The sequence below is a fragment of the Budorcas taxicolor genome, chromosome 7 (assembly GCF_023091745.1).
Source record: "Budorcas taxicolor isolate Tak-1 chromosome 7, Takin1.1, whole genome shotgun sequence".
NCBI lineage: Eukaryota > Metazoa > Chordata > Mammalia > Artiodactyla > Bovidae > Budorcas > Budorcas taxicolor.
This window is the reverse complement of record NC_068916.1, coordinates 62,619,469-62,763,647: the sequence shown is the minus strand read 5'-3', so window position 1 is coordinate 62,763,647 and position 144,179 is coordinate 62,619,469. Positions and strand designations below refer to the sequence as shown.

The 144,179-nt window shown below is 43.7% G+C and overlaps 1 protein-coding gene across 1 annotated transcript; it reads left to right on the top strand.

Moving 5' to 3' along the window:
- Positions 1–49,433: 49,433 nt before the first annotated feature.
- On the top strand, positions 49,434–135,891 carry GLRA1 (glycine receptor alpha 1). Its single transcript, XM_052643743.1, has 9 exons — positions 49,434–49,489; positions 87,979–88,106; positions 93,630–93,697; positions 114,966–115,189; positions 117,890–117,972; positions 119,279–119,416; positions 121,477–121,691; positions 129,276–129,422; positions 135,601–135,891. Exons 1-9 carry the CDS (start codon positions 49,434–49,436, stop codon positions 135,889–135,891), a joined length of 1,350 nt encoding a protein of 449 aa, XP_052499703.1.
- Positions 135,892–144,179: the final 8,288 nt, after the last annotated feature.

Here is a 144,179-nt window from a genome sequence, read left to right as displayed (position 1 = left end):
GATGACACTCTCTCTAAAGGCTCTGCTCTGTATTTTAACACTTGGAACCATCTCTCTGAACTCGCTAACCAGCTTGAAATACAATTTTCTCAACCTAAAAATGGGACCAATTATACAAGCTATTATTGCCTACTTAAATAAGATAGTGTATATAATTTGAGTAGAAGAAGCACGACAAATACATGGCAAGACTGTTATGTCCCTGATACTGAAGGTAGTGATGATGATAACAGGGTGCCAGGCACTGTTGTATACTGGGAATAAACATTTAATCCTCTGACAACTCAGTGAGGTAGATACTGTTATCATTAGCATTTTATAAATATGAAAACTAAGGCACAGAGGGTTAGGTAACTGCCCAGTGCTGCACCATGGACAAGTGGCAGAGAGGGAGCCAACCGACTGCAGCCTCCCTTCCTGCTGAGCCTCAGAATATTCTCTGCAGCCAAAGATGGAGAAGCTCTGTACAGTCAACAAAAACAAGACCAGGAGCTGACTGTGGCTCAGATCATGAACTCCTTATTACCAAATTCAGACTTAAATTGAAGAAAGTAGGGAAAACCACTAGACCATTCAGGTATGACCTAAATACAATCCCTTATGATTATACAGCGGAAATGAGAAATAGATTTAAGGGCCTAGATCTGACAGATAGAGTGCCTGATGAACTATGGAATGAGGTTCCTGACATTGTACAGGAGAAAGGGATCAAGACCATTCCCATGGAAAGAAATGCAAAAAAGCAAAATGGCTGTCTGGGGAGGCCTTACAAATAGCTGTGAAAAGAAGAGAGGTGAAAAGCAAAGGAGAAAAGGAAAGATATAAGCATCTGAATGCAGAGTTCCAAAAAATAGCAAGAAGAGATAAGAAAGCCTTCTTCAGCAATCAATGCAAAGAAATAGAGGAAAACAACAGAATGGGAAAGACTAGAGATCTCTTCAAGAAAATTAGAGATACCAAGGGAACATTTCATGCAAAGATGGGCTTGATAAAGGACAGAAATGGTATGGACCTAACAGAAGCAGAAGATATTAAGAAGAGGTGGCAAGAACACACAGAAGAACTGTACAAAAAAGATCTTCATGACCCAGGTAATCATGATGATGTGATCACTCATCTAGAGCCAGACATCCTGGAATGTGAAGTCAAGTGGGCCTTAGAAAGCATCACTAAGAACAAAGCTAGTAGAGGTGATGGAATTCCAGTTGAGCTGTTTCAAATCCTGAAACATGATGCTGTGAAAGTGCTGCACTCAATATGCCAGCAAGTCTGGAAAACTCAGCAGTGGCCACAGGACTGGAAAAGGTCAGTTTTCACTCCAATCCCAAAGAAAGGCAATGCCAAAGAATGCTCAAACTACAGCACAATTGCACTCATCTCACACACTAGTAAAGTGATGCTCAAAATTCTCCAAGCCAGGCTTCAGCAATACATGAACCATGAACTTCCAGATGTTCAAGCTGGTTTTAGAAAAGGCAGAGGAACCAGAGATCAAATTGCCAACATCCGCTGGATCATGGAAAAAGCAAGAGAGTTCCAGAAAAACGTCTATTTCTGGTTTATTGACTATGCCAAAGCCTTTGACTATGTGGATCACAATAAACTGAGGAAAATTCTGAAAGAGGTGGGAATACCAGATCACCTGATCTGCCTCTTGAGAAATCTGTATGCAGGTGAGGAAGCAACAGTTAGAACTGGACATGGAACAACAGACTGGTTCCAAATAGGAAAAGGAGTACCTCAAGGCTGTATATTGTCACCCTGCTTATTTAACTTCTATGCAGAGTACATCATGAGAAACACTGGGCTGGAGGAAGCACAAGCTGGAATCAAGATTGCTGGGAGAAATATCAATAACCTCAGATATGCAGATGACACCACCCTTATGGCAGAAAGTGAAGAGGAACTCAAAAGCCTCTTGATGAAAGTGAAAGAGGAGAGTGAAAAAGTTGGCTTAAAGCTCAACATTCAGAAAATGAGGATCATGGCATCTGGTCCCATCACTTCATGGGAAATAGATGGGGGAAGAGTGGAAACAGTGTCAGACTTTATTTTTTGGGGCTCCAAAATCACTGCAGATGGTGACTGCAGCCATGAAATTAAAAGACACTTACTCCTTGGAAGGAAAGTTATGACCAACCTAGATAGCATATTGAAAAGCAGAGACATTACTTTGCCGACTAAGGTCCATCTAGTCAAGGCTATGGTTTTTCCAGTGGTCATGTATGGATGTGAGAGTTGGACTGTAACGAAGGCTGAGAGCTGAAGAATTGATGCTTTTGAACTGTGGTGTTGGAGAAGACTCTTGAGAGTCCCTTGGACTGCAAGGAGATCCAACCAGTCCATTCTGATGATCAGCCCTGGGATTTCTTTGGAAGGAATGATGCTAAAGCTGAAACTCCAGTACTTTGGCCTCCTCATACAAAAGAGTTGACTCATTGGAAAAGACTCTGATGCTGGGAAGGATTGGGGGCAGGAGAAGGGGACGACAGAGGATGAGATGGCTGGATGGCATCACTGACTCGATGGACGTGAGTCTGAGTGAACTCCGGGAGTTGGTGATGGACAGGGAGGCCTGGCATCCTGCGATTCATGAGGTCACAAAGAGTCGGACACGAATGAGCGACTGAGCTGAACTGAACAGAGCAATCCCAGAAGCCCGCACAAGATGATCAAGTTGGCACTTGGATTAAAGTCTATATTCCCAACTCTAAATCAATGCCTGGCACAAAAGAGGGCCCATTACTCTTATTAAATACCAGCTGCCTCCGTCCAGCATCACAGTACGTTGTGAAAATCAAATCACAGGATGGGTGTAGGCAGGGGAGCTCAACCTTAGCATGGCTGGCATTTGGAGTCCCATCATTCTTAGCGGTGGGAGCTGTCCTGGGCACGTCCCAGTATTTAGCTGCATCCTTGTCTCTCCCCACTGGATGCTAGTAGCACCTTCATACCAGCCCCCATTGCCAGGCTATGACAACCAAGAGTCTCGGACCATTGCCAAATGTCCCTGTGGGGCAAAACTGTCCCCGGCTGAGACCCATAGTGTAAGGTATGATTAGTCAGAGTCCTCCTCCTGGACCCACAGTGTTGACTCACCCCACTTTCCTCTGAAAAGCTGCCAAGCCCCACCCTGTACTGTGAGGTGTCTCCACCCTGACTGGGGAGTGAGAGGTGACTCTCCAGGATTCACCCCTGCTGTTTTCAAACACATCCCCAAAAACTTCCTTTTGTAAGGGTATTGCTGTTGAGTCTAGTAGGAACGGGTTGTGGGGGGGAGCAACTAACAAGACAGCTGCTGCTGCTGCTAAGTCACTTCAGTCGTGTCCGACTCTGTGCGACCCCATAGACGGTAGCCACCCAGGCTCCCCCATCCCTGGGATTCTCCAGGCAAGAACACTGGAGTGGGTTGCCATTTCCTTCTCCACTGCATGAAAATGAAAAGTGAAAGTGAAGTCACTGAGTCGTGTCCAACTCTCAGTGACCCCATGGACTGCAGCCTGCCAGGCTCCTCCATCCATGGGATTTTCTAGGCAAGAGTACTGGAACAAGACAGGGATAGGGTAATAACACGAGTTGCAGAGTTTTCTTAACAGTAGTGACATATAATACGTGCCTCCCAGGGTTATTTGGAAGACTCAGCAAAGGCCTGGCATCCAGGAAGCACTCAGGTAAAGAGTAACCGTCAACAGTAATAACCTGAATTTAGTATTCCTCCATTCAACACTCTTTCCATACTTTCTAGTTACCAGTGATAACACAATGGCTTCACTTAGATCATCCAACCCCTAGTACTTACAAGAAATTATATTACCGTATGGTCAGTTTATAAACTTAAAAGACTGAACTTCAGTGGTGTTAAAATACTTGCTGAGAGCTGGCTATACAGCAGAGGGATAGGATTCAATCCTGCAGACACCACCACAAAGGAAACACATCTCAGTACAGTGAGAAGAGACTGATGCCCCAGAATCTCTGCCATTGACTGGTGACCCAGAGCCCATAACTCAACCTCCTTGAGGCCTGAGTTTCTCATGCAAGATGAAGGGACTGGAGAAGAGTAGGTCTGGCTCTAAAATTCCAGAACCCTCATCCATTATCTCCTCTGCAACCATTCTCCAAGACAAGTGGTGGTGATTCGTCATTAAACTAAGATTTTTTTTTTAAAAAAAAAATCTTGTTTCAGAAGAGAAAAAGAAGATTACCTCTCAAACTGAGTGTTTCCCATTATAAAACCCCATTTTCTCGCTAAATACCGGATTAATGTGGTTTAAATTGCATTGCTGAAATGAGCGGGGGAGGGGAGAAGTAATGAACTTCTGCTAGGCAAAAAAATGCTCATCAGCCAGGGAAGAAGATACAAATTAGTGAGGAAGAAACGCTAAAAAACAATCATGTCAGGCCAGCTTTCTTTAGAATTATGTTATTAACATAACACAGTGAAACAGCAATTGGTTGCAAGTGGAGAACAAAGGAGAACAATGAAGGAGGAAAAGCAGTAGCCTGTTTGTTCATAGAATACCATGAAATGGGAGCGGAAGGGAAACCCAGCAAGTACAACATCCCTGTAAGCAACCAAAATAATAGGAACAGCGATTTCTAAGGGTTTTCCATATATTAGGTCATTTAATCCTCACAGTCCAGGAATATAGGCTCTATCTCCATTTTATTGTTAAAGATGCTGCATCTGAAGAGGTTTGTTTCCTTGCCCACATAGTAAACAACAGTGTCAGGATCTGAACCCAGATCTGACATCAGATCTCCTTCTCACAACCTCCACATCATCCTGCATCATTCTAGCTGGCCTCTGCTAGAACGTCTATTGCCAGGGTACACACTGCCTCACAAGGTGGCCCAGTTTCATAGCAGATATCTCTCCACTACAAGGTGTCTTTTTAAGTTGAACTGAATATGCCTTCTTGAAACTTTGTGCAAAAGAGCACTGATTCCGTCTCCTTCCCCACTCCCAACCCCATGACTCTGGTGTCCCACAGATCCAAGCATCTCCCTCTTCCCCAAGGCAGCCCTTCAGAGATTAAACTGATCACCCTGACACTTGTCTTCTCCAGGATAAAAACAATCTCTCATCTCTGCCCTTGCCCCTCACTTGGAAAGTCCTCCAGACCCTTCCTATCTCTATTACCTTCTTCAGGACATACTCAGGTTTAACAGTGAGACTCCCAGAGAACTGAATCCAGATGTCTAAGTGTATCCAAAGACATCTCCTCCTTCACTGTAGGCTTGCTACTTCTGTTAATACACTCTAAGAGCCCAGTATCTATCTTGGTAGCCAGGTCACACAATGACTTCTGATGTGCTTGCTGTCAGAAAACTAAGACCTCTTTAAATATTTTTCCAAGTGGCTTCTCTAGCCAGTGTGTAATTCAGCTCTACTGTTAACAATTAGTTGGTTCATAGCTGAAAGCAACCAGGCAGAATCCATCAGAAAAAAAACACCAAGGAAACTTATGTGTTCTGTCCCATTCAAAACTCTTTCTTTGAATGTAGCTAATTGTTATCAGTTGGTCCAATAGGAATAGACATCCTGTTAACCAACAAAACAACCACCATCACTTATTGCCACATCAATCAGAGAATAAAAAGAAATAAAAGGAATCCAGATTGGAAAAGAAGAAGTAAAACTCTCACTGTTTGCAAATGACATAATCCTCTACATAGAAATCCCTAAAGACACCACCAGAAAATTACTAGAGCTTATCAATGAATATAGTAAAGTTGCAGGATATAAAATTAACATGCAGAAATCCCTTGTATTCCTATACACGAACAATGAGAAAACAGAAAGAGAAATTAAGGAAACAATTCCATTCACCATTGCAATGAAAAGAATAAAATACTTAGAAACAAATCTACCTAAAGAAACAAAAAACCTATACATAGAAAACTATAAAACACTGAAGAAAGAAATCAAAATGACACAAATAGATGGAGAAATATATCATGTTCATGGATTGGAAGAATCAGTATAGTGAAAATGAGTATGCTACCCAAAACAATCTATAGATTCAATACAATCCTCATCAAGCTACCAATGGTATTTTTTAACAGAACTAGATCAAATAATTTCATAATTTGTATGGAAATACAAAAAACCTCGAATAACCAAAGCGATCTTGAGAAAGAAGAATGGAACTGGAGGAATCAACCTGCCTGACTTCAGACTATATTACAAAGCTACAGTCATCAAGTCAGTATGGTACTGGCACAAAGACAGAAATATAGATCAATGGAACAAAATAGAAAGCCTAGAGATAAATTCACACACCTATGGACACCTTATCTTTGACAAAGGAGGCAAGAATATACAATGGAGAAAAACACCACTCTTTAATAAATGGTGCTGAGAAAACTGGTCAACCACTTGTAAAAGAATGAAGCTAGAACAATGGGGTCACACAGAGTCGGACATGACTGAAGTGACTTAGCAGCAGCAGCAGAATACTTTCTAACACCATACACAAAAATAAACTTAAAATGGATTAAACATCTAAATGTAAGACCAGAAACAATAAAACCCCTAGAGGAAAACATAGGAAAAATACTCTCTGACATAAACCACAGCATGATTCTCTATGACCCACCTCCCAGATCAATGGAAATAAAAGCAAAAATAAACAAACGGGACCTAATTAAACTTAAAAGCTTTTGCACAACTAAGGAAACTGTAAGCAAGGTGAAAAGACAGCTTTCAGAATGGGAGAAAATAATAGCAAACAAAGCAACTGACAAAGAATTAATCTGAAAAAAAATATACAAGAAGCTCATGCAGCTCAATACCAGAAAAATAAACGACCCAATCAAAAAGTGGGCCAAAGAACTAAATAGACATTTCTCCAAAGAAGATATACAGTTGGCTAACAAACACATGAAAAGATGCTCAACATCACTCATTATCAGAGAAATGCAAATCAAAACCACAATGAGGTACCATCTCACACTGGTCAGATCAGCTGCTATTAAAAAGTCAACAAACAATAAATGCTGGAGAGAGTGCAGAGAGAAGGGAACCCTCTTACAATGTTGGTGGGAATGCAAACTAGTACAGCCACTATAGAGAACAGTGTGGAGATTCCTTAAAAAACTGGAAATAGAACTGCCACACGACCCAGCAATCCCACTGCTGGGCATATACATCAAGGAAACCAGAATTGAAAGAGACATGTGTACCCCAATGTTCATCACAGCACTGCTTACAATAGCTAGGACATGGACACTACCTAGATGTCCATAAGTAGACAAATGGATAAGAAAGTGGTGGTACATATACACAATGGAATATTACTCAGCTATTAAAAAGAACGCATTTGAATCAGTTCTAATGAGGTGGATTAAACTGGAGCCTATTATACAGAGTGAAGTAAGTCAGAAAGAAAAACACCAATACAATATATTAACACATATATATGGAATTTAGAAAGATGGTAATGATGACCCTACATGTGAGAAAGCAAAAGAGACACAGATATAAAGAACTGACTTTTGGACTCTGTGAGAGAAGGCGAGAGTGGGATGATTTGAGAGAACAGCATTGAAACATGTATATTACCAAAAGTGAAACAGATCACCAGTCCAGGTTTGATGCATGAGACAGGGTGCTCAGGGCTGGTGCACTGGGATGACCCTGAGGGATGGGATGGGGGAGGGGCATGGAAGGGGGGTTCAGGATGGGGGACACATGTATACCTGCAGCTTATTCGTGTCAATTTGTGACAAAAACCACTACAATAGTGTAAAATAATTAGCCTCCAGTTAAAATAAATAAAATTTTTAAAGAAGAGGAAAAAAAAAAATCTTTTGCTAGAATGTATCTATCTGAAGGTCTGTTCTGCCAGTTTTCCCAGAGCACAGAGCACCTCATTCCTGAGCTCCTCCCTGAAATCCTTTCAGGGGGTGTTGAACATTAGCAAGTGCAATGGCCAGTGACTTGACCCTTTCAGAGCTGAATGGCGAGTACCATTCATTGATTATCAAAAACATTCAAGAATCCTAAGGAGGGAGAGACCAAGGGACTTATACAAGGTCCCAAACACTGGCCATCCTTCTAAATCTTTAGCAGCTAGTATCTCCTCTCCTGATCCCGGATCCAGGCACAGAAGATCCCTTGTCCTGCCTTATTAATCCACGCTCTTGTTTCTGGCTGAGGCTCCCAGAGCTCAGAGGACCTCTGCAAGTCAGAAGGTTGGAGTGGGCCAAGTCACATCCCCTGCAGAGAAAACCAATCAATCTCATGTCGACCCACCTGTTCTCCACAAGAGCAGCTGATCAGCCACAGCTGATAAGAAGGAGGTAATTTAAAGGTCAAATGAAGGCTGGATGTCTGTCTGCCTTCTTTCATGACAAATGTGTCTGAGACATGAGTACAGAGAGATGGTGATATTTTAAGACGAGTAGCTTATCGGGAACACTGAATTCACCCAGGCCGTGGCAGTCCCATTTTATCAAATGCAGTGTCCAGGGGTTTCAAAAGGCAGAGCAATGAAATGAAAGCAGTGGAGCCCCAGAGGGCAGGGGAAACCCAGGACACAAAACCCTGGCATCAGCTGCTGGTCTTTGGACCTTGTTGCTTGGGCTCTTTGAATCTCAATTTGCTCGTCTTTTTTTTTCTTGGTCATTTCCCTTTTTTTATTGAAGTCTAGTTGATTTACAATGTTGTGTTAGTTTCAGGTGTACAGCAAACTGTCATTTACATATATATGTATATATATTTATTCTCCTATATATATTCATATATATTGTTTTTCAGATTATTTTCCCTTATAGGTTATTATAAAGTTTTGAGTACAGTTCCCTGTGCTGTACAGTAGGTCCTTGTTGGCTCACTGTTTTATATAGAGTAGTTTGTGCATGTTAATCCCAAACTCCCAATTCATCCTTCCCCCCTTCCCCTCACCTTACTCATCTTTAAAATGAGGTCACTGTTTGAGCTATCATTATAATAATACTATGACAAGAACACATAACTGCCCCCCTGGATTTCTAATCCCATGCTGTAAAGTGCTGGAGTTGCAAGAACCCTTAGAAAGCAACTAGGAGAGAGGGTTACTGGTGGACCCCACTATCAAAAGGACTCTTGTGTGGAACTCCAAAACACAAAACTGATCAAATCCCTATTTCTGCTCTGGTTGTCACAGCATTGAGGGGCACAGAACAATCACCAGCACCTCTTTGAAACCTGAGTGCACCAAGGAACAGTCCAAAGACCATCCATTTAGGAGCCCATTTTACGAATAAGGAAACTGAAGCCCAGAGGAGTGAAGAAACTCAAAGTGAGTTTAGGGCAGAATCCAGACTAGAGTTCAGGACTCACAGGTTCTAGTTGAGGGCATCTACTACTACACAATAGAATGCTCAGTCTGTGCCTCTGTGTAACTATCCATGCCTGACATAAAATAGACAGTGCCCTAGAAAGTAGCATCTCTTACCTTGGTTTCTACCAAAGCCAGTCTTCACACCTGTTAATAGCAGCAGCTACCATTTACTGAGCATTTACTCTCTATCAGGCACGATGCTAAGCATTTTCCTGTGCATCATGATCTCATTTAATACTCCCAATGAGCCTGTAAGGCAACTATTATTTTATTCCCATTTTAGACATGAGGAAACTGGCAGTTGGTTGAGTAACTTACTCAAAGCCATACAGCCAGCAAGGAGGCGAGCCAGAGTCAAACCCTCAGGGCCTATACCTAGGGGCATATACGCAGTCACTGGGGTCCTCAGCAAGCTTGAGTTGAGGAAGACCTTTAAGCTGAAGTGTACTGACTAGACTGCTTCTGAACTAGAACCCCAATGTCTTGGCATTTATAGATAGCCTTGGCCTTCCCACCTCAGTGCAATTCTTTTTGAAGAAAGGGACCCTCAGTCACCTGGGTTTTTTTTTTTGTTGTTGTTGTTTTTCTGTTTCTTTCTTTTCAGTTTGAAAGGCCCCTGCTCTAAAATGGAGAATCAGCCCCTTGGCTTCTTTTCTCCCCAGGCTCCTCACCTTGTGTCTGAGATGGGTGAGCCAGTGAAAGGGCCCACCTTCACCCAGAAATGAAGTGGACAGCCTTTTGCGTGGCCACCAGGTGAGGCTCTCAGCAAACTCGTGTCCTCCGCTGACCTGACAGGTCTCCCACGATCCCTGAGGCCACCAGCAAGTTCAGTCAGGGCTTCTCAGAGCCAAAGGCCACAGTGGTTACCGCAGCTTCCCTCCCCTCCCCCGTTCCACCTGTGGTGCTATCATCTGAAGTTCGGACAAGGTAGATGAGACAGCTGCACCTTTGGTGTGCACACAACATCTCTGGAGTCTCCTTAGGTCATCATCAAGCCCAAACCCCAACCTCAGCTTTGAAAGAAACTACTTTCCACCAACCAATTTCTGAAACTTTCATTTGTCCCTGATCTTTTCTGCCTTGACCCCCGAAATGCCAGCTCTGTACAAGGCTGCTGAGACAAAAGCTATATATAAATGCCAGGGCCTTGGCGTTCCTATTTCAGAAGCAGTCGATACACTCCTGCTTAAAGGTCTCCCTCAACTCCTTAAGCTGGCTGGGGACCTGAGTGACTGGCTCTGACTAGAAAGGGCCAAAAAGGAAATGAGAGTTAGATACCCTCTTCCCTGAAACACAAGTTAGGAGGAATAACTGGGATGGCAGAGCCCACTGCCAGCACAGTCAGTACTTCCCCAACCCCAAAGGAACCCAGGTGTCAGCTGAATCATTCTACAACCACATAACAAAATACAGTTCCGAGAAGGATAGTACAGGGTGATACTAAATGGCAGGGGAAAATGTTCATGACTGTCAAACGGAAAATCCTCTTCTGAGAAAATAGAACATTTTATTTTTATGCTTTCAAAACATATATATTTGTTCGTGTACAGATAGAATATACACTTAAAATTAAAATAAAATGTTATTGTATGAACTGTTTTCTATCATGATCTTTTATTTTTTACTTGAAGTAGAATAAACGTCTTTCTGTACATATGTGTGCATAAACAGCATTAGAGTACTAGTGATTTTGTTTTTTCTTATGTCCATACTTCTGGCAAACAGTTATTGATTTTGCAGTCATATTTGACTTTTCCTTTGGGGAACATCTATCCTGCCCACCCTATTGTGGCAGAACAATCATAGTATTCCCATTCCTGCCTCCATCACTGCCACTCACCCCAGAGACTGGCACATGACTCAGGCTACCAAACAAAGTTGTCTATCCCTCTGCACAGAGTGGATGGTTCCAGGAGTGCCCTGGCCCAGTCTGAGCCTCTAAGACTTAATATCTGAATGTTGTCAGAGAGAGAGCCTTGCTCTTTTGCTGGAGTTTTGAGCTTAAAATATCATAATAAGCTGAGAATTGTTGGGAAATTTATTATGCTGCTTCCATTACATAGAGGAAATCATGCCTTAGAATGAAGGCAAGACAGTGTGGAAAACAGAGCCAAAAAAAAAAAATGGAGAAAAAGCCCAAATGATTGAGATTTTGGATCCAGTCACACCTGAAGCTGAAGTGATTCTGAAATTTTCATGTGATCCAACAGATCTCCCCTTTAAACTCATTGAATTGGATTTCTATAACAGACCTAACACATGTGTTTTCTAAACAACAACTTCATGCATGTGTGTATTACTTTTTGTGAACAATGGTAAACAACCTCACTCATTCTTGAAGCTATCAGTGTGTTCCTCAAAGCTCATTTCTCTCACTTTATAGCACCAATTTTCTACTCCATATTCCCACATATTTTTAATCAGTTCATTTTTCATATGTCAATTCAATTTAAAAATAGAGAACTAAATAAACATATCTCCAAAGCAGACATCCAAATGTCCAACAAGTACATGAAAAGTTTTTCAACATCACTAATCATCAGAGAAATACAAATTAAAACCACAATGAGATAGCACCTCAGATCTGTTACAATGGCTATCATCAAGAAGATAAAAGATAAGTTTGGGCAAGGATGTGGAAAAAAGTGAATTCTCATGAGTTGTTACAGGGAATATAAGTTGGTGCAGCACTATGGAAAGCAATATGGAGGTGCCTCAAAATATTAAAAATAAATCTACCATGTGATCTAGCAATTCCACTTCTGGATACATACCCAATGGAAATGACAACAGAATATTAAGAGATCTTAAGCTTTCCCACATCTACTGCAGCTTTATTACAACAGCCAAGACATGGAAACAAGCTGTGTGTCTGTCAAAGGATGCATGAGTAACGAAGATGTGGGGTGTGCACATGTCAATATGCGGCTTATTATGATATTTTTAGCTTGAAGTTTCAGAGGAAGGGCAAGGTTCTCTCTCTCTGACAACATTCAGATATTAAGTCTTAGAGGCTCAGACTGTGCCAGGGCTCTGCTGGAACCACACACATATTTATATGTATATACACACACCCACACACACTGGGATATTATTCAGTCAGAAGAAAGACAGACGTCTGTCATTTGCAACAACATGGATGAGCCTTGCAGACGTTATGTTCATTGAGGTAAGTCAGACAGAAAGACAAATACTGTATGATATCATATACATGTGAAATTTTTAAAAGCCAAACTCATAAAAACAGAGAGTGAAATGGTGAATACCATTGGCTGGAGGGTGGGGGAGTTGGGGAGTTGCTGTTTAAGGGTATAAACTTGCAAATAGTCATAAAAAAGTTCTAGAGATTTAATGCACAGTATAGTAAACATATCCAGCAATACTATATTATAATCAAACTTGCTAAAAGACTAGATCCTAATTATTCCAACCACTAAAAGCAAATGATCATTAAGTGATGAGATAAAGGTACAAACTATCACTGCAATGGCAATCATATTACAACATATAAATGTCCCAAGTCAAAGTCTTGTACACCTTACATTTTCACAATTTTATATGTCTAATGTGTTTCAATTTTTAAAAGCCTCCCAAATAAAAGGTGAACTTCCTTGGAAAAAGGAGCTATGTCTTCCTGACCCCATGATGCCTAGTACCCCAAACATTTTTCAGAGTAGGAACTCAGAAAACTCTGCCTTGCTACTCTCCATCAGCAGCTGTAGACATGCATTAAGTTTAGATTTCAACTTGGGGGATAAACTGCCTTACAGCCTTCTCATTCTCATTATGTTCATAAGAGCCCTGCATGGGATTTAAGTCCATGGTCGTATATTAACATAGAAGAATCAAACCCAGAATCACTGAATGTTAGAATGCAAAGAAACTTTAGCCATCAGAGGTTTTCAAACCACCTCTACAAAGGCCTAGGACTGCGTATGGATGTAAACAGGCAGGAGTTTCAAAATCTGATGAGAGAAGCAGGTAGTTAGGTTGAATGTGCTAACCCCACATCCCTGTTTCTACTAGAAAAACCCCCATTTAATCTATTTAAAAACTGAGAGTGGTTTTGATTTGCATTTCTCTGATAATGAGTGATGTTGAGCATCTTTTCATGTGTTTGTTAGCCATCTGTATGTCTTCTTTGGAGAAATGTCTATTTAGTTCTTTGGCCCATTTTTTGATTGGGTCGTTTATTTTTCTGGAATTGAGCTGCATAAGTTGCTTGTATATTTTTGAGATTAGTTGTTTGTCAGTTGCTTCATTTGCTATTATTTTCTCCCATTCAGAAGGCTGTCTTTTCACCTTGCTGATATTTTCCTTTGTTGTGCAGAAGCTTTTAATTTTAATTAGATCCCATTTGTTTATTTTTGCTTTTATTTCCAGAATTCTGGGAGGTGGATCATAGAGGATCCTGCTGTGATTTATGTCTGAGAGTGTTTTGCCTATGTTCTCCTCTAGGAGTTTTATAGTTTCTGGTCTTACATTTAGATCTTTGATCCATTTTGAGTTTATTTTTGTGTGCGGTGTTAGAAAGTGATCTAGTTTCATTCTTTTACAAGTGGTTGACCAGTTTTCCCAGCACCACTTGTTAAAGAGATTGTCTTTACTCCATTGTATATTCTTGCCTCCTTTGTCAAAGATAAGGTGTCCATATGTGTGTGGATTTATCTCTGGGCTTTCTATTTTGTTCCAAGTATACTCATTTTCACTATATTGATTCTTCCGATCCATGAACATGGTATATTTCTCCATCTATTAGTGTCCTCTTTGATTTCTTTCATCAGTGTCTTATAGTTTTCTATATATAGGTCTTTAGTTTCTTTGGGTAGATATATTCCTAAGTATTTTATTCTTTTCGTTGCAATGGTGAATGGAATTGTTTCCTTAATTTCTTTTTCTACTTTCTCATTATTGGTGTATAGGAATGCAAGGGATTTCTGTGTGTTGATTTTACAATGAGGTATCACTTCACACCAGTCAGAATGGCTGCGATCCAAAAATCTGCAAGCAATAAATGCTGGAGAGGGTGTGGAGAAAAGGGAACCCTCCTACACTGTTGGTGGGAATGCAAACTAGTACAGCCACTATGGAGAACAGTGTGGAGATTCCTTAAAAAATTGCAAATAGAACTCCCTTATGACCCAGCAATCCCACTGCTGGGCACACACACCGAGGAAACCAGAATTGAAAGAGACACATGTACCCCAATGTTCATCGCAGCACTGTTTATAATAGCCAGGACATGGAAACAACCTAGATGTCCATCAGCAGATGAATGGATAAGAAAGCTGTGGCACATATACACAATGGAGTATTACTCAGCCATTAAAAAGAATTCATTTGAATCAGTTCTGATGAGACGGATGAAACTGGAGCCGATTATACAGAGTGAAGTAAGCCAGAAAGAAAAACACCAATACAGTATACTAACACATATATATGGAATTTAGAAAGATGGCAATGACGACCCTGTATGCAAGACAGGAAAAAAGACGCAGCTGTCTATAACGGACTTTTGGACTCAGAGGGAGAGGGAGAGGGTGGGATGATTTGGGAGAATGGCATTCTATCATGTATACTATCATGTAAGAATTGAATCGCTAGTCTATGTCTGACGCAGGATACAGCATGCTTGGGGCTGGTGCATGGGGATGACCCACAGAGATGTTATGGGGAGGGAGGTGGGAGGGGGGTTCATGTTTGGGAACACATGTAAGAATTAAAGATTTTAAAATTAAAAAAAAAAATGAAAAAAAAAAAAAGAATATGAACTGGAGGAGGGAGGTGGGAGGGGGGTTCATGTTTGGGAACGCATGTAAGAATTAAAGATTTTAAAATTAAAAAAATAAAAAAATAAAAAAAATAAAAATAAAAATAAAAAATAAAAACTGAGAGTGCAAAAACACTCTTGTCCTTTAAAAACAATTAGATTGCAGATCCAATCGATGCTCTTATTCTACACAAGGGCAAGGGAGGAGAAGAGCTTGCCCAGGATCCCTCGGGGGTCACTGACAGAACTGGGTTAGAACTTGGTCTCCCAATATCCAGGTCAGTATGTGCTCCACACTACAGTGCTTCTCCAGATACCTTTGAGTCTCCCATCACCCAAGGCTTTTGAGAGCCCATGACAGGGACTCTCCAAGGTCCATGACCCTCATACACCAAAATCACCTATGTGTGTGTACACACATGTGCACCACACCCAGTCGCTCAGTCATGTCCAACTCTTTGAACCCCATGGACTTTTGCCCACCAGGCTCCTCCTTCTGTGGAATTTTCCAGGCAAGAATACTGGAGTGGGTTGTCATTTCCTACTTCAGGTGATTCTTCCAACCCAGGGATCAAACCCATGTCTCCTGCGTTCTTTGCAGGTGGATTCTTTACTACTGTGCCACCTAGGAAGTCCCCAAAATCATCTCAGAGTTTATTAAAAACCCTAAAGGCTGACTACTTAAATGTACGGTCAGGTGTGGGGTTCCAGGATGGGGTTTTTAACAAGCATGCACTAAGTTCAGGTAGCACAACTCTAGAGTCCATCCAGAAATGGAGGCTCCTGCCAATCTTCTCTGGAAATCCTATCCATCCCTACCAGTTCCCTGCCTGGCTAACCCCCACCTCCTGGGGAGTGGTAATTGAATGTCACGTGTTGAGAATAATCCTAGAAAATCCTCTGTCATCATGTTCAAGTCCCAACAGCTCAGAGTAATTAGATCTAGACAGGGGAGAGGCTGAAAGGAATAGTATATTAATGCAATTGGAAGTTTCTGAGGCTCATGCAATGAGGGAGACCAGGATCAGCAAAGGAAAGCACAGCCATAAATCCCAAGTGAAGGGCAGCATGAGGGAGCCACAGTAAACCTGGAATATTCCAAGCTCATTTCAGCCTCTGTCACCCTTGCTGTCTGTCCCCAGTCTGGTGTCCCATCAAACAAGGACATGCATACATGGTGGCAAACATGGTCCTTCACAATGTTAAGCAGTGATGGATTTAAGAGCTCCCCTCTCCTCAACTGGCTATGTTTCAGCAACCTGGTTTCTAATAAGAACTAAGAACACTTCTTCCTTCTCCAGATCTATTAACTCAGAAACCCCAGAGTGGAACCCTCAGTTCAGTTCAGTCACTCAGTCATGACTGACTCTTTGTGACCCCACAGACTGCAGCACGCCAGGCTTCCCTGTCCATCACCAACTCCCGGAGCTTACTCAAACTCATGTCCATTGTGTCAGTGATGCCATCCAACTATTTCATTCTCTGTCGTCCCCTTCTCCTCCTCCCTTCAATCTTTCCCAGCATCGGGGTCTTTTCCAGTGAATCAGTTCTTTTTATCAGGTGGCCAAAGTATTGGAGTTTCAGCTTCAACATCAGTTCTTCCAATGAATATTCAGGACTGATTTCCTTTAGGATGGACTGGTTGGATCTCCTTGCAGTCCAAGGGACTCTCAAGAGTCTTCTCTAACACCACAGTTCAAAAGCATCAGTTCTTTGGTGCTCAGCTTTCTTTATAGTCCAACTCTCACATCCACACATGACTACTAGAAAAACCATAGCTTGGACTAGATGGACCCTAAGATCTGTGTTTTTATAAAGATCCCCACTGATTTTTATGTAGCCAGCCCAACTCCAAACTACTGGGAACCCCCATACAGGTCCACATTTGAAAGCTGCTGGATACTATTAAAAAAAAAAATAGGGTAGAAAATGTATTAAAATACAGGGTCTGAAAGGATGAAAGAATTAGAAAGTTGCCATCTTTTAACTACTAATGAGAAGATGATCTAGACAAGATCATCAGTATATGAAACCTACTAGGTGAAAAGTTGTCATGGTGGGAACCAAGCTGACATCATGGAGCTTAGGACAACTTGACATTACATGCCTGGGATGTGGTAGAAAAGAAAGAACCCATTCACCATAACTGCCTATAAGGTCATCTAGTGTGAAATATTGAGTCTGAATATAATCACATTCTAGACCTAATACCACTTTATAGGAAATACTAGGGCTAAAAGAACAACTTAAATAACACTTGGAAGAAGCAATCAACTAAGTTTTTTATACGTGATCATCAACAAAAGAACCCAGTTTCTCAAACAGGCCAAGGTGGTATCAACAATCAACTATTCAAGGGCAGCTATGAAACAATCTGGGAAATTTAAATGTGACTGGCTACAGGTGATATTAAGGGGTTATTATAATTATTACTAACCATAACATTTTAAGTCATTATCAGTTAAGCTAGTTGGAAGAATTTATAGCTAAAATGACATGATTCTGGCATTTACTTCATTTATTTATTTATTTATTTATTTTTGGCATTTACTTTAAAATGCTCCAGCTTTTCAAAAAAGTAGAGTGATAGTCCGAACAAGATTAGCAAAATGTCAATAACTGCTAAAACTGGGTGTTAAGTTTGTCTATCATTCCTTACTACATGTACTTTTAAACATCTCCAATTTAAAATATATATATATTAATTCTAGGCACAGTTACTCATCTCTAGTAGGAAATGAGTCCTAGTAGGAAAAGGTAAGTGGATAGATAAGAATGAAAAAATAAACAAGCAAATAAAAATATAATTTACTAAAGCATGAGGGGCTGCTCACTATTGCCTCATATAAATAATGAAAACAACTCTTTAGACACTCATTCATTTTTGCTTCGAACCTTATTTCAGGCCTGATATTTAGATTCTGTAAGGTGAAAAGTAACTTGGAGTTGGGGCGGGGGCAGAGAAGGGGTGAAGTTAGCATCTAGTATAGCAACCAAATTCTGAAATTAAGGCAAAATATAAAGTACAGAATAATAATTAAGAAAAGTTAACTACGGGTTTCCTTCATGATCTAGTGGATAAGAACCTGTCTGCCAATGCAGGGGACACGGGTTTGATCCATGGTCCAGGAAGATCCCACAAGCCCCGGAGCAACTAAGCCTGTGCACCACAACTACTGAAGTCCACGAGCCCTAGAGTCCTTTATTGCTCTGCAACAAGAGAAGCTACTACAATGAGAAGCCCCATACACCACAACCAGAGAGCAGCCCCTGCACAACTAGAGAAAGCCCACACACAGCAACGAAGATCCAGCACGGTCAAAATAAATAAATCTTAAAAAAAAATAGTTAGCTAGATTGAGCTGTTACTCTAGGAACTTAGTATTATCTTATTAAATCTCAAAACACCTTTAAAGGTAGCTACCATCACCCCAATTTATAAAGAAATGGAGTCTCAATTAAGTCAGGTAATTCACCTGAAGTCATGCAGGATATGGGGTTGTGGTGGGGGGAAGCTGGGCCATCACAGGGCAAAAGGAGAAAACGTGCTTGGGAAGATGGAATCAATTCTTGCCTGTTCCTCACAAAAACAAGTTAAATGATGGAGAAGTCAATGTTCTTGCTCTGAACAACGGGGCAGCCTGAAGGCCCAAGGGGCAAATAGAGGGTTTTATTAGTACTACCAGTTTCTTTCTTCTCTGGAAGAGGAAGGAAGCCTGACACATTTAGGAAAGTGGCAACTTCTGCAGAGGCTCAACCCCTGAGACTATTTCCTCTGTGATTTGCCTGCCCCTCAAAATCATTTCCCACCAGAAGAGTCATGACTTTGGGGATTGAGACCTTGGAATCAAAGAGACATGGGGCTTGACCTTAGCCCCATCACTTAGCAGCTGGTGACCCAGGAGGGAGTATGGTTCTTTCTAGGTCCATGAGTGAAGTGGGATGACAATTGTCCCTCACTCACAGGGTGATAACAAGGTTTTCACATCATATGTTTGACTCCATGCAGGTGATGAATGAGTATCAGTTGGGATGATGAAATTTCACATTCCACTGACATTTTTCCTTCTTCCAGACCCCTTGAGCTCACTGGCCAGTGAACTAAAACCATAAGACACCAACACCTGGCATACAGCAGGCAGTCAATAAACATTCATGTCTCTCCCACAGACTTATAACATTATTGACTTGTGAACATGCTCCTCAACCAGCACACAAGTACAGAAGGTCAGACCGGTCTTTCAATTCTGTATCCCCCATTGCATGCAGCAGAGCTTTAGGGATTCAACAAATGCTTCCTGAAAAACCTAAATGAACAGCAAAGGGTTGGCTCTGTCTATAGGACAGAGTCACCAGGGCCCCGGGCACTTCTATAGCACAACCACCAGTCGAGTCCATTCCTACAAGAAATACTGCAAAACCTAACCAGTCCAGTGGGGGTGGTTCAAGCCCCAGGTGACCAGAAGCAATTTCTCCCGACTCTGCAACACCCACCTCCTCTCTCCGCTCTGCCAGGTCAGGGGGTGGACACGTCCCTTCCGGTGATTTGCGATGCCTCTGCTGGGATGGAGGGAACGCAGCAGCGGTGACAGTGCCTAGCGGGGACGCATGCAGCAGGCTGTCCTGCTGGAGAGATGCAGCCTGGCCACAGAGCCGAGCACAAGCTCCCCCAGGCAGGGTGTGCTGCCGCGCTGACCACAGCAATTCATCATGCTTAAAAACCTGCCCACAGGGGGGGCCCTGCACAGAGGCTGGGGAGTTGAAGCTGAAGGTTCTCAGGGAAATTCAGGGCTGGGATCATTTTTTGGTTTTTTGTTTTTCTCTTTTTCACCAAGCCTAAAAGGGTGGTGAGAAGCATCCAATCTGCAGGATCCTGGGAGGAGCGCTTATTGCGGACTAAACAATCAAAACAATGTATAAAAACTCGACCTCACCCACGAGACAAACTCCCTTTTTCCTGTAAAGAATTTCTTCCTGTCCTTCTGCTTTAGACACCATTTTCTGTGCCAAAAAGAGCTCAGTTTCGAGACCCAGGAGGTCTAGCCCAGCAACTGTGTGACCTTGAGCAAATCACTTCTGCCCTCTTGACCTCAGCTTCCTCGTCTCTCGGAAGAAAGGGACAAGCCAGACCAGGGTTCACAAAGTTAAATGATTAAGTGGAAGCAGTTTACATCTATATCTGTGTCTATATCTATACCTGCGTCTATATTGTTGTTTAGTTGCTTAGTCCTGTCCAAATCTTTGTGACCTCATGGACTATGGCCCACCAAGGCCCTCTGTCCATGGAATTCTCCGGGCAAGAATACTGGAGTGGGCTGTCATTTCCTTCTCCAGGGGATCTTCTTGACCCGGGGATCGAACCTGCATCCACTACTTTAACAGGCAGATTCTTTACTGCTGAGCCACCAGAGAAGCCTACACACACACACACACACACACACAAATATATTTATTTAATGAGTGGGCAGATGGCAATGGTACAAAGCTGTTTACACTGCCACTTGACTAAAACCCTGGAAAGGTATAACAAAACAACACAGCAAAACAAAACTATCACAAGCACATTAATTAAGGAGCTACTGAGGACTACTTCACTTCTGTGGCATTCTCCGTCACTTTCTTTCAGTGGTATCTACCTGCAAGAGCTTCCTTCTCCCAAAGAGTGAGTGGAGAGAGGTGAGAAGGAGGGGTGGGGACAGGAGGGAGAGGCGTGGGGGGGATGGAGAGGGAGGAAAAGGAATCTCCTCCTTTCAATCATTTCTCAATATCCCCACAAGTGAGAAAACTGAAACTCAAGGGGTTACATAATTTAGCCTTAAGGATCTCTGTGCAGAGCAGAGACAGGATTTAAACCCGGGCCTGACTAAATGAGAAGACCCTGCTCTCTTCTTTCTCCCCCTTACCCCCAAAATGGGGTCAGTGAGAGCCTGGTTCTGAATGAGCCAAGCAAAAAAGCACCCACCACACACACATGTGGGATTCAGGGGAGAGAAAAGAAAATACATTCAGCAACTAAGCATTTCAGAGGTAGATGTCTTTCTAATGTACCTTACTCTCTCCAGTACCGTTGGTTTCTAGCACTTGCCTGCATTCTTCCCTTTGCCTAGAAATTCCCCTCCTCTGACCAGGCTCTAAGGACCAGTTAAAGATTTCCTCCTCCAGGAAGTCTTGCTGATTCATCCCTCTCTGCCAGCCCTTGAAGTTTTCCCTCTACACAGTTGACAGCCCACATTACTGGTAATAAAAATATGAATATAAGGCACAGCAGTAGTAGTTTTTATTGAATTCTAACTCTATGTCAAGCTCTGTTCTCAGTGAGTAATAGACGTACAGTTTAATCCTTACAACAACCCTGTGAGGTGAGTACTTTCACCCTCTTCCTCCAGCAGTAAAGTTAGGTAATTTGTCACAGGTCACAAGTTCAGAAGCCACATGGACCACATGGACAGGATTCAGACCCAGGCAAGTCCAGCCGTGGGTCATCCCTTACCATCCCCTTGCACTGCCTCATGGTCCCAAGCTTTTTTACAAACAGCCTCCTCATTTTTTCATCTCATGTCAGGCTCATAGCAAACTTCAATTATAAAAAGAGAGGAATCTTAAAAGAAAGCAAAAAACCTGTTCAGTTAGGAAACTTGCCAAAGGAACATACTGGGTACATGACCATTCTGAGAATCCAGGTCCCATGGACCCCCACCCCCATGACTGGACTTGTAATTAAGTCTTGCAACCAACACTGAAATGCCTCCCAGAGGTGGCATGGCTGGGACCAAATATCCAGAGTTATGAGACACTATCAGGGACCAGGGTTGTGTGACCATGAAATCATGGACAATTTTCAAGATCCTGGAAAGAGGAGGCCACAGGTCCTGGGCAGCAAATGCTGAAATTCTGTGCCCTCTGGTAGAAGGCATGAGGCTGCTGTGCTTAACCCAAGCCTGCATACTCCATGTATCCAATGGAGGATGGAGATTCAGTATGTGAGTTTCTCTTTTTCAGGAACTCTATGATCTGTGAAAGTCAGTAGTGTCATCCCCTTCTTAGAGAAAATGAAACTAAGGCTCAGAGAGAGGAAGGTCTGGACCAAGACAGCAGAATCAATCAGCACAAAGAATGAAACCCAGGGTTTTTCTCCCTTTATTCTCTCTCGACCAGATATGACCCCAGCAGCACCCAGCAGGCCCAGAAAGGGGACCATCACTCACTGGAGAGGTGGCAGGGAAAACCCAGCTATCTGGCTTCTGCCTGGGCATGTCTTCAGCCTCTGTAGACAACCACACCACATGCAAGAAGGGTAGGGTGCTACCATCTGCACAGAGCCTTAATGAGAGGTCTGGGGTGTCTTGGTCGAGCTGTTAGCTGGTTCCAGCAAGTGAGCACCTTTAGCCTAATTTAATACAGGCCTTTAACCCCCGCACAGACTAAAGAAATCACCCTGAACTCTTCTCATCTGCTCTGTAACAAACAGCTTCCTTGGCCAGGGAAATATTTTTTTTAAATCCTGGCAGCAGGAAAAGAATGGAATAAATCCTGTAGGGTTTATGGGTTTGAAAGGAAAACAATCCTGTTTTGGTCTGTCTCCATATAAAACAAGATTTCTTAATGCTCAATCTCCTGGGGTCTCCTTGCTGTGGAAGCCAGGGATGGTAACCCGACTGCAAGGGTCTGGGTTGAGATGTCCATGGGCAATAAGGAAGTCACTGAGGAGAAAGACAATTCTTAAGTCAGTTAAAGCCCACTAACAATTAATGTCCTTTGTCAATGGAATGGGTGAGCTCCACAGGACAAGGAGTCAAAGGGGAGGCTGAATGAATCTGTTGGGGACCCTGTAGCAGATCCTTTGGGGTAGAATTAAGTAGAGGCCTTCAAGGCCCTTCCAAATCTTGGGTTCCATTCCCATGATTCTTGGAGGGCATCAGTTCAAATCGCATAGATTTCAGAATCAGGACAACGCAGTTCAGTACTCGCTCTGTTATTTAGAGGCTGTGTGAACTTGGGGCAAGTGTTCCTGACCTGTGAATCATGGCTGACCTTCCTCTACCTCTTTGGGTTATCAGTGGGGCTGACAATGGCAGGGAGTGGGGGGCTGTACCCTGTGAGTACACAGGTCCTCAGCAAATATTAATTCCCTCCTTCCCTCTAAGGGAGTGCAAGGAATTCCAAGATCCCCTGATCCTAAGACTCATAACATTTCTTAAAGTCTGATTACAAACAAAATAGGACAAGCAAAACACTGATATGGAAACCTTCTTTCCTCTCTCTCAAGAGCACAAACGCGATCTCCTCAACCTTTGAGATGATGCCCATGTTGATTTTTATTTCCAAACTTGCAATTTGGCACCCTTCTTTAAGCTTTTTTTCCCCCCTTTTCCTTCAAGTGACAGGCTGAGCTGTTACATTAGCCAAAAAAAAAAAAAAAAAACAGGCTGAAGTCTGCACCCTTCCTTCCAGAAGATAAATTATGTTGGTTTTTGCAGTGAGTGAATTGGGGCAGGAGAGAGATTTCACTAGAATAAAATGTTCTGGCTGAAGAGGTGACTTGAAGTGGATCTGCTTTCTTTGCAGAGGTTTGCAGGCCCCTTGATGCCCTAGGGTTGCCACTCACTTCCAGGCCATCCAGTGTGGGGCCGGGGCGGGGGGCGGGGGGTGGGGGTCGGTTCCAGAAGACGTGGAGCACAGATGGCCCTGGGTGGAAGGGTCCCAGCCATTGCTAAGCTTGCCTTTCTCCTCTCCCTTCTCTTGGGGACAAAGCTATAAATGGAGATAGGAAGGAATAAACCATCCTGTTTCTTCTCAGAAGAGAAACTGCTTTTAGCAGGATTGTCTGAGATATCACACCCGAGGAGAGAGGTTTCCCTTCACTGACTCAGCATTTTCCAATCAGTGCAACACCCGCTTCGTGTGGTACAGGAGATGATTTTGGGTAAGACGCGGACACAACATTAAATCACATTGAGTCACTTCATGAAAAAGTTATTTCCTTTCCAACTCTCCTTAAAACCTTCTCATTACAGAGAAGAAAAGTCTCCATTTGGTACCAGTGTGTCTTTCTAACACCCTATTGCCACTTCTTAATCATCCTTTTCAACAAAAAAAGCAGGCCCTGGCCGAGGTCCCTTAGGCAACAATATCTGCAAGAATGTAATTACTTTTTCTATTTTTGTTATATTTACTTTCACATCGCCTACTTCTTAAAGCAAGTGGTAATGGCTTCCCATTTATCGTAGTATATAAAGATCCTTTTAAAATAAAAAAACGTATGCTTTTCAAAGGGAACTGATATTTTTTTAAACATTAAGTAAATAATATAGCTGGTTCCCCGATATGGCAGCAATCATAAAGCTAGGATACAAAACACTAAAACTGAAGAAATACTGGATTGGTGGGAAAGAAATACATGATATGCAATTTTTTTCCTCCTTTCTTAAATTAAATAATATATCTTGTTGCCTTGTTTTTTCCAGCTGAAATGAAAACTGAGGCTCTTTAACTTCCTTTTTCCTTTGTTTTCCCAAGGCTTCCCTAGCAACAGAGGAATCTGCAGCTGAAAAGAAATATGACTGCATCATCTTCCTTTCCCTTAGATTCTAGGTGAATGCTTTGAGCAACATAAATGCTCACTATACTCATTTACTTATTCATCTATTTGATTAACATTTGCAGATGCCCACTCCTTTGAGTCCTTCGCCTGATACAGCAAAGGAGAAAGCCAGGTCCCTACCTTCCTCAGGCTTCTAGGCTTGTTGGGGAGGTTGACTCTAACAACACAGGCAATTGCGATGCAATGTTACAAGGACTGGAGTGGGCGAAGCGCATGATGCTTGGAGCACCAAGAGGGGCTCGGAGGGAGCTTGCTGGGCAAGGGTAGCTGCACAGTTGACCTTGAATTGCATGGGTCCATTAATATGCAGATTTTTTTAATAGTAAATACTACCTGTCTGTTTGTGTGCTCAGTCATGTCTGACTCTTTCAAGACCCCACAGACTGACCTCCAGGCTCCTCTGTTCATGGATTTCTCTAGGCAAGAATACTAGGGTGGGTTGCCATTTCCTTCTCCTGGGGATCTTCTAGACCCAGAGATCAAACCCATGTCTCCTGCACTGCAGGCAGATTCTTTACCACTGAGAAGCCCAGGGAGCAAAGTAGAGGAGGAATATTTCCATATCCTATTAATTCATTCAATAAAGAAATACTGATAGAGATTTTATTCTGTGACTTCCAGGCACACTGGAAGATAGTGGATTTAGACTTTGTTCTCCAAGGACTACAACACTACACAATCCAGGACTGCCAGTATGGAAAAGTATGGAACAGAGGAAACTGATAGATGATGAGCTGTATATAATTTACACAGATTTTCAAACTGTGCAGAGAGTCAGCTCCCCTAACCTTCATGTTCAAGGATTAAATGTATATTGTTACTGTTAAGCCTATCAGCTCTAGAGTAATCAGACACAGCTCCCAGTACCATCTCTCTCTTGCTAAGAGACAGTGGGCAAGTGACTTCAACCTCAGTCCCAGTCTATTAAGTAGGGATACTCATGTTATCTTTTCTTAATAATATGGAGAGTATTAAATGAGAAAATGACTATAAAATCCTTTAGCATGCACCCAGCACATAGTAAATGCTCAATAAAGGCCAAATAATTTCTTACAGGATCTTTCATCCAAATACTATCTCTTACACACACACACACACACACACACACACACACACACACACACACACAATTTCATGCAAATATCCCTGCCTGAGCAAATTCTATGTGAAAAGGCAAAGAGAAGTTAAGAATGTTCTCAATGAGCAGTGTGGAGATTCCTTAAAAAATTGCAAGTAGAACTGCCTTATGACCCAGCAATCCCACTGCTGGGCATACACACTGAGGAAACCAGAATTGAAAGAGACACGTGTACCCCAATGTTTATCACAGCACTCTTTATAATAGCCAGGACATGGAAGCAACCTAGATGCCCATCAGCAGATGAATGGATAAGAAAGCTGTGGTACATATACATAATGGAGTATTACTCAGCCATTAAAAAGAATACATTTGAATCCGTTTTAATGAGGTGGATGAAACTGGAGCCAATTATACAGAGTGAAGTAAGCCAGAAAGAAAAACATCAATACAGTATACTAACACATATATATGGAATTTAGAAAGATGGTAATGATAACCCTGTATGCGAGACAGCAAAAGAGACACAGGTGTATAGAACAGTCTTTTGGACTCTGGGAGAAGGAGAGGGTGGGATGATTTGGGAGAATGGCATTTAAACATGTATACTATCATGTAAGAAACGAATCACCAGTCTAGGTTCAATACAGGATACAGGATGCTTGGGGCTGGTGCACTGGGATGACCCAGAGAGATGATATGGGAAGAAAGGTGGGAGGGGGGTTCAGGATTGGAAACTCATGTACACCCGTGGCAGATTTATGTCAATGTATGGCAAAACCAATACAGTATTATAAAGTAAAATAAAAATAAATAAATAAAGAATGAAGAAGGAAAAAAAAAAGAATGTTCTCAATGACTTCCCTGGCAGTGGCGTGGATCTGACCCCTGGTTGGAGAACTAAGATCCTGCCTGCTACATGGCACAGTTGGGGAAAAAAAGAAAGTGTTCTTAGAGCACACAGCAGATCTAGGACAATACTAAGGAAAAATATTTTCTTACTTCAGATCTGATAATATTTCCTTAGGCACAATTTGGTCTGGAGGAAGAATCCTGAGTTTTTAGTAGAGTTGATTACCAAGGTCAAGATGAAGAAATTCAAAAGAAAGAGGAAAGAGAGTACTTCTCAGTTACCAGTGAGAGAGGGGCGGAAAAAAAAGCACCTGAAATCATGGTAAATAACCAGATAATAAATGTTAGAAGCAGAAAAATAAAATCGAATACTCCCTCCTTAGCTTAGCAAGACTTCCAGATTCCGTTAGAAAGCATGAGGAACTGGAATGGGTATTTATGAATGCACAGTGTCTGTGGTGAAAGCTAGAACTATTGAGGGAAATCAAAATATCTCATTTTTATAATGCTTCCATGCTTATGAAGCAGATTCACATGCTTCCAGTCCTCACAATGGTCCTAAGAGGTAGGTAGTATCATTAGCTCCATTCGTAATAAATGGAGACCTGAAGGGAGGAGAATGGGCTTGGTGTGCCCAAAGTCACCTGGGGGCTAAGTAAAAGTGCCAGGGGCCCACACCAGGCCTCCTGAGTCTAGGGGTTTGTGAGCTTTTTCTACAAAGGGCCAGACAGGAAACACTTCAGGCATGTGGGCTGTGCCATCTTTGTCACAAATGCTCAACTCTGCCCTTGCGGCATGAAAGCAGCCATCAGTTCAGTTCAGTTCAGTTGCTCAGTTGTGTCCCACTCTTTGCGACCCCATGCATCGCAGCACGCCAGGCCTCCCTGTCCATCACCAACTCCCGGAGTTCACTCAAACTCATGTCCATCGAGTCAGTGATGCCATCCAGCCTCTGTCGTCCCCTTCTCCTCCTGCCCTCAATCCCTCCCAGCATCAGGGTCTTTTCCAATGAGTCAACTATTCACATGAAACTCAAAGTATTAGAGTTTCAGCTTCAGCATCAGTCCTTCCAATGAACACCCAGGGCTGATCTCCTTTAGGATGGACTGGTTGGATCTAAGCAGCCATAGACCTACATAAATGAATGGAAGTAGCTGTATTTACAAAAGAACTTATATTTGAATTTCATATAATTTTCATGTGTCACAAAATATTATTCTTTCAATTGTTTCAACCTTGTTAAAAAATGTAAGAGTTGTTCCCAGCCGGCAGGCCACACAAAACCAGGCAATGGAGCAGATCTGACCTACAGAAGGCATCTTGCCAGCTCCTACCTAGGAGACCTCAGAGATGAATGAGACATAACCTCTGCCCTCCAGACCTGAGAGAAGAGGATGCATAATCAATTATCCTCCTACAGAATTCATTTCAGTTAAATTTTGGTCACTGTGTATAACTTCCACGACACTTGCCTCAGCTGCAGAAAATTTCTATTATTGAATCCTTTTTGTTCATCAACTCATTTTCCTTACTTCCATAAGCTTATTTTTTAATATTATAACATTTTTATAAACAGAAAACCCATGTTACTAGCCAAAATCAGAAGATGAATCAAAATAAAAACCATGTAATTAAATGAGTGCTATTAAATTCTAGCTACCTACAACCACTCTGGGCCTGAGGCCTGCTCTGTCCCCTGCCATTATTTCAAAATGAGAAACTGGTGAGTGGCAAAAAAGGATAAAGTCATAGCAGCGCCAACAGGAGACCTTCTTGGTATAATCAGAAATACTGAGGTGGAGACAATTGCCTTACCACATACTTCATTTCCACATCTTTGTCCATGTAAAACCATATTCCCAGACACCAGGCCCACGAAGCCCAAAGTCTGGAAACTGCTCTAACACAAGCCAAGTGCCCTAGGTTCATACAAGCAAGAGAGAACCACGCAGACGGAGTGCAGGAGAAACTATAGCGAGGACGTGGTCTTTTTCAGCAGGACTTTGAATGATGTCTAACATTTCATTAGCCATCAAATTCAGAAAGAATACTTTTGACCCACTGAAAAAAAAAGAGTAAAGAAAGACGGAACAAAAGAGATATGACTTCTAAGCTATGAAGGGCCTGGAATAGCATGCCGCAGGCTGTGGATACGAGCCTTCTGGTTATCTCAGTGTTCCCCAAATCAATGGATGCTCGAGGCTATATGTTTAGGTTCTTCTCTGAGAGGGAGATAAGGAGATTGGACCAGGGTTTCTAGAGAAGACCCATAGGATCAGAGAGAAAATGAGGACTGATGGCTCTTGACTTTTGTACCACTGAAGACCCATTTCTCATTTACCTTTGTGCATTCCTGGCTTCAAAATGTTTCAATGACTTAAGTCCTGAATGATTTAAGTCTCAGTGATTGTCCTTCTGTTTGCTTAACCAATGACATACATTCTTGCTGGTTGCCGTGACAGATCAGTATTGACCATACTGAGTTGCTCTAGTTCCAGCCAAAGTGAAGGGAAGTAACTGGGGTGGTCTCATTTGGGTGACTCTGTCTGGCTTCAAATTAAGTGCTCTCAATGCTCAACCCTGCTGCCCTGCACTGAGACCACACATACCAATGGAGGGCCAGTTCTCCAAGGCCACCAAATGTATTATACTGCACAGAACTGGCCCAGGACTGGAACAGCACTGATGGTAATTTTTAAAGAGGAAGAAAGAAGAGGGTATCATATGCTCAATTGCCTGCTCTCACTTCCATTTGGAAACCCACACATAAATATGGGAACTGTTCTCCTTTACAGACTGCAATGTAATCACAGAGAAGCAAATGCAGTTTGCGGGAGCTGTCTCCCACCTGCAGTGCTCCCAGAGTGTTCGATAACTCGATAACCTCACAATTGGTTGGTGGAATAACACTGTAAGGTGGTGTGGCTGCAACGCAGCTGCAGAAAACACCCCGCGGGGCCTCTCCTGGGAGCCCCATGGAAGCAGCAGGACTGGCCCTCAGCAGAATCATCAGAGAGACCTGGCCCATCCTTTGCCCCCTTAGTTATCATCACCATGCAGTGCATATGGGGCTTTGAGGCTTGAGACAGTTCACTTTATCTCACTGCATGTGCACATTCCCCAGCGTGAGAAGGGGGACAAGACAGCTGAGACCCTGTGTCTTACGTGAGACGACTCCAAACTTCCACTCCCTAAAATGACCTCTCCTGACCCAGCCCACCTACCTGACATTCACAGCTTCCTTTCCAGCATGGAAGATGGTCTCCAAAAAATAAAAAATGGTTCAAATTTATTGTGGCCTTCCCACGCTCTAGCAGATACTTTCTGTGTGCAAGCCCCCACATTTTCAAGTCTGTGTTAATTTCTAACTCAACTTGGCCCAGCTTGCCTTAGCCCTCATTAAGCTGCTCTTGAACATTTGTGCAGTTTGGCCTTCACTTTACTCTTACCCTTTATTCCTCACTGCTCTCCTCTATTCCCTCTGTGGAGACCCACAGGCCATCTCCCAAGGGAGTTCTGCCCCTACTCCTGGCCCCAGGTAAGCTTACTCTCTAGCACACCCCCTTCTCATTGGTCTACCATTCACCTATCTCCAAAGTCTGAATTCCACCTCCTCCAGGAGCTCAGACAAGAAAGAATCTGCCTGCATTGAGGGAGATTAAGGTTTGATCCCTGGATTGGGACGATTTCCCTGGAGAAGGAAATAGCAACCCACTCCAGTATTCTTGCCTGGAGAATTCCATGGACAGAGAAGCCTGACAGGCTACAGTCCACAGGGTTGCAAAGAGTCGGACACAACTATCAGTGGCTATCACTTTCACTTTCCAGAAGCCAACAAGTCCCTCTGGAGTGTGCTCACAGCTGTGGTGCTGCCCTCTTCATGGACCTCATCCTCCCTTCCCATGTTCCTGGAGTCCACTTCCCAACTGATGGATCCTTTGGGGGAGGGACTGTGCCATCTTAGCCACTACATTCCCAGGACAATCTCCAGCACCTCTCCCAGGAGAAATGTTGTGTGACTGAAGAATTCGCTCCTCAGATCAGAGGGTGAACACAGGTTTGGGAGGCACAGACCACCTTGACTCTAGTAGTGTGTCATCCTTAGATGTCATCTTTAGATTACACTTGACCATGAATGATGAACTCTCCAAACTTTAGCTGTAAGAGGCCCAGAATACACTCCTCAGGGGTTGCTGGAGGATTAATTGACATAAGGCACACCAAACTCTTAGCATATTCCTGGAGCAAGAAAAGCGTTTAATAGGTGATACCCATTGATATCAAGGGCTTCCCTGGTGGCTCAGTGGTAAAGAACCCACCTACCAATGCAGGAGACAGGAGTTTGATTCAGGAGCTGGCTCAGGAAGATCCCCTGGAGAAGGAAATGGCAACCTACCCCAGTATTCTCACCTGGGAAATCCCATGGAAAAAGGAGCCTGGCAGGCAACAGTCCATGGAATTACAGAGAGTCAGACACAACTGAGCAATTGAATACACATGAATGAACCCACAGACGTAGACCTAGAACCTCAACTTTATGCCAGGTCCTGAAACAGGCACTGGAGATTCTGCAGTTGTTCAAATAGTGTCTGCTTCATATCTGAATTATTTTATGTAAGTCTTATCTACCCAATTAATGGTGCTACCATTTATTTACCATTTACTATAGCAATAAAAAAACACATGCCTTGTGCTGAACAGTTTATATTAGTTATCTCCTATAATCTTCACAAGGTTACTCTATAAACTGGACACATTTACTAGACTGGGAAACAAGGCTAGAAAGATTTAACTAACTTGCCTAAGGTCACACAGCTAGTAAGGGACCACACATGATCACACATTATCTGACTCTAAGGACTGATCTTATAACCTCAACATCAAGCTCTTTCCTCATCTCTAAGAACTTGTTGTTGACTTTTTCCCATTCTCACAGTGACCTCTGTTACACAGGGGTTAACACTTTAGGTTGCCATCAACTTAAATGTGTATCTATAAAACCCTTAGGAGTAGGACAGATCAGATCAGATCAGTCGCTCAGTCGTGTCCGACTCTTTGCAACCCCATGAATCGCAGCACGCCAGGCCTCCCTGTCCATCACCAACTCCCGAATTCACTCAGACTCACATCCATCAAGTCAGTGATGCCATCCAACCATCTCATCCTCTGTCATCCCCTTCTTCTCCTGCCCCCAATCCCTCCCAGCATCAGAGTCTTTTCCAATGAGTCAACTCTTCGCATGAGGTGGCCAAAATGCTGGAGTTTCAGCTTTAGCATCATTCCTTCCAAAGAAATCCCAGGGCTGATCTCCTTCAGAATGGACTGGTTGGATCTCCTTGCAGTCCAAGGGACTCTCAAGAGTCTTCTCCAACATCACAGTTCAAAAGCATCAGGTACCAGTAAATAGGTTTCAGAGAGATAAAAGGAGTGGGGGAGTGAGGGGTAGGCAGGAGAACTTGTTTTCAGGTCAACTCTTCTTCACCAACCATCTGACATTCAATGTGTGGACCGAATGAGTGACTAGAAAGAGGAAGCCCAAGGAAGCACTGGACTGGAGACCCTGAGTGGTTAAAAGAAACCTAACAACTCAAGGGATGGGTAAAGTGGGCAAAACAAAAAATGGAGCAGAGGAGAACCAGAGCAGAGCCTCACATAAGTGAGAACAGCTGCTTTGAACCTTTCTTGCCCAATCACCCTCTTGTTTTACAAGAGGCAAACCTCCTGGCCTCAGGTCTGTCATTACTAAAACAGGGTATTCAGAGTCCACCCTGCCAGGCTTGGTGGATCATAGGGAGACCCCACGAAGATTCCTCAAAGTGCTTTGAAAAAAGTTAAAGAAGGTATATTTTGAGGGTGATTTTTAAAAATTTCTTTCTTGGAGGGCTATAACTGTGATGTGATGTGTTATGATGAAAAATGCACCACCTAGATGGTTTAGGTGGTGCACTTTGATAGCTCTGTTGGTAAAGAGTCTGACTGCATTGCAGGAGACCCCAGTTCAATTCCTGGGTTGCGAAGATCCACCTAGAGAAGGAATAGGCTACCCACTCCAGTATTCTTGGGCTTCCCTTGTGGCTCAGTGGGTAAATAATCCACCTGCAATGTGGGAGACCTGGGTTCAATCCCTGGGTTGGGAAGATCCCCTGGAGAAGGGAAAGGCTACCCACTCCAGTATTCTGGCCTGGAGAATTCCATGGACTGTATAGTCCATGGGGTCGCAAAGAGTGGAGACACAACTGAGCGACTTTCACTTTCAAATGGTTTAGGAAGCGGTATTTGCATCCTGTTTTGCTTCTTGGGGCTGTTTTACTACTTTGAGTAAACTCCTTCACTTCCTGGAGTCCATTTGTTCCTACTTATAAACCAAGGATAAGAACTGCGATGTCTTGGGTTGGCCTGAGTGATAAACACGAAGATGTACACATTAGCCCATTGTACGGATGGGTCATCATATGAGTCTGGGGTTTCTACAACTGTGTTCTGTTCATTTGTTAAATTCAGTACATAAATAATAATATAAATAATAAATCCTCCCTTATAGCCCTCCTAATAGAAGACAGCATGATTCACCTTAAACGATCCAAGTTTTGGGGGTCAGACTTAGAGTTTCAACTCTATCCCTTACTAGCTGCAGGGGCTGAGCTACTGTGACCTTTTTCCTGTATATTTAAAACAGAAACTAAAACTCTACTTCATTCCTCTCCTTTAAAATGGAGATATCATGTAGATAAAACATTTACTAAGCGCCTATGTATGTAATCATTTCTTATCAAAGAGCTTATATTAAAAAAAAATTATATAAGAGAGTGTTTGAGTTAATTTTTTCCACATTTGTTAAATCTCAAGAGGGCTTCCCTGGTGGCTTAGACAGTAAAGAATCTGCCTATAATGCAGGAGACTCAGGTTTGATCCCTGAGTCGGGAAGATGCCCTAGAGAAGGAAATGGCAACCGATTTCAGTATTCTTGCCTGGAGAATCCCATGGACAGAGGAATCTGGCAGGCTATAGTCCATGGGATTGAAAAAAGTTGGACATGACTTAGCAACTAAATTATTAAATCTCAAATCTCTCAGGACAGAGAATGAGTCTGGGAGCAACCTTGCTCTCAACCAAAGGATTGGCTGGAAACTGGAGACCTCCTCTTGCCCTGTTCTAAATGGCCAAAGGACAAGAATGGATTTTCTGATCCCAGAGTACATGTTTTGTTGATGCACTAATAACCCAAGCACTGGAAATTCAGGTCAGGGATTTGGGGGGAAACTGAAGAAACTGCCAACAGCCTTTTGGGAATCCAGTGTTAGACATGAAGCGTTTAAAACAAAAAATGACCCCTTGCTTCTGAAAATCAGAAGAAAACTGCCTTTAATGAGCGGCAGCAACCAGGATCCCAGGAGAGTAGAGAAATGATATTGTGTTTTTATCTTGCACTGTTGGCTTTGGAAAGTGGCTGGAGGCCTCAAAGGCTCATATCTCCAATCTCAAAGTCAGCTGTCAGCTAACTGCTCAAAGGCAAACACTCCAGGGTCTCTGAGAGCCTTGCCTGGGCCTCTGAGATGTTACCAAGAGGAAGGATGGACACAGCCCCCAGGAAGCGCAGATCACACTCACAGGCTAGGCATCATGGTGGAAGGGGAAGAGTGGTGGTAACAGCAATTATAATAATAACCCAGCACATTCTCTGTGCCAGGGTATGTTTCTTTTTTCTGTGCATGACTACACAATATCCCAATGAGGTGGGTATTGTTACCATCACCATTTTACAGATCAGGAAACCAAGGTTCAGAGATATTAAGTAGCTTTGCCAAGGTCACACATTAGCAAGTAGCAAAGCCAGGATTTAGACGCTGGAGCCCACATTCTTAGTCACTGTGACCACCATCTATGTGGGTATCAACTGAGTAAGATTTACCTTTTGAGTACAAGTTTTTCTCCCTAGAGCATTCCACGACCAACCACACTGAAGATCTCTTGAACCTAGAGGCCTAACCCCTCCTAAGATGCTAGAATGTCCTCTGCACTCATCATCACCCCAAATCTGCTGTCATGCCTTCAATTACACATAGTAACTACCTTCAAGGCAGATCCACCACCTTTTAAGAGCTTTGGTTACAGCAAATCCTACATTGAGCTGAAACATGTTCCCCTGAAATGTCTACCCACTGGGCTTATTTCTGCCTTTTAGGGTGGCAAGAACAAGTTCAACACTTCTTCCACCTAACAGTCCTCTAGGTACTGAGGAAACAATTCTGGTCCCTTGGAATACACCTTACAGGAGTGGTCGCCTCCTGCCACGCCTTTAAAAAATTAAGCATTTATTTACTTGTTCACACTCTTAGTAAACATTCCCTGAATACCCAGCATAGATCAAACACTCTGCTATCTATGTGCGGAGGGAACAAGGGAGCTTAAATTCTCAGAAAGAAGATAAAACTATACATAGATCATTATATACAAGGTAGAAAATGATGAAAGCATAGGAATACCTGGAGGGGTGCCACACAGGTTCTGACAAGAGACCTTTTCCAGCTAGGTCGTGTGTGAAGACAGCCTAGAAGAAAACCATCAGAGCCTGGTCTGGAAGAATAAGAAATATTACTGACCATCTGCTGTTCCAAAGACCTGGGTGGTCAGAGGGTCCTGGTGTGGTAAGGAAATGAGAGTACTGGTCTTGAAATGGATCTGCTGTCCTGAAGCGTGCGCGCTCTCTCTCTCTTTCTCTCTTTCTCTCTCTCTCTCTCTCTCTCTCTGAACCTTATTTTCCTCTTCTGTAAATTGGAAGTAGTAACACTTAACCCTGACTATCCCCACATTGCCATAAGGATCAGGTGTCAGGGTTTTGAAATAAGATGATAACAAGGGTAAAGTGCCCTGGGTGTGCAAGGAACTGATAAACCCTATTTTCCTGTTTGAGGATTCCTCTGACTCTTCTACAGTTTGGTGAGAGCTGGAGGAATCGGAAGTTACGTGCTTTGGTGAGAATGCCACTGAAGGGTTTCTATGCCACTGAAGGGAGCAAAAGAAGAAGGAAGAAAACTGAAAGGATGGAGTTGGCCTAAGCATGACATGACAACCAAATCACGGCCTCACTTCCTCGGCACCATCTCATTACAGAATAATCCTATAAGGCGTGATCAAAGAAAGGATCAGCAGCTCAAACATATTATCAGCCACCTAAGCCTTTAGAGGAGAAGGCCTACTGAGAGATTAAGACACTTAGGACCTGTCTGAGAGGTTTCCCTGCAGTTAGAGTTTCACTAATTGACATCCAAGCATCAGCAGCCATTCCATCTGACGCATTATTAGCACCACGTGAGAAAGACGTGCCCGCCCTCACACAGAGTCATGGTCCGAAAGCAGAGAGCAGAGGGAGGTACATGAGATTTTCTTCAAGGCACACAAGACATGCTTCTGCCTCTAGTCAGGCTACAAGGACGCACCCTTGCGTTAGGTGCAAGTTGCATGTCCACATGGCCAATCAACCATCAATAGGCATTTATGGAGAACTACATGAATCAGGGCTCTTTCCAGTGTAGAGGGAAGAGAAATGCAGCTGCAACTGGCTTAAGCACAAAATAAATGGATTGGTCCATTTAACTAAAGGGGACAGAGGAGATCACGGTTTGAGGCTAGCTCAATGCAGGTGCTCAAACAGTATTATCAGGAATCTGGCTTCTCTCCAACTCTCCGTTCTGATTTCCTCAGTATTGGCTTCATCTTTTTTGTTTCCTTTTAATAGGAGTGGCGGGGGTGGGAAGGGGAGTGGGCTCTCCAATTTACATCCTCAAGGCATTAGGTCTAACGCATTATGATTGGATAGATTTGAGTCATATGTTTATTCCTGAGCAAGTCACTGTTCAGGGACTGGAGTAGATTGATTATGCAGTCCTGTATCAGGCTCTCCCACTCTTGGATCTTGGGATAACTCCACCCAAACCACCTGGAGTGACAGTGGGTGAAGTGATGGGGTATTCCTCAAGCAAAATTCAGGTACTGATACCAGAAAAGTGAATCGATACCAGCGGGGCAAAAACAACGGACACCTATTATCAAAACTCCTCCTGGCACAAATCCACACAACACAGCCACGTTTTTGTTATCAAGGAAACTATTATCTAGTTGAGAGGAAGTTGTCACATGTAAAATTTATAGAAAATCTAATTGATTATAACAAATAACCTGAAGTGTACAATACAGAGCATCAGTCTAAAAAGTGATGGTGGGAGTTTAAAGTGCAGGCTTGGAACCAAACCCCAGTACGACCAATTACCTGCTGTAACTGAACACTTGATCTCTCTGTGCCTTAAACACTATCCCTCTGTAACATGGGGGCAATAATAGAGTATCCTCCACAATGTTATTGTGATAACTTAATGAGAGAGTTTATCAGGAGGATGAGCAGAGCGCATGTTATATAGTAAAGAAATCTTGTAGGATTTCATTCATTCATTTAATGCTTATGATCTGCCAACAGCTACCTATAGGCACTGGCAATATAGCAGAGAAGAAGAAAGTTCCTATTATTGTGGTGCTTACATTCTAACATGAAAAGGTAAATATGTAAATAAGCAAAAACAATTTAGATGAGGCTAAGTACTAGGAAGAAACAAAAGAGTGATAATGATGGGGGAGAGGGACTTCAGAAAGGATGGTCAGGGAAGGCTTTATTGAGAAGGTAACATTTTAACTAAGATATGAATGAGGAAAAAACAAAGCATAGGAAGATCTGAGTTCAAAGACAAGTGGAAAAACATCCATAGCTTGGTGAGATAAGGGGAGAGTGGCAGGAAATGTGGTCAGAGAGGGAGATCGGGCTGACCATGGTAAGTTCGTGGTGAGGAATTGTATTTCATTCTAAGAGCAAATGGAATTCAGTGTGAAGATTTAATATTTTAAAGATTACTCCACTGCTGTGCTATGAGTTGGATGTAAAAGTAGAAATAGGAGCTAGAAAAGAAACACTGCTTGAGGGAAGAGAAGAGGCAGAAAAGTAACAAAGGCTAATCCCTGAGGAAAGCATCAGGTGAGACAGACGGAAAGATGGGCCCAAAAGTGAGCACGTTAAAGAAGCCAGACACGTAATGCAGAGTGGCTGTGGGACACTGTCAGGGGCTCCCTATTGCCTCCTGGCTATGAAGAAGTAATTTGTATCTGACAAACCCTCCTACTGAGAACAACTATGAAAACTGGATCAAAAATAAAATCAGGAGTTGGAAGGCATTGGGAAACAAGGCAACTGTGCCTTGAAGGGCCAGAGGAAAGGAAACATATTGAAGTGGGTCCTAAATTAGTGCTTTCTCCACTCATTGTATTTTCTGATACTCGCTGCAGGACAAAAGAGGCAAAACAAAACAGGGGCCTAGCAGTTCCACGGGGCTGAAGGGACAAACAAAAAAATTAGTTACAGGCAGCCAGAAATTACAGTTACAGAAGAGCCAATATCCTAGAAAAAGGAACCCCAGAAAAGTGAGCTGCATGTTTTGCAAGCAGTTTCTGTTGTGATTGTTCAGTTGCTGAGTCATGTCCAATCCTATGCAACCCCCCGGACTGCAGCACGCCAGGCTTCCCTGTCCTTCACCATCTCCCGGAGTTCACTCAAACTCATGTCCATTGGGTCGGTGATGCCATCCAACTATCTCATCCTCTGTCACCCTCTTCTCCTCCTGACATCAATCTTTCCCTGCATCAGGGTCTTTTCCATTGAGTTGCCTCTTTGCATCAGGTAGCCAAAGTACTGGAGCTTCAGTTTCAGCCTCAGTCCTTCCAATGAGTATATAGAGTTGATTTCCTTTAGGATTGGGTTTCTCCATACATTTGCCAAATTCTCAGATGCACATGTATGTGTTGAGAGTCTGACGAACCAAGCAAATCTAGCTGATAACCTCCTCTAGGAGGTGAAGCTCATTTTCCAGTCCTTGAGTAAGAGCTGGACTTAAGGACAGAGTTACTTCCAAAGAACAGAAGATAAGAACAGACAAATAGTGACTGCAGTGCAGGAACCTGCCAGACACTACCTTACCCAAATGATCAAGGTTAACATCCACAGTGATAAATCATGGTGATATCATGTACCTGGTGATATCACATGACAAGAAGGGCACTCCACCACTCTGATATTCTTCCAAAAACTCATTACTTCAGTCTAATCATGAGAATAAACTAAAATCATTCAAACTCAAATTGAGTGACATTCTCCAAAGTACCTGACCAGGACTCTTCAAAACTGCTAATGTCATCAAACACAAAGGCTGAGAATCTGTCACAATTCTGAAGAGATTAAAGAGATGTGATGACTAAATATGATGTGGTATCCTGGACTGGACCCTGAGACAGTAAACAGACGATCGGGGAAAAAAATGAATTGGAAAAATCTGAATAAATGCTATAGTTTAGTTATTAGTAGTGTACCAATATTTATTCCTTAGTCCTGACAAATGTACCGTGATATGTAAAGTATTAACATTAGGGAAAACTGAGTGAAGGGCATATGGGAATTTTCCATAAATCTAAACATAAAACAAAAAGAATGATAGTGATGGGAGATACCATAGGGAAGATGGTCAGGGAAAGCTTCATTACAAAATAAAATTACAAGACTGGTTTTGAAGAAGCACCTGCAAAGAGGTTTGAAAAAAGTGAAGCAATGATTTTAGCAGTCCCATAGATTTGGGGAAACAAAAGTTGGAATTTAGGGCTCATCAAAGGGAAGGTACTGGTTTTCAGCTGAGACCCTGTAGGCTATACCCAAGGATAAAGGGAATCAGAACAGATGCCCCTCACAAAGCCTGAAACACAGCTTCAGATCACCTCAACCCACAGCTGGATCAAGGTGAGCTGTCCAAACTCTGTCAGCCACAAGGAAATTCAATCCTTTCTAGAAGATAACATGATTCAAAGCCACTATAATTTTTCATAGACAATTTAAGGTGTTCACTTCAAAAATACCAGGCATGGCAGTATACAGGCACAAATGACCTAAATTCAATTTTAAAAATACCAGGCAACAGAAATAAAGTAATAGATAACCCAGATTTCAGAATTATCAGACAGGAACTGTAAAATAATTATGATTAATATCTTCCAGAAAATAGGTGAAAAGATGGAGAATTTCTTCAGAGAAGTGGAATCTATTTTTTAAAAAGAAAAAAGAAGTAAGGGGAAATGCCAACCTGAATATTAAAACAATTGAAATTAATTCAATAAATAAGTGCAAAACAAGATTAAACACAGCAATGAGAAGATTAATCAAGAGAGTAGAAACCATCCAGACTGATGTGGAGAGAGGAAAAAGAAGAATATAAAAATGTGGAAATAAGCATGAGCAACATAAGACATATAGTGAAAAGATCTAACATGTGAAACTGGGATTCTAGATGGACAAGAGAAAGTAAAGAAGCAATAATTAAAGAAATACTGACTATTGATGAAATACATCAAGACACAAATATAAAAGGCTTTGAGCTTCAAACAGTATACTCAAAAAGAAAATCTAAAGAGATGGGGGAGGAAAGGGAAGCCTCCTACACTCTTGGTGGGAATGTAAATTGGTACAGCCACTGTGGAGAATAGTAAGGATATTCTTTAAAAAACTAAAAATAGAGTTTCCATATGATTCCACAATTCCAATCCAGGGCATATATCCAGAGAAAACTGTAATACGAAAAGATCCATGCACCACAGTGTTCACTGCAGCACTGTTTACAATAGCCAGGACATGGAAGCAGCCTAGACATCCACTGACCGATGAATGGATAAAGAAGATGTGGTACACACATACAATGGAGTATAACTCAGCCATATAAAAGGAATGCAACAATGCTATTCATAGCAACATGGATGGACCTAGAGATTATCACCCGAAGTGAAGAAAGTCAGAAAAGGAAAGACAAACCCATACGATATCACTAATATGTGGACTTTAAAATATGACATATATGAACTTATTTATGAGTCAGAAACAGACTTACAGACACAGAAAACAAGCTTATGGTCATCAAGGGGGGTAAGAGGAGAAAGGAATAAATTAGGAGTTTGGAATTAACAGACACAAACTGCTATATATAAAACAGATAACAAGGTCCTATGGTATAGCTCAGGGAACAATAGTCACTATCTCATAATAAACTGTAATGGAAAAGAATAGATATAATATGTCTAAATCACTTTGCTGTACACCAAAAACTAACCCAATATTCTAAATCAACTACACTTAAATTTAAAAAAGAAAGAAAGAAATCAATTGTAGGGAGCCACTGCGATGTAAGGCAGAAAGAATGGAATGATACCATTGAATAATACACTTCCAAATACCTTAAGGATTTAATATTTTAATTAGAAAATATTTTGAACTGAATAATATTGAAAATATAGCAATTTGAGGGATGCATCTAAAGTAGAAATCAGGAGAGAGTGCAAAGTTATGTATATGTATGTATATTAAATACATTGCATACCTACATTATTAGAAAATAAGAAAAGTTAAAACTCAATTATATAAGCATCCATGTCAAGAAGCCAGAAAAACAAGCAAATTAACCCCCTACCAAAAAAATGAATAAGTTGAGAGGGAGAAAAAAAGAACAGAAAACAAATTTATAATATAGAAAAAAATTAAAGTTGGCTATTTGAAGGGGCTAATAAAATTGCTAATACCCTAAAAAGAGGAATCAAGAAAAGAGAAAGTACAAACTACCAATATAACAAAGACATCACTACAAACTCTATAGACTAAAAGGATAAGAAGATGACAGAATTTTATTCAATTAAATGTGAAATTTTACCTAAAATGGACAAATGCCCAGGGAAAAACACAACTTATTAAAACAGATACAAGGATAAATATACAGTCTTAACAGTCCTACACCTATCAAATAAATTGAATCCGTAAATTAAAACTTTCTACTAAGAAACCACAAGGCCTAAATGGCTTCACCAATGAACACTTCTAAACATTCAAAAAAGAAATAACACCAATCTTACGCAGACATTCTAAAGAAAAGAGGAAACATTCACAACTCGTTGATGAAGCCACCACAATCTATATCAAAACATGAAGAAGACATTTTTAAAAAGGAAAGTTTCAGGTCAGTTCCGCTTGTGAACAAAGATGATTTTAATTAGACAAAAACAAGCAAATTAGAAGCAATAGAAATTAGAATAATATTAATATATTCCCTTTGGTAGATAATGCCTGGGAGGGGATATTAGGCAGGCAGGTTATATTCTCTGTCATGATATGGATAGCTTACTTTTTTCCCTCAATATCTTTTTTTTAATTTATTTTTAATTTGGAGGATAACTGCTTTACAATTTTGTGTTGGTTTCTGCATTACATCAGCATAAATTAGCCATAGGTATCCATATATCCCAGAGAAGGCAATGGCACCCCACTCCGGTACTCTTGCCTGGAAAATCCCATGGACAGAGGAGCCTAGTAGGCTGCAGTCCATGGGGTCGCTAAGAGTTGGACAAGACTGAGCGACTTCACTTTCACTTTTCACGTTCATGCATTGGAGAAGGAAATGGCAACCCACTCCAGTGTTCTTGCCTGGACAATCCCAGGCTGCTCTCTCAACTCGTCCCGCCCTCTCCCTCCCCCACTGGGTCCACAAGTCTGTTCTCTATGTCTATGTCTCTGCTGCTGCCCTGCACATAGGCTCAACTGTACCATTTTTCTAGATTTCATATATATGCATTAATATAGGATATTTGCTTTTCTCTTCATAGCTTCCATTTTGTTAATTGTTTGTGCACCACACATACAAACACACGTATATATATCTGTTTTCCCCATATTAAACAGTTTTTAAAGATGCAGTACAATAATCTCTTTTCATCTCCTCCTCCCTTCAGGCAACACTGTGTAGGCTCTTCTTGTTTTACTGTTTGCCATAGTTTCTAGCACTGAGAAGGTACTTAAATACTTGTTAAAAACTGAAAGAACAAACCTTTGGTGAAACACGTAAAACCACAGCACTGTCACATGCACAGCCAGTGTTCAAACTGTATGTCCTTTTAAAATGAATGAGTGAATCACTGAGCAAAAACTCAGAAAAAAAGGTGTCTCCTCTGCTGAACCTTGTTGACGCCAAAAGTCCTTGTGGAGGCAGTAGAAAATGAGAGACCCAATAAGAGGAACAGCCTGAATAAACATGAAATCAGAGTCAAGGGCAGACTGAGAAGAATGTAGAGGAAAAAGAGACAGAGATGGCTTGAGGGACAGAAGAAAATGAAGCATGAGGGGTAATAAAAAAGTCTCACATGGGTGTCAAGCTGCTAGAGCCCAGGGTGGAAGTACAGACCTGGCCGTGAAAGAGAATCCAAGAGTCTCCAGGCAGAAAGTCAGGTCTGATCAACATGATATGAAGCTTTTGTCCTCTCTCACCCAACCTTCTCTACTTGTATTTCAGGTCTCTGAGTGAAGGCATTGGGAGCCATGACTTGAGAGGCAGGAGTTTTGAGGTCTAGATTCAACTTTGTGGTGGAACATTAAGCCAGTCACACCACTTTTCTGACCCCTGGGTGACCAGGCTATAAAGTGGAAGGAAAGCTCTCTCAGTATTTTATGCATCTGCCTCCTGTGAGACCTGTATGCAGGTCAAGAAGCAATAGTTAGAACCAGACATGGAACAATGGACTGGTTCCAAAGTTAGGAAAGGAGTATGTCAAGGTTGTATGTTGTCACCTTGCTCATTTAACTTGTATGAAGAATACATCTTGCAAAATGCTGGGCTGGATGAAGCACAAACTGGAATCAAGATTGCCGGGAGAAATATCAATAACCTCAGATATGCAGATGACACCACCTTTATGGCAAAGAGTAAAGAGGAGCTAAAGAGCCTCTTATGGAGGTGAAAGAGGAGAGTGAAAAAGCTGACTTAAAACTCAACATTCAAAAAACTAAAATCATGGCATCTGGTCCCATCAATTCATCGCCAATAGACAGGAAAACAATGGAAAGTAACAAGACTTTATTTTCTTAGGCTCCAAAATCACTGTCAATGGTGACTGAAGCCATGAAATTAAAAGACACTTGCTCCTTAGAAGAAAAGCTATGACTGACCTAGACAGCATATTAAAAAGCAGAGACATTACTTTGCTGACAAAGGTCTGTATAGTCAAAGATACAGTTTTTCCATTAGTCATGTATGGACGTGAGAGTTGAACCACAAAGAAGACTGAGCATCAAAGAATTGATGCTTTTGAACTGTGGTGTTGAAGAAGACTCTTGAGAGTCCCTTGGACAGCAAGAAGATCAAACCAGTCAATCCTAAAGGAAATCAACCCTGATTATTCATTCGAAGAACTGATGGCTAAAGCTGAAGCTCCAACACTTTGGCCACCTGATGTGAAGAGCCAACTCATTAGAAAAGACCCTGATGCTGGGAAAGATTGAAGGCAGGAGGAGAAAGGAACAACAGAGCATGAGATGGTTGGATGGCATCACTGACTCAATGGACATGAGTTTGAGCAAGCTCTGGGAGGTGGTGAAGGACAGGGAAGCCTGGCATGGGGTCACAAAGAGTTGGACACAACTGAGCAACAACAGCCACTGAGACTTCCTAAGTAGCTCTGAGTTCCCTTCTTTAAAGCACAAAGAACATAGGACTTTCCTGGTGGTCCAGTTGCTAAGACTCCACACTCCCAATGCAGGGGGTCCAGGTTTGATCCCTGGTCAGGGAACTAGATCCTATCTGCTGCAGCTAAGACCAGGCACAGCCAAATAAATAAAAGATCTTTTAAACCACAAAGAACAGACTATTGCTTTGTTACTAAAAATGTTTAAAAGTAGCAAGTGTATTCTCTAAGTTGGGTTAGGAAAGGCTGGCAGCAAGCTGGAAGCTCGTTGGAGGAAAGACTCTCCCATAGTCCCATTTTCAGACCCAAATTCATCATAACACTTCACCGCAAGCTGTTTAGTTGCTCCAAATACCCATCTCTCTTTACAAAGTATCACCAGAGCCTGTCAAAGCAGCACTGAAGTCTCCCGCACTCTCCTCTGTGAATGTCATTCTGGACAGAGGATTGCCATTGTGTTAATTACATTAGCTGGCTCAGGACAACATAATCTCACCTGATTAACCCTGTTCCTTCCTCTTCTTTTCCTCCCTTCGGGTCCTCTGTCTGAACCTTATTGTTCTTCTTTCATTCACTCACTCATTTATCCTTGGAAGAAATAGTTACTGAGCATTTCCTATATGCCAGGCACTGTGCCAAGTGCTAGGTATATATCAGTATCAAGCCTGGTAAAGCTCTTCCCTTATAGATTTCCTTAATCTTCATCTTAGTTGGAATTTTAAAAAAAAAACAGTGGAAAGATCCTTTAGCCAAAATTAGGGTACCTGTATTCTTATCCCAACTCTGCTAATTTTCCTCTTCAATATATAAAAGAGTGGAATAGGAACAGTCTCTAAGAATCTCACATAGATTTTTTTTCAGTAGCTCCTAACTAGTGTGCAGCTTTCATTTTGCCTCTCTCCTCCCTGCACATTTATTCTAAACACAGCAGCCAAACTAACCATGTTAAAATGTTGTCAGATATTGTTACTGCTTTGCTCAAAACCTTCCAGTGGGTCCCACTCAAAATACAACTCAAAGTTCTTACTATGCCTTGGAGGTAGAATACAATCTAGTCCCTAACTACTTTCTAAACTCTTTTCAGGCACCCTCTCCTTCACTCACTCCACCCAGGCACACTGGCCTCCTTGGTGTTTCTTGCACACTCTAAGCATACTCCCCACTCCGGGCCTTTGAATTTGCCTTTCTGATGCCTGGAAAGCTCTTTCTCCCCTCCCTGGAGTTCACAGGGCTCATTTCCTCACATTCTTCAGTCAGTTTTTCAAAGCTCTCCTTTTCAGAAGGCATTCCCTGGTCTGCCATGCCACAGTTGCCATCCTCCAATGCTGCTTAGTCGCTCAAGTTGTGTTCAGCTTTCTGCAGCCACATGCACTGTAGCCCGCCAGGCTCCTCTGTCCATGGAATTTCCCAGGCAAGAATATTGGAGTGGGTTGCCATTTCCTTCTCCAGAGGATCTTGGTGATCCAGGGATCAAATCCACGTCTCCTACATTGCAGGCAGATTCTTTACCTCTAGAGCCACCTGGGAAACCTTATCTACCCACCCTATGTAACAGACCATCTCAGCATCGGTCTCTGACCCTTTACCCTGCTTTTTTCTTTTTAATCCTTATTATTGCCTAATACATCATATTTACTTATTTATCTGCTCTCTCCATCTGCTAGAAGATATTCTCCAATGGAAGAGGGATATCTACCTGTTTTATTCTCTGCCGCACACCCAGTGCCTAGAGCAGTGCCTGACATGAAGTAAATGTTCAATAAGTGTTTGTTGAGTTAATGAAAGAATGTGTCTCCTCTAGTAATAAAATAAGGTCTCAGCGCATGTCATTATTTAGTCATATTTAGAAGGGTTCAAATCTGGCTACTGGGGCCTATAAGGGGTCAATCAAGTACTGGACTTAGGCTACAAAGGATGTTCACCAATAGCAAAAGACCATCAACTGAAGCCAATCCATCATTCCATTAAGAGTTCTGTTTCAGAGTATGGAGTCTAATCACCCTAAGATTAGACTTGAATGCCATTGCTTCTATGCAGCTTCTTGTGGGGAGAAGAGTGGGCATGACTGTCTTTGTTTGACTTAGGCCAGAGAGGTTTGGTCATTTATCCAATGTCATCCAGGCTTTTTAAAGCTGAGAGAAAATAAGAACAAAAATCCCTGACCATGGAGGTCATGGTTTTTATTTTCAAAAGTGACATACACAAGACAGGAAGATCTGGCTATACTGTTTAAGGCATAAGAAATATGTGAGGTATGAAGTAAAAATGAGAAACTTCTCGCACTGTAAATCTGAAGTGGCTATATGTCCCAGAGGTACAAAGTACTAGTTATCTTATGTATTATTACATCCCCAATGCTTGGCACATACTCAGGTTATGTGTGCTAGTTAAATCAAAGTAGAAGCCTCACATTAAACAGAAGCCTACTAGAAAATGGGCAGTAATTACTCTCATCTCCTGCAGAGGCCACAGTCTTAGAGCCATTCACACCCATAAACAGCAACACCACATATACACACACACACACATACACAGAGCATCTCTTAAAGGAAAAGAAAAACTAGCTGTACACACGGCATCCCTACCTGCCTATAGCTTCCTAGCCAGGTCAGGAGCAAAAACAAAGTTGCCAGCTCACAGTTTACTTCAGTACCTCCACAGGCACAGCAATGACACAGATAGATGCAAACATATATGCCTATGTGGACAGAAACCTATTCACAAACCCAAATGTACAAATACACATATACATTTCACATTCACTTCAGAATTAGGCAAGTGCAATAGACCAGTTTATATCCACAGAAATATGTGTGCTTGTCTTTTCCAAGCAAACTCAAGGTGGGCACATAAAGTATAGAAACACATTCACAAAGATAATATTTATTTCAAGGTATGACTGTAAGAAGTAAATGAGATTATGTGACGTGCATAACAGTGCCTGGTGCATTGAAGGCATACTAATCAAGATTACTGATAGATAGATAGATAGGAGTAGATAGATGACAGACTGACAATATAAATTTGTATCAGACTCATGTGAATATTCATCTTCAAAGCAAAATTTCCTACTCAGTCACTAGTCAGAATTTCATGGAAGTTCTAAACAACTCATCACTGTTCTGGTGTGGGGGAGCCAAAAGAAAAGGAAGTAATGAGGGGTGTGCTGTAACAGCATGAAAAGTAGGGGGCATATTCCTGCTGATAGGAGACTAGTGGACAAAGTTTTCCAGACTTCTTTGCTCAGAGAAAGCCTGAGCTTGGAGAGAAATAAGCTGTTAAGAACTATTCCCGGGAGAATTTTGGAGGCAGCCTCCAAAAGAAGGAATTCCTAAAGCTACTAGGTAAGAGGGAGGGGTTACCTCCTTTCAGTAGGCTGGGAGAGAGAGAGACCCCAGTGTCCCAACCAGTTCAAATCAGCCAGAAAATCCTGCAGAGGCTATTAATCCACTGAAGTCCGATAGCTTGGAGAAAATCTGATTAACTCCACCTCCCCAGCTGGGCTCTAGAGTGAAATGTATAGCTGGTTTCTGAGATTCAAATAAGCTGGGAAAACAGAGAAGCAGGAGGAAGAAAAAAACAGAGAATGGGAGCAGTAAGTACTGGATACCTGTATGTACAACTTGGCACTGCTGTTATTTTGTAGCAAGCCACAGCTCTCTGAGGCTCTGTTTCCCAAGCTTATGAATGTAAATAAAACAGTCTCCTGCCCAGTAGAAAGAGGACATATCTTGCAGTGAGGCCAGGACTGCTCCCTCTCGACTGTGTAAACCGCTCAAGGAATTTCTTCTGTCTTTTTCTGCTGCAGTGGTCCTGGGGAGAGAGGGGGTGGGGAATCTTCCTTTATGGATCAGACTTCTTTCTGAAACCTCTCCTCCCTTCTTTTTTTTTTTTTTTTTTTTTCCCTAGAGCCAAACCATACTACTTCAGAGCTCTAAAGAAACTCAGAGATCAAGTTCAATTCTTCCCTTTCAAGATGATAAACTGAGCCCAAAGGCACGTCTGAACTGGGACCCGTGGTGTTTGCTTCACTACCGTACAACTACATTCTTTAAAAATAAAGGCAATATTTTGAAAGACCTCGAGAGATTAACTCCATAACCTCCCCCTCTCCACCACCAACCTGCAATGGAGAGGGGAGACACGGATCTCATTCAGCACTCCAAGCGTTAAACTCAACCCAGAGTCTAACACACGATTGGCCAAGCACTGGGAAAGGATCTGGTTTTCGCAGCCACGGGCCAATGAGCGCTTCGAGTGGGAGGGTTTGAAGATACTAAGGAGTTTTTCCCCCCTTTTTTTCTCTCCACCCCCTCCCGTCAGCCATCGCCCGCCACCCCCCTACCACCAATCCCCCACGCCGCCAGTTTGTTAAATTAATGCAGTAAGAAAGTCTGAAGACCTGAAGGAGTCCTGGCCTGAGGAAGATGGGCGAGCTCAGAAAGCCGAGATGCATCTGAAGCCTTGGGCTCCTGAGCCCCGCGGGGTCGCCATGGACCCCGGCAGCCCCTGAAACTTGCCCTGAGCTTTCTCACGTCTGCAGCCCCAAGCAATGGGACACCTCTTCTGCAGCGATCATAACTTATTCGGCGGGGACCAGAGAACAGGGATCGCAAGGCGACAGCGGACGGGTACGCAGGCAGGGTAACGAGATTCCGGGACTCGGTGGTGATGCACCAGCCTGGCACATTCTCCGGGATTTAACTGAAGGCAACACCGTCAATCGCTTCCCCTCGCCCCTAACCCCCTCAGGCCAGCCCAGGGGCATAAAGCCCTGACCTCCCTACCCAGGATGCTAACCCAATCTAACGGTCCGAGGCCAGCGCTCTGATCTCCACAGATTTTTTTTTTCCTTTCACGGGCTGGCCATTTAAACAGAAAAACAGGGGTAAAAAAGAAAATATACCCACCCCAAACGTGCCTCCCCAGAGCCGCAGGGAGCCAACAGACACGCTGGAGTTTAACAAACAGCAATACTCTTCGCGCTCCTGAAAAGCAGGGCTGGACGCTCTCCGTGGTGCTGAAACGCTTAGAGGCTGCCTCTGTCCGTGGTACCTAGATTCCCGTTGCTCCGATTTCCCCTGGGGCTCTCCCTCCGCGCCCCTGTTCCCCACCTCCCCTTAGGATTTGGATTATTTTTTTCAGCAGCGCTCGCAGGTGTTGTAAGTGCCAATTTGAAACATTTTTGCCCCCATAACTCGTGGACTACAAAGCACAAGGACCTGAAAAATGTACAGCTTCAATACTCTTCGACTCTACCTTTGGGAGACCATTGTATTCTTCAGGTATGCAATTTTTTACTGACCACATCGCTCTGATGGAAATGGGGGAAAGGAGCATGGAGGCTGACTCTGTCCGTGATCCCCTCATTCGGGGGGAGGAGGGTGCTGTATACCGCGGCAATCGGGTCCTTCCATCCCCCGCTCCCTCACGCCCCCCCCCGCCCCCCCACCGCCCGCAGGGTGTCTGGCTTGTGCGTGGAGGTCTGAGACAGTGGCCGCCCTGGCAGCTGTTTGCCTGTTTCTTGCGATTTGTTTGTCCTTCTGCCTTCTACACTCCCTGCCCAATCACTCTCCCCCAAACCCCCTGCATATTGACTCTCACTCGGCTGAGGACTTTAAGGGGAAGCTTTAGGAGTTTCTCAGTTTAATTAGGACTGCATTCTCTCTAACCGCAGTGCCGAAAACCTCAGCTCTCCCGTCTGGGAGCCAAGTGACAACTAGCGGTGACGGGGAAGGTTGCACTCGAACCCACTGGACACAGAGCATATTATTTTCTCTCCTTTTTTGTTGTTGTTTTCTTTTTCTGCGGTGTGGGGGTGGGGGTTGTTGCTGAGGCTCAGTGATTGGAAACAATAGCGTTATGACCTCAGGTTGTAAAGCGCTGAACATGGGTGCAGAGGGGAATCTACTCAGGAACAGACTCCAGAACACATTTCTCTTTCGAAACTTTGACTCCCCCCTATCTCCCATTCATCTTTCCAAACTCTGCTTGCTAGCTGCAGATCCTGAACTGATGGACAAGTCTCATTTGTTTTGTTTTTTTAATTTCTGTCTATCTCCAACTCAGAAATGAGTTCTCCCAACCACAATCTCCTAGGTTAAAATTTTCTGCCCATAGGCTTAGCATTCTTATATTAGCACAAGTGAAAAGTGAAAAATCACCTCTTCAGGAAGCATTGAAATGTACAGTCTTTTCGTAAGTGGGTGAATCATGCCATCTTCAGAGATGGTTATGATAAATTCCATTTACATGAATTGAAAAAAATTAGTCTTCTCCCATGACCTGCAGGGATCATTAATCTTCTTCATTTTAGACGTCTGCCTCTCATGTTTTACCATCACATTGGATTAACAGTCACTTGAAAAATCCACTCTAGGTTATTTTTAAAAATAAGTAAACCAACACATATTAGTCTCTCCCGTCATAAATCTGCAGCAAATATTTCTTGTTGGATTTTTTTCATTTTTACATTATAGTGAACTCTGCATATGAATTGTTGGTTTGATTAATCCAGTGTTTGGTTTATTAAATGAATGACACCTCTCTCCAGATTGTAAGGGTCTACACGTGGGCCTCTCTCCATGTATTTCTCTTGGGATGAAGAAAAGACCTCTCTCTTTCTCTGAGATACCCAACGCTAAAGCTTCTAATCTCCAGTTCAAATAATTACTTGATAGGCCATGGTCCTGCCCATAGCTCAGAATACAAATACTCAAGGAATCAAATTTTAAAAGTGCAACAATCCAGGGCCTTGCGAAATGTAGCTACTTTATGGGCTAAAGGGCAGGAAGTATGCTCTGAACAATACCAAATTCTTTCTCTTCTACATACATAGTAGAAGTGGAAAATGCTGTGGAGGTGGAATACTTGGTAACATTTGTATGCAAATTGATTCTGTTTGGCTTTCTGAGACTGAACTGAACCAGAGAGATTAAAGAGCAAATTAATAGGACCAAGCACATCCTCCCTTCCAACTCCTTTTTTTCTTGCTGAACAGTATGTAATGCTTGATTTTTCTTCTCCCAGACATTGTCTTTCACAATAGGGAGACAGTCTGAAAGGTTGGCACTGTAATCATTTAGATAAGGTTAGGAATCCACTGTGTTAATTTTTTAAATTATGGGTGGTGGCTTATTAGGACGCATAACTCCACATCTCCATCCCCTACCTGCGACAAGGCAGACATGAGCTACAATGAATATGGGATATAATGCCATGTGTTTATAAGGAAAGAAGAGTCATGACTATGGAGAGCTGGGAAGGGAACAGTGCTGTTGCACTTTCAAAATGCAGAAATGGCTACATTATTTGGGGAATAAAGGTTGTTTTAGAACATGAACATGAAACATAAAATAGGAAATATAAGAATTGAACTAGGGAAATACCCTCAGCAATTTTTCAGAGAGATGAGAAAAATAAAAAGGTCACAAGGAGAGAAAGTACTGGCTATGTCTAATTGGCATTTTCATTACTAACTCTCTCATTTGTTTAAAGTTTAGGTGAAAATACAGAAGCACTAAAATCTAGGGGCTCAAGAGAATGTATGTAGAGGTAATTGGAGACTTGTTCCCTAGCAGATTCCATGTGAATAACCCCTTCTGCCCCAGGGGACAGGTACCATGTTGCAATGAGCCAATCCAATCATCTCAGGCACCCAGGTAGTCCTTAGATTAAATGAAGGCCAGCTGCTCACCTTGGTGGGGAAATCTGGGGGCTAGGAAAGGAAAGACTCTTGATGACAGAAGTGCTGCTGCAACCACACATAACCAGCAAAATGACAACAGTGACAGCAAAGCAAACAAAGCAACACTCAGAGTGAGTGAGGGAGAAGTCTCACAGTGCCGACAAAGGGAATGAATGGAGGCCTTAGGAAAAACTGAGCGGAAAGAGGTAAGAGGGCACAGGGGGACAAACAGCACTGCAGTCCTTACCAGCTGTGTCCCTGTAAGTAAAATGAAGGGAGTTGCCTGAAGTTCTTGTCCTGATATTTCGAAAAACCCTGCAGTTCTAAAATTCTATGAGTGATATTCAAGTATTCAATAAACTAAATGCTGTCTCTTTTTTTTAGTTGGGGATGGGGCTTTATATCCAGACTGGTCAAAAGCAATAAGCAAAGATATGTTTTTGTTTTTGTTTTTAATGGGAGCATAGTCCTTTCAAACCTCTTTTTAAGTAGAAGGAAGCTTGATTTGATTCCCAGAGCCCTTACACTGGCTTATGGCTGGGAAAGGGCCCAGAGTGAGCCCCATATTTTCTCACCTTCTGAGTAACTCAAATAGATCCATGGTATATAATCATGTTTCTCAATCTTGGCACTACTGACATTTTGAACATTTTGGAAAATTCTGTGATGTGAGGGCTGAACTATGCATTATAAGATATTTAACAGTATCTTTGGCATCAATAACCTTCTCTCCCTTAGTCATGACAATCAAAAATGTCTCCAGAAGTCTGGGATGGGAGGAGGGCACAAAATTGCGCACAGTTGGGAACCACTGGTATAGAATGACCAAATATTTAACCTAAGACTCTGATGAACCAATTGTAATGAGGAAGAAAGTCTTTTCTTTAAGAAAATGCCCCCCTGGAACACAAAAGGCACAAGAGCGAAGCAAACAAAGACCTAGCTTGTGCTTGAGACCGGAATAAAGGCAGAGGAGATAAACCAAGTCTAACCCACGGGTGGTTTTCCCAAAAGATGATCAGCTTTCCTTTATTATCACTTCTGTCTGCCAACCCGTAGGTGTTTCCTTGCACAGGGTTTTGTACTGAATATGGTACTCACTGGCTAAGAAAGGTCATCGAAACCTTGAAGGAAAGCTGTCTCTACCTCACTGGGGTCAAAAGGAGCATGGTAAACAGATTGCTTCATATCTCAGTCCTGAAAAACCACCCAGCTGAAAGGTAAATGAGCTTTCTTCTGAGGTAGTTCTTCTGGCTTCCCATTCTCCAAGCTTGCCAAGAGGAGCAAATGACAACCTGGATCTTTTCCTCCTAAGAGCATAGCTGTATTCCTCCTCAAATCTTACCTGCTGCATTTTGGGCACTGCGGAAAGTGTCGAGGAGCTTCTGGAGTGGGCCAAGGACTTTTTCCCAAAGAAAGATGCCCCTTGGGCCACTTTGCATTAGGGCCAATCAAAATGTCAGTCTACCTTCTTTGGCGGCTCAGGAAGCTTGAGAAAGAGAAAATGTCATGTTTTTCCTTCCTGAGGGACGTTTTGGACAAGAACGCCAACCTGGTACATGGAGTCATGAATCAGCACATAACTTCTGCATACTTACAAAACTGGGAATGACCTATCAGGGGACATGGAGGGAATTTATTTTTGAGACCAACTTGTGAAAGAGGCTGCAACCATGCAGTGCCGTGGAAAGAGCAGTTAGGCTATGATTTGAGAGCCTTCCTTGGAGAGTTTGGCTCTCCTCTTATCCTGCAGCATGGCTCTGATGAATCTCTTTCCTTCATAGGGACTCAGTTCTCTTATCAATCCACTCAAACAATTAACTCCGAGACCTCTAATATCCCTCCCAACTCACATAAGGTCTTCATAAAAGACAGAGGTCCATTCCCACAAAGGCTCGAGCTGAGTTTACCTCAGTGACAATACTGCCTTCTTTCCTACACCAGGCATTTATTTATCTTGTGTTGGCGTGCCCAGTCCAAAACTAGGCACTCTGCAGGGGAGACAGAGCTAATAGATGCCACAGTCCCTGTCCTTGCAGAAAGGGGAGACACTGCTCCTTTTAAAGCTCCATTAAATACCTTTTTCCTTCATCAGAGGGCCCGCAGAGCTCCCCTCCAGACAGTCTGTGCACGCGGCCTGCGACAGCATCACATTTATGTGGGCGTCATTAACTTTATTTCCTTCATCAGCTGGCAGAAGCCAAAATGATTTTTAAGATGGATGGCACTGTCTCCTGCCTGGCCATCTTGACACTATTCTGCAGGTTCTCTGCTCCTTTAGGCAAAGTGGCCTTGGCCTCAAGGGTAGAAGACCCAGGATCCAGAATTTAGCTAGTGGCATGCCCTTGAGAGGGTTTCCTCACCTTTCCAGCCTCACTTTCCCCAGCTATAAAATAAAGAGAATTGACAAATCACTGTCTCTAAAATTAATTTTCCCTGTGCCAGTCAAGGATTATCACCTCCCAATCTCCTTCACAATAGAACAGTTTTGGTAGCAGGGTATTTCAATTATTATAAGAATTATATTCACATTCAAAGATCTAAAAGAATTAAGGACCATAATAAACAATCTCACTCCCTGGAAATTATCCCAATCTGGACATGATTATTGACAGATTCCACAAATATGTCAGTTTCCCCAGAAAATGCTTTGGATGATGAGAAAATACGATGTCTGATCACTATCCTCAGAGATCTGAAGAGAGGCCTGAGAAAGAGACCAAAGGTGTCTATACTTTTGTCAGTGATTCTGTTTAGGTTTTGCCCTCCCCTATAAAGCTAAGTTTTTAAAAATTTGTTTACCAAACCCCATCCATTGTTAATTTGTTTTCCCCATCTTTATTAACCAAAGATAAACTGCCAGAGATACTGAACATCATGTGATAAGCAATGCCACCACAATGAGTTAACCTAAGAAAATACAAAAGAAAAGGTGTGATGCTTCCTTGTTAGTCTATAGAGCCTTGTCAGAAGTAAATATGCAATTTGATAATCTCTGAAATGTTTAAAATGGATTCTGAGTCCTCATTACTATTTCATAAACCCTCTAGGTACTCAGGGACTCCATTTGGGAAATATTAGATTTGAATTATTCTATATGGCTCCAAGAAAAGAACTGGAATTAATAGATAAATATATTTTTAATGCACACACACAAATTCTGTTTTAATGTAATTCAGAACCTTCTGACAGATCATTCAACTGTGTACCGGCTGCCTCAGTTGTAGTGAGGGTCCCTGTCAGTGGAGGTATGTAAGCAGAGACTGGAAATCCACCTCCCAGGAGGGATGTGGAAAGAATTCGAGCTACTTTTGTGAATTGAGATTTGTAATTTGCTGCAGAAAAGTAAATGAAATACAGGTCAGAGACAAATCTTTCCCCCGCTCCTGATCTCCAAATTATGATCTGATCTCTGTAAATTCTCTGAGTCATGCCATGAATACACATCCACTCATGCCTTTTCCTTCTCTGAAATGGCTTGGATAATAAATTGGGCGATGAACACACACATATACACACAAACTCATATGCGACCAAGGAAATCACCTTGGTTATGTAAGACTCTGGCTTTAAGAAATGAGAAGGACCTCAGAAATAAGACAATGTCAGAGCCAGAAAGACCACCAGAAAATTCAGTGGTTCACGGACCAGTCCTCAGGCACAGATGGTGTTCGCAGGACTGAATGGATGAAGGCCTCGCAGCCCTGAACTCCAGCTGTCTCTCCTGAACCAACTCCCTGTTCAGCCTCACACAACTGAAAACACCATCAGGCCAGCCAGGAAATTCATTCAGAAAGCACATTAGAGGGGAACAATGCCCTGAGATGCTGGGGAGAGGGGATGATATGCACAGTGCCTACGCTTTGTAGTGCAAGCCCTTATGAGGGGTGCTAAGGCCCTGATGCTTTTGAAACTCCTTATAAAGGATCCCGTTGTGGTTTTCTGAAGTTGATATTGTCCGAGTCCCCCGAGGCTAATTCAGTGCAATTAGATTACCACTCTCCGCTTTTGAATTCGGCTGTTTTTCAGTGTCTGTTGCTAAATGAGTTTACCGTCTTAACGAGGAGCTGCTGACAGTCATTATCCCAGCCATGAAATGGGCAGCGTTCTCTCTTGCCTCGTATACTGGGCAACCCCAGGCCCCTAGAGAATAAGCCTCTGCTCCCTGGCTCGCGAGGTCCAGTCTCCATCTCCCACCCATTCACGCCCAGAGAATCATATTTTGCTAGAATCATGGGGACTTGGGGCAGTTCTATAATTCAACAGCTCTCACATCTAGCTATGAGGGGCTTGTCAAGCTTACAGCTTCCCACCATCATACTAGACTCACTAAAACAGCATCTCTGAGGATGGGGACCCAGAAACCTCTAAAGGTAACAGGAGTCACTAAGTCAGAGCTTCTCAAACTTCAATGTGTGTGGAGCCCCTGAGAATCTCATTAAGATGCTGATTCAGACTCAGGAGGTCTGGGGTGAAGCCTGAGAGTCTGCATTTCTAGCAGCCCCCAGATGATGCTTCTGCTTCCGTGGACCACAGGTTTGAATAACAAGGCTCTAAACCATTCTGACCAGGGACTCGACATAGACCAATCCGTTTATCTTGCAGATCAGGAGAGAACAAATGACTTCCTCAAGAGTGAATGTCAGCCCACCCAAGGCCCTACACAGATGTGCTCATCCCCCAAACTTATTCCTCTACTACCCGTTGTGCCCTGGACTCTGCTCCTGTGCTTTCCTTCCTTTGACCCTTTCACATGCTGCGATCCCTCATAAACATAAACATGCCCCTTAAGAAGGGTTCCTTGAGGAACTATTTGCATCTCCAAACTAGGGGGATAATCCTAGTACACCAAAAATTCTCATTCACACAGCTGGGAAGTACAATTGTGTGATGGGTGGATGAAGAGAAGGGGCACCTGAGGAACTGGCTTTGAATGCTGGCACCAAGGGGCCCTGGACCACAGCAGTGAGTCTATAGGGATTGATGGGAGAGGCAGATCAAAGGTGATCAGAAGGAGGGAATCTGTGCTTTCTTTCTCCAAGGATGATCTCGCTGACAAGTCTTCCTGTGGACATTGTACTATTAACTCTGCATAACTGGAGGCTTCTTTAGGACTCCCCAGGTGTTCAGAGACTGCCGTCCCTTCTGTCATCTCTGATCTCAGAGCGATGTCCTTCCTTCCTTCCCGTCTAGCCCTTTAACCTGTCATCCTTTCCAAAAAGCATATTAGTATCTTACACATCTAATAGAGTGACTGTCAAGATCTTCAGCCTTTGAGAGCTGCGTGTTTACTGCTCTGCGCTCAGTTCTGCAACACTCCCCAGCTCCAGAGGAATGCGGCAAGGCTGCTGCAACCCTGGCTGCCAGAAGACTTGCGGGGTTCTCTTACAAGAGCACTTCACAGCCTATAGAGTGTTTCACACCTGCATTCCCATTAGAGCTTTCCAACCACCTTAAAAAAATAGATATAAGGCAGTGGCTACTGTCCCCATTTTAGAGTCAAGAAAACCGAGACTTAGAAAAGTGACTTCGCTAAGACACACAGTTAATCTCAGGGCTACGTCAGATTCAAGGACAAACTTCCTTCCTCCTAGCTCACCACACTGCCTCTTTCTTCTTAAAGTTGGTGTGTATATATATATCCCTAACCTACAGCTGGAATATCTGCATCCTTAACATGCAGGTACACTGCCCTCCCTAATAGGTACCCCTCTTTATATATTCCTCTCAAAGTTGCAGCCCCCATGAACTGATACGGCTATCAGGCTAATAGCCTCCACCTTCTACCAGGGGGCCACAGGGGTTATGAGCTGGGAATTTCCCATCAGGGTTTTGGTTTGACAGAGTCATTGTCTTCAGATTCTTAGCCAGATAGGTATTTCTTTCTCTCTTCTTAACCTTTTTAAATTGTATGATATATATATGTTCTCTTTTTTTTAAATGCTAATACTAGACTTAAACCTAAAATCCCCTTTGATGATGATCTCCAGGTCCCTCCCAGCTTTTATTTCTTCAAGAGGTAACCTACTTGATAACTTTTATTCATATATGTATATATATACACACATATATATAAATATACACACACAAAGGGATAGTATATATAGTTCAATAGATATACATACATATGTTTAAATATATATTGAAATCTATTGAACTAAATATACTATCTATTGAACTGTATATACTATTCATTGAAATACATATGCTATCATTTCATGGAATCAAATTGCCCATATGATTCTGCAACTTACTCAGTTCACATATCAGCATGTCTTGGAAAGCTTTATCTGTTGAGGCAAACATCTCCACCTCATTCTTTTAGCTACTGCAGGACATATGTTATGGATATCCCACTGTTTTCCAGCCACTTCCGTGTTGATGTACATTTCTACTTTTTTCCAGTTTTTCCACTGAAATCAGTGCTGCAATAATCACAGTGAACCTACATCTTTGTGAATGAACACAGGCCATTTTTCCAGGCAGATAACAAGAACAGAAACGGAATTGCTGAAGCGCAGAGCTAGCACATCATTTACATTAACAGATACTGCAGGCAGGCATCCCTTCCTTCCTTCCTTTACAATGCTCCATCTCAGCCTTGACTGCAACCACTCAATACCAATCGTTACTATTTATCAAGTGTTTATTGAATACTAGATACTGTGCTAACAACATCATGAGCCTCATGTCACAAATCCTTAGACATAAGTATTATTATATTCCCATATTACAGGTGACAAAACTGAGGCATAAATAGGTTATATAGTTTACCCAAGGTAAGGCAACTCATAAGATGCAGAGCTAGGATTCAAAGATAAGTCTGACTGCAGAAAACACTCTCTTAACCATTATACTGCTACTGTTATTCCAAGAATGAACCTGGGAGGAAAAGTGGGGAGGAGACTGAACTGGAAGAGGAAGATGGAGGCAAAAAAGAGATGAGTTTGCTTCTTCAAATTATCTCCTGCAGGTGGTTCTAGATATAAAGTTGACATACATCCATCAATGGATGTGAGTGTTTAATCTCCACCCTTCACAGGGGAGGAATATTACACTACCTTCCACCCTGGGCAGAGAGCATGTGGATAGAGCTCTGTCTTAGGGTAGAGACGGATCCCTGCAGTACAGCCTTTCTTTGTCCCCTAATCACTCCACTGAAAGAGCTATCAGGGATGATAGGAGAGAATGACTGAGCAGGGAGGCAAGGAAAAAAGGCAGCATAATCTCAGGCTCATCTTTTTCTTTTTTAATTGCTGGTCCCTGGAATTCAGACCAAAGACATCTTCAAGCCTCATGCTCTAACCTCCAAACACACAGGATTGAGGATACCCAGTTTCCCCTCACCTTCTGTATAAAAGGTTGGAGAGGCAGCCCAATCTCCAGCATCAGAGACCTCACCACAAACTCGGGAACTGCCGCTCCCAAAGCAGACCCCAAGGGCTTCTCACAACACCTCTAGGCCAGGAAAACATACCCAGATGAGGGCAGGGAGCAGAACGGGGAGAGGCAGCAAGGGCCGGGCCAGCTCTCCTTTACAAGCAGGAGCATCACTCTAGAGGGCCCGTGGGAAACCCAAACATCGTGTCTCAGACACTTATTCCCAGCAGCCATCTGAGTGACCCCAGAGACAATTCTGAATGTGTCACTAGCAGGCATGTTGCCAGTAGGAGAAAAAAACACAACAGAAATAAAGTCTTCTCATGTCAACCTCCTAATGTTAACTTTTGAAATAAACTTGCTGTTTCATCTGTTTACATTATAAACATTATACATGTTTGCCATAAAATACTTAAACCACAAAGGGAGATATGTTTAAAGCTAAGACACAGAAGTCCTACTCCCTAAGGTAAATCACTAAACAATTCAACATTCATCTTTCCAGATAATCTTAATAACATGATAATGACAAGAAGCCTTTCTAAAATTTGAATATGTATTAACTCATGTAATCTTCAGAACAATCCTGTAAGGATATACTATTATTCATCCCACTGTATAGATGAAGTTACAGATGAGGAAACAGAGAAGTTTAGTAATTTTCCTAGGGCTGCCCAGCTTAGAAATGGCAGTGCCAGACTGAAATCCAAGCAGTGCGACTTCAGAGTCTCTAACTGCTGTGCTACAGTCCTGAGCTGTTTCTGTTACAAAAATAGGGTTATACTAAACGCATGCTCTGCAGCTTCCCTTTTCTCACCCAGCAATACCTTGTCAGTACACATACAGATGGATCTCATTCATCTGTGCGTTTATGCTGCCCTTCGCTGAGAACATCAGGCTCTAGTAGGACCCCACTCTCAGCTTGCCACAAAACAGCCACCACTTCCATTTCCAGCTCCTTCACTTCACACGAACCTTATTCTACTTCAACCGAATTTCTCGTTGGTCTGTTACATGGCCATTGTTCTCATCTCTGTAGTTTTCTCCCATTGGTCCCTAACGTACCTTAAATCTAGAAAGATCCCTCCCTCATTTTTGCCCTGAAAGCACACCCACCAATTCTGGATTCAAGTTCATTTGATTTTTGAAACCTGTCTCTGTCACTTCCTAGCTGTATTATCTCGGCAGTTTGCTCAACCCTTCTGAGCCTGAAGTTCCTCATCATAAAAAACGGAGAAAACTTTGCCAATAGACAAATGCAGTCACCTTTAAGCACTTTTTCTGAGCAGAGCACAAGCCCTTAGTGAATTCCCTCTCCACTTCTCTCAGATCCTATCCACACCTCAGGAACCACCTCTAACAACACCTCCTCCATGAAGCAACCCCAGACTGCCACCATCCCTACCCAGAACTGGGCATGGATTCTCCTTCCTAAATCTCCTCGGAAATGTAGGCATTATCTTCAGCATTCAGTTTGCACACTGTGGCCTTACAAACATTTGGGTGCCCTTCTACTTGTTCAGTTGGACTATAAGCCCTTCAAAGACTAGGGACTTAATGGATTTCTTGGTTCATGTGAAAGGCCAACATGAAGAAAAGGTGCTCACCAGGGTTTTCAGCTTGCTCCATCCCCCTCATTGATAGTATTAACCCAGTGGCTCATGTATGTCAGATATTCAGATCTTGTTGAATTGAATTGTTTTGTCCCCATATACCTGCTCCCATCCTTCTCTTATTGGCTCTGCTGAAGCCCAGGACCAGGAGGCTTCCAACCAGCCAATGCAATGCACTGCTATGTCTCACAGTGACACATTTTTGCTCCAAGAAATGAGTCACGGTGAGAGTGAGCAAGACATACAGCTCAACCCTGGCTCGAGAGCTGTTGCAGAGAGTTGTTTAGCCTTATCCTTGCTGTCTAGGATGTCCAAACTCTGGGCCTCTCAACACATCTGTGCCGTTGCACATATGGCTGCTTCCCACAGTGGCCTGGGTCCACAGAGAGACCCCTTTCCATAAGACAAGGCAAACTTTTGAAAATGGCCTTCAGTTGTGCAGGAAACACAGACCTCACTGGAGCCAGTTTTTGTGATGTGACCTAAAACATCTAGTAGAAGAGGAAAACCCTTGACAGAAGCCAAGAAAAGATTGCATCATGCCCAAAGGGAAGGGTCTTGGAGGAGTTCACTGAAAATGTCCTGGAATATGAAAAGCTACACCTCCTGACAAAGAGGGTGACAAGGTTCAGTAAAAGAGTTAACCTCCACACCACCTCGATTGGACAGCCTAGAGATTAGAGCAGAATTTTCCTACCTCTGAAAGCCCTGCTCTGACTTTGTAACTGAGTCTCAGTTTCTCTATCCCTAAAATAAGATTGGACTTCATAAACATCCTAGGTCTTTCCAGCTGTCATTGCATAATTCTTAAGTTAAGTTGATTCCCGCAGTTAAAAACTCTGGCTTGGCATCAGTCAAACATGTTCTGGAATCCTTGTTAAACCACTCATGATGGTATGAAAAAAAAGAAAGTGAAGTCGCTCAGTCATGACTGACTCTTTGCAACCCAATGGACTGTAGCCTACCAGGCTCCTCCATCCATGGGATTTTCCAGGCAAGAATACTGGGGTGGGTTGCCATTTCCTCCTCCAGGGGATCTTCCCAACACAGGGATTGAACCCAGGTTTCCCGCATTGTAGGCAGACACTTTACTATCTGAGCCACCAGGGAAGTCCAAATGCGATGGTATACCACTCTATGACTTGGAGCAAGATTGTTTTTAAGATGTCTAAGCCTCAGTTTTCCTCATCTGTAAAATGGCAATGATAATTGTCCTTCCCTGCCAAATCACCCTAAGAATTCAACAGGAAAAGACATGTAGAGTGGTAGCAATGCAGGGGCAAAGCATTGTGGGATCATAAAGAAGAATCTGACTAACTGCCTGGGGGCTTCCTTGGTGGCTTACTTGGTAAAGAATCTGCCTGCAATGCAGGAGACCCAGGTTCAATCCCTGGGTCAGGGATTGAAGCTCCCCTGGAGAAGGAAATGGCAACCCACTCCAGTATTCTTGCCTGGAAAATCCCGTGGACAAGGAGCCTGGCAGGCTATGGTCCATGGGATCGCAAAGAGCTGGGCATGACTGAGCAACTACTACACACACAACTCTGGCTAGGGTTGGGAGGGGGCAGGCGTGGTGCCGAACAAAGTTGAAGACAATTTAAATAAGAATCAAGGCACTTAAACTGGGCCATAAAGAATGACTAATTCACCAGGTGACAAAGAGGGCCAAGAGAGGATGACACAGGCGAGGAGAAGGGCTTACAGAAAGGGGAAACTGGAAGATGGGGAGTTCAGGAACACTGGATGGGCCAGCTATCTCCCATGACCTAAGACTCAGCCCAGTCCTGCTCTGCCCTGTTGTCTCCCTATGGGTCTTTCATCATTCAGAAGCAAGGCGGAGCAGGGATTTCTTCATCATCTAAAAAATATTTATTGACTTCCTACCATAAACCAGTAATCTTTCTACATTTGGGGGACAGATATGGTGATGAGCAGAAGAGATGTGGTCTTTGCTCTCACACAGCTTAACTTCTAGAGGTGGTACAAACAAAGAAACAACCCAGGAAATCAAAGAATTTCAGGTCACGGTCAGTGCTCCAAACCCAGTCAAACAGGAGAATGGGACAGAGGAGGGTTCACTGGAGTCCACCGGAGGGCACCTACACTTTCACATGCTCTCTCCTTTAAATTACATCACAGGGAAGTGGGAAAGGGCTGTTACCTTTTACCGATGAGGAAACTGAAACCCTGAGAGGAGGAGTGATTCACCTACAGTCTCAGTCAGTAAGTGCCAAAGGCAGATGACCTCACTTCATGCAAAAAAGTCAAAAATACTGAGAAAAAATAAATAGGGGGGAAAGCAAGAAGCAAAACAGTATGTATAGTAGGATCCCATTTTTATTTTTTTTAATGTTTCATTGTTCTCACATGGGAAAAAAGTCTAGAGAAATGGACCCAAAACTGTTTATAGTTGTTATTATCTATTGAGAATGAGACTATTGGGTGCTTTTATTTCTTACATTAAATATTTTAGTAATGCTTGGATGTTTTACAACAATATTTATTACTTTTGAAAGCTGGAAAGTATTAAAAAAGAAAAAAAGAAAGAAAGAGGATATCAGAAAGCATGGACACAAAAATAAACTCGGAGCTCACCTTAATAAAAAGACAACCTATACCAGGTAGGGAAAAAAGACATTTGGAGAAAGGTGAACATGGGCCCAGTTGCTTGGTATCTTCCAAGTAAAATCGAGCCTAGGGGCTGAGACAGTTTGGGGTTTCTGAAGGAATTTTCCAAGCAAATGGAAGATTTTCCTACTGAAGTCATTGTGCTGGAAGCAAAATGTCATTGGAAAATGGAAGCCAGAGTTACATTAGAGATTTGGGTTTTTACAACAAGTGATGGTTGGAATATATTTTCATCAGAGTGACTAGAGCCCTGCACAATTCTGTGTGTAATATCATAGCATCCTCTAGGTCATTAAAAAAAAAAAAAACACCACTTAGGGAAAGAATTTTCTGACCCCATTCCTTCAATTCCCAGGGGGCAACTGAGGCCAGAGGGAAAAGTCAACCCTGAATCAATGTCCAGCCCAGACAAAGACCAAGACCTCTAACTCTCTTCACATCAGGATGATTTTCCCTAAAATTTCATGATTATCCCACTGATAGTATGTAACATAGATTTCAGTGGTTCAGGATAATTTTGTTATACTTATCATGAATTTTATTTTCCTAGGTACTAGAATTATCAATTTCATTATCATCAGTCAGTCAGTTCAGTCGCTCAGTTGTGTCCAACTCTTTGTGACCCCACGAATCACAGTACGCCAGGCCTCCCTGTCCATCACATCTCCCAGAGTTCACTCAAACTCACTGCCATCGAGTCAGTGATGCCATCCAGCCATCTCATCCTCTGTCGTCCCCTTCTCCTCCTGCCCCCAATCCCTCCCAGCATAAGAATCTTTTCCAATGAGTCAATTCTTCGCATTATAATACTGAGAGTTTATTTTAAACAACAAAAAAAATCAAATTAAAAAGCAATTAAATCACAGTATATGAATTGGGCAAAACCTGTCAGATGATATGCAACTGATTTGGGCTTGGGGAGTACTGTACCCTATCATTCTATCTTGGACAGTGCTATTGTTTTAACTGGAAATTGCCAGTAAGACTTGTGAGATTGGGTAAGTTCTGAGCAAGGCTTAACTTGAAGTCCCAAACAGCTTCTCAGAGTGAATCATAGACATGAGCTGCTATCTGAATTCAAATGGTTGGGGAAAGATGGCACATTTGGGTAAAAAGCAGGCATATTGGCCTGGCAGAGCACAGCGGGGATGAGATCACCAACGAGTGTCTATTGAAGCTACTTTCATAGGTTTCCATCCCCTTTTTATGTAAGAATGACATCTGTGACTCCCAACCCTGTGCCTGACAGACAGGAATTCCTCTAAATAATATCTATAATTAATAATTTTATATAAAGCATGCATTAAGAACCTACGATATGCCAGGAACTGCTCTAAACGCTCCACATACATTAACTAATATTTACAGCAGTCCTCTGAAGTAAGTACTAGTTTCATACCCCTTTTGTGGATGAGGAAACTGAGACAGGGAATCTCCCCAATCTGGATGCCTGTAGGCCAGCCACCTTGCCAATCCAATACAAAGTCTTCATAAGACATCGTACAAACCTCTCCAAAAATGTGGTGGGGCAGGGGGGAAGAAACAGAGCCTCTGAGGCAGAAAACTGAGAGGGCTTCTCCAAACACAGCCTTTGCCAGTGAGGAAAGGAGGTGAGGAGGAGCTGACAACACCCTTCCCCTCAGATCTGCTGCTCTGATTTCCCTTCCATCTATCACCATGGGGTTTATGAAGAGATGGGAAAAAAAAAAAGTAAGGAATAGTACTGGGCAAGGAATAAAAGCGGGGGTGGGGGGGGAAGAAGGGAGAGAAAAAGAGAGAGAGAAGAAGAAAGAGCACTTATCTTGGGTCCACTCTGGGTGGGTTTGGCCAAGAACTCACATGGGAGTCTCTTTCCCTCCCTGGATCACAGTATTCTAAACTGTGAAATGGATGGAGGGACTGTACTAGACGACTTTTAATGTCTCTCTCAGCTCTATCATTCTAGGATTTAGAAACAAATGAAGGGAGAGGAAAACCTAGAAGACCAGGAGGGGAGAGGAATGTTGGTGGGAAGAAGCAAATGCTAAGGAGGAATAACAAAAGGAGGAGGAAACGAGAGGAGGAGAAAGTAAGGCATTTCCCGAAGCAGGTGACATCTGCTTATTTCATTGAAAAAGGAGAAGAAAGAACTTTCACATCAAGAATTACAATAAAAGCTTTATTCTCAGGCAGCCAAGTCATGTCTCCCACCAGTGAGTCATGGCTGATATTATTGGGAGCCATGGCTGATGTTGGTGAGAGGCATGGCTGGTGTTAGTGAGGGCCATGGCTGGTGTTGATGAGGGGCATGGCTGATATTGGTGAGGGCCATGGCTGATATTGGTGAGGGCCATAGCTGATGCGGGTGAGAGGCACAGCTGATGTTGGTGAAATGTATGGTTGATGTTGGTGAGAGGCATGGCTGGTGTTAGTGAGAGGCATGGTTGGTGTTGGTGAGGGGCATGGCTGGTGTTGGTGAGGGGCATGGTTGGTGTTGGGGACCATGGCTGATGTGGGTAGGGGGCATGGCTGATGTTGGTGAGAGGCATGGACAAGGCTGGTGAAGGGCATCACTGATGTCTGAAAAACAGGGGCCTAAAAGGAGCCCTGAAAGGAGGGAGGATTGGCTTGCTCTCTGTGTCTAAGAAGGACAGCCCTTCCTTGGCAATGAGCAACAATGATCAGTATACTCCCAGGTTCTAGAAGTCTTAGGGAAATGACTAGAGAATACGTCCAAGGGAGCCACAGCTGCAACATTACCACACAGTGCCTATGAGGATGCAATCCTGAGAACCACTGAACAGAGAAAATCCCAGGCCAGAAAGAAATCTTCTGAGATCATTTTTCCAACCTCCTGCCTCTAAGCATCCCTTCCCTAACTGCCCTGTGCCAAAGGACTCAGCACCGAATGACATTCAGTCCTATTCTTTCATCTTTTCATAGCTGTCTGAGCCAACCCACGCACTGAGGTCCTTGAAGACAAAGAGAGTGCCTCCAACTGATTGGATGTATGCTTAATCTACATGGCACATGCTGGGCACACAGTGGGCCCTTCACACCCATCTGATAATTGATCAATAGGGTAAATGGGTCTAGTCTCTCTCTCAATAACATCTATATTGTTGCTTACGATTACAATCTAAACATACTTCGTTTCATTCAGTCCACTATCTACCCCTGTTCCAAAGTCCAATCTGTCATTTGCTTGAGGGGACACCTAGGTACCTGGCTCTGCAGAAGTGAGCTAGAGGACCTACTCTGCAGGTGACATCTCCAAATCTGGAAGTGACCTCCAGGAAGAAACGAACAGATAGGCTCTCTCTATAAAAAGAGAAGCACAGCTGCAGATAAACTTTTTAAAAACCATAGATAATTGTTCACATTCACATATAATGAACAGATTCCTGGCTAAGCAATTTATCTGAATGTTTTACTCTTCCAACAAACCTTAAATTAGAATTAAGTATTCCTAGTTTCCAGATGAAGAAAATGAGGGTCAGAGAAGATAAGCAACTTTCAAGGTCATACAATAAGCAGTAAACTCATGACTCTGGCCTACTCCCTGACTGATTTATCCTTACAGTATGATACTAAGAGTTCAGCCTGTGTGTGAACACTTCCAGAGGCAAGAAACTCACCATCTCCTGGGGTAGTCTCTTCCATTACCTGATAGCTCAAATGGTTAAAATATTCTTTCCTCACATTGGGCAGCCACTTCCCACTCTGAAAGTCCCATCTGCCTTCCCTAGTCACTTGGAACAAGTCAGTAGCCTACAGAAGGTACCTAAACTGTGGAACCAGAAGGATCAGGTTCTATTCCTACCCTACCACCTACTAGGCATGTAACTTGCAACCAAGTCACTTCTGCCATCTGTGCCTTGGTTGCTTTATCTGGGTGACAGGAACACAAATATAACCTCATGTAGTGCTTTAAAGAAGAAGGCATAAACAATGTCTGCTGAGGTCTTGGTTCAGTGCCTGGCAAACAGTAAATATCCAAGAATACTATTTTACTAAGTTGAGTCTCTCTTTCCCATGACAGCCCTTCAGAGATTTGTTAAAAAATGATCTCTCTGTCTATGTTTTCTCTGAGCCAAACACCCACAGAGTCTTTAATTATTCCTTACAGGTCAATTCCAAGTTTGTTTACCAGCCCAGTTGTTCCTTTCTGGACCTGCTCCAACCTGTTAATGTCCCTCTTAAGATGCAGGACCTGTGATGGAAAATAATAAATTAGCCAAGATGTGAAGTATGGTCCACATCCAGTATTTCTTGCCATATCAGCTTCTTTTAGCTTTTAGGTTTTTCTGAAGTTCTTCAGAATTGTCAGGTGTAATCTAGACTAGCATAAGATTTTAATGAAGAATATTTGAGTCTTACCAACAAAGATTTTTATTTTTATTTGTAATAATGGCTAAGATACTAAGCAGTTTTTATCTAGCACGACATCAACACCTGATTTTCTCCTTTAATTACAACCACCCTAGGAGCACTATTATTAACGCTATTTTACTGGCAAAAAATTTAAAAAACAGATTTGAAGAGGTTAAGTAACTTGCCCAAGATCACACAGCTACATGGTAGAACCAGATTTGAGTTCGCCATGATATCCTACTTCCCATTGCAAGTGTTTATGGTATACTCAGAAAACGAAGATCATGGCATCTGGTCCCATCACTTCACGGCGTATAGATGGGGAAACAGTGGAAACAGTGTCAGACTTCATTTTTGGGGGGCTCCAAAATCAATGCAGATGGTGATTGCAGCCATGAAATTAAAAAACGCTTACTCCTTGGAAGAAAAGTTATGACCAACCTAGATAGCATATTCAAAAGCAGGGACATTACTTTGCCAACAAAGGTCCGTCTAGTCAAGGCTATGGTTTTTCCTGTGGTCATGTATGGATGTGAGAGTTGGACTGTGAAGAAGACTGAGCGCCAAAGAATTGATGCTTTTGAACTGTGGTGATGGAGAAGACTCTTGAGAATCCCTTGGACTGCAAGGAGATCCAACCAGTCCATTCTGAAGGAGATCAGCCCTGGGATTTCTTTGGAAGGAATGATGCTGAAGCTGAAACTCCAATACTTTGGCCACCTCATGAGCAGAGTTGACTCATTGGAAAAGACTCTGATGCTGGGAGGGATTGGGGGCAGGAGGAGAAGGGGACGACCGAGGATGAGATGGCTGGATGGCATCACGGACTCGATGGACGTGAGTCTGAGTGAACTCCGGGAGTTGGTGATGGACAGGGAGGCCTGGCGTGCTGCGATTCATGGGGTCGCAAAGAGTCGGACACAACTGAGCAACTGAACTGATTATATACAAATATTTTCAGGGATAAAAATGGAATGTGACATAGGCAAGAGACATAAGCAGGGCAGTTGAATAGCAAATGAAATGTATTGCACCAAACTATGCTGAGCTGCCAAACTACACTGTCACAGAGATCTCTCCTCCCCTCCAGCACATCCCAGTGTCTGGGGCTTCTTGGGTAATATGCATTAAAACAGAAAAAGGAAAAAGAAGTGGTCACCTCTCTTCTTCAGCTTCCACTTACTCACCATTGCCTTCAGCGCTGGCCACTAGCAGACTTCCCCTTATGAGGAATTCATCTTCAGTGAGGAGCCAAGCTGCTGGTCCTGAAGGAGGGAGGGCTCCCTTGACACTGCTAGAGCCTTTCTGCCTTAGAAACATTCATACCCTTTGACTCAGCAATTTTGCTTCCAGGCCATGAACACAGGTTTGTGAGCAGGGGGGCTTTTCACAGCATAAATTATAATAGTTCAAAATTGGAAATAATATAAATGGCCATCAGAGAGGGACAGCTAAATGAATGCTGATATAGTCACACACTGGCTCATGCAGTCACTCACAATTATCTTTCTAAAGGTTTAATAACAAGAAGAAATTAAATTCTCATTTAGAACCTTCAGTAAAAAAGCAGGAAACAAAATTGATAGTAATCTATAGAGAAAAAAAAAACCTAGAGGAAATTTACTAATATGTTAACAGTAGGTATCTAGATAATAGGATTTCCAGGTAGTTTTTTTTTTCCTTTAAACCTTGTTGTATTTTTCTAATATGCATGCATTGCTTTTATCATCAGAGGAGAATGTTATTTTTTAAAGGATGGAAAGAATCTGGTCTGAGGGCTGCCAGCCAGCTTGCGAAGAACAGTTTTTGCCACTGGACAGTTTCCATCTGTGCAGCAGCAATTACTACTCCGTTACCATCAGATCATCTTAATCCTATTGATTGAAATGCCAAAGTAATTCTATTAATTTACTACTTAAGAGATAAATTACTAAGAACAGAGCAGAAGAATTACCAGAGAGTGCTGCAGTATTCCTCTAGGTGTGAATGTGGGTGGTCCTTGTAGATTCAAGTGTAAAATGCAAAGAAGCCTCTAGAAGTTCATATATTCATTCCTTATCATACAGCCTAGAGCAACCAATGAAAATTGAAATCAATAAAAACTGTCTTGAACATTTACAATGTTCCGGGTACCAAAGTAAGCACTGAAGAAGAACTATTTGATCTTTGTCACAACTCTGTGAGTGGCAACGATACCCATTTTACAGATGCAGAAACAAAAACGATAAGTAACTTGTCCGAGGCCGCACAGCTTGTAAACAGAAGAGCATGAATTTGACAGCAGAATTTGTGTGCTTAAGCCTGGACCAGCTTCTGTTTCAATCCAGAAATGAATGAGCTCTTGTTAGTGCAGTATCTTACTTCACCCAGAAAGATTCCTTTTTTATTTTTTGTACCACACTGTGCAGCATGAGGGATCTCAGTTCTCTGCCCAGGGATCAAACCCAAGCCCCCTGCAGTGGAAGCCTGGATTCTTAGCTACTGGACCACTAGCAGTGATTTATAAGTTATGACAGGAAGGATCTATACTCTATGGATGAGGAAAGTGATGCTTCAGTATAACAAAGGATGCATTCATGATCACGGAAGAAAGAACAGAAGTGAGTAGTAGTCAAATTTAGGACTTCTGACCCTACACCCAGTTTGTTCCATTTGCCTCAGAGCCATGCAACAAGAAGCAGAGGACAGTGGAATTTGGATCCCTATTTGGTCCTCCTATGGAGCAGAGGGAGGTGACCCTGCCAGAGGACCCTGAAGGTATAGGGTGAAAAGGGAGGAAACCCTCAAAAAGAAAAGACAGTCTCAGGAATGACCCTTGCCACCCTTTCCCCACTAGCCCTCCTTCCTCCTAAAACCAGGAAGGGACACTAGCCATCTAGCATCATTGTCCATCGACCTTGCTTTCAGCTCATTAAGTCCCTTAGGCTTCACTGACACATCTTCTGAATACTCCTCAGTAAATATTACTTGCAGAAGCTGGTACTAATCTGCAGAGGAGCAGGAACTTAAAACAATGCATATTCAAGTTGAGTGAGCTATATTAGCACATTTGAACAGCTGCTGCAAAACATATGGCAAAATTCCACCTCAATTAGAGTCACATATCAACTCAGCCACCAAATTACCTTGATTACGTCATTTAACCTTTCCAAGTCTCCATTTCCTCAAGTGAAAACTAGAGAAGAAAATGGTACCCACTTCACCGAGTGGTTGAGTGGATTAGAAAGCATGTATGGGAAACTTCTTAACAAGGTGGGTAGCAATTAGAAAATGTTTGATCATTGGTAGCCATTGCGATTCTTGTTAATCTCTTAGTCAATTTCCTTGTCTATAAATGGAGATGACATTCCTTCTGACATTGCAGTCACAATATACAATCATTCATTTATATAAGGTGCTCAAAAAATGTCTTTTTTTTTTTAACACACAAGATGTCCCTGTTCCGTAGTTCTATGACTCTTCTACCCACTTCTTCCCCAAGACGTTAGAACCTGTTAAGTAAGACAAAGAAGTTCCACTCCACTAAGCATAGCTGCAGCTCTCTGTCTTAGAGGATTCAGGGGAATCAAGGAGGGCTATTTAGAGCCTTATTAGAGATTGGGAGCATCAATAAAACTCCGTATTTACATACAAATACCCACTTCAACTAAATCCTCTCAACTCACAGTTAAGCATGCTCTTTCTGAAGACCATTCACTCAGTTTATTACTGGCAGATGCAGATTTGAATCCAAGTTGCTTTTTCTACAGTTGAAGGTCATTTCTTCCCCAGTGCCCACTGAAGACTGTTTACTATTTTCTCAACACCCTCCTTTGAATCATAGTCTCTCGGATGCCTGAAGACCACACACATCTAAGATTCACTCTTAGGTAAACCTCTGTTTTCTCTGGAACAAACACTCATTTTGCCAATACACTTCCTAGGGGTTCATTGCAACTTGGCTTATTTTTCACACTCGGTATGAACCAGCACAGATCTTGGAGGGGAAAGTAATGTGGTTTTCTAATAGGGTCAGACATCCAAGCACTAATTTGTCTTCACACAGGTTTCCCTCGATTTATTTGGGAGTTCTTTGAATACAAGAGCTATGGCATATCTATTATTAAGATATTTAAAAGAGAAGTCTCTGGATTTTGTTGTTCAGTAGCTCAGTCATGTCCAACTATTTGGGACCCCATGGACTGCAGCATGCCAGGCCTCCCTGTCCTTCACCAGCTCCCAGAGATTGCTCAAATTCATGTCCACTGAGTCAGTGATGCCATCCAATCATCTCAGCCTCTGTCATCCCCCTCTCCTCCTGCCTTCTATCTTTCCCAGCATCAGGGTCTTTGTCAATGAGTTAGCTCTTTGTATCAGGTGGCCAAAAGTATTGGAGCTTCAGCATCAGTCCTTCCAATGAATATTCAGGACTGATTTCCTTTAGGATGGATCTCCTTGCTGTCCAAGGGACTCACACTAGCTTTCTCCAAAACTATAATTCAAAAGCACCAATTCTTCAGTGCTCAGCCTTCTTTATGGTCCAACTCTCACATCCATACATGACTACTGGAAAAACCAAGATTTGACTGGACAGATCTTTGTTGGCAAAGTAATGTCTCTGCTTTTTAACATACTGTCTAGATTTGCCATAGCTTTTCTTCCAAGGAGCAAGTGTTTTTTAATTTCATGACTGAAGTTACTATCCGCAGTGATTTTGGAGCCCAAGAAAATAAAGTTTGTCACGATTTCCACTGTTTCCCCATCCATATGCCATGAAGTAATGGGACTGGATGCCATGATCTTAGTTTTTTGAAAGTTGAGTTTTAAGCCAACTTTTTCACTCTCCTCTTTCACTTTCTTCAAGAGGCTCTTTAGTTCCTCTTCACTTTCTGCCAATAAGGGTGGTGTTATCTGCATATCTGAGGTTATTGGTATTTCTTCCAGTAATCTTGATTCCAGCTTGTGATTCATCTAGCTCAGCATTTCTCATGATATACTCTGCATATAAGTTAAATAAACAGGGTGACAACATACAGCCTTGATGTACTCCTTTCCCAATTTGGAACCAGTCTGTTTCATGTTTGGCTCTAACTGTTGCTTCTTGACCTGCATAGAGGTTTCTCAGGAGGAAGGTCAGGTGGTCTGGTATTCCCATCTCTTTAAGACACAACAAACTCTGGGGTTAGGTGTACCTAAATAGGGCTTCCCAGGTGCTGCTAGTGGTAAAAATAAACCTGTCTGCCAATGCAGGAGACAAGAGATAAGGATTAGATCCCTAGGTTGGAAAGATCCTTTGGAGGAGGGCATGTCAACCCCCACCAGTATTCTTGCCTGGAGAATCCCATGGACAGAAGAGCCTGGCAGGCTGTGGTCCAAAGTATTGCAAAGAATCAAACCCGACTGCAATGACTTAGCACAAATAACTTTTTTAACCTCTATAAATCTCAGTTTCCTCATAAGTAAAATGGGGGTAATTAATCCAACCCAAAGGATTATTACTGAACTGACTGACTGAAAGGATTAGATTCAGGATTCACTACTATAAATAAAGCTCTTTGTGTAAGGCCTGGTCCTTTATAACCACTCAATAAGGGCTGTTATATTTTTATTATTTATATTCTGCTCAGTCACCCAGTACAACCTTTGACATACAGTAGGCACTTCATAATTATTCTAGATAAATAAGTAAATAAGTGAAGTAATAAACTAATGCCATCTCAAATGAGATGATAATGATCTCAAAGTACTTAGAGAATGCAAAAAGTTGACTAAGAAAGGAATTTATTCCTACAGCATCTTTAAGCATCATGACCTTTTACCACTCAAATGATACCTAAAGTTGATAAAGGAAGGTGGTATTTCAAAGATGGGTGAGCTGAGACAGAGAAAAATAAAATGAAAGACAAGGTGACTACAGAGAAATTCTGAGTAACAATTCAATAAATAGTCAAGAAGGATTTATTCACTCCCTTCCTGTCTGTTGGGTCTGGCCAAATAGTCAAGCAGAAGATGCCCCAGACCCTGGTCACGTTAGGGCTCTGCCATCTGAGATGCTGAGAGGAGATCTTAACCTTTCAGTTGATCCTCGGTGTCATCAGCTGTACGTGGAGATGCTGTCATGCAGGTGGCAGGAAGATCAAATGAACTGGAAGTGCCAAGTCTACCGAAAGTGTTATTTGTGTGAAAGTGATCATCATATTCTTCTCAACCCATAATTTCCAATTCTCAGAGCTCCATGAATTCTCACTCACAGTTCCAAAGAGTCATACAAACATTTCTGTTATAAACCAGAGCAGCACCTCGGAGGGACTCTGGAAATCTCTATCACTTGGGATAGTCAGGAAAATAGTGTGGGCTTCAGAGACCAACTGACTACTGACTATAAGTGGGGTCTGCCACTTATAAGCTATATGACCTCTGCTAAATTTCAGAAAGTGCAAGCATCAGTTTCCCCATCTAAAAAATGGAGGTAATGCTGTCATCATCATAGGATTGAAAGTACCCAGCACATAGTAAGTACTCAGTGAATGGTAGCTATTACTATCATTAGCTAATAACACATCTTTCTGTTTTTATCATATTAGTATTTCTCAATATTCATACTCCCAGAACTTTGCCACATCAAATGACCATTCCCTGCTGATCAATGCAGTCTTTTTTTCCCAAAACTTTTTGTCTAGAATCCCTGAGCTGCATTCTCTACAAAGACATACTTTTCCAGTGGGATTTATCTGATTAAAAAGAAAACTGCATTGAAGGTAATGAGAGCCATTTGCTCTCCTGTCCAACTCGTGGGATGCATGCTAATTACACAGGGCCTGCTAAGAGCTTTGCCTCAAGCAGAGTAACCCCCATAGGCCTGTTCAGCAATCAAGCCTCTGAAGAATAGCCCCTCACCCGAATTCCTAACATTGTGACTCATCTAGGGGGTTACTTGAAGCTAACAGGCTTAAGCCAAGAATTCTCTGTGGAACCAGACCACTGAATGATACTGAAGATGAGAGGCACAGGAAAACTTCCTTAAGTGAGATACACAGGGACAGTCAGGGTAAAGTGAGACAGTGGTTGTGGAATTATAGTCAGTGACCTAGGAGGGGGAAACGAAAGGCATAGGTTTGACCTAGGACATTGATTCAGTCATTCTGTAGGATGGCTATACATACTCCTGAAAGAAAAAGGGATGGCTTCTCCTTTTATTTTCCTGCCTTGGATTTTCCCAGAGGACATCAGATATTTTCCCCCAGAGACTGATTAAAGATATCAGGGCCAGAATTCAGGGCTTTTTGACTCCAAATCACATCATTGATGCTAAGTACCTGCACAGCTACATTCTGCTTCCTCTGAAGTACCAGGTGTATACAAGCCATTTAACAAATACCTCTTGAGCCCTGACCAGGTGTCAGGCTTTGTACTTCATGAAAACCATATGGAAGAAGTTTGTCAAAGTCATGTTTTTGGGGTCTTGTCTACATAACAACTGTCCCAATTTGGGGAAAAGGAAGGTTGGAAACATGGTGTTGAGCTTGAGCCAGAAAACACCAAGGACTGCCATGATTCTGGTCCTGAAACAAGCACATGAGGTAAGAAGAAGGGGGGTGAGAAGAAAGAAAACATTGGCACGGTTTAAGCAAATGCAGTGTGGTATGCCAGAGTTAGACAATCAAGCCACAAGCTCCTTAAGCCTTAATTTTCTTACTTTAAAATGGGGGCAGACATCCCTGCCTCTCAGGTTGTTTAAAGGATAAATTGTGACAAAATATTTAATGTTAGGGGATTTTTTGCCACCAATCAAGAAAGACTAAAATGAAGCTTTCTGAAAATGAAATGAGATGCTGTGAGAGGCAGACATCCGTCTTTAGGTGACCACGCTTGATTATCTACAGGAAACGCTACCTTTGATCAACTGGGTTTGAGGACCTAGGATGCTCTAGGAGGACAAGGACCGGGGTAAAGCAAGTGAGGGCACAAACTTTCAGGAGGCGCTCACTTTCAGGGCTCTGCACGTGCAGGGTTGGTACCTACACAGCCCTCAGAGTAAGCGCCTCTTTGAATTTTGCCAGGCGCCTCATTCTTCTTACCCTACGTCATGAGGATACTTAAATAAAAGCAACAGAAGAATCAGTGGAGGGAAAGCTATCTCGAAGAACAGACTGGAAACAATGATAAGGAATGTGAGATATCTCGAGAGAATCAGACTTCCCTAAGGGCAGGGGAAGAACCAGATGGAATCTCAAGGTTCTGTTCAGCTCCAAGGATCCAAGGTTTTTCTTTCTTTTTTTTTTAATCTTTGGCTGCACCCCTGAAGCACATGAGACCGTAGTTTCCTGACCAGTGATAGAACCCCCATCCCTTGCATTGGAAGGCAGAGTCTCAACCACTGGACCACTGGGCACGCCCCCAAGATTTCATCTCACTGCAGACAAGAACCCTGTTCAAATACTTGTGCTTCTTATCCAGATAATGGTTCCTGATAAGAGGCAGATCTAACTGTAGAAGGTAAGACAGGAAAGGGAAGGGATTCTTGCTCCATAAGACCTGGAGAAGCGGGCTCAGGGCATGCCAACTGCGCCATTCTGCTCCCTAAGGGGTGCTTAGCAGATCATGAAGTGAAACTAATAAAATGTCAGGCACTCCAGGCCAACCTAAGCCCCTTACTGCAATCAAATAAAATTGGAATTGCACAGCTGGCCAAAGCAAACCAGCTGTTGACCTGAGGGTGCAACCCAGGCAAAGCTGACAGTGACCCACAAGGCTCATACTGTGCAACAACCCGCAGCCCCTGGTGTCAGAGTCACAGACAGGAAACCGGCTCAGCCCGCAAGGTCAGAGAGTGCCAGCCTTACTCAGCCTCATCCCTTCCTAGGACCTAGGATACCTACCCCTCACACCATCCCTCCATTCCTTTCTAAGGACAGCCCCACAGGCAGAAGAAAGCTTTCTCCCCAAAACTATACAACACGGACATCGACAAATGTCAGGTCTTCCCAAAGGTATACAGAGGCAAAAGTTCACAAAATTCAGAAAAATTCTGATTTCTGTCCCCATCTGCCTCCAAATACTGCCTTCCTCCTCTGAACCACCAGAGCGCTCCAATTATGCTCCTTAGGCTGAGAGCAACCTCTTATAGTTGCTTATATGTACCTACTCTAGTCTATCTGCTGAACTATAAACAATAAGAGGGCAAAAGCTATTCATCGACGAATGATCATTGGAAATTCCCTGGCAGTCCAGTAGTTAGGGCTCTGTGCTTTCATGGCTGAGGGCTGGGTTCAATCCCTGGTCAGGGAACTAAAATCCCACAAGCTATGCGGTGTGGACAAGAGAAAAAAAAGAAAAGATGATTGATTGCTACTACCTGTCAGACACTGTAGACAAACACAAACTCAGTCCACACAAAAGGCTTCTTCTGTAGACAGCAATATATTTATCCGCCTCTCCTCCACAGTGCCTTATTCATGTAGTAGGTGCTTAATAAATTAGAAGGATCAGAGGACTGTAGAGCAAGAGGACAAGCCCCCACTCAGCAATCTAGTCCCTTGACAGAGACTGATAATCCACCCTGTTCCCCTTTCCTGCTGGGTCAGGATCCAGACCCATCTTCCCAGAAGCTACTCCAAGTAAAGTGTTTACCATGCCTGATCTAATCCAAAACTTCCATTTTCCAGATGAAGAAACTGGGGACCATCTAAGAAAAAGAATTAGACCAAGAGAAATTTAGACACAGAGCCAAAACTATATCTCAGTTTCCCAGCCCCACCTTCATATTTCTCCCTCTATTCCACAATGATTTTTATAATTGTGTATGAAGTAAAGGGAAAAAGTAGAAACAGTGTCAGATTTCATTTTATTGGGCTCCAAAATCAATGCAGGTGGTGACTGCAGCCACAAAATAAAAAGATGCTTACTCCTTGGAAGAACAGCTATGACAAACCTAGACAGTGTATTGAAAAGTAGAGACATCACTTTGTTGACAAAGGTCCATATAGTCAAAACTACAGTTTTTCCAGTAGTCATGTATGGATGTGAGAGTTGGACCATAAAGAAGGTTGAGTGCCGAAGAATTGATGCTTTTGAACTGTGGAGATGGAGAAGACTCTTGAGAGTCCCTTGGACAGCAAGGAGATCAAACTAGTCAATCCTAAAGGAAATCAACCCTGAATACTCACTGGAAGGATGAAGCTGACGCTCCAATACTTTGGACACCTGATGTGAAGAGCTGACTCATTGGAAAAGACCCTGATGCTGGGAAAGATTGAGAGGGCAAGAGGAGAAGGGGGTGACAGAGAATGAGATGGTTGGATGGTATCACTGACTCAATGGACATGAGTTTGAGCAAACTCTGGGAGACAGTGAAAAACAGGAAGTCTGGCGTGCTGCAATTCATGGGGTTGCAAAAAGTCGGGCATGACTTAGTGACTGAACAAAAGCAACAACATGAATTAAATGCTCGTGGAAACATGGACAGACCTTCTGTCAACACCTGACTAGTTGACTTGGTACTTTCTACAAGGAATAAACACCAGTTCATTCGATTACCTCCCTGCCAAGGCAAAGGCGATGTCCTGGCCCAAGTCAGAGGGCACATCTGCCTGGAAACCAAGTTGGACACCCACCATTTGGAGGGGTCTTTTGGAGAGTGCATTTCCCAAGCTTGGCCAGGCTACAATTCAACTTAACCAGCCAATAGCTGAGAAATCCAGATAGATTATTTGTACTAATAAGGCACTGAGGAGGGACAATCTTCCTTAACTTCCAGACCCACCACAAGGACACAGAGCAGGGGGTGCAATCCTGGCTACTTCCAACCTTGAAGACTCAGTCAGTGCTCCATTCTCAATTCTTCATCCTTTCCCTTTTGCTCCCACTCTCTCTCTCTCCCCGCTTCATTTCCCTCCTTCACGCCCACACATGCTCACTAAACTTCTCTTTAATTCTCCAAGTCCTCTCTCACCTCTAGACTTTACACATACTGTTCCTTCTACCCAAAACACTCTCCTTCTCTGTTTCTTCCAGGTCGATTCCATACTCAACCTTCATGTTTTACTGTAAAAAACACTATCTCCACAAAGCCTCTTGGAAGCCACCTCCTGCCACCAGGTGCAGTTGGGTACACATCCTCTGTGCTCACTGACTTCCTTGTTCATAGCACTGGCCACACCTCAGACACCTCCACTTTCCTCTTCCTCTCTCTCCCACCCCCACTTCTCTTCTCACTCTGCGTCTCCAGCTTCCTCCTCCGGCTCCCTGCATCCCTCCCTTGGCTGTCCTCAGCCTCTGAATCATTCTTCTTCCCCTCATTTTGCCCTTCCTCCCTTTTCCCCCAATCCCTGACCTCCTGATTTTCCTGCCCATGGTGAACTCAGGACATGGAATCTGTTGGCGTCAAGATGGAGGGACCCTCCCACTGCTGCCCCCACCCACTGTGGTCCTTGCGCATGTGGTACCATGAAGGGTCTAATTGAAACAGTTTCTCCCCAGGCTAACTGCCAAGCCCAACTCATTTGAAATTCAGATTGACAACTGCACATTGATTCCCTATTTCCAATTGATGCTGCAACTAGGGAATGAGAATCTGAGCATTGATCTGGCCAGGCTTCCAACAAATCCCTGAGAAATGAGCTGTTCCACTGACGAAAAATGAGGGGACTGAATGGGAAGGCAGCAAGACAAACACACTCATACTCCCCTGAGGGGTCCAGATAAATTCAGGTCCCAAGACCAGATGTGTAAAGAAGAAAAGTTTAAAAAGAGGGAATATTATAGATTACTAAAATGATGGTTTAGAACCAGAAGGACTCTTAGAGATTATTCTAATCCCCTCATTTTATAGCTTGGGAAACTGAAAGCTCACAAGGGAAGAGATTCGTCAAAGGTCACAAAGCCCCCTCTTTACTCCGTCACCCTCCCTCCAATGCCACTGTAGAACAGACTCCTGGACTTTTGCTTAATCTCTGTCATTAGGAGTCAAAACTGAGGTTCTTTAAGTACCAAAGCCTCCTAATGCAACAAATGCCCTGAGAGGCGCTCGACAGTTCAAGGCTCGGTCCAGTCAGTGCAGCCATTACCATAAGCCTTCGCAACGAGGGACAGAACCCTTGGTCCCAGGAGACCTTACGGACATTCTGAAAATGACTATTAATCAAATCTGTCTAAATCAAGCCTGATTCACCACATTACATCTCAATAATCCCTGAAACAATTTGCATCATTTCCAAATACTTTCATAGGGTCAGCAAATCCTAACAATCAAGTATTTCATTTCTCGGACTCACTCTCAGCCTCTGCGTCCAGTCCCTCACTGTCTATAAGCAAAGGCTTAAGCTCACCAGAGGCAGTGGCTGCAAACGTGCATGAAGGGCCCCTGGACACCTATTTTCTCCGCACAGAGGCGCAAAGCACAGATTTACTTAAGGGGGCCCTAGAAATAATTCTGTGCAAAATATGCTGTCTAAATGTAGCCAGAAATGTACAATGATCATCAAGTGGAAAGGCATGGCTATTTGACATTCAAATGGAAGGTTTATCAGAAAAAGAATTAGAGAAATTTTGGACGAGGGCAGTAAGGAATGGGAGACGATTTTAGGTGGTTCAAAACGTAATAATAATGTACAGTCATCATTTCAGTCATTTGCATTATCCCAGGAAGAAAGTCTCCATTGGGTGTTACCATGTCTCTAACACCTTTCCAGCACTTGCTGATCTTCTTTTGGAACTGAAGGCAGGCCTCAGGTTCGGGATGTCAGCCAGCAACAGAATTTAACTAGGAGTTTAAACTCTTCTCTTTCTGTTTTCATTGTATTCACTGCTATGGTTGTCCTCTGTTACGGCAAGTAATACTGGTTTTTCATTTGTGAAGAGTGAAATATAAAGTTACTTTTCTTTTTAAAGAAGTGAGATAATTCAAGGAGAACTTTTTTCCCTAAATAACAAATATTTCAAACATTTTTAAATAAGTAGAAATATTTCAACATCTGACGTTACTGTGACGAAACTACGCATTTTCAAGATGATTAAAAATATATACAGAAAACAAGATAAGACCTTTAAAACGTACATGTCAATGCAATGAAAACTTTAAAGTGACTAATAGTAGAAATGATTAAAAAAAAAAAACTCGGAAAAAATTGGCAATGTTCCAAGAAACCATGATACATGGGAGGGACTAAAGAATCTCAAAATTTCCAAGAATTCTACTGTGAGTCACCTGACAAAACAGAGAATCATTTGCTAAGTCACACTACTTCTTCCCCAGTTTCAAGTGTGGTAAATTCAGAGTATGTACAGGGATTGCCAGGGGTCAGACACAGGTTTGGATTTTCTTGGCTGTAACAATACAACAGAGCTTCAAAACAAGTAGTAAAACTACCTACTATCATGATTTATATTCTTCGTAGTTTACAAAAGTTTTTCCTATACATCGTAGCATTTGGAAGAAGCAGGGCTTGAAAATGTGAGTTCTAATCTTTTCCCTTATTCAAGTACTGTGTGATGTGAGGCCAGTTAATTTCTCCGAGTCTCGCTTCCCACCAGTTCAGTTCACCATACAAGGATTGTCGGTGAGTCAATGGCCAGGTGACCAGACTAAGCGCCTTGCTGCAGACGTGTGAGCTAGGATAATCAGAAGATGCTTCAGCTTGGGGAGGATTCAGATATTAAATGGCATATTTTGCTAACAGCAAATGGTAGGGAATATTTGGGGGCAAATTCATTTTCTCACTGTACTGCCTAATGGGAAGAGAAGTCTTATGCTATAGTAACTGCTAGGAGAGAGGACCACGTCCCCAAACCTTATTATCTGAGGCGGGGCGGGGGCTGAGAGAGAATAGGAGCTTATGAAAGCTTCATAACTGCCACTCCTGGAGCGGTTCCAGAAGTGAATCATAGCAGCGATGAAGTCATAAATCACCGGTTACATGCCCGTGGTCCCCTTTGCCACACCAGAGTCACACAGAAGCCATGGGTCTGGTGCTGAATGGAGAAAAGGCTGGGACTGTGGTAAAGTATGGCCACGGAAGGTGTTTGGCAAGACTTCCAAGTCATGCAGGGGCTACAGTACAGCTGAAAGCAGCAGAGAGACCAGGAGAAACTCCAGACTGACTCTCAGCTTCCACATGCACAGACACACACACACACAGACACACACAGACACAGACACAGACACAGACACAGACACACACACACACACACAGACACACACACACACACACACACACACACACACACACGGTAATGGAAAAGCAAGACCGTAGATGGAGTGCCGGCTATGAACCAAGAACCATCTTTGACATTCCTTACCTGGGCTACCTCAGTGACTCCTTGTGCAACACTTCTTTTGATGTATCAGGCAACTGCAGTTCAGAGAAGTTAGGTCACGTTCCCATGGTCACACAGCCAGTAAATGACTGAGACAAGGATTGATTCCAAATCATCTGTTCTTTTCACTCTTTATGAACCATTCTCTATTACATGTGACAGTACATTTCAGTAACACACACATATAATATATATATCACACACGTATAGCCACAAAGGCATTTGACATTTTCACACCCTGTACCCCATGTCTACATACATGCCATGAAAGTGAAAGTTAAGTCGCTCAGTCGTGTCCAACTCTTTGCGACCCCATGGACTATAGCCTACCAGGCTCCTCCATCCATGGGATTCTCCAGGCAAGAATACCGGAGTGGGTTGCTATATGTACACACAAAAACGCCCATACTAAATATCACTCTTAACAACACACTTTGACAGGAACACAGGTCTTCATATTTTTGCATATCCAAATCTATGTAACACAGTTCAGTTCAGTTGCTCAGTCGTGTCCGACTCTTTGCAACTCCATAGACTGCAGCATGCCAGGCCTCCCTGTCCATCACCAACTCCCAGAATTTACTCAAACTTGTGTCCATTGAGTCAGTGATGCCATCCAACCATCTCACCCTCAGTCGTTCCCTTCTCCTCCCTCCTTCAATCTTTCCCAGCATCAGGGTCTTTTCCAGTGAGTCGGTTCTTCACACCAGGTGGCCAAAGTATTGGAGATTCAGCTTCAACATCAGTCCTTCCAATGAATATACAGGACTGATCTTTAGGGTGGACTGGTTTGATATCCTTGCAGTCCAAGGGACTCTCAAGAGTCTTCTCCAACACCACAGTTCAAAAGCATCAATTCTTCGGCGCTCAGCCTTCTTCACAGTCCAACTCTCACATCCATACGTGACCATTGGAAAAACCATAGCCTTGACTAGATGGATTTTGTTGGCAAAGTAATGTCTCTGCTTTTCAATATGCTATCTAGGTTGGTCGTAACTTTCCTTCCAAGGAGTAAGCATCTTTTAATTTTATGGCTACAGTCACTACCTGCAGTGATTTTGGAGACCGAAAAGATAAAGTCTGACACTGTTTCCACTGTTTCCCCATCTATTTCCCAGGAAGTGATGGGGCCGGATGCCATGATCTTCGTTTTCTAAATGTTGAGCTTTAAGCCAACTTTTTCACTCTCCTCTTTCACTTTCATCAAGAGGCTTTTTAGTTCCTCTTCACTTTCTGCCATAAGGGTGGTGTCATCTGCATATCTGAGGTTATTGATATTTCTCCTGGCAATCTTGATCCCAGCTTGTGCTTATTCCAGCCCAGCATTTCTCATGATGTACTCTGCATAGAAGTTAAATAAGCAGGGTGACAATATACAGCCTTGACATACTCCTTTTCCTATTTGGAACCAGTCTGTTGTTCCATGTCCAGTTCTAACTGTTGCTTCCTGACCTGCATATAGGTTTCTCAAGAGGCAGGTCAGGTGGTCTGGTATTCCCATCTCTTGAAGAATTTTCCACAGTTTATTGTGATCCACATAGTCAAAGGCTTTGGCATAGTCAATAAAGAAGAAATAGATGTTTTTCTGGAACTCTCTTGCTTTTTCCATGATCCAGCGGATGTTGGCAATTTGATCTCTGGTTCCTCTGCCTTTTCTAAAACCAGCTTGAACATCAGGGAGTTCATGGTTCACGTATTATTGAAGCCTGGCTTGGAGAATTTTGAGCATCACTTTACTAGCATGTGAGATGAGTGCAACTGTGCGGTAGTTTGAGCATTCTTTGGCATTGCCTTTCTTTGGGATTGGAATGAAAACTGACCTTTTCCAGTCCTGTGGCCACTGCTGGGTTTTCCAAATTTGCTGGCATATTGAGTACAGCACTTTCACAGCATCATCTTTCAGGATTTGAAAGAGCTCAACTGGAATTCCATCACCTCTGTTAGCTTTGTTCATAGCGATGCTTTCTAAGGCCCACTTAATTTCACATTACAGGCTGTCTGTCTCTAGGTGAGTGATCACACCATTGTGGTTATCTGGGTCATGAAGATCTTTTTTGTATAGTTCTTCTGTGTATTCTTGCCACCTCTTCTTAATATTTTTTCTTCTGTTAGGTCCATACCATTTCTGTCCTTTATTGAGCCCATCTATGCCTGAAAAGTTCCCTTGGTATCTCTAATTTTCTTGAAGAGATCTCCAGTCTTTCCCATTCTATTGTTTTCCTCTATTTCTTTGCATTGATCACTGAGGAAGGCTTTCTTATCTCTCCTTGCTATTCTTTGGAACTCTGCATTCAAATGGGTATATCTTTCCTTTTCTCCTTTGCTTTTCGCCTCTCTTCTTTTCACAGCTATTTGTAAGGCCTCCCCAGACAGCCATTTTGCTTTTTTGCATTTCTTTTCCAGGGGGATGGTTGATCCCTGTCTCCTGTACAGTGTCACGAACCTCTGTCCATAGTTCATCAGGCACTCTATCTATCAGATGTAGGCCCTTAAATCTATTTCTCACTTCCACTGTGTAATCACAAGGGATTTGACTTAGGTCATACCTGAATGGTCTAGTGGTTTTCCCGACTTTCTTCAATTTAAATCTGAATTTGGTAATAAGGAGTTCATGATCTGAGCCACAGTCAGCTCCTGGTCTTGTTTTTGCCGATTGTATAGAGCTTCTCCATCTTTGGCTGCAAAGAATATAATCAATCTGATTTCAGTGTTGACCATCTGGTGATGTCCATGTGTAGAGTCTTCTCTTGTGTTGTTGGAAGAGGGTGTTTGTTATGACCAGTGCATTCTCTTGGCAAAATTCTATTAGTCCTTGCCCTGCTTCATTCCGTATTCCAAGGCCAAATTTGCCTGTTACTCCAGGTGTTTCTCAACTTCCTACTTTTGCATTCCAGTCCCCTATAATGAAAAGGACATCTTTTGGGGGTGTTAGTTCTAAAAGGTCTTGTACATCTTCATAGAAATGTTCAAGTTCAGCTTCTTCAGTGTTACTGGTTGGGGCATAGACTTGGATTACTGTGACATTGAATGGTTTGCCTTGGAAACGAACAGAGATCATTCTGTCATTTTTGAGACTGCATCCAAGTACTGCATTTCGGACTCTTTTGTTGACCATGATGGCTACTCCATTTCTTCTAAGGGATTCCTGCCCGCAGTAGTAGATATAATGGTCATCTGAGTTAAATTGACCCATTCCAGTCCATTTTAGTTCGCTGATTCCTAGAATGTCGACATTCACTCATGCCATCTCCTGCCATCTTGCATCTCCTACTCAGCCATAAAAAGGAAAGCATCTGAATCTGTTCTAATGAGGTAGAAGAAGCTAGAGCCTATTAAATGGAAAGAAGTAAGTCAGAAAGAGAAATGTAAATATTGTATACTGACCCATATATAAGGAATCTAAAGAGATGGCACTGATGAATTTATTTTCAGGGCAGCAATGGAGAATCAGACATAGAGAACAGACTTATGTACAAGGCAGGGGGAGAGGAAGGAGAAGGGGAAATGTATGGAGACAGTAACATTGAAATTTACAATACTATATATAAAATAGATAGACAATGGGAATTTGCTGTGTGACTCAGGGAACTCAAACAGGGGCTCTGTGACAGGCTGAATAGTGGGATGGGGAGGGAGATGGGAGGGAGGTCTGGGAGGGAGGGCACATGGGTGTACCTATGGCTGATTCTTGCTGATGTATGACAGAAAACCACAAAATTCTGTAAAACAATTATTTCTTCAATTAAGAAATTTTTTAAAAAGAGCCCTTTAGGATATGAATAAGGAATCTTCAGATTACTAAGCATGAGTGCAACCATCCTAGAAAATTTTCTGAAACTTCAAAGGAATAACTGATTATTTTCACTATTTTTCATTAGTGAGTATAATAGTTTACTTATTTTAAAATTGCTAATCCATACATGAATATTTCTGAATACTTCCTACTAACCAAGATATTTGACTAATTAATTAAAATATTATTTCATGCATTCAGCAATTATTGAGCACCAAGTATGTGTGAGACACACCATGGTAGACACAGTAGAAGATTAAATAAGCAAACAATCAAGGCAACCCACCACAATTGCTGGTCTCGGAACATAAACATGAGTAACTTCCAACAAGATAGCACTGTCATGACACCGGCATGACTGGAAAGGCCCCAGTGGGTGAGGGGACGTGGCAGGAGAAGGGACACAGAGACAAGACAGTCCTGAAGCATCTGGTCCTAGAGAACGGGAAGACGTTGGTGCCACCAGGGCAACTTTGGGAAGGAAGCTGCAGCATCTGGTTTGGAATGAACTTGAGGCATGGCTTGGCAGGCCATCCAGATGGACATGCGCCCAGGTGTCTGCAAATGAAGAAAGGGAGCCTGTGGGAAAAGACAGGGTGGAGACAGGGCTATGGGGGCCGTCCATTAGAGGGGGTCACTTAGACAGCGACAACTCTGACACCAGAAAAGGACACAAGAGGCAGCGCAAGTCCTTGGGGAACACCACGTCCTACTTGGCCAGGTAACAGAAGCTCTCATTTTTTTGCGACACACACGCGCATCTCTACACATGCACCTCCTCCAACATACAAGCCCCAGAGCACACACAGTGGGGCAGCACCAGCTTCCAGCTATCTCCTGGATATAATCATTTCAGGTCAGGGAAGCTCAGTCACCCAAAGCAACAGAAATAATTGATAGTCAACCCTTCAGCTTCCAATCTTGACTGTTCTAGAAATGTACATGGCTCAGAGTGTATGGCAGGGGAAGAGCCCCTGTTCTCAGACCTCGGTCATTTGTACTACGTACTATGGTACAAAGCAACACCTAAAATGACTTTGTTGTGGGGGCAGGGTGACAGAAACCATGTGAAGCATCCCAATTTGATTTCAAATCCCCCAATTCTGGCTACATCCAGGCAAATGACCACTGATTTACATGGAACCTACATCTCCTTCACTAGCTGTGTCTGTTTTTTGAAAGTATTTTGAAACTTTTTTGAGAGTGTTTTTGAGAAAGCATTTTTGAAAGTGTTTGAGAGAGTCCCATAAGTATAAGCATCTAAGTTTGTCAAAGGTTCTGAGAAGACCCAAGGTAAAGACGCCTGGTTCCATTTGTGTTCCCAAATGCATTTGACTTGGGCATGTTCTTTAAAAAAAATTAGTAGCTCATTCTGAAGAAAAACTCTGGGGAAAGACTGGACTGTCATCGTTTAATCACTCAGTCATGCCTGCCTCTTTTACAGCCCCGTGGACTGTAACCTGCCAGGCTCCTCTGTCCATGGGATTTCCCAGGCAAGAATACTGGAGTGGGTGGCCATTTCCTCCTCCAGGGGATATTCCTGACCCAGGGATCGAACCCACATCTCCTGCACTGGCAGGAGGATTCTTTGCCACCGAGCAGCTAGGGAAGCCCAAAAAGGCTGGACTACTTGATCTCTAAGATTTTTTTCTGGCTGCACTGTTCCATGGACCTCTGGAAGTACAGGCACCTAAAACACAGGGCTGGGCCTCGTTGGGAAGTTAACCCTTCAGTCTCCTCTCCCAGGGAAACCAGCAGTCAAGGGTGATTGCCCAAAACCTTAGAGATGCAGCCTCAAAAGAATCAGCAGTTTCTTAGCATCAATCAGACACTCTCTGCCACCTGCCAGGATCCTACACAGGCTGATACCTGGGCTGGGTAAACAAGGTAGCCTGGGCCTTACCTCATTAAGGACCCATATTATCTACTTCTCCAGCGGTTCTTAGAGCTGCGCTGAGCAAGGCTGGGATCTGATCTCAGTGTGAGAAAAGCCCTCATTAACCATCTGCCTCCTCTCTCCTTTCTTAGTCTTGCTGCTTCCAAGGAGGCTGAAGCTGCTCGGTCTGCTTCCAAGCCCATGTCGCCGTCTGATTTCCTGGATAAACTCATGGGGAGGACCTCTGGATATGACGCCAGGATCAGGCCCAATTTCAAAGGTAGATAAACTTGCCTTTCAGAGCCCCAGGGATCTGCTTTCCCAGATTGTGGCAGCAAGCCCACTGAACTGTATGCAGATGGTAAATAACCGGTATGAATTCCATGACTCTTTCCTCTACCCCCAAGGCAGATACTATTAGTCAATTCCCCAAGGCCAAACAAAGCCTCGGAAAGTAACAACTCAACAGGATCTCTGGTTGCCTGTGTCAGTATGGAAACTAAACCCACTTGCTAGCTTTACTAATGGACAAGCAATGAACGAAGAATGTAGAGAAATGGGTTCAGGTTTTGCTTCGGGTACAAACTTACTCTCTGAGCTTAGATAAGCCTCTTGCTTTCTCTGGGTTCCAGTCTCCTGGCCTGGGCAGGGCTGGAGCGGGCTATCTCTGTGGTTTTTACACTGTGCCTCATGGAGTCCTGGGGCTTCTTCCCTGTGTCCCAAAAGAGAGAAACAGAGGACAAGATGAGCGAGTCCCCCACCTTGCTTCTCCCCCAAGCAGCTGTACTTTTATTTGTCTTAGATGAGAAGCTTCTAACTACAGTTCACCCACTGAAAGCTTCCCCTGGAATAACAAATAATTTTGGAACTCTCTTGCCTAATAAGGGCCACAATTTCGAATGCCTAGTAAGATAATAGGGAGTGGTAGAGATATGAAAAAATAGCGGTGCAGGCCCCTGGAAAGCAGGCAGCCTTTCTGTCCCCCCAGTTCCTGGTCACCCAACAGGACTGCGGGTCTTGTGCTGCCAGACCATCCAAAAGTCCAAGGAAAGCCACAAATCAAGATTTATGAGAAACTTCCTGAAACCTATCACATGTAAATACAAACAAAACATGTTTGGGAGCCAGATATGCCCTATGGGTAGCCCATTTATTAACCACAAATGAAGTGATCTGAGAAGCTTCTTCTGGCTCACAGTCCTCTGAGCTCTTATGTCTCACAAGAGGGGCCAGTTCCTGTCATCCACTGATGCCTCAGGAAACTGTAACCATCTCGAACTTCTGGGCAGGTTTCTGCATGTGCAGACTTGAGGACCTCCTTGGGAGCCTGTGCACCCTGACCTTCCTCCCAGCACCCCTGCAAAAATCTTATTTCAAAGACCCACAGCCAACCCCCTGATCAATCCTTGATGCCGGATGCCCTTCCTTGCTGTTCCATTGGCTCAACTCCAAGACCAAACAAGAGATGTGACAGCTGCTAACAGCTTCCTAGTATTGGCTCCCTCAACCCCCCACCCTCCAAGTCCACTTCTCAGAGTGCTTTGCAAATGGAAAACAGGCTGGGAGGTGCACTGAGGCTTGTTTGGGGGCCCAGTTCCCACACCTGTTGATTTCGAGGTGCTCTTGCTCCCCAGCACCTCTTTCCTGAGGCCATTTTCTTCCAGGATTGTTAGCACCACCTTTCTTCCCTCAAAGACAGTGAGTCAGCACACAAGCCCTTCACCAGATTCACAGTGTCAAACACTCAGAGGAGCCCAGCAGGTACGGCGCACAACTGAAATAGGATGAGGGTAAGCAGAACCAGAAAGCACAGGCTCCGCGAAGGGCAGCCAGGTCTCCCTTCCCGCCAGGTAGGAATGCAGGCCCTGGGTGGCGTGCCTTCCCAGGTGAGACTTAAATCGGCGGGGTTATGTGAAATCTTCCAAGTTGGCAGCTAAACCATATCATTGGGAAACACCATTGGCCAAATCAAACACAGTCGGAGAAAACTGACCACCAGTTTGCATCTGCAGTTTCGCAGTTTTCAGGAATTCCGTCCCTGGCGCCCCCTCGTGGGCTCCTTTAGAACTCCAGGCTGAGTAGAAGTGCCTTGGTCTTGTCCATCTGCTGAACATGGGGGCATCCAAGTTTCATGCGCTAGTTATCCTTTCTGCATATCACTGTACTTGGCGCATAGAAGGCCCACAGTAAACCCATCATAAATGAACACATGAGCAAATGACCCTAAAAATATGCTAGAACAATGAAGTGACTCACCCAAGTCATGCTGCCAAGACTAGGGACTTTAACCCAGCTAGCTGCTCTGACTCAATTCTGTCTAATGCTAGTGATTCATTTAGTTGCTTACTCCCTGATTTATTGATTTATTTACTTACTTACATAGCAGTGAACATAACCCCTGAATCAGGGCCCTTCCCCTCCCCACCCTGAAAATATTATTCCAAACACTCAGACCCAAAACATACAGGACAAGACAATCCCTTGGGCCTTTCCCAACCCTGCACTATCTCTACCCCCTATAATCTCCTCTGACTTGGGCTCTGAGCAAAGCACATCTTCTTGGAACCCCACCCCAGGTGAAGAGGAGCAAGATCTCTTCTCTCCCTTGTGGTGAGGGCTGAAACATTAATTGCAGGGTACCTCCTGCTCCTGAGCCCCATGACCCCTTTCACATGTCCCCAAAGCCCCCCACAAACTACAGAGCTCCTATAAAGTCCAGGCAGAGTAGGTCCCTATGACCCCCAAGACGACAGGAAGGGGCCTGCATGTTTCAGGACCCCACAGAGTGATGAATCACTCAACAGTTTCACCTGAAGAATGGGTGGCAGGGAGAGTGGGCTCTGCAGAACTCAGTGACAGTGAAAATCCTAACACTGAAGTAGAGAGCTCGAAAACTGGATTCTAACCCTCCCGCTACTTACCTAATGTCTGTGACCCAGAGTAAATCACTTGACACTTCTAGGCCTCTGTTCCTGCATCTGTGACATGATCCAGGAGAACCAGGCCCTGCCAGCTTTGATATTCTGTATCTTCACTAAGACTCTGTATCACAATGGCTCCCAGGATCGAGGGCATGGCCCAATGCAAACATACACACAAGACCAAAATTAAACTTTAATATTTAATGAAATATATACATTACACTGCTGCCAAAGGCAGCCAGATTGTAATTTTCTTGAGGATAATTTAATTTCTGATTTATTTCAATGAACCACACCTCCCCATGAGGTCCTTTCAGCTGGCGCCCTCTCGCACACATAAATCAGGATCTAATTTATATGGGAGTCACAGCACCAGACACTGGCAGGGCCTGGGTGGGAACTCTGCGCACATCATTTCAAGGCACAGGCAGTAACTCTTTGGGGCATCTTAATGGTATGAGGCTAAATGAAAAGAGAAACCTGGATCTGAGTCTAAATGAGGGGGGGAAAAAGAACCCTAATGGGCCTTTGTTCTGGTGAAAGTGACTAAGAAGGCAGATTTCTGCTCAGCATAAGGAAAAAATTTTCAGCAGGCAGAGCTATTCAACTATGGAAAGTGCTGCTCGAGATGAAATGAGTTCCCCACTGCTAGAGGTGATCAAGCGCTCAGCCCTGAATGAGTAGCTGCTGCTGCTGCTAAGTCATTTCAGTCGTGTCTGACTCTGTGCACCCCATAGATGGCAGCCCACCAGGCTCCCCCATCCCTGGGATTCTCCAGGCAAGAATACTGGAGTGGGTTGCCATTTCCTTCTCCAATGCATGAAAGTGAAAAGTGAAAGTGAAGTCGCTCAGTTGTGTCCGACTCTTCGCGACCCCACCGACTGCAGCCCACCAGGCTCCTTCGTCCATGGGATTTTCCAGGCAAGAGTACCGGAGTGGTGCCATCGCCTTCTCCGTGAATGAGTAGCAGTGGTTCCTAAACCCAGCTCTGCATGAAGATCATTCAGGCCACTCATTAAACAATAAACTCTGGGCCAATCCCTACAGATTTCAGTTCACTGGGTCTGGGGTTGGGCTGAGGAATCTGTAGTTTGACAAGTTCCCCAGGTGATTCTACGTCTGTACCTCAGTTTGAGAAACAGCTGGTTAAGTGATCTCTCAGAAACACTCCAGCCCTGCAATCCTATACAGTAACCTTGTAATTCAACTGAGGAGCTTCCTTAAGGGAATTCCAAACCCATGGAGCTGAGAATGACTGCCCAGATCAAGATCTACTCTCCCAAGTTGATGGGGAAATCGCATCCCAGAAAAGGGAAGGGGCTTGCCTTGGAGAAAAGAGCCAGTGAGAGTTTGGGGCTGTGTCTCAAACACAGGGATCCTGGCAAGCCCTTGGAAGGAAAGCCTGGATCCTCACAGCAGGATTGAGTCCCTTTCTATACCCCCAGGATTTCTGAAAAGAAAAGAATCTTGGCTGAGTTTGGGTGAAATGCTTGGGCTAATTTTTCAAGATGAACAGAGAGGAGTGGGTATAAGAAAACTTGGATTCAAGTCCTGGCTCCACCACTTGCTGGGTACAGAAGCCCAGGTAAGCTACTAAAGTTCTCTGTGCTCTACTATGAAGCTGGGAATCTCATTGCTAGAGGGACCTAGCAACAATAATTTTGCCCTGCCTACCTCAGGACCTCATGGGGATCAACTAGAAAGTGGACCTGGAAAAAATTCACAAATGGCATGTTGCCATTTTCAAGTGAAAGATTATAACCTATTATCCAAGTCTGAACCCCCTTCAAAATCAGCTCAAGGTCATCATCACCTTCACAAGGGCTTCCCTAATGCCCTGCTCTTCATAACCTCTCTCACTCCTGGATTCTTACTGCGTATATAAATTTCACCCACGGCCTCACATTCTTTCCTGGTTATTTTATGCTGGCCTTCTTGCCAGCATGAGTGGAAACCTGGTGCTTAAACTCCCGGATCTTGCCACATTATGATCTCGAGCATGCCCCTTCCTTTCTCTGAACCTCTCTCCAAAAGTATAATCATTAAAACCACTAGCTTCAGAATTAGACCAATCTGAACTCAGGCTTGACAATTTACTAGCTGTGTGGCTGTGGACAAATAGTCTCTCTGAGACTGCTTCCACGTCTGTAAAATAATGGGAATAACCGTGTCTTCTCATGGAGCTACTGAGAGGATAAAATGAGATAGCATTAGTAACACTCTCAGTGCAACAGAAAACCCTGTTCAGTTAATGGTAACTAATTGTACAAAATGAAGAGACTGGGCTTCAGTTGGACAGAGGTCCTGCTAGCAAAGAGATTCCAAAGGGCAAATAATCCTCCTTTTCTTTCCTACCCTTGCAGTAGGATTCAAAAGCTTGCTTGGAAAGTATTTACCAAAGACTTATGGACTTCCTTTGAGGTTCCCTCTGGATTCCTCAGCTGGCATTCCCATCAACGCCCTTTCAGACAATCATTCTTGGTTCAGAAGTTCAAGGCAAGGAACTTGCTGTTTCTTGCAATTCCCAAGATGGCCTCCAAATGTTGTAGCTGTAAATACATTTCGGCCACAAATTAGAAGGCAGCCAGTGGGGTTTGGGGAAGGCATTTCAACCATATGGCAGGATGATGAATCATCCCGTGTTAACGAAAGTACATCTCAGCCGCTGGTGTTCTGTACCTGGTGCTCACTTGGGGGCCTGGGAATCTGGTATAACGATGTGGCTGCAAGTCCCTGCTGCCTACAAGTAGGGTGGAGGACAAGTAAGGGTCTCCTCCACCAAAGGGGATCTATCCCTAAATTCAGCATTTCATGAATGGGTCTCGTCCGGGGGATTTTTTTCATGGGCATGGAGCTAAGCAGAAATCTCTTTTAATTGGCAGGTCCCCCAGTGAATGTCAGCTGCAACATTTTCATCAACAGCTTCGGTTCCATTGCTGAGACAACTATGGTGAGTGAGTCAAAACACAGGCTGCTACTTGCTGCCTGGGAGATATCTCCCTCTGAAATATTTACCCTCTGTACTGGTCTTGCTCAAGGAGGTGGGAAATCTGGTGTTGGGCTTCATGGGATTTGGACATTTTTTACTGTCCTGTTCAATGTTTTGAGTGAAGACATATATCTGAAAATAGCCAAGGAGCTAGGGGGCTAGCACAATGCTAAACACTCAGGATTACAAAAGCAAAATTCTATCAAGAGGTGAAAGTTTCAGATTAAAAGAAAATATAAAGACCTGCTTATAAGTTTAAAATTCAGCTTCAGAATAGCAAAAGATGGGTTATACAAGCTGATATGGGTATACTTGGTTGGTTCTTCTATGTTTGTATATATTTAAAAATTCCCACAGTGAAAATTTTAAAATAAATCCGTTATAGTATAAAAAATTCTAGAAGGAAAAAAAACCAAAATGTTAATAGCAATTATCCCTGAATCATAGTCTTATGGAGGATTTCATATTCTTCAATATTTTTCTATTTATCTAATTTCTGTAAGGAGTAAATCTTATGTTAATAATTATAAATAAATGTAATGCTACTTTAAAATATTTTTCTCAATTCTTGACAACAAAAAATCAATTGTACTTGTTTTGAAGGGCTCAATAAAGCTTGTGAGAAAATAATTAAAGTGGCCTCAAATCAACTCTTTATGAGCAGAGTGAGAAGCAGTCAGTCAATCACCAAGTCCTATAGATGTTACTGCCTTCAAATCCTCTAAACCATCCATCCCTGGATGCCCACCTGCCCCTAGTCTAGCTCAGGCTGCCACAGTGCCTTGCTCACATTACTGCAAAGTGTCCCCAGCTTGCATCTTGCCCCCTCCAATCTATTCTTCCTCACACTGTGGTCTTTCTAAGATACATACCTAACCACACTGGTCCCCTGCTTTAACACCTCCCCCAGAGCCCCCTCACCTTCAGCATTAAGCTTGCAAGGCCCCTCTGATTCTGGTTGGCTGCATCTCTTCCCTCTCACTTCCCATTCTGGATGAATGGAATTGCTCAGCCTTCTCCACCCGGGAGGTGCTTGCTTTCTGGTTTCCAGCCTTCTCTTGATGCTGCAGAGGCCTCCGCCCAGGGCCTCCACTCCAGCTTCCTTTCCATTGCCAACCCTCAGATTCCCTTAACTTTCTGCTTAGGATGACCTCCACAGGAAGCCTTCACACTCTACCACGCATGTACACGTGTGTAAGTTCATATCTGTGCTTGACCTAATGCTAGGATGGGTTCCTTCTACCCATTCTCAAGACGTGTGCTACAATCCCCATTGAATGCCCTGGCTGTGCATTCTCACACTCTCACAGTCTGCCTGTGTGTCCCTCCTCTCACTGTAATGTAGTTCAGTTCTCTAGGGGCCAGAATTTTGTCTCATTTCCTGTGGTAACCTCAGCACCTGGCACAGTGATTTAATAACAGGTACTCAGTAATTTTTTTTAAATAAGTAAGCCAAATCTGATATATTGTCTGTTAATTCAAACCATTATTTGGTCTAAAATATTTATGCCAATTAGATCTAACTTTTTAGTCCCAGATTGGCAAAAATTGCTAAGTTCTATATGTCATGGGTCAAATGGTCCAAAATCTATCCTTTTGCAGAGAGGTCTGTATTAATATGGTCCAATCAAGCAATCAAAGTCCCTAAAACTAACAGGCCTTTAATCTCCATGTGGAGATTGTCCCGTCTATCGACTAAAACAAGCATGGCTGCTTTTCACTGGACCTCCAGGTCCAAAAGTCAAGTCGTTCCACCCTGTGAATGGATGCCTTCTCAGAGCTCCTAGTGAACCCCTCTGCTGTTCTTCTCCCTTCAGACCAGACATGCACAGACATCTGTGTCATTCATAGTGCGGGTGGCAAATGTTGAAACTTCCACTCTTCTTCCAAAATGGTAAAGAGTTATCAAACCAAGTAACGGTTTACATATGACCCCGTTACATAAGCAACTTGGTTGAGACAGGTGTACGTATCTGCACTCCAACCCCACCCCTGCTTTGCTATAACAGTAGCACAGAAATCTATTTCCTTATTACAGATTACTAATGGAGTAGTGGTTTGCCCTTGTTTTGCATGGTAGTTAAAAGCTGAGGCTCTGAAGGAAACCTGGATTCACTCACTTTATGTAAGAGGCTGATTTGCTTTGTTACCTTTAAGCCTCAACTTCATTGTCTGCAAAATCCCAGGGGTGATTAATATCATACTACTTCACCAAGTTAATTTCTTTTGCCTCCTGAAGTTATTATGGATGGAAATTATAAGCAGGAAAGCATTTCTCAGAGTAAATGCTTTGTAAGTGCTTTTACTGTTTCCAATGATGATGATGAGAACGATGGGGGCAATGATGGGGGCTCTGAACACTGAAGCCCCAAAGTCACCCCAGATTAGTTGTGTGATCCTGAGCAATTCCTTGAGTTTTCCGAGCCTTAGTTTTCCCTTCTCCAGTATATGCTGTCTACCTCCTCAGACTTTATTCCTGCTACATATGCTTTCTACAGAAACAGTATAGCAATCAGGACATAGTCTTTGGTGCCCAGACGAAATCTGAGACTCAGCTCTGTGGATGTGCACAAGGTAGCCTAACCCAGCCTCCTCCTTCGCAGAGCAGGGGACCAAGAGCATCCACCTGGGACTGTTCTGAGGACTGGGAGATAAGGCATGGAAGTGCTGAGCACAGGGTTGGAAACAAAGTACACACACAATGGATGGTAGTTATTATTTTCAGATGCCACTCATAATTTTGAACAGCTTTCACATTCGTTCTCTCACTTCATTCCTTCACCAAATACTTGCTCTGGAAACCACTCTACAAAGCAGACTCGGCAGACACAATGCTCCCCAGGGTACAGCTGAGGAAACGGAGATTTGGAGACACCCCCATCCCAGAACTAGTTAGTGACCAAGCAGGAATTAGGGTCCAATTCTCATAACTGCCAGGAAACCATCCCCAAGAAAAAGACATGTAAAAAGCACAGACATGGGAAACTGAGGGACCCCAGGCCCACAAACACACTTAAGCAACAACCTAAGTGTTATCCAAAGTGGAAACCCAACCTCAAATCATGCCAGGCTCAGCATGGCTCAGGAGACAATAGCACTGAAAATGGAGGTAACCAACAAGGGGAGGAGCCCAGAGAGATGGCTGCCTGGGGCAGAGATAAATAATGTTTAGCAGCACATGAAGGACTGGCAATGAGGTACTTCTCTGGGAATGGGCCACAGCTGACACAATTTTCTCTTTATTAACTAAAGTTAATCCGAAGTAGAGTTGTCATTTTCTGGCTTCCACATTTAGTAATACTGTGATTTTTTTTTTCCCTACGGGGTTCTTAATTATCAATATGTGTTTAATTTACATTGCAGATAATTCAGGAGAAAACCTAAAATCTCAGAGGTAGAAAAACTGCTAAGAAACTAAGCCAGCCTTTATTTTACCGAAAGAGAGTCCAATGTCTAGAGTGGTGACATCGACTGAGCAAGGTCACACAGCATACACTGGGTGCGACAGAAACCTAGGTCCAGGCCTCTTTGCAATGGCCAAGAGCTCCTCTCCCCTGCAGCTTCTTTCTCCCCTAGATCCCACCAACCAAACCCTCTGGATCACTTTCCCATTCAAGCCTATTTCCTTGTCACTCAGAATACGCTTAGCAAACAAGATTGCATTCAAAAGCAAGACTATGCAGACTTGTATTAATACGGAACACTAAAAAGGGCAACAACCACACATTAAATGCTACTGTGTGTCAGGCATTATGCAGAGCACTTCCATGTGTATCATCTTATTTGCACCTCCCAACAACCCCCACGAGGCAGGACGTGTTATCTCCATTTTTGTTGTTTAGTCGCTAAGTCATGTCCAACTCTGTGATCTCATAGTCTGTAGCACACCAGGCTACTCTGTCCTCCACTATCTCCTGGAGTTTGCACAAATTCATGTCCACTGAGTTGGCGATGCTATCTAACCATCTGATATCCTGCTGCTCACTTTTCCTCGTGCCCTCAATCTTTCCCAGCATTACGGTCTTTTCCAATGGGTCAGCTCTTCACATCAGGTGGCCAAAGTACTGGCGCTTCAGCATCAATCCTTTCAATAAATATTCAGGGTTGATTTCCTTAGGATTGACTGGTTTGATCTTCTTGCAGTCGAAGGGACTCTCCAGAGTCTTCTCCAGCACCACAACTCAAAAGTATCAATTCTTTGGCACTCAGCCTTCTTTATGATTCAATTGTCACATCCATATATCAGTACTGGAAAAATTATAGCTTTGACTATATGGACCTTTGTTGACAAAGTGATGTCTCTGCTTTGTATCACGCTGTCTAGGTTTGCCATAGTTTTCTTTCCAAGGAGCAGGTATCTTTTAATTTAATGACTGCAGTCAACCATCTGCAGTGACTCTGGAGCCCAACAAAATAAAATCTGTCACTGCTTCTACTTTTTCCCCTTCTATTTGCCATGAAGTGATGGCACCAGATGCTATGATCCTGGTTTTTTTAATTTTGAGTTTTAAGCCAGCTTTTTAACTCTCCTCTTTCACCTTCATCAAGATGCTCTTTAGTTCCTCTTCACTTCATGGCATTAGAGTAGTATCATCTGCATATCTGAAAATGTTAGTTGTTCAGTTGTGCCTGACTCTTTGCAACCCCACGGACTGTAGCCTGCCAGGGAAGAATACTGGAGTGGGCAGCCATTTCCTTCTCCAGGGGACCTTCCCAACCCAGGGATCAAACCCAGGTCTCCTGCATTGCAGGTAGATTCTTCACCATTTGAGCCACTAGGGAAGCCCATATCTGCATATCTGAGCTTGTTGATATTTCTCCCACCATTCTTGATTCCAGCTTGGGATTCATCCAGCCTGGCATTTCACATGATGTACTCAGCACAGAAGTTAAATAAGCAAGGTGACAATATACAGCCTTGACATACCCCTTTCTCAATTTTGAACCAGTCTGTTGTTCCATGTCTGGTTCTACAGATTTCTCAGGGGCAGATAAGGTTGTCTGGTATTCTCATCTTTTTAAGAATTTTTCACAGTTTGTTGTGATCCACACAATCAAAGGCTTTAGTGTAATCAATAAAGCAGAAGTAGATGTTTTTCTGGAATTCCCTTGTTTTCTCTACTATCCAACAAATGTTGGAAATTTGATCTCTGGTTCCTCTGCCTTTTCTAAATCCACTTGTACATCTGGAAGTTCTCAGTTCATGTATTGCTAAAGACTAGCTGGAAGGATTTTGAGCATAACCTTGCTAGCATGTGAAATGAGTGCAATTGTGCAGTAGTTTGAACATTCTTTGACATTGCCTTTCTTTGGGATTAGAATGAAAATTGACCTTTTCCAGTCCTGTAGCCACTGCTGAGTTCTACAGATAAGAAAATTTAGGCTCACAAAGGTTAGGTCCCTTGCATAAGGATACACAGCTAATCGGGGATAGAAGTAGGAATTGAAATCAGGTATCACCCCAAACCCCATGTTCTCCTGAGCCAAATATAAACTCTTATTGGGATTATCCAGCCCTTGCTTGTTTGTTTGTTTTTTTTATCATAAGTCAGAGCTGAAAGGGAACTTCACTGAACAGACATGCCTAGGCCCCCATACTTCTAGCCCAGGGCTCAGCCTCACCAACCACGCAATGAGCTGGTTGTGTACCCTGGGTCCATGGTAATATGGTCACAGTCCCAATGTCAGAAACTTTCCAGGCTGTGTCTGTTCTCTAAGAGCAGCAGGAGTGCAGAGCAGCTCTACAACCAGCTGGAGTCCCCAGGCCTGACTGTCTGCTTCCCAGGGCCCAGCTTTGTTCACCAGAGCTGAGAGTAGGCAGCCAGCCAGCAAAGCAACAGGGGTCTCCATCCATTCCTGACGAGGGCAGCGCAGAGGCTGGCTGACCTTCATTTGACATTTGGAGTGATTCTGAGTCTGTACAAAAAGACGAAAGTAGAAGTTGGGACAGGAAAGTAGGAAAGGGAAGGGGAGGGGAGGTGCTGGTCTACAGCAGTACCTCCAGCACTCTGTAAGGCAAAAATGTGGACCTAGGACCTCAACGGGACCAGCCAGCTTGTCTGACCACACATGCTTCTGGGGGCGCATCAGTGTGTGCTCTGTAGCATCTATATATTATTGGAGGATGTGCATGCATGTGTATATTGTGGGACCATATGTTTGTGCAAATGCGCACATAGGCCTGTGTACCTGTGCACACTAGTTTGAATATATTTAGATAGGTAGTGTTAGTCCGTCAGCCATGTCCGACTCTTTTCAACACGGTGAACTATAGACTGCCAGGTTCCTCTGTCAATAGAATTCTCCAGGCAAGAATACTGGAGTGGGTTGCCATTTCTTTCTCCAGGGGATCTTCCTGACCCAGGGATCGAACCCAGGGCTCCTGCATTACAGGCAGATTCTTTACTGTCTGAGCCACCAAGAAAGCCCATATACACAGGTAACCTCAGAGAGAAAAGTATCTGATCACGTATGGATATGAACATAAGTAGGTATACTTTTATGGTTATAATCACACATGTGAATGTGTGTAATGGGGATGTGCATGTACATGTAAGAATCTGTGAAAGTGGTTAAGAGTGAAAACACATGAAGGGTATTATTTTCAGTTATGTAACTGTGTGTGGATATTTGTGAATATTGATGCATGCATTTAAGGATGTATCAGCATTTGGGCCATCACTCAAATATGAATTCTATGTGCATGCATGTGCGAATGTAGGTACATACTAAAAGATGTGAATAAATGAAAGAGTATGTAAATGTGTATCAGCATGTGGGTATGAGTATGACTATACAGTGTGCAGGTGTACATGTGAGTGTGCACACATGGGGACACACAGACAGCTGGAACTCATGTGGAATTCAATGTCAACAGATGTGAGAGAGAGATGAAATGTGCGTGTGTGGCTACTGACGTCCTTTGGGCACGAATCCTGGCATTTCCATGATAAGCACGTGTGCTCCAGCCTCTCTTGCCAAGGGTTGGGCCAGCCTGGCATAGAGACAGGCACACTGTGGCCAGGACCCCTGGCGATAGGTGACAACCTAGCCAACTAGAGCCCACATGCCTGGCCTTATTTGTAGATATTAGGGGAGAATTGGACAGAGCCCTGAACCAGGAAACAAGAGACCAGGGTTTGAGCTCTAGCTGTGCCACTGTCTAATACCACTGAGACTCACTTCTCCCTTGGCACCTGGCTCTAGGAATGCAGTGTAGGAATACACAAGAAATGGGTATGAGAGTCCTTTATGAATGCTGCAGAAATGTAACAGATTATTAACTACTAAAATAATCAGCCACAGTCACCAATACATAAGCCTAAGGGTTTTTTTCTCCCTTCTGTTCCCTATTTATTCATTAATTGTTTCCACCCCCATTTTTAAGGTCCTATACTGAATGTACTGAAGGCAGCATTACATAGGCTCAAGGGATATAGGCTAGGCTTTCCTGTACCAACAAACACCACCCAAAACCCTAGAGTCTTAAAACCACAAAGACTGATATATCCCTCTTCTAAAGTCTGCCACAGATCTGGGGGACCCTCCAGGACTACTGTCCCCCACGTCATGGCTGAGCCTTGCATTTCCACATTGACACATGGTTTCATACTTGCTGTGCAAAGAAGGCATTAAATGGTAGCACACTGGCAAGTTAATGCTTTCCACCCAGCAGTGACATCTACCACCTTTGCTCACATTTCACTAACCAAGGAAAGCCTCGTGGCCCTATCTGAAAAAGACTGTAATCCTCCCATACGGAAAGAGACACCAGACATTTGTGACTAGTAGGGCCCTGCTTTTAAGGGGTCTCCTAGAGAAAGGAAACCAGAGACAAGACCACAGTGTGATGCGTGAGATTACAGAGGTGTGCACAGGACAATGCTGGAACACAGAGAATGGCCGCAACCAGCAGCAAAGTTAGGGCATGCTCACTGAACATGCACTATGTGCCAGGCGCTGTGCAAATGCTGTGGTGTGGTTTTGAGCAGCTTTTTTTTTTTGGAATAGAAGTCTGATCATGGTTCTCTCCATGTTAAAACCTTCCAGGAGAGAATGGCTTAGTGGAATAACCCAAAGAGAAGGGGCTTAAAAACCGGTGTGTGTGTTCAACAGAGTTAAAAGAGGAGACATGTCAACTAAGAAAAGAGAACTGTATTCAGTGGATTTGGCAATGGGATGTGGGAGGAGGGAAGCATGTATGAAGGTAGGGAATGCAATTCAGGGACATGAAGAAAGCAAAAGACAAAAATATGAGAAGACACTGGGAAGATAATTCTTTCACAAAGCTTGCTGTGGAAAAAGGTGAGGTGGTGGTGGTGGTGGTGGTGGTGGTCATTTGAGCATTTTTCTAAAACTCAGGCATCAGTGGTTAGCAAATTATGGAGATTATTTCATATAACCTAACAATTCCATTTTATAGATGACAAAACTGAAGCTCAGAGAGGCTTAATTCACCCAAGCTTTTCCAGCCAATAAACATCCTCACTAGTTATGGGGTAAGAGGAGAGGCTACAGTGCCAAAGGGAGGCAGGGTCATGGGAAGACGACCTTGCCCTGGTCTTCTTCACTCAGATTTGGATAACAAGTAGGATTTGTGCAATTCTAACAGAATGGGTATCTCAAAAGGTCTTGGCCATCCATCCTTGTGGATATTTGGAAATGAGAGCTCAAGATGTACGGAAACAGCTTCCATGTAAGGAGATTAAATGTCCTTATGTCTAACCATAAAAGTTAACACATTGTTTAGGAAGCAGTCACTTCTCAATGCCAGCCTACTTCTGGGATCGATTGACTAAATTGAATCAACTGATTGGATTGAATTGGGATCAGCTGACTAAATGAATTGATTTTGAATCATACAAGATGAAACTTAAGTCCATCTACTTCTTTCCAACTCTGCTGCTGTCAACTCTAATTCAACTTGGCACCATCTCTCTCCTGCTTGACTAAAATGGCCTCTTAACTGGCCTCCCTGCCTCCTCTCCTCCCATCCTCACCACTTCCCATAGCGCCAAGAGGGAGCCTTTTAAACCCTAAATCAGATCACAGCACTCTGCTTCAAATTCTATGACAGCTTGTTAATCCTTTCACTACGTTCTGCTCCTTCTGTCCAGAAAAATATTTGCATGAATGACTCTCATTCTTTCAGGTCTCAGCTTTCTTTTCAGAGGTCCTTCCCAACTCCCTATCTAAAAAGGTCCCCCATTCCAGTCACTGTCACTTCATGTTCTATTATCTTCAGTTATATCTAAAAAGTAACAGTTTGCTTGTTAGTTTGTGATTTTGTTTGCTTTCTTAGTGAGAGTGGGGACCCTGTCCCTCTCAATCATCCCTATATTTCCAGTACCCAACACGTTGCCTGAACCAGAGGAGCTAGTCAATATTTGGGGAGAGAATTAACCTTGAAGGTTCTCCAGTTGAACCCCCATCTGTTGTCAGAATCTCTGCCACAAACATTGTGGTTTCGGCTTGCACACGTCCAGTGATGGGAACCCTGCGCCTCCCAAGGCAGCCCGTTTCATCTTGGGACACCTCTTATATCTTCATTTGCCCAGGGCTTTCATTCTGATGCTGGGGCCACCGAGAGCCGATCTATGCACCTGCAGCACTTCCAAAACCTGAGGTCAGTCCGCTCACTCCCTCCCCACACCCGGCTCCCTCGGCCATTCTCCCCAGTTCTCGGTCTCTCTGCCTCCGGGGTGCTCTCCCAGTACAGCCAGTATGTCAATTTCCATCTTGAGCCAAAAGGCCAAGAAATGAACCCAGGCCCCGAGGAGTGCTCAGAGTGGAGTGCACTGGAGCGATGCCCCTCCATACTCTGGCTTAGTGGGCCTCAAAGCATTGTTTTTAACAGCAGCTACATACCACAGTTCATTTTTAAGCTGAATCGTTTTTTTCCCCACATCTTTTTTTTTTAAGTATATAATAGTTTACAATGTTGTGTTAGTTTCTTCTGTATACCATGCATACATGTATTCCCTCCCTCTTGAGTCTCCCTCTCACCCGCCACCCATTCCACCCCTGCAGGTCATCACGAAATATAGCTGAGTACACAGCAGCCTCCCATTCGCTGTCCGTTTCACACATGGTAGTGTATATATGTCAATGCTACTCTCTCGATTTGTCCCACCCTCTCCTTTCCCTGCCATGTTTGCAAGTCCGTTCTGTACATCTGAGTCTCTGTTCCTGCCCTGCAAATAGGTTCATTAGTACTATTTTTCTAAATTCCATATATATGTGTTAATATGCAATATGAGTTTTTCTCTTTCTGACTGACTTCACTCTGTGTGACAGACACTAGGTTCATCCAGATCACTACAAATGACCAACTTCCATTCCTTTTTATGGCTGAGTAGTAGTCCACTGTGTATGTGTAACACATCTTTAACCATTCGTCTGTCAGTGGACATTTAGCTTCCTTCCATGTTCTGCCTATTGTAAATAGTGCTGCGATGAACATTGAAGAGAATCATATGGTGCAGTGGTAAAGAATCCACCTACAATGCAGGAGACCTGGGTTCTATCCCTGGGTCGGAAAGATCCCCTCGAGGAGGAAATGGCAACTTACTCCAGTATTCTTGCTTGGAGAATCCCATGGACAGAGGAGCCTTGTGGGCCACAGTTCATGGGGTCACAAAGAGTCAGCCATGATTGAGTGAGCTTACCTCTCTGTCTCCTGCATTGGCAGGAGAGTTCTTTACCACTAGCGCCACCTGGGAAGCCCACCTATAGCCTACCTCATTCTTAATGCTCTACCCACCCTCAAATTTAGAAACACTATAATGGTTTATTATTATTACATTCAACACATTACAAAATGATTTTAATCAATATTTCCAGACTTGCAGCCTACCTATAAAATTCCATGGTCTGGACATAACATCTTTCCATGCTATTTAACCACTCTTCTCTAAGCTTATGACGCTTTCACTACTACAAACAAGTGTCACTGTGAATAATCTTGGACATGACTCTCTGCATGTTTCCTTAGGATATATCACTGAAGTGGAATTACTTTATCAAAGGACCTGCACTATTGTGACAAATATTATTGCCCAGATCACTTCCAAAGAAGCTTCAATAATTGTCCCCACAACAGTGTTTTTATCCTTGCCAACTCAAGATATTACCAAGCTTTTAAATTTTACCAAATGAGATTTAATGGTATTTCATTGTCATTTTTAATTTTCACTCTAGATTCTTAGTGAATTTGAGTATCTTTGCTTTTTTGTTTGCCTGTTTTTACATAGCGGGCAATTTGAATATGGAAGGGCTTCCCAGTTGGCTCAGTGGTAAAGAATCCACCTGCCAATGCAGGAGACAGAGGAGACACAGGTTCGATCCCTGGGTTGGGAAGATCAGTCCCTGGAGAAGTGAATGGCAACCACTCCAGTATTCTTGCCTGAAGGATCCCATGGACAGAGGAGCCTAGTGGGCTACAGTCTACCGGGTCACAAAGAGTTGGACATGACTGAGCAACTGAGCACATATGCACATTTTGAATAATATCATAAGTTCCCTCTTTTATACGTACCTCCATAACCCATTTGGAGTTTAGTCTGCTGTAAAGTAGCTGATGATGGTTTAACTCTATTTTTCTCTGATTAGATAATTTTCCGGCATTATTCTCAGTAGCCATTATTTCTCCACTGGTTAGAAATGCTGTCATTAAATGCCATTTCCTCCTCCAGGGGATCTTCCTGACCCTGGGATCAAACCCTCACCTCCTGTGTCTCCTGAGCTGCAGGTGGATTCTTTACCCACTGAGCCAACTGGGAAGCCTAGATACATGGTGGGCTACAGAAACAGCTGAGTGTATAAATAGCCTCAGTTTATTGTCCCGTCACTCTGCGTTCTACGTCCAGGAGAAAAAAAATCCTCTGTTGTTCCTCCTTTATAAGGTTTTATTGTCATTTCTAGTCTATTTTCTTTTTCTATGAACTGTAGAATCAGTTTGTTGATCCTATGAAAATAGCCTCAGAGTTAAACTGGGATTGCAATGAATGTATAGATTCATTTGCAGAGAGCTGACATCTTAACAATACTGTATGAATGTGGTATGTCTCTCCATTTATAGAGATATTCTGTTATGCCTCTCAGTAAGGTTTTAGAATCATTTTGTCACATATATATATGTATAACTTCTATATATATACACACAAGTCACACGTTTGTCAGGTTAGTTCTGAATATTGTGTGAGGTTGGTTAGCATTGTGGATAAGATCCTCGTTTGTTGCTTTTTCCATCATACTTTCAGTCTGTCTACACAGCTAAGGCTAGGTCACTTACACTCTGGAGTTGAGGAAATCCAAGAAAAAGTCTAGTAAATGTCATCCAGTTAGACATAGCTCAACACTCCACAAAACCTTGGTAAACTGATGACTGAGAGGAAGCCAAGAAGAGAGGCCTCACATTTGTTTTAGAGTCTGTTCAAGGCAGAAAACAGATTATAGCTAGCCTTGGTACGGTCTGCTGGATGGCTCTCTCCAAGACTCCACCAAGGGAGGCATCACAGTCTTGAATTTATAGCGGCACAGGATTGGCGCTCCATCAGGTCAGATTCAGGAAGGCTGGCTAATGACAACCAAAGCCATGAAAGACTGAAGTGGGTAAATAAGACCACCAAGTGATTTTAATTTATGATGGGACTTCCCATTCCAAAAAAGCATGCACGTGTCCTCCATGAAAGCACTGTCTTACCCCTCTCCCAGTACCAAGAAAGCACATGAAAAGTTGCTTTTGACATACCGAACTGGAGGAAAAGAAGGTTTTGAGGAAATTTCATCTGGGCCAGAGACAGGTCTAAGATGCCATACTTGTCTCACTGCATAGAAACACTCTTTTCAGAGACTTCCCTAGTGGTCCAGTGGTTAAGAACCTGCCTTTCAATGCAGGGGACATGGGTTTGATCCCTGGTCAGGGAACTGAGATCCCACATGCCTTGGGGCAACTAAGCCTGCACACCACAGCTACTGAATCCGCACGCCACAGCTACTGAGTCCGCATGCCACAGCTACTGAGTCCGCACGCCACAACTAGAGAGAAGCCATGCACTATGACAAAAGACTCTGCATTCTGCAACTAACACCTGACACAGCCAAATAAATAAATAAGTATTTCTTAAAAAAAAAAATTTTTTAGTGATGAAAAAATTGGTGCTCCCCCAAGCAGGGTGACCCCACCCTCCAGATGATGCTAATTTACCAATCACCAAATCCCTGATCCTCAAACTGCCCTTTCTTGTACCACTGAATGAATGTCTTCAATATGTTTATATAATAGTTCTCTAAACAAGACATAATACAATAAATTAGGGTTCCATTGATTAAATTACAAGCAGGGGCCTGTTATAACTCACTGAGATTACACACGGGTCCTTGTGAAGGTGCTGAGCCTTGCCGAAGTTCTCTGCTGCATGTTCATCTCTGCTGTTAGTTTAACTCTCAGCGGTCAACCTTATTTCCTCTATTTCCAAGTTTTCTAGTGGTTCAGCTCACTTTCATGCCCTGTACTGCCAATATTGGGCTTCCCTGGTGGCGCAGTGGTAAAGACTCTGCCTGTCAATGCAGGAGACACAGGTTCGATCTCTGGGTCAGGAAAATTCCCTGCAGAAGGAAATGGCAACCCACTATAGTATTCTTGCCTGGGCAATGCCATGGACAAAGGAGCCTGGCGTGCTGGAGTCCATGGGGTCACAAAGAGTCGGACACGACTTAGCGACGAAACAACAACTGCAATATTGTCCTCCTTCCTCTTTTCAAGTGAATAGTCACCCTTCAGTCTGCTTCCTTTGGCAACCAGTTACGAATCCACCTCAGCCTGTATTACAATCCACAGTTCTCCACCTGATACTGACCGTGAGGATACGTATGAGTGAACCTGTCACAGGGGCTCAGGGGGGTCCCAGTACACTATGTCTACTACGCTTCTTTCACCTCCCTATCTAGGAACTCGGTTTTCAAAAGAAAGAAAATAGAGAGGCACCATGTAATTGTCAAGAGAATATGAAATTGGGAGCCAGACATTCCTGGATTCATATTCCTGCTCTAGCACCTACAAGCCATGGGACTCTGGGCTTAACCTCTGTTTAACCTCTCTGAATTTCAGTTTCCTCCCCTGTGAAATGAGTATAATAATATCCAGTGTTCTAGGCTGATAAAAAGTTTAAAAACACAATGCATATAAAGCTCTAGCAAATGTTAGACACCCAATAAAAGTAGCTGCTATTAGCATTTTTATGTAATTATTAAACTCATGCTGGGCTTTAGTGATCCCCTAAAGACAGACAAAGAGGCTCCGCTCCACTGGTCCAAACCACCTACAGCTCCTCACAACAAATGCAGTCCTGATTGTGTGTTATCCAAATGAGAATTTTCCAGGCAGGGTAGTGACTTAGGAGAGGGAGGAGTAGGCACGTGGAGTCCAAGAGGCAATGTCAGGTATAGGGACTCTTCCAGCTGTGAACCTGAGTGTAGAGCAAGACCAAGGGTCAAATCCAAGGGGCAAACCAGGAACAAGGCAGGAGTGCTCGCTGCTGGACCTGGGGCAGAAGCGTTTAGACCTTTGCCCTTTTTCAATACTTTCTGCTACCTGGGGGTCTCTACAAACCCACAGGTATGTAACAACAGCCAGAGGCAGTTGCTGATGGCACTGAGGTATCACAAAACTGTGGCTCAGTACAAAACTGGGAGATCCTGGGTGGTATAGTCTAGTGGCTAAATGCTTGGGCTCTGGCATTAACATCGTGGGTTCGAATTTCAGCTTTGCCACTTACTAGCTGTGTGATGTCAGGAAAAGCACTTTAACCTCTATGTGCCTTCATTTGTTGTTTAGTCCCTCAGTCTTGTCCGACTCTTTTGCGACCCCGAGGACTATAGCCTGCCAGGCTCCTTTGTCCATGAGATTTCCCAGGCAAGAATACTGGAGCGGGTTGCCATTTTCTTCTCCAGGGAATCTTCCCAACCAGAGATCGAACTCACATCTCCTGCATTGGCAGGGAGATTCTTTACCGCTGAGCCTCCAGAGAAGCCTGTCACTAACTTTAGACAAAGCATTAAGAATTCTCAGGCTCAATTTATCCATAAAACAGTGTCCCTGTGAGAATCTGGGGAGAGGGTTCATTCAAGCACTTGGCACTGTGCCTGGCACTCAGTCGGGACTCAGTAAACTCTGCACGTGCTGAGGAGTCAGCTCCACACTCTCACAGGACTGTGAAGAGACTGGGGCCCACCCTCCTCACAACTGGGGGCAACGTCTATAACTCCAGTTCCACCGTGCATCTCGGAGGTCTGGAAAGCTTGAAAAGCAGCAGCAGCTCGTGAATGAGGCCTGGACCCTTTTCTCTCAATGCCCCTGTTCCCCAGCTCTTAGCAGACAGGCCCAGCTCTCAGGCACCTTATCCCAAACCCGGTCAGAGCTGTCTCAGAGTCTCTCTAAGAGAGCAGAGCCTGCCTGATGGCCGATCCACCTTGGTTCTCCTCCTCCTGCCCTCAAAGTTCTACAAGTGGTTAGGAAAAGCAACGGAGTAGGGCAAAATTTCTGTATTAAAGTCCCACACTGGATTGCTGTGTGGCCCAGGAAAAGTCTCTTTGCCTCTCTGGGCAGTCTGTAAAATGAGGGAGTTGAGACAGAAGTCTAGATGTAATATTTGAGGAAGGAGATGAGAATGACGACAGACGGCGACGATTCTCTCCTGTGCCCCCCTCTCGATCCCCGCTATCTTAGTTTGGCTCCTCCTCCTCTTTCACGGCACTGTCACAGCGGCATCAGAGCACGTCTCCCTGGACCTGCTTCCTCTCACTTCAACACTGCACGGTCATGCCTGCCGCACTGATCTTTCTGAAGTCACACTGTGCTATTGCTCCGCTGCTTAAAACTTCAGTAGCACCCAACCGGCTACAAAATAAGATCCAAATACTTTGGTCTGGTAGTTAAGGATACCTACAGTCTCAAATCAATCCGTTCTACAGCCTCAACACCTCAGAGTGATTGAGAGAATGTGCTTTATATAATCAGACAAACCAGATTTCAACCTCACTATTTGCTACATGAATTTGGACTAAATACTTAATCTTCCTGAGCCTTCATCTATAAAATTAAGGTGAAAATACAGATAATCATAGGATTGTTTTAAAGATAAAAATGAGGTGCAATTTGTGGCATGCTTAGCAAAATACCTGGTACATAGTAGGTCCTCAATAAGGGAGACGTTTTATTACTTCTGCAGCTGATGGTTGAGCTAAACTGAACTGTGTGAATGCCCCTGCCTACACACCTTTGCTCATGCTATTCCTTCCACATGAAATTCCTCTGACGCTCCAACTCTACAAACCATAATCCTATATACATCAAGACTGCAGCCCTCAGTCCCTCACATCCAGTCATGCTTCGTGTCTGTACTCCTCACCCCTGTCCTTCTTCCTCACACATTACTGGCCTCCTTTCCAGCAGAAATCAAGTATTGCTCTTATTTCAGAACAATATCAGATCTAGAGATGCTAACTTCAGGAGGATGGAACAACCTGATAGGGGCCATTTCAGATGCTACCTTCTCCCCAAAAATCACTTCCAGATTCACCTGGAAGTAATCTTAACAGCCTAAAAGCAATAACTAACAGCTGCTTATCTAATAGCAGCAATATCTAATAGAACCTTTTCTGACCGTTATCACATTCAGTTTTGTACATTAGATTTGTGTCCATTCCTTTCCTGGCTGGCTAGGTAATCTGAGCTCCATGAGGGTAGAAGCCTGAGCCTCCACGCTCATTGTTTTCCTACTGGGCCTCATAAGTGTTTACTGGGTTGCATCTCATTTAGAGAAGAGACATTCCTTTGAGAGCAGGAAGACATAAGAAGCTGGTTCTCCATTCTCCTCGTGGGTAATGTCTCTGGGTTCTGATTGCAGTGGGCACATACCTTGCCCTGCATGTCCCCTTCCCACCAACACTCACCAGGCTTTTAGCACTTTCCCACTAAAGCACCTCACGCTTCCTATTTCACCACAATTTACAGTTTTAGAGGAGGTTAGAGTAAGACACCACTGAGCAACTTCACTTTCACTTTTCCCTTTCATGCATCAGAGAAGGAAATGGCAACCCACGCCAGTGTTCTTGCCTAGAGAATCCCAGGGACAGGGGAGCCTGGTGGGCTGCCATCTCTGGGGTCGCACAGAGTCGGACACGACTGAAGCAACTTAGCAGCAGCAGCAGCAACTGGGAGAGGTTAGAGTGCGAAACTAGACATAACAGCGGTGGGGAGCGGGGCGGCACACAGGAAGCCTTCAATAAATGTTTGTTGAATGAAAGAACAGATGAATGAATGCTCTACCTCGGTCTCAGAAATAAGGCCATCAGGGACTCTCAGAGGCAAGACTGGAGGGTGGATTCTAGAGCCTGCTGAGCCAGAGCTCTGGCAGGCCCGCCCCCTAGGACTTAGAAGATGGGCCACCTTGAGGGTCTGAGGACTAGAAGCCAACTACAGGAGGTAGGACCTGAGATTCTCGGGTAGAGAACCCCAGTGCTGCCCCTCCTGCCCATGAACCTGAACATGAATGCCCAGCGGGTTGAATACCAACCAACGTGAGTGTACAGCCAAGTAAGTGAGACAGTATTTAGCTCTCAGTCGATTACAACAATTACATTGATTCCTTCTGAATGGCATTTCCCACTGCTGTTTACCAACCAGGGATGAGAAAATCAATCTATGCAGAGGGGAGGAGCCAGGCCACTGGAAGGAGGAGACAAGTTGCCTGTGGGTGTCAGACACAGTCTCCACATCTTTTACCCTCACTATTTATGAAGCATTTCATAATAAAACCCTACAGTTTTTATTTTGTTTTTCTTCTTTTAGGTAATGTATGTTTCTATTTTTTATAGTCAACATGCATTACTTCTGTAATAAGAAAACTAAAATATTTTTAAATATCAGTAATAAAATGCAACTATAATAATGTCCTTCCCTACTTAGAATTCTCTGAAGACTCCACTCACTACGTGCCTCCTCCCACTCCTGCCCTGATTCATTCACTCACTATTCTTTCCAAGGCACGTGCTCTTGCTTTGCTTCCAGGCCATCACAGGGGCAGTTCCAACTGCCCTAAATGCTTTTCCTTTTCAACTCTTCCATATTTGGTCTCACTTTAAATATCACATCTTCCTAGCACCTTCCCTGACCCCATCTCCCAGTGACCTGTTTTAAGCCTCAGCAGAGCCCTGTTTCCATGTGGTGTAAGCACCACACAGTAGGCTCTGGGACACCATAAACGTCTTTCTGGTTCTCAATGGATTTTCCAGTTCCTAGAACAGTGCCTGGCACTTAGACTCTCAGTTAAATATCACCGGAAAAAATAAAATTAATAATCATTACCTATGAGATTTGGAAGGGTTCTTAGAGACCATCTAGGAGCTCCCCTGGTGGCTCAGAGGGTAAAGAATCTGCCTACAATGCAGGAGACCTGGGTTCGTTCCTTGGATCAGGAAGATCCCCTGGAGGAGGAAATAGCAACCCAGTCCTGTATTCTTGCCTGAAGAATTCCATAGACAGAGGAGCCTGGTGGGCTACAGTCCATGGGGTCACAAAGACTCAGACACGACTGAGTGACCTTCACTCACTCACTCACTCAGAGACCATCTAGCCTAAATTCTTTTGTGAGTGGCTGTATCACCCAGCTTGAGAGATCTTAGTTTCTCAACCAGGGATTGAACCCAGGCCACGGTAGTGAGAGTGTGGAATCAAAACCACTGGACTTCCAGGAAATCCCCTCCTAACTCCTTCTTTTAACAGTGGGGCCCAGAGAAGTAAATCCAGATTCTAATCCCAGGTCTTCTGTGAACTGTTGTGTGACCTTAGAAAAGAGTCTCAGTCTCTCCAGCCATAAAATGGGGAAAGCTCTTCATACTCCAACTTTTTCTGGCTGTGTTCCTCCTCGTCCCCCGCCAGGCACACAGACTGGGTGGGTAGGCAGGAGGGTACAAGAGAACTCCAAGGTCAGGTCCATTGTCTCTAATTGTTTCCCATCAAGTTAAGGAGATAAGACACAGGGAGGAAGTGCTAAATTAAACATTTCTGGTGATTTGGTTTTATCAGAAGATCAGAAAAGGAAGCAGTCAGGAAAGACTGTGGGCATTAAGGCCCCTACCGGAAATAAGGCTTAGGCTGAGCAGGCTGTAGGGATGATAGAAAATGGTCCCCAGCAAAGAACTGGCCATCCACTGCCAGGGGACATAATCAACAAGTTCTCACTAGGAGGTTGGGCTGATGTGGATTCAGACTCCAGCTCTGCCACTTACTGGGCTTCCCCGGTGACTGAGGCAGTAAAAAGAAATCTGCCTGCAATGCACGAGATGTGGGTTTGATCCCTGGGTTGGGAAGATGCCCTGGAGAAGGGCATAGCTATCCACTCCAGTATTCTTGCTTGGAGAATCCCGTGGACATTGGAGCCTGGAGTGCTACAGTCCATAGGGTTGCAAAGTCGGACATGACTGAGCAACTAACGCTTTCACTTTCACACTTTCTGCTGCTTGCTAGCTCTGGGCCTTGAACAAGCCTCTCAACCTTTCCAAACCTCAGTTTCCTTAAGCTCACTGTGAGAATATGAACGTCTAGCTTGCAGGGGTTTTGTAAGGATTAAATGTATGTGACGGTATCTAGAACAGTGCCTGGTGCCTAACAGGCCATTTTAAATGCCACTTTATTTTCCTTCTTCCCGACACATAAACCATTTGACATGTCACTGGCAAGAACATCAGAAGTGCAGCTGGGGTTTGGGGACCTGAAGGCTTTTTCTGTCCAACCATTCATAGTCTGTTTACTCTGACATGAATTGCCCAGTGCTTCATCTCTCTCTCTCTCTCTCTCTCTGACACACACCCACACACACCCACACCCACACCCACACCCACACACACACACACCCACACACACACACCCACACACACACACCCACACACACTAAACCCTCTTGGGAATCCAACAGAGAGAGCTAGACCCTTCTTCACAGGACAACACAAATACACCCCAATTTCTACTTGCAGTGAAATATTCATGGGCTGCAAGTCAACAATGATTCTCTAACAAAATTTAAAACTTTTCTTAATGGAAATATTTCTTAACTTCATTACCCAATTTCCCACCATGGAGACCTACCCATGCCATGAATTGCTTCTCAGGATGTGAATACAAACTAAACGGATTCTTTACGTTCCTCTAGGATCCAACGAACAAATCCTCAGCTAGTAGTCAAGGCACCCAGGCTCCAAAATGGGCTCTGCTTTGCCTTTTCATAGAGACACTGGCCAGTCTCAATTATTTTTTGATTTCAGTTTCCCCATCTGGAGAAAAATAAAGATGGAGAAGTGGGTAGTTTTTAACTGGGACAGCAGTTTCTAACCTACATTCTGTAGAAGACAAGTAGCGTGTACAAAATAAGAGTTCTATGGCCAAAACGAACCAGGGAAATAGTGAATAGGCTAGTCCCTTCTTGGAGATACACACAACTCCTTAGTATATTAAGGTCTCTGAGAAGTCCTCCAATAAAGAAATCTGATATATTTGGTTTAATCAAACATTTCCCTACTTGGTTTGATCGTAATATTTTTTCAGTGGAGTAACTATACTACAATCCCATCAGAGAGCATTTTACTTAGCACTGGGTTTAAAACTCAGTAAGGTGTGTCATCTATTAATCCTCCCCAAACAAACAAATCAACACATGCTACAAAAGGTAATAGAAGGTGGCTACTAAAACAGAGTGGTATGAATTCTAAGACCAGCAGAACACTATAAAATTCCTCCACCCAACCTTCCTTCACTTCTTGGGAACTGGACAAAATAGTGTGACTGCTCAGGCATTAGCGTTTAGTCTTTCTGTTCTTTCAATCTGTCTAGAATAGTGACTCTCAAAGCTTAGTGGTCAAGAGAATTACTGCACTGATGGGGTTAATAATCAAAGGGGGACTTTATCTGTGATGTATTATTTCTCTTATCAAAACACCTAAATTATATCAGTTCAGAGTTGAATGTAGTTAATAGGGCATCCAGAAAATTTTCAGGGATAATTATGACTCCCCTGATTTTTGCCTGATGCACAGACTTGACACCTCACCCCACACTCTGATAACATCCTCCAGAATGGGCTTTGGGGAACACTGACCGGAAGCACCCAGGCCCTCCACCATGTGACAATCCAGGGCCTAACTCTGAGTCCACCTCTTTGTCTCCTGGCTGTAGGACTACAGGGTCAACATCTTCCTGCGGCAGCAGTGGAACGACCCCCGGCTGGCCTACAACGAATACCCTGATGACTCGCTGGACTTGGACCCATCCATGTTGGACTCCATCTGGAAACCTGACCTGTTCTTTGCCAATGAGAAGGGGGCCCACTTCCACGAGATCACCACAGACAACAAACTGCTGAGGATCTCCCGGAACGGGAATGTCCTCTACAGCATCAGGTGAGTCCTGTCAGGCTCATCACCCCCTGAATCCTCAGAACACACCTTCTGGGAGGAGACCCTAAGAGGAGGGCCAAGCAGAGGTAAACAGGCCCTGACAACCCAATGCCTTTGCAGAACAGGCAGAGCCTGCTCTGCCACTTACAATCAGCAAGAAAGAATCAAACACCATGGGAGCTTCTAGAAGTCCATGGCTCATTATAATCAGGGAGAATAAGGTAGCAGCCTAGAGACAGAGGGTTAAAACTAGGCCCCCAAGCTTCCCCAGCATTTCAATAAAACAAGATGGCAAAAGAGTATTCAAAGTCAATGCCCACCCCAGGAATGTTTGGTTACTCAGATAAATAAGTTCCAGAGAGCTGCTGTATATCAGTGTGCCTGTAGACAGAAATACTGGACTGTACACTAAAACATGTATTAAGAGGGCAGATCTCATGTTACACTTTTTTACCATAATTTTTTAAAAAATAGTAGGACCAAAAGCACGAAGTCTGAAAAATCACAGCAACTTCAACACAAATGGCCTGCCGGGTGGACAGTGCTGCTCACAGGTATAAACCAGGGATCCTCCGTCCTGATTATAAAACCTTTCTACCCTCTATTCCTCGTATTGACTTTAAGAACCTGGGACCCTCTTTCCTAGGAGGGATCCTGCAGACACTACTTGGGGTCAAACCTTCAGAATTTTCTGCCACACTCTGCAACCCCCATCCCACCTAATTCCCAGTCTCCTCCTGCAAGGCATGGAGGGAAGAACCAATGTCCATGCAATATTCTTACTATGCATTATTCCCTGAGAATTTACCCACTAGGCTGGGACTTACCACGTATGATTTCTAATCCTCCCAACAACTCTATGAAGCAGGTTTTGTTATGCCTATTTTGCGGATTAGACAAGTGAGGATCTGAAAGTTTAAGCAACTTGCCAGAGTTCCCACAACTATTTAGTAGTAGAACCTAGATTCTACTATGTTAGTATGGATCTAATGCCCACTCTGAGCCTAGAAGAACATTCAACAGGCACTCAAATATTGGATGAACATATTTCTATTTCAAAGAGCTTAAGGGGCACTGGTCCTAAATGCCTCCCTGTCTCCACCAGTTCCTCAGGGAAATGTATCTTTTTAATTCTATTAGGAGATGAGCTTTAAGTGTCCAGGCCCATAGGAGAGGCCATACAGGCCCTAATCCCCAAGTGTGACTTGACTCAGACAGGGTAGGAGGGGGACTCAAGGACCTCAGGAGGGAGAGGAGGCACTGCGGGAAGGCAGACTGGGAGGAATCAGGGGCCCACATGGCCTTGCTCACTTGCTGCCCACCCCACCCCCTGCACATCCAGACTGGAAGAGTGACAGGCTCAGGATGGCCACCAAGGCCCTGCTGGCTGGGGATTTGCTGCAGCCAGGCTAGTTTCACATCTCCAGGCAGCTGAGCCCCAGTGCAGCATGACAGAAGGACAAATCAGCAGAAAGTGATGTTCCAAGGTCATTCAACTTCAGGAAATTAACCCAGTGTGACAGTTGCCCCACTTTAGAGCTTTTATCTGCAGAAATTCAACGGCGTGCCCTTTCCCTGCCCCCTCCTCCTCCCACTCCCTCTTTTTCCTCTTCTTTCCCTCCCTTGCTTCTGCCTTGTACTTAAAGGGCCCACATCCACAGCCATGGGTAAAAGCTGGAGGAGGGCATTCACCCAGGGTTGTGTGCCTCACCATGTGGGGCCAAGGTGCTGGCAGCTAAGCCCCACATGACCACCAGTTAGGGGTCTTTGGGCATTGAGGTTGGCTTTTCAGGACAGCAGTGCTAGAAAGCCCGTCAGCAAATACATGAGTTCAAAATCCAGAGGCCAGGAGCGACAGTTTTGAGTCCTGGCTGAGCCATCAGCTTGCTGTGAACTGACATGCGCCCCTCCCTAGCCTCCTCTGCACCCCGGTTTTCTCACCTGTCAAATGCGGGAGTTGGCCTGTCAACTGAAGTCTCTTTGGCCTCCACTGGTCTTTCTTCTCCATTCCCTGAAGAGGGGCTTGGGAGTTGGCAGAGCCCTTCAGGCTGAAGCCTTGCATCTCAGCTGAGCTGCAGACCTAGGATTCTGCTAAGGGGACTCCCTCTGCTTGAAACTGCAGCTTCTGCCAGGGTTGAACAACCCAAAATCAACAGCTAGCCCAAAAGCCTGGGGCAACCACTGCTTCCCAGCTGAGCCCAACAGGAGCCTGCAGATGGGAATCAGCTGTGTTTGGACACTGAGAAGGCAGGGGGCCTCTTGGAAATCACCTTTGGTGAGTGTGTGAAGGGAGGAGCCAAGAACCACCTACACACCTGCTCCAGATGCACCTGGGGATGCCTAAGGCCTGGTAGTGCTCAGTTTAAAAGTCAGGCTCTGTCCGTACCCAAGAGCTCTGCAAAAGAGTAAGGATGCGGGCCTCCAGGCCTCAGGCAACTTGCTAAAGGCAGGTTTCTAGAAGCCAGACAGACACCAAAGAAGCCCAGAAGTTCCACAGACTCTGTGTAACTGGAGGCAACCTCCTTTCTCTCTCTGATATGGAAATGTGCATATATTAGTAAACGTGCATATATTCAATAAACGCCTAATTCCCTGACGTCCTTGCCCTCTCCTAGATAACTAACTTGCTGGTAGTAACTAGCATGGAGGCACAACTTCCCTGGTCTGTGGATCCAGCATCATTCAACTCCTTTCTCTTCCCAGAATCACCCTGACATTGGCCTGCCCCATGGACTTGAAGAACTTCCCCATGGATGTCCAGACGTGCATTATGCAACTGGAAAGCTGTGAGTCCCTTGCATGAGGCCTCTATTAAAAAAAAAAAATCAGATCCTCCTTTACCCATGGGACCAGCAGAAATTCCCACACATCTGCTCCTAACCCCTGGACCCCAGGAGATTACTGTGCTCTGTGCTGTGTTTAGTTGCTCAGTTGTGTCCAGCTCTTTGCAACCCCATGGACTGTAGCCCACCAGGCCCCTCTGTCCATGGAGACTCTCCAGGCAAGAATAGCAGAGTGGGTTGCCATACTATAGCAGTCCAAAATACCAGATAAGGGCCTTTGCTGTTAGAAAGTGCATTAGAAATGTAACTTCCCTTACATTGTCTGACTCAGGTCCCGCTCTAGAGCACTCTCCAAAGAGGCACTATTCCATGTTCTCTGTGAACATGCTCACCAGGAATAGAGAAGTCATAGCTTAAATAAGTCAGGGTCCTTAAACTCCCAGAGTTGCTCACTACAGCAGGGGAGAGAAATGTCTGTCCACACAAATATTCTAACACAGAGCAGCAAGTGGTAAGTGTGTGGTTAGGTGTACAAAATGCTGTGGCCTCAGGGCAGAAAGGGCACTTCCTTCTGATTGGGAAGGAGACAGGATACAGAGAAGGCTTTATGGAGGAGTTCACAGGTGAACCAAGATTTTAACCAATTGGGTAGCTCACTTACTTGATTGGAAACAGAGAAACCAATCTGACGAATTTAAAGACTGGAATTAAGTGGAAGGGCATAGGGGTTCAAACTCCTCACAGATTTGGAGGAGAAGCTAATGTACAAGAACCAGGGCAGAGCATTTAGGCAACAGAAACTAACAGACCATTCCCTGGAGCACCACCTCCGAGGAGAGTCGGCACCAGCCAGCTCCCAACCTGCTGTCACTTTACTCCAGAGTCAAGGTTCTGGGGCAGAAAGTCTGATTGGCCTAAATGAGTCACCATCTCAGACCTTGTCCCCCAACTGACAGCCCCACCATGACAGCAATCCATACAGGTATTCCTCAGGGGTTGGAGGGAGGGGGATGTGCTTGCAAGGATGGTGCACAGGCAAAAAATAGCAGAGGTCAGCTGAACTTGACAACAGAACTGAGAGCTGGGATGCTAAGGTGGGATGCTGGGACAAGCAAGAAAGGTAACAGGGTTGTGAAGTAAACACAAGCAATTAAACCCGCTTTAACCGCCCATGGGAGGAGGAGAAATAAAGCAATGTAGTCTCATGAGTTCCACTGAGGGTCTAATGCCTCTAACCCTAATCACCCCTGACATGCTTCAGATAAGGGCTTCCAGGTGGTGACTTCTCCTTCTTCTGATCCCATCCCAGTTGGATACACCATGAATGACCTCATCTTTGAGTGGCAGGAGCAGGGGGCTGTGCAGGTGGCAGACGGACTAACTCTACCCCAGTTTATCCTGAAAGAGGAGAAGGACTTGAGATATTGCACCAAGCATTACAACACAGGTAGGCGCAAGGGGCCCCCCTCCTCGGGCCCCATCCTGCTGCAGCCAGGGCCAGAGGTCACTGCAAACCTTCATGCCATCACTGTTTCAGTGGGTCTTATGAGGCACCCATGGTGGGTCTAGTTCTGCATTTATTACCCAGGGGTTAAGGGAATGTCCCTTAAAACCAAAAGTGGCTCCCACAGTTTCCTCCTGAAGTCCTGGGGCAAGTAACTTTGAGCTTGGACCACGGCTCACAACAAGGGGAACTAGGAGATCCAGTCTTTCTTCCAGGTAGCAGCGTGCTCAGCTCAGGGTAGAACCTAAGGCAGAAGGGAGAGCTGGCAGGGAGAGGACACCTAGCAGTGTCACAGAGCAGCTGGCATCGCTCAGAGGGCAAGAGCAGATGATGTTCCCACTAGGCCTCAGGAGGGAGCTGCAAGCCAGCACTGAAGATTAGTAAGCAGTAAAGTTGGAAAGGGTCCCCTAGAGTGTGAGCTACAACCTCCCATGCTTAGCCCAGGCTTTGCTGGAAGAATGAACACAGAAATGAACTGGGGCAGGACCAAGACTGGCTTCGCCTGCCCTGTTTCAGGCAGGGAAGGAGCTTATGGAACACTGCAGACAAAAGGCAGCCAGTCAGCACGCCAGCTGTGTATGGGAGGCGGGGGGCCTGCTGTGCGAACGCGGCCCAGTGAAGTGGAGGCACATGACGGGCTGTGACAGGAGCCAAGGAGAGGGGGAGGTGAGGGTGAGGAGTTGAGGGAAACCACTGTGCGTCCTGATGCAAGTGGAAGGCCCAGAAAAAGAGCAGGCAGCCTGGGTTCTGCTCTGTTTAGGACAGGTGTCCCTTTCCAGTGACCTCAGAGATAGACGTCCTAGAAACTTCAAAAATACTCTCTTCATCCCTGGGAAGCTGAGACAGAGAGAGAGAACAGGCCAGTCATCCCTCAGTCCCCAAAGGAATTGGGCTCCAGGCCCCTCAAATTACCAATATCAGGGGATGCTCAAGGCCACGGTCAGCCCTCCTCACTGGAGGATGCAGGCCCCATGGGTCCGGAGAGCCAAAGGGTCCCAAGCTATCAAATAATCACAGAGGACTCTCATACACCATAGCATTTTTCTCATTCATTATCTCAGTGGCCCTTCATTACCCACATTTAAGTGAGAGCTGAGTTCCAGGCTAGTTCTGTGGATTCAATGAGAAAAGACTGGCAAGGCCCTGACCACACGGAAGGTGCAGTCCAGGGAACTGTACAAAATTCCCCTGGCAACTGTGTGTCGGTGGACTGGAGCCAAGACCCCACCAGGGGACGGCCCAGCACAATTCAAGGGACACAGACTGGGAGATGAGCTGTCCACAGCCTGGTGCAGAGGACAGAGAAAGAGAGAGAAAGGTTGACTTGCCTAGTCAGTGTACTACACCTTAAAGGATCCGATACTCACGTGAACAGAGCTGAAGGGACATGGGGAAAAAAGAAGCGCTCTGCCTGGGGGAGACGTCACCATTAAACTGCCATACAGGAGAGGCAGGATTCCTTGGCAGGTTGTGGGGTGGAAGAAGGGCATTCGGGGCAGAGGGATTATCAGGCTCAAAAACTCAGAAGTGAGAAAGTACAGAGGATATTCAAGGCAAGGGCTGGAGTGTAGGGGTCATGGGTGAGGTGAAGAAAGAAAGGAAATGGGGTGGGAACAGGCTGCACTGTGAAGGGCAGACTACAGAGGCTGAACTTCCCCCTGTAGGTATCACATAGTCACATGATGAGGCTGATGATGAATGATATTCGGAGCCCTAATGGTTTGTGAGGGCTATGCTAAGTTCTTTACTCATTTTACCATCTCATTTACCATTGCAGTAAACACGAGTATCCATGTGAGGTTGGTGTTATTATTGTTTCTATCATCATCATCATCCCCGATTTGCCATAGATGAGGAAACTGAGACACGGAAAGATTCAAACGCTCATCCAAGGTTACGGCTAGTGTGGGGCTGGACCAGGATTCCAGCCGAGGCTGTTCTGGCCTCAGAGCCTTGTTCCTATCCGCTAGGCCACTTTGCCTTCCCACGCTAATTTCCCGCAGGCAAGTTCACATGCATCGAGGCCCGGTTCCACCTGGAGCGACAGATGGGCTACTACCTGATCCAGATGTACATCCCCAGCCTGCTCATTGTCATCCTCTCGTGGATTTCCTTCTGGATCAACATGGATGCTGCCCCTGCCCGCGTGGGCCTGGGCATCACCACTGTGCTCACCATGACCACCCAGAGCTCCGGCTCTCGAGCATCCCTGCCCAAGGTAGGTCCCACCGCCCAAGAGCACAGAACACCCAGACGGACACAGAGGACACGCGTCTCCCTTCCCTGCCTGAGATCAGGCATGCACAAGGAATTAGGCACTATTTCTTGATCCTCTAAACTCAGCAGGATCCAGCATTCAAATCTACATAAACCTTTCCTCCAGAACATTTCCTGTATAGAACATCATGTTCTATACAGTTGCCAGAAAACTACATTTTGTTCCATTCTCTACCAACACTAGACACACATTCTGCTTCATCTGCTATTAACACTCAACTCCACTCAGTCCAGCCGCTCCACAGCAGTGCTAAGGGCAATATTCCACCCCTTTCACCATCAATGGCACTGTGTGTCATTGCCACACCAGTGGCAATGTGCCACACCACATACAAAGAGTCATAGGACTCAGAGACTCAACAAAGTGTTGAACTCAAAGCTAAGATTCCTTACAGTGATTAGGATACACGTTATCCTTAATCCATAGATTAAGGATGCATAGCTAGATGATAAGAGAAAAAGACACAGGCAGAGTCTAGAGGGATCCGTGTGCAAGCATCCTCACTCTCTCCATCCCGTGAGGGACCACACAGAGCTCACTCTCACCCCAGCAACAAAAATACAGCTATATGTGTGACAAGTTTCTGCCCAGAGAAAGAGAGAAATTGTTCTGAGATTCATTTAAGATTCAATATCAAATGTTTTTATTAGGTGCTGGTTACACAAGTACCCTCTGCCCATCACATCCCCAAATCCCAGACTCCAAAGAGGAAAGCAGGTGTTCAGCTTAAACCACACTGTTTATACCAGTGGTCAAAACATGGTGGGGCATGTTTATCAGTTAGGGAAAGTGGGAATATGCCCAAAATCCAAGTTCTAGATGTCAACCAAGGGCCAACCTTGCCAGCAGGTCCTTCATAAGACAGCCGTCCGGTGCCTGCTCTGTGATACTCTTTTCTGCAGTAACTCAGTCTGATTCTGACATTTCTATTGTTAAACACCACCTTCTGCCACATTCACTATTAACTCTTGAACCATGTTCTGCTCTGTTCACTATTAACACTCAGCACATTTCACTCCACACACTGCTAATGCCAGATACACATTCTGCTCCACGCACTCCGTGCTAGACCCAGCTTTCTGTTCCATTCTTCTCACACCAGACACAGCATCCCACTGCATTCATACCAATGCCAGACGCTAATCCTCCTCCAGTCAACTTGACGATGAACGCAGCACTATTCCTTTCACTGTTAACACTAGACCTCACATTCTGTTTAATTCACATGTAACACTAGACGGAATGTTCTGCTTCATTTCCTATTAATGCCAGACGCCACACACTCCTCCACTCACCCACACTTGAGGTAACAACACTCGGCTCCATTCACTATCAGCGCTCAATGCCTCAATCTGCTTTACTCTCCTGTATCAAGCACTAGGTGCTGTTTTCCACTACGTTCGCCACAGTCGTTGGAGCCACTTTCCACATTCGTCAACACCAGACCCAACATGTGTGTGTTAAGTTGCTCAGTTGTGTCCAACTCATCCCCATGGACTGTAGCCTCCCAGGCTTCTCTGTCCATGGGATTCTCCAGGGAAGAATACTGGAGTGGATTGCCGTTCCCTTTTCCAGAGGATCTTCCTGAACCAGGGACTGAACTCTGGTCTCTTGCATTGAAGGCAGATTCTTTACCATTTGAGCTATAGGGAAGACCCAACATGGTGCTCTGCTATTAATGCCAGACACCAGCCATACTCTGCCCCCATCAGCCTTATGCTAAATGCAACATTCTGCACCATGTGCAAGGAATATGGCACTTCACGTTCTGTTCTGATGCAGAAAAGTTGGAAGAATAAGCAACGAATACCTAGTAGCCTTCACCTCAACTCCAGTTATCATTTTCCACATTGTCTATCTCTCTCTAGGTAAGCAGGTAGATAGATGCAATTTTTACTGAATCATTTGAAGGTTACAGACAGCATGACAATTCACCTCTAAATAAGGACTAATGATTACATATTACAACTAAAAAATTAACATTAATACAATAATATCACTGAATTAGAAATAATTCCATAATTTCATCAAAATTTAAAGAACCTTTATATTTTCCCAATGGTCCAAAAACTGTCATCAGTAGACATGGTGAGGGATCCCACATTGCATACAGTTTACTCTTTTAATCTAGAAGAGTCTCCCCACTGTATTTTTGTTTTTCATGACACTGACTATTCCGTTAATTTTTAATGTGAGACATGACATTCTACTTCAGTCGTCATCTGTGCTAGACACTACTCTCTCCTCTATCCATCCTCACAAGAAAACTCAACAATGTGCCCTTTGTACCATTAAAACTAGACTTTGCATTCTGCTGCGTTTACTATAAAAGCTTGAAACCAAACTCTCTGTTTACTGTTACCAGCTGACAGCACATTCTGCTCTGTTCATTTGCAACAGCAGGAGGAATATCTTGCTTCCTGCTCCTTATGTTAGGCTCAACATGCTGCTCCTCTCTCTACGAATAGTCTACGCCACAGTCCCCTTCACTTATAACTGACTCTAGACTCAACAGTCTGTTCTACCCATTGTTAACACTGGCCTTGAGAGTGGGCTCCGTTTGCTAATAACACTCAACCTGACATTCTTGCCTCTTTCAAAGCATAAAATTCAGTGACATTTAGTATATTTACAAAGTTGTATACCCTCGGCAGTGTCTAATTCCAGAACATTTTCATCACCCCTCAGAGAATCCCCATATTCACCAACAGTCACTCCATGTTCTCCCCTCCTCCCAGCCTCTGGCAATCACTCATATACTTTCCACCTCTATGAATTTGCCTATCCTGGATGTTTCACCTCAGAGGAATCACACAATATGTGCACTCCTATGACTGGCTTCTTTCATTTAGCATAATATTTTCAAGGCTTACATATGTTGTAGAATGTATCACTACTTCATTTCCTTTTATGGCTGTGTAATATTCTGTTGCATGTATAGATCACAATTCGTTTATCTGCTTATCAGTTGATGGACATTTGGGTTATTTCCATGTCTGCCTGTTTTAAATAATGCTGCTGTGAACAAGCATTTCCTGTGTATAAGTTTTTGTGTGGACATATATTTTTAACTCTTTAAGATATATTATTATATGGTACATTATAGTCCTTATATCAATATATACTATATATTATATATAAGTTATAGGTATATTATATACTCAACTTTTTGAGGAATGCCAAATTATTTTCCAAAGTGGCTATACCACTTTATAATACTGCCAAGGTTCCAATTTCTCCACATCCTCATTAATGTTTGTTATTTTGCCTCTTTGATTATAAATATCTCAATAGATGTGAAGTGCTATCTCATCATAGTTTTGATTTGAATTTTCCTAATAACTAATAATATTTAGCATCTTTTCATGTGCTTGTTGACCATTTTTATATCTTCTATGGAGAATCTATTCAAATCTTTTACCCAGTTTTTAATTGGGGCATTTCTCTTTTTATTGTTGTAATAGTTCTTTGTGTATTATTGATTTTAAACTCTTAAGAACATGAACAAGAATAAAATAGATTGAAATATTTGCATATATTTTCTCCCACTCTACAGGTTTTCCCTTGATTGAAAATGTTCCTTATGCACAAACGTTTCTAACTTTGAGGAAATTAATTTAAATTTTCTATTGTAGTTTCTATTTTTGGTATCATACTTAAGAAACCAGTGCCTAATCCAAAATCATAAAGATTTACATGGACATTTTTTCTAAGAATTTCATGCACTGTGCTTAGTTGCTCAGTCATGTCCAGCTCTTTGCAACCCCATGGACTGTAGCCTGCCAGGAAGCTCCTCTGTCCATGGACTTCTCCAGGCAAGAATACTGGAGTGGGATGCCATGCCCTCCGCCAGGGGAATCTTCCCAACCCAGGGATCGAACCCAGGTCTCCCAAATTGCAGGCAGGTTCTTTACCATCTGAGAGTTACATAGTTTAGCTATAAATACAGGATTTCAACCTATTTTGTTTAGCTTTGCATATGAAATGAGGGAGGGATATCATTCTTTTGTATGTGGATATCCAGTTATCCCAGCACTGTTTGTTAAAAAGATTATTCTTTCCATCCATTGAATTCATATCCTTCTCAAAAGTCAATTGGCCATAGGCTTTGACTAAGTAAACCCCAAAATATGGGTTTACTTCTGGACTCTCAACTCTATCCCATTGATATATACATACACACACACACACACACACACACACACACACACACACACACAAATTTATCTTTATGTCAGCATCACACTCTTGAGTATCATAGCTTTATAGTAAGTTTAGAAGTTGAGGAGTGTGAGTCCTCCACCTTTGTTCTTTTTAAAGATAGTTTTGCCCATTCTGGCTCCTAAGCATTTCCATATGAACATGAATATATATTTTAAGATCAGCTTGTCAATTTCTACATCGACAATAAAAACAAATTTTAGTTTTAAATGCATTGAGTCTGTATAGGAACTTGGGGAGTATTGACATCTTAACAATATTAGGTCTTCCAATCCATGAACACAGAATATCTTCCCATTCATTTAGATCATCTTTAATTTCATCCCACTGCTTTCTAGACCCCATGGTTTCTAATGAGAAATCAGCTGTTAATCTTACTGAGTATACCTTGTACATGATGAATTATTTCTCTTTCTGCTCTTAAGATTCTTGGTGGTTTTTCTGTTTTGTTTTGTTTTGTTTTGGCTTCAGACAGTTTGATTATGGTGTGTCTAGGTGTAGCTCTCTTTGCATTTATCTTGCTTGGGGTACATTTAGCTTCTTTGATGTGTACATTACTGTTTTTCATCACATTTGGAGAAATATTGGCCATTATTTGTTCAGATATTCTTTCTGCCTTTTTCTGTCTCTCTCTTCTTCAGAAATACCCATCAGACACAGGTTAGTGCACTTGATGACTCCCCACACGTTCCTGAGGCTCTGTTCATTGTTCTTCATTCTGTTCCAGAGACAGGATAACCTCAAGTTCACTTTCTTCTGTCCTTAATACTCTCCAGTGAAAGCTTCAGTTCAATTATTTTACTTCTTAACTCTAGAATTTCTATTTGGTTCTTTTTCATAGCTTCTCATGCTCTACTTAGGGAGACTTTGTTCCCATACTTTTGTTTAGCTGGGTAGCCAGGGTTTTTTTGGTTTGCTGAACATATTAAAAATATAACTGATTTAGTCTTTGTGTATTAAGTCCAATATCTGGACACAACTTTTTTTGACTGCATTTTCTCCTTTGTATGGGCCTGACTTAATCAATCCAGGCTTCTATAACAAAGTACCATAAACTGGGTGGCTTACAAACAGCATAAGTTTGCCCCACAGTTCTGGAGGCTGGAAATCTGAGACCAGGGTGCCAGGGTAGTCTGGTTCTGGTGAGGATCCCCTTCCAGTTACAAACTGCTGACTTACTGTTGTACCCTCACATGGCAGAGAGTAAGCTAGCTCTCTGGACTCTTTGTATAAAGGCACTACTTCCATTCATGAAGGCTCCACTCTCATGACCTAATTACTTCCCAGTGATCTCATCTCCAAATACCATCATATTGGGATGAGATTTCAACATATGACTTTTGGGAGGACATAAACATTCAGTACATTGCATTCACCATACTTTATTATTTCTCTGTATATCTTAAATCTTTTTGATAAAAATTATACATTTACACTGAGTGACTGAACTGAACTGATACATTTACATGGAGAAGGCAATGGCAACCCACTCCAGTACTCTTGCCTGGATAATCCCATGGACAGAGAAGCCTGGTAGGCTGCAGTCCATGGGGTCACAAAGAGTCGGACACAACTGAGTGACTTCACTTTCACTTTTCACTTTCACGCATTGGAGAGGGAAATGGCAACCCACTCCAGTGTTCTTGCCTGGAGAATCCCAGGTGGAACCTGGTGGGCTGCCATCTATAGGGTCGTACAGAGTCGGACATGACTGAAGCGACTTAGCAGCAGCAGCAGCAGCATATGTTTATATAATATAATGTGGCATATCACTGAGCCAAGCAGTTTAAAACTTTGCTGTAGCCTTTACTTTCTGCTTATTCAGAGTTGACAGCTAAGAGCCTTCTCAAGTCACTCTGGACATGCTCATAGGCCTAAAAATGCACATTGGTTCCCAGGAATATATCATAGCTTTATGGACAGCTCATTCCCCAAATTTTCCTTTTATTCTTTCTGATCAACCAATTGTTTGCCTCAACTGTTACCAACTGCCTGAGGCTGATGTAATGTTCAGCACTTGCCAATGATTGTTTTCAACAAATGCCCTCAAGGATAAAGCTGCTCACATTGTGACAGCTCCAAGTCAGGTCAAATAAAGACAGCCTTGTGAGTGGTCTCTTTCAGAGAACCATAAAACAGGTCAAATAACAATTCCCTGAGAACACAGCTTTAAAGAAGCTCCTACTCTCTTCTGCCCCATCCAGTGGCTATCAGGATACTGGTGTTCACTGAGCCTGCAGGCTGTTGCTTTACAAGACTAGCACAGAGCCACACATGAGATGATGGGAATAGGGCAACTTAAAACATCACAAAGGAAATAAAAACATACATCCACAGAAAAACTGAAGTTCACAGCAGCATTATTCCTAATAAGAGCCAAAAGGTAGAATCAGTCCAGATGTCCTTAACTGATGAATGGATCAATGATATGTGTTATATCCACACAGAGTACTATTATTTGGCCATAAAAAATAAACTACTGACATATACTATGATATAGATGAATATTGAAAACATTATGCTAAGTAAAAGGCCACATATTATATGATTCCTTTCACATAAAATGTCCATGACTGGAGGAAGAGAATTGGGGGAATAAGGAAATAATAAATAAAAGGTAGTAGGTTCCTTTTTGAGGCGATGAAACTGTTCTAAAATTGACTATGATGATGAGTGTATATAATTGTGAAGATATAAAATCATTGATTTCTATACTTTAAATGTGTATGATACATGAATTGTATCTCAATAAAGCTGGGTTATTTTTAATGCCATGAAGCCTGCTGTTCTTACTGGGATTCAACTGATTTTCCCAAATAAATGTTTACAGGATTGCTGTTAGACTTTGATTCATTAACAGAGTTTGGAGAAAAGTTGGTTCTGACCATTTTTTGTAGAGTCCTCGCTGCTTTTTTGCAGGGGGAGAGTTTTTGAAGATCTTGCTCTGCCATTCTCACTGACATCCTCCACTTACTTTTACCATTAGGTAAAAATTCTCCGATCACCTTCAGTCTGAACACCACATTCTATTCCATCAATGACAGAATGATGGACACACCATCCCCCTTCTCTTTAGGGCTCTTCTAGGCACCATGCTCTTTTTTTCTCAATATTCTGTCCAGTCTTCTTGATGAATTTCTCATCTGTTTCCTTCTGTACCCTCCATCCTAATATTCCAGCTGAGAGGAAACAACAAAAGATGATGGGGAAGGGGGTTTCTAAGGAGCAGAAAACATTCCACCATACTCAACATGTCACCCTGTTCCCTCCTCACCTGTGTTCTTCCCCCCACCTCCACCCCAGGTATCATATGTGAAAGCCATCGACATCTGGATGGCCGTGTGCCTGCTCTTCGTGTTCTCAGCCCTGCTTGAGTACGCCGCCGTCAACTTTGTGTCTCGGCAGCACAAAGAGCTGCTCCGATTCAGGAGGAAGCGAAGGCATCACAAGGTAGGGCTTTGGCTCCATGCTGGTGGTAAACAGAAGAGTTCTGGGCAACCTTGTCTTATGATACTTGTTTTCCTGTATCATTCTTCTCAGTGGATAAAGCATGCACAAAATACGGATCAAAGTCCTACAAGTCCTAGTTTCTCCTCCCATAAATAAAGCCCTGATTGGGTTTCTGGGCACTCATTCTTCTAACACTAATTATCAGGTTACACTTGAAGACAGAATTGATGGAGCAAACACTGATGGAGCCAAGACAGAAACTAGCTATAAACCCAAAGCATGGAAGGCTGCAGGATGTTTGCTGGTGTTTTCTAACAGAGTGGGCTGCACTGTTTCAATGGGCCTGATTCCAGAAGCGATTGGTATCACAGAACATGAGATCTTAGAGTAGAATGTCCCATTTCTGGGCCTTTGTTTCCTACCTTCAAGAAGAGGCAGGCTGCAAGGTCTCCCCCTGGAGTGAATTCTCTTCCCTTATGAGAGACAGAATAAAAAAATACTTTGAAATTAAATATTAAAGTAGGCATTTAAAATGTGCAAATAATACCAAGTTTATCTTGTCATTGCTGCTGCTGCTTCTAAGTCGCTTCAGTCATGTCCGACTCTGTGCAGCCCCATAGACGGCAGCCCACCAGGCTTCTCTGTCCCTGGGATTCTCCAGGCAAGAATACTGGACTGGGTTGCCATTTGCTTCTCTGTATCTTGTCATTAGGGTTATGAAAAGAAAATAGTACATTACTATACTTGAAAAGTTTGAGTCCTAATGAAGAAAGGCAGTTAAAAAAAAAAGAAAGAAACAAAATACTTGGCAGGGACTTCCTTGGCAGTCCAGTGGCTAAGACTCCATACTTCTATTGCAGGGGGCTGGGGTTCAATACCCAGTCAGGGAACTAAGATCCCATACGCTTAAGATTCTGCAAGCCATGTGGTGAAGCAAAAAACAAAACAAAACAAACATACCTGGCAGACTGCGTCTGAAAAGTCACCAACCTCTGTTAACTCTGTGGGAGCCAAGTGGCTCCATACCCAAGTCTGTGACCACTCCCCCAGGAGACCTTTCTCCTAGGGATCAGAGGACGTGCTTTTCTCTCCAGTCTCATCTCCATGTCACTTTTCCCCTTGCTCTCTGAGCACCATCCACACTGGCTTTTTTCATAGTTCCTCAAACACACACACACAGGACTTCAGGTGTCTTGATCTCTCCACCCAGGTTGCTCTTCCAGTGGACTGGTTGCTCTTCCAGCGCACACTGCTTGATATGAACCTGCTCATTTTCTAGTTCTCAGCTATGGCATCTTTCCCTGATACCCTAGTCAAGGTGCAGGCCCTGTACTGAGGTGCTGATGCCAGGCTGTTAAGTGTGGTCATGCAGGTTGTATCCAAGGGCCCCCAGCCAAGGAAGCTCTCTTCTCTTAGGTCCTGCCCTGGCGTGGACTGTATCAGAGAGAGGAAGTGATCCCAATTCAGACACCCAGAGCAGGGGGGTACCACTCGTCTGATATGCACAAAGACACTTTATGTCAGCCAAGACAGTACTCAGTTTCTTTCCTTCTAGACACGAGTTATAATTGCACATTCAATCAGGAGTTTGTTTCATGCGCACCATCCATTGAATGGTAAGTTCCATCAGGTCAGAGACCACATCTGCTCTTGCTCAGTACTACTGATACAGCCCTGGTGTTTACCACAAGGCCTGATAGATAGTGAACGTGGAATAGGAATTTGCTGAACAAATGGACAAAGGGATAAAAAAAAAAAAAAAAAAACTAATGGAATAAAAAAAGGAGACGCTGCAGACTGAGAGGCTGCCTGGGAGCTTTTCCAGCTATAGATGAGGGCAGCCAAAAACTCAAACACTGGCCACACCACACACCTAGGCCCCACCTGCTTTACACTGACCTACTGAGAGCAGCTGTCTACCCAGCCGCAAGTGCTGGGACAAAGGACTCTGCCTCTTGAGTTCTCTTTGCTATGTGATTTTCAGCTAGCCTCTTCTAGGGACCAGCATCCGCATCTGTAAAATGGGCACAGTGGGGGACTGGTCAAAGATGAAATCAGATCCCAACATAGCTTTAAGTTATGTTCCTGCCACACAAGTACCAGGAATTAAAACGATTCCAAAGGCACACATTTCCCTCAGTATGTTTCTTAAACATCAGCAATCTGATTCAATTAATTTCTAGCAGTTTACCGCAGGCGGCAGGCAGACGTTCCGAGACAGAGGCTGTCCACAAGCCTTAGGATAAAAGCTGCACTGGAAGAGGGAAGCAAACATCTTGGGAGCAGCTGGCCCAACAGGACTTCTTGAAAGATCCTGGTTTTAGTCTTTCCATTACTGTCCATCAGATACCTAGCCTCTGATTCTTAACACAATCTAAGCAAGGAATTGACCAAACACAACTTTCTCTGGGATTTACTTCTATTTTCCCTTTTCCCCGACCAGGGGCTAGCAGCTTTCTGCATTTCCCTCTGCAAAAAGAATGTCAATAATTTATCACAGAGATGCTTACATGGGAAGACTATGTCCAAAATACTTGACTGGTGCCAGGTCACTAGACTGTGCCCTGCATAGCTCCAGCAGGCATTCTGTGCATGGACTAAAATGTGAATGGAGCCCCTTGCAGATATGTAACACTGGGGGACCTAGTGTTTACAAAGGCTGCCTCCATCCTTGCCAAATGCCCACCAGTTTTACGTATTAGAGGAAACAAAAGCTTTGTCTCTGGGCAGGTAAAATGTGAATAAGGCCACTGTGCAGATTTGATCAGACTCCTCTGCTGGGTCCCTTCCTCATTCTCTCACAGCATGTTGATTCTGAAAGAGCTCTCAGAGAGGGTCCCATCCACTCCTCCTGTGCACATGATGACAAAGAGGAGGGGAAAGTGACCAGGATCTTGGAGGCATTGATGGGAAAGACACAGAGGCCTTCCGAGACCCACGGCTGATCTCAAAAAACACTGACCACACACCACCAGGTGCTTATCTGTTTATCAGCATCTCCATCCTGAAGCAGATAAAAATAGTCCTGCATTTATTAGATCTTAACTAGGAACTAAGATTTACCCCAAGGCAGAGGTCCAAAACTAGTAGCTAGAAGGTCAGATTTGCCATACAAATATCTTTAAGTTCACCAGCAGTATCTTAAAAATCTGGAATGAAGTGCCAACATTCAATGAAGTGTCCGTGATTACACTTCCAGCTTCACTCAAAACATCACAGCCTCTGGTCCCTCTGGATTCACATCCCACATGGTACAGGCTCACTGCAAATGCCTTTAGGTAAGGAACGCAGTCCACGGCCCCAGTTCACTTCATCACTGTCTCTCCTGCCTGGCCCCTGGTGTGCATCTGAATTAGTGTGACCTTGTGCCCACAGGCTCTGAACTTGGCACAGATGTCAGAAACTGAAGGCGCAGAATTAGGCTTACCATAAAAAACAGCTTCTTTTGGACTAAGGCCCTGTGGATGTGGCTTGCAGGCTGGCCATATATTAGCTTGGGCTGCAGAAACCTCCTTTTAGCAGACAGTTTGCAGAGAGGGTTTTAAGCCCTAGAGGGTGAGTGAAGAGGAACTAGCCACATGCCTGAGTTTCTCTGAGCCCATGATCTTGGCCGGGCTCCTGGACTCCCACCACCCTCCCATGTTACCTCATTTGCTGGGCAGAAACCATCTGGTCCTCAAATTCCCCAGCCAGCCTCATTAGTCAGATTATTAGGAAACCTCTGTGAGCCCGACTGGGCAGGCACACTACCAACCTCCCTGGCTTCGATCGGATTTCCCCTGTTCTAGTCCCGCCCAGCTCCAGATGCAGTTGGGCATTCATTGGCTGCCATCTGCTGGCTCGAATAGGAATAGCAGGCTTTGTCCAGTTATCTCTGGGGAATTTCCTTTCTCCTGGATACAATGTAAAATTGATCACCTTTTAACCAGATGAGGTCTCCACACATCCATCCCCTCCCCTCATGTTTAACTGATGAAGAAGGCAGAAAATAATTTGCCCAAAGCAACACAGAAAGTTAATTTTGAGTCTCCGCCTACATAACTAGAGCCCAGCGAAAAAACATTTTCAAGCACACCCACCTCCCACCCGCCCCACCGTATTGCTACAGTGAGCGATAAACGAGATTGTCAGACCCAGCCCCACTCCCAGGCACAGGGTCCAGTCACTTGGCCAGCTTCCCCCAGTCCTCTCCTCAGTGCTGGCACAAACCCTCTACTGTTGTCCTTCCCACAGAAAAATACTGGTTGAGCACCCATCTGCCAGGTACTGGAGCCCACCTTCTTACCCTCACTTCCTGCAATGAGGGTGTTGGAGCATATTCACTCGTTTGTGAAAGATGTCTTGAGCATTCATATGTCAAATCCTCCAGGTGCTAGGAATACAACCATTTTAATTTAATTTAATTTTTAAAATAAAGGGAAGCTGGGACAGACTGGATATGCAAGTAAACCATTTGGTCAACAAACATTTGCAGAGTTTTGAGCTCCTCCTCAGGAAATATATTCATATGTCTAGTGTTGAGGGTGCAGTGAGCATGATGTGTTTTGCCTTTGCCTTCATAGAGCTTACACTCTAATGAGAGAGACAGACAGACATTAATCAAGGAAAACAAGATGATAAGAGATTTAAAATAAAAAAGGAAAAGCCGAGAATCCTGATGTATGGATCACACACCAGGGACACTGAGCCTAAACTCAGGTTCAGGGAAGGCATCTGAGTAGGAATTAGTTCGGGAAAAGAAGGAGCTGGAAGCAGGGGTGGGGTTGGGAGAGACAGACTTAGCAGAGAGAACGACCTGAGCAGAGTGCAAGAGGAATGTGGCACTTCCCAATAGATGGAAACACCACAGGGCACAGAAAGTCAAACGGAGCATCCACAGACGGGCAATCCAGGTCATCATGTAAAGCTTTTAATTATCCTCAAGTCAGTGGCAGCCTATTAAGAAAGTTCTAAGCAAAGGATGATGGATAAGATCCATGTCATAACAACCCAGAGGGGTGGCAGGGCTGGAGGAGATGGGAGGCCGAAGGGAAATAAGGCTGGAGGTCATCACAAGCCCAGATGAAGGCCCAGGCTGAGGTGCCACAGGCAGAGCTGGACAGACACCAGGGCCCCCAGACTGCCCTGCACAGGAACAAGCAGAAGACAGAGCAGCTGCCCACAAAGCGCTCACTCTCGAGTCGGCAGTGTGAGCCGATAAAGCCCCCCAGAGCCACACACGGAATCAGCAGCTCAGCAAGACTCTGAGGACCATGTCAGAGCTCACAAGGAAGGACCACAAAGCCAGATGTGATGAAAGCAGGCAAGAATGTCTCCTCGATCCAGATGAGGAAAGGGGAAAGTGGAGCGGGTCAGGCAGCAGGCGCTTGGGTAGTGAGCATGCAGCCAGGAGGTGGGGACGCACGAGGGATGGCTGAGAACGTGCAATACAAGAGGCAGGTGTGCGGAGCACAGGCAGGGGAGGCGGGCAGTCTGGAAAGGTAAGTTGGAGCCAAATGATGAAGGGCTTGAGAAAATCCAGATGAAAATCTTGATAAAAATCCAGAGCCTGTCTGAGGTCACCCCTGCCAGGGATACGGGAACACGGAGGTGAGAGGCAGCTGTGGTCCCCGGGCTTGCAGCCCTTGCTCGCTCCTGATCCATTCACTCCCTCCCCAAACCAACACACAGAAGCCTGGGGGATGGGGTGGGGGAGAGGGCAAGGAGGCAACAGAGGCAAAGCAGGGGATCTTTCCAAATTGTCCTCTGGGTTTCTAACAAAACGGCATTCAGAGCATCTGCTCAGCTACAACTTCTGATGATCGAAAAGCATCTTAAAGGAGTGGAGTGAATCTTATCCCCACTTAAGGGGAAAAAATGAAATTAAAAACCCTGAGAGTCACAGAAGGATGTCTTCTGAGGAAGTGACCTGCCCAGGGTCATACAGCCACAGGTGACTGCGCCAAGGTCGTCGCGCAGGTCTCAGACTCCACACCACACACCTATCCCCTGGTTTGCATCTGTTTCGGCACTTGATGGCGCCCCTCTATAAGGCATAACTCCCCAGCCAGCCACAGAGCCTTCAGGGGCCTAGAGTGGTGCCAGATGGGCACGGCCTGGCCCCCAGGGGAGTGCCTGCAGGGAGGGTGCCCAGCCCCTGTCTTATTTTAAGTAGAGCCCCATGTTGAATCTGTTCCAGGAGGATGAGGCTGGAGAGGGCCGCTTCAACTTCTCGGCCTACGGCATGGGCCCAGCCTGCCTTCAGGCCAAGGATGGCATCTCGGTCAAGGGCGCCAACAACAGCAACACGACCAACCCCGCTCCGGCGCCATCCAAGTCCCCGGAGGAGATGCGAAAACTCTTCATCCAGCGGGCCAAGAAGATCGACAAGATCTCCCGCATCGGCTTCCCCATGGCCTTCCTCATCTTCAACATGTTCTACTGGATCATCTACAAGATCGTCCGCAGGGAGGACGTCCACAACCAGTGACGGGTCTGGGCTGGGGGTCGCTGCGAGTGGGCAGAGTGGGAGGGCCGGAGGAGGAGGGGAAGCGAGGTGCGCGTGCGCCATCTCTCAAATGCGGCGATGCACGGCTCAGAACGTGGCACTATCTATTCAACCTCGGGTGGGGGCGGCAGGGGGAGGGAGGGCTTTTTCTAATACTGAGGGGCGGGGAGGAAGGGGAGGGTTCGGGGTGGGGGCAGTGGCGGGGGAGTGGTAAAAACCACTTTCAAAAATTTGAGTCTGTGGGCTGTGCAGTTTTCCTGTTTGGAAGGAGAATACAGTCTGCCCCAGAGCAGCAGCGAAGCCATGTAATATATATGATATATATTCATGCTTAATATTAATGCAAAACCACAAGAAAAAAGACTTGTTTCTTAACCTATCAGCCTAGTAACTGCTTAAATTTTTAAAAGTCACAGAAGTGATGGACAATTTTTCCCAGAGTGGAAAACAGTCACAAATAAGCTTGCTCTGGTCTGTCCCATATCACACCCCCTCCCAACGCCATGCCTGTCTTCAAACTGGCCCAGGTGGACTCATGCTGAAAAGCCATTTTGCCTCTGCTTCAAGGGGGTCGTGCGGCCCAGGCATGAGTGGTGGAAATGGGGGAAGGTGGAGAGAAGGGGAGTGACTAAAGAGATGGGACGATTCAGAGGTCCAAGGATGGAGAGTCATCTTCACGCCTCCAGGCTGGGGACCTCTCTCTCAGCCCTCTCATTTCTGTGCTTCTCCACCCACCCCACTTACCCTCCACCACCCAGAAATGGCCCCCATGTTTTTTCTCATCATATTGCTAATATGCAGTCTTTTTACAGTTAAAAAAAAAAGTAATAATCTCAAGAAACAATATGCAGATAGACTGAGTATAAACAGACGCACTTTTTCAGATGTCTATTTTTTTGGAGAGTGTCTTTGGAATTGCAAGCGGGGGTATGTTTGGGAAGGTGGGGTTGTAGGATGAAACAGATGTATTATATTGTGGCTCTACAGAGTGGAGTTGTACGAGGTAAAAGGGCAGTAGTAAGGCTGCTGCCGCTTAGATACATGGATACGGGTGGAAAGAAACAGTGATGTTTATAAAGTCTGTTCGTTATATTCTGACATTTCATATACCACAAAAAACGTGGGGAGCTTGGCGGTGGGGGGGGGGGGGGGAGATCCCATTATATTTTTGTAAATCTTTGTTTTTCTTTTTGGTGCTTTGTTTAGCTTAAACATTTAGGAAAGTTAGACAAATTCTCTTTCCTTCTAACTCTGAAGTGCCAGAACTATCCCAAGATAGCCAAGGTACTCCGGGGGAAAAGAAGAGGGAGAGGGCAGTGGACTGCAGGAGCGGGAGAGCCTGCTCCAGGACACGGATGTTGACAGGTAGGAAGTCTGCAAGGTGGGCCGTGGGATTAGAAAGGAGCTGTGTCTGGCAGCTGTCACACCACTGCACCGGGGACGACGGCACTATTATTTGTGGCATTCTCCCTGCTGTGGCCTATAACCAGAATACTGGGATTACATTTCTTTCTTTGCACTTTTGTGGATCAGAGTGGTAGGCAGTTGACAATCAGTCTGTCCTGTGACTTTGGGTTCACTTGTGTCTTTGGAGCATCCCTGACTTAGGGCAGGACAGAAGTGAGACACTGGAACCTAACCCCACCCTAAAGCACCTTCCCCAGGGGAAATGTCTCCCATTACCCATGGTGCAATAGCTAATTCCCACAGAGGCCCAAAGAAGTGGGTCGAGACAAGGACCCAGAAGTGATTCAGGTCAAGAAAATGCACTATGCAGCCAAAAAAGGATTTGGCTTTGTGGCTTTAATGAAAAAGTTGTTTGCAACCAAGTTCCAAGGTCAATAAATCATTGCCTTCCTTTCTCTTGGCCTGTGTAGAGCAGAAAACAAAGCTGTATTCTAGCTTTGGAGGGTGTGGGATGGACCCCGAAATCATTTTTTCTAAGGAGCACTGAGGGATGGCAGCCGAGTGAGTAGGAGTCTCTCATGTAAGACTGCTCATTTCCCCACCATTAACAGGTGTCTGGGAGAAGGCAGTGGCACCCCACTCCAGTACTCTTGCCTAGAAAATCCCATGGATGGAGGAGCCTGGTGGGCTGCAGTCCATGGAGTCGCTAGGAGTCGGACACGACTGAAGCGACTTAGCAGCAGCAGCAGCAGCAACAGGTGTCTGAAGGGGGAAAAGTTAAATAGAGGGATGTGAACGATCACTACCAATTCAAGACTAGAATATCAGACTTTGGACTGCTATTAGCACCTTTCATGAGCACTACACTCACTTTATTTAAGGGAGGTGGTGGGGAAAAACTTAATTTCCAAGTGGCACATGGGTCTCTGGAGAGGCTATCAGTCCCTTTCACTAGCACTTTATTCACTTTATTTAAGGAGAAATCATTTTTAAATTTAAAAAAAAACTAAAGAACCCCTTCTCTCTATTTTACTCATTGTTAGACTAAATTCAACATGTCTGAAGTCTAGGTGAATCAGGCAACTAAGACAGTACCAATTATTCTAAGACATTCTGTTTCTGCTCAAACAGCAAAATCACACTGGTCTTACATGATGAGGTGTCCAGAATCTCTTTGAGACGTGGAAATCACTGGGCCATCTGCCCAACCTCTGCTGGATCCTTGAACTTCACACAATATTGAATCTGTGTGCCCACTGGGTGCTGCCAGGCCTAGCTGACAGTATCCACCAGACAACAGAATCATTTCAAACACAGAGGAGACGAAATCTTTTCTCAGGCTATTCCAAACATGGTATCCCTTCACAGAAAATAAATGTGAGGTGATGCATGATAGCAATGAAAAGAAGAATGCGAATTTTAGTCTTGCCACTAATATGCTTGGGTGACCTTGGGTAAATCACTAAGCTTTGGTTTCTTAAACTATACAATGGGGAGAGTGTCACAGGTGATTTCTAACTCCCTCCTAGCACTGACTGTTCTATGTGTTTGAACTGGTCTGTAGGAATTTCACGCATCAGAAAGTTTAATATCATTTTGATTTCTGAACTCTCCAGGTGGCCATGAGCATACATATGCACATGTATATAGACACACAGTTCTTGTTGCCTTTCATCTTTGGACGATTGGCAGATTTGTTTTTTCCTTTTGCTCTACTTTATCAAAGGTAAACAGTGGTGACGGAAAAGACAGCAATCATTATAATGTCAAAAATCCCATCATGAATTAGGCATGGAGCATGCTCAAGGAGAAGATATTATCATTAATGTATAATGTAGTAAAGATTTGGCAATTAATTATATGGATCTCATCATTATAGAAAATCGAAGTAGGTAATTTAGGCCATTTTTTTAAGATGGCTCCAATAAACAGGGCAATATTTTCTTAATTTCCTTTCAATTTGCTCACAAAGGACATCATGCCCTGGGACTATGCATGCCAAGTGCTAACGTCGGGGGGGAAACTGATTTAGTAAACAAGTGGTTTACTGGTTTTCAAACCCTTTACATGTATAGACCAGTACTGATGCATGGAGAATGGATACTGGCATAGACCAGTGGGTGATTTCACCCACCTCCAAAACTGCAGCTATTCCTAGGAATCAAATTTAGGAGATGTCAATTAAGCAGATAATACCGACAACTTCTCACCTATTTGTTTACAATAGACCTCATTTGTTTCAAGAGCAGCCAAAATAAATGGCTCAGCTCTGCCCTCCTCTGGTCCTTTCAAGTATTCAAGAGCCCATTCTTGACAAATGCTATAGGGAGTGACCAAGGATAGACACAAATTGAAAGGAAAAAGTGTGTATGAGAGAGATAGCTTGAACTTAACTCTATTTTTATTTTGTCTTCAAAAACAAAAGGTAATTTGATCCAAATTACTTCTTCTTCTAAGCTGTCATTAAATTTTTAAAAAAGGGACTCCTCTAGGAAGTTCACCAGTATCTTTCATAGGCTATTTTTTCAAACTGGGGAGAAAATAAATATGACAGGAGACAGTTCTTTTCATTAGAAATATGCACTTTTATGAGCATCATTAAAAAGAGATGAGATGGTGTTTTGTGAGGCTTCATATTAGACTGCAGAATAGATCGGTGGCCCAGCTAAGCCAGTACCATCACTGGTAAGAGCCATGAAAATTAGATTTCTTTGTTAATTGCAACACTGAAATTGAAGGGCGCTGAGTTGTTATCATCATGTCTGCAGTAACTGCCTCCTTAGGAGAAGTTGGCGAGCCACGGGTACAATCTTTGTATCAGCTTTGGGACTGGGCTGGAGATCTGAGCTGTGCAGATATCCCCCCATCTGGCTGGAAGCCCAGCCCAGGGACAATCAACACCACTCTGAAAGCTACCAGACTTATTCAATGAGCACCTTCTACACATTTAAAAGGCTGCCCTCCACGCCAGCTCTGAAGAACCAGGCAAGAATCAGGTTTCCTCTGTGAGCTATGATTCTCAGATTGACTGCAAGGCTTGCACTTTGAGGGGCTGGTAAGGTCTGTTGAGAAAGGATGAGTGGATCACTACCCCCTGATTAATAAAACCAACCAGACCAAAAATTCTAGAAGCAGGATATTCTTAAAGTAGAATTGTTCTTTTTCCACTAAGACCTTTCTCTCAGAAACCAATTCCTGAAATTTGAATGAAGAACCCTCCTATTTCCCTACAGCTCTAGGAACCAGAAGCTTATCCTGACCAGAGGAAGGAGTAAAAGACATACTTTGTTTTGATTGAGCTGGGCTGTTCTTAACTACTTGTAACACTATAAGGAAAAGCATATGTTGCAAAGGCTTCAGTCTCAGAGTATCATGAAATCCCAATGGATAGGAGGAACTTCTGTAGACAGGTTGAAATCCCTATAATAATTAGGAATTAAAAAAAAAAAAAAAAGGCCAAATGCTGCCCTTCCCATCCTAGTCCATGGGGTAAGAGAATGAAAGCAACAACTACTTTCTGGCTGCCCCAGTTAAAGATCTCAGGATGTCCAGGAGGACAAGGGCAAGCTGCCAACATCTCCCCCATCCTTGAGGCATCTAGAATCTTGAGGGCCCAGACTAGACGATGCCTCTACCAAGTTATTACCCTGTTGCTTCCTTAAGGATTTCTTAGGCTGTAAACAGCAATGGCAGGAGATAAGTTTGCTCATATGTGGGTACTATTTCATGCTGTTTTGATGGAGCCGTGTGGTTCTTTAAAGCAATAATTAAGGTGCTTTATCATTCTTTGAAACAATGAAATGAGTTCCGAAGTAGACATTATTGCCCAATAATTTCTAGGATCATTAAGGCTTCTTTAGCTAGGATCCAGACCATTACTTCTCCCTCTTCTCTCTCCATCCCATGTCTGCCTCCTTCCACTGGCTTCCTCCACCTCCTCTTTTCATCAGTTTGCTTACCTTGTTTTTGAAACCCAACTCTGCCAGAAGATGTGGATGTATTCCTGAGCGGTGGGGAATGGGGTACTGGCATGGGGACTAGAAGGGATTAGTAGCTCCTGTCTCATTTGCTTTAAGGCTGTGATTTCTATTCTTCCTCTAGCTGTTGCGTTTTGGAGAATTCAATGCTCTGGAAAATGTTCATTGGAACACTGAGTCAGTAAGTCAGACTATAGAGAATGGCAAGCCAAAAATATACCCTTCATAGAGCCCAATGACAAAAATTATATTCTACGTAAGGCTATTAACCAGCAATAGAGCAGAAGCAGGTCACTGACCTGGGGGGTGAAAGACACTGACTGGTGACAGGATTCCAAGCACGGTGGGTCGATTGCCCTGCTTCCCACTGCCTCGCATTGCCTTGTTTTAGGCCTGCCTTTCTTCAGATTCAACTGTTTTCTCGTGCAACTCCAGAAACTCAGTGTTTTGTATAAACACACCTGTCTCCTGAAGTGGACAGAGGTCAACGGGAGGTGGGTCCTCATTCTGGCACTACCTCAGGCTCAACAAGGAAATACAGGTAAGCTAGCTACTCCACCTTTCTTGGCCCAAACACCCCCTATAAACAGAGGGCGTTGAAGGAGATTTATCAAAGCCAAATTCTGGATACTTTGATGGGCTGACCAAGAATATACTGTGTGTTCTAAAAAGGTTCCGTTGCTTCCCCATTTCAGTGTCAGGCTTGGGACCCCACCCCAGCCCTTCAGTGGGCAGGTAGGGAGAAATTAAGAAAGTGGAGCGTCTTGGTCCTCAGGGAGATTACCATCTTAACTTTCTGGCCATGAAAGTCTTAGATATTTCACAGTACGGATAAAATTAACTGCTCACCTGAGAATGCCATCCAACATAAGGACAACGTTCTGCTCTTGTAGTTCAGCGTGTATGTCCTGTGAAGGCTGTACCCCACTTCCCAGGGCAGCTGTTTGAATTCTCTATGCCAGAGACTCTGGAAGAATCACAGAGAAATGCGTCAGAGCTGAACTTTTGAAATACCCCTGCGGAAATAACTGCAGCACTCCAAGTTCCCCGTAGCTTGTCACCACACATCGTTTAATGGGCAAGACTTAGAAATATTTCCCTCTGTCCCTCTCTCTCTAGCTGCAGTTGCAGGCAGAAAATAAAAGGGGAGGGGAGATGCTTCATACCATTGGGAAGGTTCATCTAAATTCATACCACTGGCTAGGTTATACTAATGAAGAGAAGAACTGCTATGGCAAGTATGGTGCAGTAGAGCCAGCTGTCTGCAATCCCTCCCCTCCCCCAAACAAATCTCATCCTTGCAACAATGTTCCTGAAATCATTTCTGTAGCTCCAACAAACACTTCTTATAATCAGAAAACACTGCTCCTGCCTTTCCCACCAGGGATGTATTTACGCTTTATAGCAATAGAATCTCTTCAAAATGCTTACAGGATGACACGACAAATAATCTTCCCTCCCTTCATCTGGCCCTAAAATTAATGGGAATATTGCAGACTGAACTTTTTTCTGGTTCCAATTTTTTTTAAATTAATAGACTTTTAAATGATAATGCTTCCATTAGGAAACCAACTGCTTCCTATCCCAGCTCCCCATCACCATATAACCACTTCCTCCTTTGTCCCTAAAAGATTCAAGCCAGGCATATTTTAAAAGGCCTCTAGAATGGATAGATGTGTGACGAAACATATATAGTAAAACAGTAGTCATATAGTCACTGTAAAGTTCTATTTTCCCCTCAGTTTCCCTGTCTCTAAAACAGGAGTATTGAATTAGTTGAGCATGAAGTTTTCCTAGCTGTAAAGCTTATTGACTTTTTTTAAGGCCACTTCTCCAGTTGTCTTTTAGTTGCAGAGAAAAAATAAGGACTTCCCCAGACTCTGTGATGGTCTTACTCTTCCTCTTCTCTCAACTTTCCTCTCTAAACCCACTCGTGATTTTCCTAGTACAGAGGAAAAGGCACAAGCTCCGAGTTAGAAGGCTGACAAGCAAGTAGGTGAGTGATCTTGAGCAAGACCATCACCCCTCTGACTCTCAACTTCTTTCTGTATCTGGGGATAATACCCACATCACAGACCCACTGTCTCAATAAAATGACATAATGTTAACTTCACCCCCTTGTTGTAAACTGTAGAGCATTTTCATCATTTCAGCCTCTCTGAAACTCCTTATTTCTTCCTGTTTGCCAGAAGAGGTCACCAAAAAGCTTTCTTTCACAACTGAGGCTGGTACCCAAAGGGCCAAACCCACCCACTCTCCAGAGCAGCTGATTCATGCTGGGAAATTTCATGCCTAGCCCCAAGCATTCTCTCACTGGTGAATTACTCTGAGTTCACTTCAGAGGCTGCACACATTCCAAGAAACCTAAATTCTGATTCCACTTAACAAGCACTGCATCCCTTTTTCCATAGGCACCATTTGAGTACTACCTAAATATAATAGAAGCACCGTATTTAGTAAACTCTGTGAATAGCGCTCAGTCACATGTAGACTATTAAAAGAGTACTGTATGTCAGTCTATAACTTAATTCCCACAATGGCCCTCATTTTATTTCTCCTTTTATAGATGAGGAAACTGAGACTCAGAAAACTTATGTTACTATTACGAGCCCAAGTCCCAGCCTTCCCAAGCTTGACATCTTTGCAGACAATGGGAGGCCAAGTTTTGAAACAGGCATGACATGTTTACCTCTTCCACTCACCTGTTTTTTACTTCAACAAATTATTTCACTGTGATCTTCTTAGTCACCTGCTTGTAAAAACCTCTTATCTTCCCAAATTGTTGAGTATAAAGTCAAGCAATTGATGTGGTAGTTTACTTTGTCATTAAAAACAGTTTATCTAAGAGACAATAGTTTAACTCAAAATGTTATCTTCTGATAACAC

Coding starts and splice junctions, on each gene's coding strand:
- GLRA1 (XM_052643743.1), top strand. CDS start 49,434: ATGTACAGCTTCAATACTCTTCGACTCTACCTTTGGGAGACCATTGTA. Junction 115,190..117,889: donor AATGTCCTCTACAGCATCAG/GTGAGTCCTGTC, acceptor TTCTCTTCCCAG/AATCACCCTGACATTGGCCT. Junction 129,423..135,600: donor GGAAGCGAAGGCATCACAAG/GTAGGGCTTTGG, acceptor AATCTGTTCCAG/GAGGATGAGGCTGGAGAGGG.